Source organism: Mobula birostris, chromosome 3, assembly GCF_030028105.1.
Source record: "Mobula birostris isolate sMobBir1 chromosome 3, sMobBir1.hap1, whole genome shotgun sequence".
In the NCBI taxonomy this organism is placed as follows: Eukaryota; Metazoa; Chordata; class Chondrichthyes; order Myliobatiformes; family Myliobatidae; genus Mobula; species Mobula birostris.
Window position 1 is genome coordinate 230,369,288 of NC_092372.1, and position 121,958 is coordinate 230,491,245.

General features: G+C 46.0%; 1 protein-coding gene, 1 long non-coding RNA gene and 1 pseudogene across 2 annotated transcripts; 1 reads left to right on the top strand and 2 right to left on the bottom strand.

Annotated features, from left to right (window-relative positions):
• Positions 1-9,021: 9,021 nt before the first annotated feature.
• Positions 9,022-55,751, bottom strand: LOC140195647 (uncharacterized). The gene is made up of 3 exons (XR_011885534.1): positions 55,581-55,751; positions 34,298-34,415; positions 9,022-11,083 (listed from the first exon to the last, which is right to left on the bottom strand). It is a non-coding gene; the product is annotated as an uncharacterized lncRNA (long non-coding RNA).
• LOC140194826 (pentraxin fusion protein-like) lies at positions 14,499-16,597 on the top strand. The gene is made up of 2 exons (XM_072252105.1): positions 14,499-14,797; positions 16,383-16,597. The coding sequence occupies exons 1-2, from the start codon at positions 14,499-14,501 to the stop codon at positions 16,546-16,548; spliced, it is 465 nt and encodes a 154-aa protein (XP_072108206.1). The 3' UTR covers positions 16,549-16,597.
• Positions 45,848-54,694, bottom strand: LOC140194827 (uncharacterized; annotated as a pseudogene).
• Positions 55,752-121,958: the final 66,207 nt, after the last annotated feature.

Sequence of the window (121,958 nt, forward strand, 5' to 3'; positions counted from 1 at the left end):
CACTGCTGGGACCTCTCACCGCAACCTTTGGTGCTGCGTCCAATCAAGGACCTATCAAGCTTTGCCTTAAATACACCCAGCGACCTGGCATGCACGGCTGCCTGTGGTAACAAATTCCACAATTTCATCACCCTCTGGCGAAAGAAATGTCTTCGCATCTCTGTTTTAAATGGCCACCCCTCTACCCTGAGTTTGTGCCTGCTTGTCCTAGGCACATACCCACTATAGAAAACATTCTTTCCACATCTACTCTGCCTAGGCCTTTCAATATTCGAAAGGTTTCAATGAAATCGTCCCTCATCCTTCTAAATTCCAATGAGTACAGACCCAAAGCCATCAAGCATTCCTCGTATGATAACCGTTTCTTACCCGGAATCATTCTTGTGAACCTTCTCTGGACCTTTCCCAATGCCAGCTCACCTGTTCTTAGATGAGGAGCCCAAAATGGTTCACAATACTCTATGGTAAGGCCTTACCATAAAGGCAACACACCCCTGCTCTTGTATTCTGGACCTCTTGAAATGAATGCTGACATTTCACTTCTCTTCCTCACCACCGACTCTACCTGCAAGTTAACATTTAAGGTGTTCTTCACAAGGACTCCCAAGTTCCTTTGCATCTTAGATTTTTGAATTTTCTCCCTTGTTTAGAAAATAGTCTGCACGTTTATTTCTATGACTAAAGTGCATGACCATACATATCCCAATATTGTATTTCATATTTCTTGCCCATTCTTCTAATCTGTTTGTCCTTCTGTAGCCTATCCATTTCCTAAACACCATCTGCCCCTCCACCAACCTTTGTATCATCTGCAAACTTGGCAACATAGCCATCTATTCCATCACCTAAATAAAAAGAAGCAGTCCCAATACTGACCGCTGCAGAACACCACTAGTCAGCCGGACAATTATCCTTTTATTCCCATTCTCTGCCTTCTCCCAATCAGCCAGTGCTGTGACCATGTCAGTAACTTTTCTATAATACTATGGGCTCTTAAGCAGTCTCATGTGTGGTACCTTGTCAAAGGTTTTCTGAAAGTCCAAATATACAATATCCATGCATCTCCTTTATCTATCCTACTTGTAATCTCAAAGAATTCCAACAGTTTCGACAGGCAAGATTTTCCCTTAAGAAAACCATACTGACTTTGTCTTGTCTTGTCCTGTGTCACCAAGTACTCCATAACTTGGAGTGATATTTGAAACTTTCCAGTCCTCTGGCACCATGCCAGAGTCTAATGATTTTTGATAGGTCATTTCTAATGCCTCCACAGTCTCTACCGCCACCTCTTTCCAAAGTCCAGAGTGCAGATCATCTGGGCCTGGTGATTTATGTCCCCCTCGGTCTTTCAGCTTTTTGAGCACCACCTCCCTTGTAATAGTAACTGCACCCACTTCTCTTCCTTCAGACACTACAACATCTGGCTCACTGCTAGGGTCTTCCTGCTTTAGTTCATCCACCATCTCCTTGTCCCTCGTTATTATTACTCTGGCCTTATTTTCCAGCGGTCCCATATCCACTCTCATCTCTCTTTTATTTTTATATACTTGAAAACGTTTTTGTTGTCCACTTTGACATTGCCTGCTTTCATATTTCATCTTTTCACTACTATTCATTCCTTTAGTTGTTCTCTGCAGGTTTTTAAAAGCTTGTAATCCTCTACCTTCCCATACTATTTTTGCTTTGTTGTAAGCCCCCTCTTTTGCTTTTACATTAGCTTTGACTTCCCTAGTACATTAGTCTAGAGATCCTGGCAAACTAATGGCATTGTGATGACTAGATACAAAGTGTTCCCCCACACAAATTTCTGACACCTCCGTTGATTCATTCCACAACAGGAGATGTAGTATCCACTCTCTCTGGTTGGGACTTCTATGTACTCATGAAGAATACTTTCCTGAACACAGTCGACAAACTCTTTCCCATCTAGCCCTTTTACGACATGGGAGTCCCAGTCAATATGGAAAGTTGAATCACCTATTAGAGCAATTTAATGTTTCATGCGACAGTCTGCGACCTCTTTACAAATGTGCTCACCTAAATCCCGCAGACTGTTTGGCGGTGTATAATATAATCCCATTAATATTGCCGCCTTTTTCACAGTTCCACCCATACGGCCTCAGTAGGCGAGCCCTCCAGACCGCTAAGACTGGGCACTGCCGTGACGTTTCCCCTAACTAATAATGGCTTCCTGCACCCCACCACTCCACCTCGCCTTTAATCCCTTCCGCTCTACCATATATAAGTGAACAGAACTCTGGAACATTGAGCTGCCAGCCCTACCCCTCCTGCAAATAATTCTTACTAATGTCATAAATCCACGTGATAATCCATGTCCTTTTATCTGCCTTTCCTTGCATTGAAATATACACAACTCAGAAAGTTAACCCCGCCATGCTCTTCTTTACGTTTGCTGACTTCGCAGGTAGGTTTAATAATCTTTCCCCACAGTCACTCCACAATTTGCTCTGGCCCCCTGATTCCCATCCCCTTCAGCTCGACTTTAAATCCCCCACGTGCAGCATTAGCAAACTTTCCACAAGGGCATTAGCCCCTCCAGTGCCGATGCAACCCTGGAATGAGCTCTTCGTGCCTGTGCGAGGCGCCAGCGTGTGTTAGATTCCCAGATGTTCATTATTGAATCGTTGACAGTCCTTAATCGTTTAGAGTTCCTTGTATTTTTCTCGAGCGACTTCCTCTTTCTAATGCGGTTTCCTGGTGCCTTCTGTTTAAGATTGAAAAGTTTATTTTGGTAGACTCAAGGATTCCGTGTTCGTTGCATCATTCACGCAGATGCTCGATAAGCGCTAATCGCGGCATTCTAGTTTTGAGAATATTACACCTCACGGTGTCGCTCGGCCGCGGCACCGATCTTCTTTTGGAATTATTGTGAATAAACTCGTTGCCGTCTTTACATCGGAGCCTTTGCAGCATATCGTCGCCTTTCCTACCCATGTCATTGGTACCGATTGGACCGCGACCTCTGGCTGCTGACCCTCCCATTTATGAATGTTGTGGACTCGATCGCAGATGTTTCTGACACTGGCTCCTGGAAGGTAACATACCATCCTGGGAACCTCGTTCTCGAACACAATCTCCTGTCCGTTTCCTTAACCAATTAATCTCTTGTCACTGCAGCGCATCTCTTCTCCCCCTTCTGATCGTGTAGGAGAAAAGTAAAAGTAGCAGGCCGACAAATCCAGGGCAAGCATTAAAAAGGGCCACTTTTCAGCATAATTGTATAAGGGCTAAGAGAGTTGTAAAAGAGCGCCTGAAGGCTTTGTGTGTCAATGCAAGGAGCATTCGTAATAAGGTGGATGAATTGAAAGTGCAGATTGTTATTAATGATTATGATATAGTTGGGATCACAGAGACATGGCTCCAGGTTGACCAAGGATGGGAGCTCAACGTTCAGGGATATTCAATATTCAGGAGGGATAGACATGAAGGAAGGGGAGGTGGGGTGGCGTTGCTGGTTAAAGAAGAGATTAACGCAATAGAAAGGAAGGACATAAGCCGGGAAGATGTGGAATCGATATGGGTAGAGCTGCGTAACACTAAGGGGCAGAAGACGCTGGTGAGAGTTGTGTACAGGCCACCTAACAGTAGTAGTGAGGTCGGAGATGGTATTAAACAGGAAATTAGAAATGTGTGCAATAAAGGAACAGCAGTTATAATGGGTGACTTCAATCTACATGTAGATTGGGTGAACCAAATTGGTAAAGGTGCTGAGGAAGAGGATTTCTTGGAATGTATGTGGGATGGTTTTTTGAACCAACATGTCGAGGAACCAACTAGAGAGCAGGCTATTCTGGACTGAGTTTTGAGCAATGAGGAAGGGTTAATTAGCAATCTTGTCGTGAGAGGCCCCTTGGGTAAGAGTGACCATAATATGGTGGAATTCTTCATTAAGATGGAGAGTGACATAGTTAATTCAGAAACAAGGGTTCTGAACTTAAAGAGGGGTAACTTTGAAGGTATGAGACGTGAATTAGCTAAGATAGACTGGCGAATGACACTTAAAGGATTGACGGTGGATATGCAATGGTAAGCATTTAAAGATTGCATGGATGAACTACAACAATTGTTCATCCCAGTTTGGCAAAAGAATAAATCAAGGAAGGTAGTGCACCCGTGGCTGACAAGAGAAATTAGGGATAGTATCAATTCCAAAGAAGAAGCATACAAATCAGCCAGAGAAAGTGGCTCACCTGAGGACTGGGAGAAATTCAGAGTTCAGCAGAGGAGGACAAAGGGCTTAATTAGGAAGGGGAAAAAAGATTATGAGAGAAAACTGGCAGGGAACATAAAAACTGACTGTAAAAGCTTTTATAGATATGTAAAAAGGAAAAGACTGGTAAAGACAAATGTAGGTCCCCTACAGACAGAAACAGGTGAATTGATTATGGGGAGCAAGGACATGGCAGACCAATTGAATAATTACTTTGGTTCTGTCTTCACTAAGGAGGACATAAATAATCTTCCAGAAATAGTAGGGGACAGAGGGTCCAGTGAGATGGAGGAACTGAGCGAAATACATGTTAGTAGGGAAGTGGTGTTAGGTAAATTGAAGGGATGCAGGCAGATAAATCCCCAGGGCCAGATGGTCTGCATCCTAGAGTGCTTAAGGAAGTAGCCCAAGAAATAGTGGATGCATTAGTGATAATTTTTCAAAACTTGTTAGATTCTGGACTAGTCCCTGAGGATTGGAGGGTGGCTAATGTAACCCCACTTTTTAAAAAAGGAGGGAGAAAGAAACCAGGAAATTATAGACCGGTTAGCCTAACGTCGGTGGTGGGGAAACTGCTGGAGTCAGTTATCAAAGATGTGATAACAGCACATTTGGAAAGCGGTGAAATCATCGGACAAAGTCAGCATGGATTTGTGAAAGGAAAATCATGTCTGACGAATCTCATAGAATTTTTTGAGGATGGAACTAGTAGAGTGGATAGGGGAGAACCAGTGGATGTGGTATATTTGGATTTTCAAAAGGATTTTGACAAGGTCCCACACAGGAGATTAGTGTGCAAACTTAAAGCACATGGTATTGGGGGTAAGGTACTGATGTGGATGGAGAATTGGTTAGCAGACAGGAAGCAAAGAGTGGGAATAAACGGGACCTTTTCAGAATGGCAGGCGGTGACTAGTGGGGTACCGCAAGGCTCAGTGCTGGGACCCCAGTTGTTTACGATATATATTAATGACTTGGATGAGGGAATTAAATGCAGCATCTCCAAGTTTGCAGATGACATGAAGCTGGGTGGCAGTGTTAGCTGTGAGGAGTATGCTAAGAGGATGCAGAGTGACTTGGATAGGTTGGGTGAGTGGGCAAATTCATGGCAGATGCAATTTAATGTGGATAAGTGTGAAGTTATCCACTTTGGTGGCAAAAGTAGGAAAATAGATTATTATCTGAATGGTGGCCGATTAGGAAAAGGGGAGGTGCAACGAGACCTGGGTGTCATTATACACCAGTCATTGAAAGTGGGCATGCAGGTACAGCAGGTGGTGAAAAAGGCGAATGGTATGCTGGCATTTATAGCGAGAGGATTCGAGTACAGGAGCAGGGAGGTACTACTGCAGTTGTACAAGGCCTTGGTGAGACCACACCTGGAGTATTGTGTGCAGTTTTGGTTCCCTAATCTGAGGAAAGACGTCCTTGCCATAGCGGGAGTACAGAGAAGGTTCACCAGATTGATTCCTGGGATGGCAGGACTTTCATATGAAGAAAGACTGGATGAACTGGGCTTGTACTCGTTGGAATTTAGAAGATTGAGGGGGGATCTGATTGAAATGTATAAAATCCTAAAGGGATTGGACAGGCTAGATGCAGGAAGATTGTTCCCGATGTTGGGGAAGTCCAGAACAAGGGGTCACAGTTTGAGGATAAAGGGGAAGCCATTTAGGACCGAGATTAGGAAAAACTTCTTCACACAGAGAGTGGTGAATCTGTGGAATTCTCTGCCACAGGAAACAGTTGCGGCCAGTTCATTGGCTATATTTAAGAGGGAGTTAGATATGGCCCTTGTGGCTACGGGGATCAGGGGGTATGGAGGGAAGGCTGGGGTGGGGTTCTGAGTTGGATGATCAGCCATGATCATAATAAATGGCGGTGCAGGTTGGAAGGGCCGAATGGCCTACTCCTGCACCTATTTTCTATGTTTCTATATCCTGAAGTGGGAAGGTGAACAGCCAGAGGTCGTGATACATCGTGGAAAAGGGCGGAGGTCCTGAAAACAGACTACACGGAGTTAGGAAGGAAATTGAGAAACAGTACCGCAAAGGTAGTAATCTCAGGATTACCGCCCGTGCCACATGACAGTGAATATAGGAATAGAGTGAGGTGGAAAATAAATGCGTGGCTGAGGGATTGGAGCAGGGGGCAGGGATTCAGAGTTCTGGATCATTGGGACCTGTTTTGGGGTAGGCGTGACCTGTACAAAAAGGACACTTGAACCCGAGGGGGACCAATATCCTGGTAGGGAGGTTTGATAAGGCTATTGGGGGGAGTTTAAACTAGAATTCCTGGGGGTGATAACCAAACTGAAGAGACGGAGGAAGGGGCGGTTGGCTCACAAATATAGAAAGCGTGGAAACAGTGTAAGAAGGAGGATAAGCAGGTGATGGTGAACGGATACGCTCAGACCAATGGTTTGAGATATGTCTATTTTAATGCAAGAAATATCATGAACACAGTGGATGAGCTTAGAGTGCGGATCTGTACTTGGAGCTATGATGTTGTGGCCATTACAGAGACTTGGTTCGCTCAGGGGCAGGAATGGTTACTTAGAGTGCCAGGCTTTAGATGTTTCAGAAAGGACAGGGAGGGAGGCAAAAGAGGTGGGAGCATGGCACTGTTGATCAGAGATAGTGTCATGGCTGAAGAAAAGGAGGAAGTTATTAAGGAATTGAAAACTGAGTCTCTGTGGGTAGAAGTTAATAGTCATAGTCATACTTTATTAATCCCGGGGGAAATTGGTTTTCATTACAGTTGCTCCATAAATAATAAATAGTAATAAAACCATAAATAGTTGAATAGTAATATGTAAATTATGTCAGTAAATTATGAAATAAATCCAGAGGGAGATGCCAGGCACATCCTTTCTCTTCGTGGCAATGTTTACTCTGAACCTCTTTACACTATTCCCAAAAAATCTATTATAATGTTTTAAGTTATATGTTCATTTTTTCAGTTCTGCCCCCAAATTTTCTGTCGGATTGAGGTCAGGGCTTTGTGATGGCCTCTCCAATACCTTGACTTTGTTGTTCTTAAGCGATTTTGCACAACTTTGGAGGTATGCTTGGGGTCATTGTCTATTTGGAAGACCCATTTGCGACTGAGCTTTAACTTCTTGGCTGATGTCTTGAGATGTTGCTTCAATATATCCACATAATTTTCATTCCTCATGATGCCATCTATTTTGTGAAGTGCGCCAGTCCCTCCTGCAGCAAAGCACCCCCACAACATGATGCTGCCACCCCCATGCTTCACGGTTGGGATGGTGTTCGTCAGCTTGCAAGCCTCACCCTTTTTCCTCCAAACATAACGATGGTCAATTTTTGTTTAATCAGACCAGAGGACATTTTTCCAAAAAGTAAGATCTTTGTCCCCATGTGCACTTGCAAACTGTAGTCTGGCTTTTTTATGGTGATTTTGGAGCAGTGGCTTCTTCCTTGCTGAGCAGCCCTTCAGGTTATGTCGATATAGGACTCGTTTTACTGTGGATATAGATACTTGTCCACCTGTTTCCTCCAGCATCTTCACAAGGTCCCTTGCTGTTGTTCTGGGATTGATTTGCACTTTTCGCACCAAAGTATGTTCATCTCTAGGAGACAGAATGCGTCTCCTTCCTGAGCAGTATGAGGGCTGCGTGATCCCATGGTGTTTATATTGTTTGTACAGATGAATGTGGTACTTTCAGGAAATTGCTCCCAAGGATGAACCAGTCTTGACATCATTTTCTGACCTAAATCTGATGGAAAATTTGTGGGCAGAACTGAAAAAGCATGTGCGAGCAAGGAGGCCTACAAACCTGACTCAGTTACACCAGTTCTGTCTGGAGAATGGAACAAAATTCCAGCAACTTACTGTGACAAGCTTGTGGAAGGCTACTGAAAACGTTTGACCCAAGTTAAACAACTTAAAGGCAATGCTACCAAATACTAACAAAGTGCATGTAAACTTCTGACCCACTGGGAAAGTGATGAAAGAAATTAAAGCTGAAATAAATCATTCCCTCTACTATTATTCTGACATTTCACATTCTTAAAATAGTGATCCTAACTGACCTAAGACAGGGAATGTTTTCTAGGATTAAATGTCAGGAATTGTGAAAAACTGAGTTTAAATGTATTTTACTAAGGTGTATGTAAACTTCTGAGTTCTACTGTATATGCAATCAGTGTTGTCCGGCTCTGCAGCTTTTCCTGGGTCTCTTCAGCTCAGCAGCGGCCAAAGAGGGTGCCTGTTCCTCATGAGGAGAGGGGGCTTTCCTAGGTGTCACATCATTCATTGTTTCATATCATGCATAGAATGCATTCAGCCTCTCCAGAAAGGAGGCGGCGCTTTCGTTGACGCGCTGGATAGACTTGTAATGTGTTGCAGTTTAATTACCTTGCCATCTGCGCCACATGTTTCTGGTGTCAGAAAGCTGCCTGTGAATTTTCAGTGAGTACTCTGGCTTTGCCTTACTGGTGGCACGGGACAACACGGCTCTTACTGACATTAGAGTTGTCTCATTCCCCGATCTGAAGGCAGCGTACCGATCCTTGTAGTACCAGAGATCATACTTCACCATAGCAGGACGTCCCTTTAGAACAAAGATGAGGAGGAACTTCTTTACCTAGAGTGCAGTGAATCTGTGAGATACATTGCCACTAAGCCTGTGAAAACAAAGTTGTTGGCTATATTTAAAGCGGCGGTTGATATTTTCCTAATTAGTAAGGGGGTCAGATTTTACGAAGGACAAAGTTCAAAGTTAAAAGTGAATTTATTTTCAATGTACAAGAATGTCACCATACACAACCTTGAGATTCATTTACTTGCTGGGATTCATAGCAAATACAAAAGAAACAGTAGAATGAACGGAAAGTTGCACACAGAGACGGACAAGTAGCCAATGTGCAAACGACAACAAATTATGCAAGTACAATTTTTTTTATAATAAATGATAATAATAATTAGATACAGTGCAGCATCCTTGAAAGTGAGTCTATATGTGGTGGACTATGTTCAGTCTTGGTATGAGTGAGGGGTGATAACTGTTCCTGAACCTGGTGGTGTGAGTCCTGAGGCTCCTGTACCTCCTTCCTGGTGGCGGCAGCGAGGAGGGTGTGTGGCCCGGGGGGTGGGAGTACCTGATGATGGATGCTGCTTTCCTGCCACAGTGCTCTTTGTAGATGTGTTCAATGGAGGCAGGAGAAGAGTGTTGAGAGAAAGAGAGGGATGTCAGGGAGGTGGATCACCTCTGGTGTGAAGACCTGTCGTATCTTCCAAAGCAAGTCCTCTACCTTTGTTCAGCTCTGCCCTATGGCTCCAAATACGATGTTTACATGCGACAGGGACCACACCCAGAACAACAGCTTCGACAGGCCAGCCAGATCAGGCGAGGGAAGCTGGTAGGTTTTATTCTGAAGCTTCGATGACTTTGGGCCTCTCCACCCGAAACACGTGAAGACTGGATTCAGTGGACTGCGCGAAGGAAACTACCAGCTGTCATAAGGAGGTGTTGAAGGGGGACCCAAATGCAAGACTCAGACACCGAAGTACTGGGAACTGTACTGGACTAGAATTAGGGACGGGACTGGACACAGACTAGGGCTAGGACTTTGGCTGGGAAAGCGAGACCAGGACAAGGAACTGGGAACTAGGAGCCTGGGTTTGGACTCCAAGCCAGAGACTGGACAAGGACCCAGAACCTGAGTCTTGACTGGGGCTCGGACCCCGGAACTGTAGCGAAGACATGATGTGGCTACAGAACTGGATGGGGCTTGGAGTTTTTGAGGCTTTCCTGGGCAGGACGAGGTACTCTTGGGCAGGACGAGGTACTCCTTCTTGGAACGCAGAGCCGGGCCCCTTCCTTGGACGCCAGGCCGGGATGATTACTGGGATGCGGGACAGAGATGGCTGCCGAGGAAACTGTCAGGGTTTCAAATGGAGAGGGGAAGGAACAGACCAGCCTCAGGGTAACGGCAAAGACAGCCCGACTTACCCAATGGAGGCGAGGATGGGAAGGGACAGATCCAACCGCAGGGTAATGGCAAGGACAGCCTGACTTACTCCACGGAGGCAAGGACAGGAAGGGAGCTCAATCCAGGGTCGCTCCGAGTCTCAGGCTGGCCAGCAACCTTGGCTGGCTACGGAAACAGCCGAATCCATATCTGGCTCGGAGTGGCAGACGGCCACTCAACTGACCCCAGAAACGGCCGAATCCATACCATGATGACTGCTCCGACTAGAGACAACAAGGCTCCATGAAGCGGTGGTCCTCCAACCAGGTCTAGAGATCACAAATGGCTGCTCTAGCTTTCCACCGGTGGGTTGCTCCAAGGGGAGACTGACAAGACAAACCAGCAACCACACTCAATCCCAGGGCCACTTATACTCCCAGCCCCAAGATGAGTATCAGGTGCCCAGCTGAAACAAGGGACAGCCGGAAGACCCGGAGTCCGGTGTCCACGGACTGGACTGTGAACCGGAATGCGGACCATGACACCAGCTGGATAAAAGGGCAGGACGGCGTTTCCCAGCATGCATTGGGGAGCACAAAGAGCACAGCAAGACACGTAGATCGCCCTGGACATTCATTGCATGCTGACCTCTCTCCAGTCGTCCTGTCTTTCGTCTTGCCAACGGATCCAGATATACTAGGACGAGAGAGTCTGGCCTGCGCAACTCCCCACATTTTAATCAAACTCACGCATCACGACATTCGATAAAGGAAGTCAGTGGCCTTAGTCGCTCACGATAAGACACGAATGCATGGTGGAGCAGACTCGATGGGCTGAATGGCTTAATTTTCCTCCTCTGTCATGTAGTCTTATAACAGATTCAGATTGAAATAAATGAAGCATTTTAGCAAACCTGGTGACAAATTATTTACATTAGTCTTTTGAAAAGTCAATTGACACTAGACACTAGAATACTACAGCAAAGTACAGACCCTTCGGCCCTCGATGTTGTGCCGACCCATATATTCCTTAAAAAAACGTACTAAACCCACACTACCCTGTAACCCTCTATTTTTCTTTCATCCATGTGCCTGTCCAAGAGGATCTTAAATACCCCTAATGTTTTAGCCTCCACCACCATCCCTGGCAAGTCATTCCAGGCACCCACAAACCTCTGTGTAAAAACACTTACCCCTGATGTCTCCCCTAAACTTCCCTCCCTTAATTTTGTACACATGCCCTCTGGTGTTTGCTATTTGTGCCCTGGGAAACAGGTACTGGCTATTCACCCTATCTATGCCTCTCATAATCTTGTAGACCTCCATCAAGTGCCCTCTCATCCTTCTACGCTCCAAAGAGAAAAGTCCCAACTCTGCTAACTTTGCCTCATAAGACTTGTTTTCCAATCCAGGCAACATCCTGGTAAATCTCTTCTGCACCCTCTCCATAGCTTCCACATCCTTCCTATAATGAGGTGACCAGAACTGAACACAATACTCTAAGTGTGGTCTCACCAGGGACTTGTAGAGTTGCAACATGACCTCTCTACTCTTGAACTCAATCCCCCTATTAATGAAGCCTAGCATCCCAAAGGCCTTCTTAACTATCCTATCAACCTGTGCAGCGACCTTGAGGGATGTATGGATTTGAACCCCAAGGTCCCTCTGTTCATCCACACTCTTAAGTAACTGACCATTAACCCTGTACTCAGCCTTCTGGTTTGTCCTTCCAAAATGCATCATCTCATAATTACCCGGTTTGAACTCCATCTGCCACTTCTCTGCCCAACTCTGCATCCTGCCCATATCCTCTTGTAACCTTCGACAACCTACAGCTCCATCCACAACTCCTCCAATCTTCGTGTCATCCACAAACTTACTCACCCATCCTTCTGCCTCTTCATCCAGCTCATTTATAAAAATTCACAAAGAGCAGGGGTCCCAGGACAGATCCTTGCAGCACTCCACTGGTCACCGACCTCCAGGCACAATACTTTCCTTCTACCACTACCCCCTGCTTTCTTCCTTTAAGCTAATTTTTTATCCAAAAGACAAGGTCCCACTGATCTCATGCCTCATGAATTTCTGTATGAGTCTTTCATGGGGGACCTTGTCAAATGCCTTGCTAAAATCCATGTAGACCACATCTACCACCCTACCCTCATCAATTTCTTTTGTTACCTCTTCAAAAAACTCATTTGGGCTCATGAGGCACGACCCTCCCTTCACAAAGCCATGTTGACTATCCTTGAGTAGACTATACTTCTCCAAGTGCTCGTAGATCCTATTGTTAAGAATCCTTTCCAATAGTTTACAGACCACCGACGTAAGGCTCATCGGTCTATAGTTCCCAGGATTCTCCCTATTACCTTTTTTAAACAAGGGAACTACATTTGCCATTCTCCGATCCTCCGGCACCTCCCCTGCAGCCAAAGAGGATTCAAAGATCATAGCCACTGCTCCAGCAATCTCGTCCCTCACTTCCCACAGCAGCCTGAGGTATATCACGTCCGGCCCTGGGGCCTTATCAATTTCGATGTTTTTAAGAAGATCTAACACTACTTCTTCCTTAATCTCCACATTGTCCAGCAGACAGGCCTGTTCTATTTCGATCTCACCCTGATCACGGTCCTTTTCACATGTGAATACTGAAGCAAAGTATTCATTTAGGACATCCCCAACCTCCTCCGCCTCCAGGCACATGTTGCCTTCTTTATCCTTTAGTGGCCCCACCTTCATTCTTGTCATCCTTCCGTTCTTCACATATGCATAGAACACCTTGGGGTTCTCCTTAATCCTACATGCCAAGGTCTTCTCATGCCCCCTTCAAGCTCTCTTAAGACCTTTCTTAAGCTCCTTCCTAGTTACCCTATATTTCTCATGAGCCCCTCCTGCTTCCTGCTTCTTATATCTGACATATGCTTCCTTCTTCCTTTTGACGAGTTGCCTCACGTGTTTCGTCAGCCACGGTTCCCTTTTCCTACCATTTTTTCCTTGTTTCAGTGGGACAAACCTGTCCTGAACCCAGCACAAGTGATCCCTGAACTTCCTCCACATTACTTCTGTGCTTTCACCCTTGAACATCCATTTCCAATTTACTCTCACTAGTTCCTGCCTCATCCCTTCATAGTTAGCCATTCCCCAGTTAAGCACTTTCCCATTTTCTCTGTTTTCCATAGCTATGCTGAAGCTAAGGGAGTTGTGGTCACTCTCACCAAAATGTTCCCCCACCAGGAGGTCTGCCACCTGACCAGGTTCATTGCCCAGAACTAGATCCAGTATGGCCTCTCCTCTCGTCGGTCGGTCCACATACCGTGTCAGGAATCCTTCCTGAACACACCTGACAAATTCAGCCCCATCTATCCCCCTTGCAGTCAGGAGGTGCCAGTCAATATGAGGGAAGTTGAAATCACCCATAACTACAACCCTGTATTTCCTGCACCATTCTAAAATCTTCCTGCTTATCTGCTTTGGTGTCCCGAGTGCTATTTGGGGGCCTATAGACTACTCCCAGCACAGTGATTGATCCCCTCCTATTTCTGACTTCCACCCACACCGACTCGGAGGACACTCCCTCTGCAGTGTCCTCCCTTTCTATAGCCGTAATGCTATCCCTGACCAGTAATGCTACTCACCTCCTTTTTTACCTCCCATCCTATTCCTTTTAGAACCCCTAAACCCCGCTACCTGCATCAGTCAATCCTGCCCTTCCTCCAGCCAAGTTTCAGTAAAGGCCAGAACATCGTAGTTCCACGTACTGATCCATGCTTTAAGTTCATCCCCTTTATTCCTAATACTCCTAGCATTGAAATAGACACATTTCAACCCCTCTAATTATGTTTTGTCCCCTGCCTGTCCTTCCTCACCAACTCAGAACACATAGCAACGTGCCCTTGTCTTCTACCCTAATCTCTGCACTCACATTCTGATTCCCACCCCCCCCCGCCAAACTAGATTAAACCCTCCCCAACAGCTCTCGCAAACCTGCCCGCCAGGATATTGGTCCCTTTCAAGATCAGGTGCAGCCCGTCCTTTTTGTACAGATCAGACCTTCCCTAAATTATATTTAGAAATATAATTTCTGAATAGCTTTGGTTTTGTTATGGTGGGTGTGAGTGTGGAGAAAGCGGTGTGCATGAGTGTGGGTTGGTGTGTGTATGTGATTGTGAGCACGTGTGAGTGTATGTAAGGTGGTGGTGAGTATTTGTATGGGTGTGTGTATGTGATTGTGAGCACGTGTGTGTGTGTGTATGTAAGGTGGTGGTGAGTATTTATGTGTATAGGTGTGTGTATGTATGGGTCCTGTCTTCTCTGCGGAGTCAGTTAACCATGACCTACTGCTGGGAATTCGTGTTGCCAGGGACTAACATTGCACAGGATGGCAGGGCCACGCAGTCCAGCAATCGATGGTCAGCTCATCGAGCCATCGACGGTAAGACCGGGAACAAAGACTCCTGCGCCGTGACCAACGACGAGAGGGACCCTTGGTGGAGCCTCGATTTGCGGCAGAAACATCAGGTCTGGTCCGTCCGAATCACCAATACAGAGGGGCACCCCAAAGAGGGAATAGAGGGCACCGAAATCCACATTGGTGATTCCTTCCTCAACTTTGACAACGATAACCTAAGGTGAGTGGATGGTGAGAGGGCCCTGCAGAGACTCGCTGTCCTCCAGGTTCACTTCCCAGACGGTATCATAGAAACACAGAGAACCTACAGCATGATACAGGCCCTTCTGCCGACAAAACTGTGCCGAACATGTCCTCACCTTAGAACTAGCTAGGCTTTACCCATAGCCCTCTGTTTTTCTAAGCTCCATGTATCCATCCAGGAGTCTCTTAAAAGACCCTATCATATCCGCCTCCACCACCACCGCCGGCAGCCCATTCCACGCACTCACCCCACTTGCGTAAAAATACATACCCCTGACATCTCCTCTGTACCTGCTTCCAAGCACCTTAAAAATATTCCCTTTCATGCTAGCCACTTCAGCCCTGGGAAAAAGTCTCCACAAGATCAATGCCTCTCATCATCTTATACACCTCTATCGTGTCACCTCTCATCCTCTGCCGCTCCAAGGAGAAAAGGTCGGGTTCATTTAATCACAAAGGTTGGGGGTGCTGTGGATAGTGTGGAGGGCTGTCAGAGGTTACAGTGGGACATTGATAGGATGCAAAACTGGGCTGAGAAGTGGCAGATGGAGTTCAACCCCGATAAGTGTGAGGTGGTTCAATTTGGTAGGTGAAATATGATGGCAGAATATAGTATTAATGGTAAGACTCTTGGCAGTGTGGAGGATCAGAGGGATCTTGGGGTCCGAATCCTTAGGATACTCAAAGCTGCTGTGCAGGTTGACTCTGTGGTTAAGAAGGCATACAGTGCATTGGCCTTCATCAACCGTGTGATTGAGTTTAGGAGCTGAGAGGTAATGTTGCAGCTATATAGGACCCTGGTCAGACCCCACTTGGAGTGCTGTGCTCAGTTCTGGTCACCTCACTACAGGGAGGATGTGGAAAGCATAGAAAGGGCGCAGAGGAGATTTAAAAGGATGTTTCCTGGATTGGGGAGCATGCCTTATGAGAATAGATTGAGCGAACTTGGCCTTTTCTTCTTGGAGCGGCAGAGGATCAGAGGTGACCTGATAGAGGTGTGTAAGATGATGAGAGGCATTGATCATTTGGATAGTCAGAGGCTCTTTCCCAGGTCTGAAATGATTAACACGAGAGGGCACAGTTTTAAGGTGCTGGGAAGTAGGTACAGATGGGATGTCAGGGGTAAGTTTTTTTACACAGAGAGTGGTGAGTGCGTGGAATGGGCTGCCGGCGACGGTGGTGGAGGCGAATACGATAGAGTCTTTTAAGAGACTCTTGATAGGTACGTGGAGCTTAGAAAAATAGAGGCCTATGGGTAACCCTAGGTAATTTCAAAATTAAGGATATGTTCAGCTCAGCATTGTGGGCCGATGGGCCTGCATTCTGCTGTAGGATTTCTATATTTCTACAAAAGTTCAACTGGAGGAACTAACACAGATGAGCAGTACCTGAGGGAGGGAAATAAACTGTGAACGTTCTGGGTTGAAACCCTGCAGCGGGACTGAAATTGGGGACTGAAGATCGTCAGTATTGTACAGGGTTTCCACCTGAAAGGTTGTAGCGCTGCTGTACAGGGTTCGTGGCTATTCTCCTTGCCCAGACTCACAAACCTCTCCTTGCAGGTGCGCCACCGTGCAGTCAATCCGCCTCGGAGGAGCGGAGACCTTCGACTGTGGTGGCAAGCAAGGTCGATATGTCAACATCGTGCGTGCCGGGGACAGGCGGCACCTGACGCTGTGTGAGGTGGAGGTGTTTGCACAGCCGCTGTTTACTATCCAGCCGTGCTAAAGCTGTTCGCCAGCCCAGTGCAGCTCCAAGCGGGCGCCATCTGAGCCCGAGCTTGTGCCAGCCCAGAAACGAACGTCAAACATTCACTAACCTACTCAGCCATTGTGGGAGCTGTTATCTCATGTTACCCCCTTATCAAATGTCTTCTGAAATCTAAATTGATACGTCTACCCTCTGTGACATCTCGAAGAAGTATCAAATTTGTCAAGTGTAACGTACCAAGTGCTTAATTATATTAAACTTCTCTACTTCACCAGAGATTTCTTTTTCTTTATTTCGGCTAAGTTGGGAGGTCTATATTTCGCAACTTTGTGTCCCCCTCCTCTCTTGAACAAGCATGTCACTTGTATAGTTTCCAATTTGCTGGGACCTTCTTGAAATGTGGTGAGTTTTGAAGAACTTATTTCATTGGTTCCGTGCTCCCTTCCTTAAAATCCAGCACATGTAAGTCCTGACAACTTGTCTGCCTTTAGGCATAGAGTCATAGAGCCTGAGCCCACCTGGTCGTGCCAGACTGTTATCTTGCCTCATCCCATCAACCGCACCAAGGTCATAGCCCTCCTATTCATCTACTTATCCAAACCTCTCTCCAATGTTGCAATCGAACCAAACTCCACCATTTCTACTGGCAGCTCATTCGACACACTCACCACACTCCGACTGAAGGAGCTCCCCCTCATATACCCCTTAAATATTTCACTCTTCACCCTTAACATATGACCATTAGCTCTACTCCCACCCACTCTCAGTGGAAAGAACCTGCCTGCATTAACCCTGTCTATACCCCTCATAATTGTGTTATCAGTGCTCCAATAAGCTCAGAGCTTACAGCATGGATCGGCCCGTGGAACAGCGACATTGTAGCCACTAGCAAGACTTGGTTGCACCAGGGTTCCTATGTTTTCGACATGATAGAGAGGACAGCATTAAAAGGGAGGAGGTAGGATGGCGTTACTAGTCAGGGAAAACGCCACCGTGGTGCTCAGAGAGGACAAATTCAAGAGCTTGTCTACTGAGGCTATATCGGGGGAATTCAGGAATAAGAAATGGATGATTACATTCACATGATCATATTACACACTATCCAGTAATTACTAGGATTTCGAGAAGCAAATTTGTAGAGAGATCACAAACTATTCCAATGCTTGTTTTAGTAGGTGATTTTAACGTAACATATATTGACTGAGACTCCCATATTGTAAAAGGCTGGATTGGAAAAAGTTTATCAAATGTGTTCAGGGAAATTCCTTAATCAATACATGGTTCCCAACCGGAAAGAGTGCAATACTGGTCTTCTACTAGGGAATGGGCAGGACAGGGGACAGATGTTTGTTTATGGGAACACTTTGCACCGAATAACAATAATCATACTAACCATACAATAATACCAATAACCACACTCATAGTTCACAGAAGTTCTTAATATAAGTAAACAACACCCAATACTTGGGAAATTCTACAACGCCCGATAAAGCTCTGGCGTACCGTGATCATTCTGTCTACTAACAAGCAAATTGGTGGAATTCTTCATTAAGATGGAGAGTGATATAGTTAATTCAGAAACAAACTTAAAGAAGGGTAACTTTGAAGGTATGAGATGTGAATTAGCTAAGATAGACTGACAAATGATACTTAAAGAGTTGACGGTGGATATGCAACGGCAAGCATTTAAAGATTGCATGGATGAACTACAACAATTGTTCATCCCAGTTTGGCAAAATAATAAACCAGGGAAGGTAGTGCACCCGTGGCTGACATGGGAAATTAGGGACAGTATCAATTCCAAAGAAGAAACATACAAATTAGCCAGAAAAAGCGGCTCACCTGGGGACTAGGAGAAATTCAGAGTCCAGCGGAGGAGGACAAAGGGCTTAATTAGGAAGGGGAAAAAAGATTATGAGAGAAAGCTGCCAGCGAACATAAAAACTGACTGTAAAAGCTTTTATAGATATGTAAAAAGAAAAAGTTTGGTTAAGACAAATGTAGGTCCCCTACAGACAGAAACAGATGAATTGATTATGGGGAGCAAGGACATGGCAGACCAATTGTATAACTACTTTGGTTCTGTCTTCACTAAGGAAGACATAAATAATCTTCTGGAAATAGTAGGGGACCGAGGGTCTAGTGAGATGGAGAAACTGAGGGAAATACATGTTAGTAGGGAAGTGGTGTTAGGTAAATTGAAGGGATTAAAGGCAGATAAATTCCCAGGGCCAGATGGTCTGCATCCCAGAGTGCTTAAGGAAGTAGCCTAAGAAATAGTGGATGCATTAGTGATAATTTTTCAAAACTCTTTCAGTTCTGGACTAGTTCTTGAGGATTGGAGGGTGGCTAATGTAACCCTGCTTTTTAAAAAAGGAGAGAGAGAGAAATTGGGGAACTATAGACCAGTAAGCCTGATATCGGTGGTGGGGAAAATGCTAGAGTCAGTTATCAAAGATGTGATAACAGCATATTTGGAAAGCGGTGAAATCATAGGACAAAGTCAGCATGGATTTGTGAAAGGAAAATCATGTCTGACGAATCTCATGGAATTTTTTGAGGATGTAACTAGTAGAGTGGATAGGGGAGAACCAGTGGACATGGTATATTTGGATTTTCAAAAGGCTTTTGACAAGGTCCCACACAGGAGATTAGTGTGCAAACTGAAAGCACATGGTATTGGGGGTATGGTATTGATGTGGATAGAGAATTGGTTGGCAGACAGGAAGCACAGAGTGGGAATAAACGGGACCTTTTCAGAATGGCAGGCAGTGACTAGTGGGGTACCGCAAGGCTCAGTGCTGGGACCCAGTTGTTTACAATATATATTAATGACTTAGATGAGAGAATTAAATGCAGCATCTCCAAGTTTGCGGGTGACATGAAGCTGGGCGGCAGTGTTAGCTGTGAGGAGGATGCTAAGAGGATGCAGGGTGACTTGGATAGGTTAGGTGAGTGGGCAAATTCATGGCAGATGCAATTTAATGTGGATAAATGTGAGGTTATCCACTTTGGTGGCAAAAACAGGAAAACAGATTATTGTCTGAATGGTGGCCGATTAGGAAAAGGGGAGGTGCAACGAGACCTGGGTGTCATTGTACGTCAGTCATTGAAAGTGGGCATGCAGGTACAGCAGGCGGTGAACAAGGCAAATGGTATGCTGGCATTTATAGCAAGAGGATTCGAGTACAGGAGCAGGGAGGTACTACTGCAGTTGTACAAGGCCTTGGTGAGACCACACCTGGCGTATTGTGTGCAGTTTTGGTCCCCTAATCCAAGAAAAGACATTCTTGCCATAGAAGGAGTACAAAGAAGGTTCACCAGATTGATTCCTGGGATGGCGGGACTTTCATATGATGAAAGACTGGATGAATTAGGCTTATACTTTCTGGAATTCAGAAGATTGAGGGGGGATCTGATTGAAATGTATAAAATTCTAAAGGGATTGGACAGGCTAGATGCAGGAAGATTATTCCCGATGTTGGGGAAGTCCAGAACGAGGGGTCACAGTTTGAGGATAAAGGGGAAGCCTTTTAGGACCGAGATGAGGAAAAACTTCTTCACACAGAGAGTGGTGAATCTGTGGAATTCTCTGCCATAGGAAACAGTTGAGGCCAGTTCATTGGCTATACTTAAGAGGGAGTTAGATATGGCCCTTGTGGGTAAAGGGATCAGGGGGTATGGAGGGAAGGCAGGTACAGGGTTCTGAGTTGGACGATCAGCCATGATCATACTGAATGGTGGTGCAGGCTCGAAGGGCCGAATGGCCTACGCTTGCACCTATTTTCTATGTTTCTATGTTTCTGAACAAGAAAAACCACTGTAATCAAAATACACCGAGGCATTTTCCAAGGCGACTCTCTCAGTCCACTATGGTTTAGCCTAGTTTTGAACAAGTTCTCTGATTTCCTGCATTGGATGAAAGTGAGTATCAAATCAGAAACAATGAAGTGACACGCTTTCCATACACAGAAGATTTCAAATTATCTGCTCCATCGCCAGTTAAGCTAAATTATGTCAGTAAATTCTGAAGTAAGTCCAGAGGGAGATGCCAGGCACATCCTTTCTCTTCGTGGCAATGTTTACTCTGAACCTCTTTACACTATTCCCAAAAAATCTATTATAATGTTTTAAGTTATATGTTCACTTTTTCAGTTCTGCCCACAAATTTTCTATCGGATTGAGGTCAGGGCTTTGTGATGGCCTCTCCAATACCTTGACTTTGTTGTTCTTAAGCGATTTTGCACAACTTTGGAGGTATGCTTGGGGTTATTGTTTATTTGGAAGACCCATGTGTGACTGAGCTTTAACTTCTTGGCTGATGTCTTGAGATGTTGCTTCAATATATCCACATAATTTTCATTCCTCATGATGCCATCTATTTTGTGAAGTGCGCCAGTCCCTCCTGCAGCAAAGCACCCCCACAACATGATGCTGCCTCCCCCATGCTTCACGGTTGGGATGGTGTTGTTCGGCTTGCCCTTTTTCCTCCAAACATAACGATGGTCAATTTTTGTTTAATCAGACCAGAGGACATTTTTCCAAAAAGTAAGATCTTTGTCCCCATGTGCAATTGCAATCTGTAGTCTTGCTTTTTTATGGCGGGTTTGGAGCAATGGCTTCTTCCTTGCTGAGCAGCCTTTCAGATTATGTCGATATAGGACTCATTTTACTGTGGATGTAGATACTTGTCTGCCTGTTTCCTCCAGCATCTTCACAAGGTCCTTTGCTGTTGTTCTGGGATTGATTTGCACTTTTCACGCCAAAGTGCATTCATCTCTAGGAGACAGAATGCGTCTCCTTCCTGAGCGGTATGACAGCTGCGTGGTCCCATGGTGTTTATACTTACTTACTATTGTTTGTACAGATGAACATCGTACCTTCAGGCATTTGGAAATTGCTCCCAAGGATGAACCAGTCTTGACATCATTTTCTGACCTCAATCCAATAGAAAATTTATGGGCAGAACTGAAAAAGCATGTGTGAGCAAGGAGGCCTACAAACCTGACTCAGTTACACCAGTTCTGTCTGGAGGAATGGAACAAAATTCCAGCAACTTACTGTGAGAAGCTTGTGGAAGGTACCCAAAACTTTTTACCTAAGTTAAACAATTTAAAGACAATGCTACCAAATATTAACAAAGTGTATATAAACTTCTGACCCACTGGGAAAGTGATGAAAGAAATAAAAGCTGAAATAAGTCATTCTCCCTACTATTATTCTGACATTTCACATTCTTAAAATAAAGTAGTGACCCTAACTGACCTAAGACAGGGAATGTTTTCTAGGATTAAACGTCAGGAATTGTGAAAGACTGACTTTAAGTGTATTTGGCCAAGGTGTATGTAAACTTCTGACTTCAACTGTACATGAAGCTCATTATTATTTGTGGAGGGCTCGCAGTACACTAGGTGGACTATTAACTGTTGATCGCTTATTACCAAAATGGCTTCTCTGAAGTGTTATGCCTTGTACAATTTTAACATTACATCACAATGCTCTGATTTATAAAGGCCAGCATACCAAAAGCTTTCTTCACCACCCTATCCACATGAGATTCCACCTTAAGGGAACTATGCACCATTATTCCAAGATCACTCTGTTCTACTGCATTCTTCAATGCCCTACCATTTACCATGTATGTCTTATTTTGCTTAGTCCTATCAAAATGTAGCACCTCACACTTATCAGCATTAAACTCCATCTGCCATCTTTCAGCTCACTCTTCTAACCGGCCTAAATCTCTCTGCAAGCTTTGAAAACCTGCTTCATTATGCACAACGCCACTCTTCTTACGATCATCTGCATACTTACTCATCCAATTTACCACCCCCTCATCCAGATCATTAATATATATTACAAACAAGATTGGACCCAGTACAGATCCCTGAGGCACACCACTAGTCACCAGCCTCCAACCTGACAAATAGATATCCACCACTACTCTCTGGCATCTCCCATCCAGCCACTGTTGAATCCATTTTACTACTTCTATATCAACACCTAACGATTGATCCTTCCTAACTACCCTTCTGTGTGGAACCTTGTCAAAGGCCTTACTGAAGTCCATATAGACAACATCCACTGCTTTACCCTCATCAACTTTCCTAGTAATGTCTTCAAAAAATTCAATAAGATTTGTCAAACATGACCTTCTAGGCACTAATCCACGTTGACTGTTCCTAATCAGACCCTGTCTATCCAGATAATTATATATACCACCTCTAAGAATACCTTCCATTAACTTACCCACCACTGGTGTCAAACGTACAGGCCGATAATTGCTAGGTTTACTCTTAGGACCCTTTTTAAATAATGGAACAACATGAGCAATATGCCAATCCTCCAGCACCATCCCCGTTTCTAATGACATTTGAAATATTTCTGAGAGCCCCTGCTATTTCTACACTAACTTCCCTCAAGATCCAAGAGAATATCCTGTCAGGAGCCGCAGACTTATCCACTTCTATATTCCTTAAAATCGCCAGTACTTCCTCTTCTTTAATCATCATAGTTTCCTTAACCTCCCAACTCGTTTCCCTTACCTTACACAATTCAATATCCTTCTCCTTAGTGAATACCGAAGAAAAGTATTTGTTCAAAATCTCCCCCATCCTTTTTGGCTCCACACATAGCTGTCCACTCTGATTCTCTAAGGGACCAATTTTATCCCTCACTATCCTTTTGCTATTAATATAATTGTAGAAACCCTTTGGATTTATTTTGAACTTATTTGCCAAAGCAACCTTGCATCTTCTTTTAGCGTTTCTAATTTCTTTCTTAAGATTCTTTTTACATTTTTTTATATTCCTCGAGCACCTCATTTACTCCATGCTGCCTATATTTATTGTAGATATCTCTCTTTTTCTGAACCAAGTTTCCGATATCCATTGAAAACCATGGCTCACTCAAACTTTTAACCTTTCCTTTCAACCTAATAGGAACATAAAGATGCTGTACCCTCAAAATTTCACCTTTAAATGACCTCCATTTCTCTATTACACCCTTCCCATAAAACAAATTGTCCCAATCCACTCCTTCTAAATCCTTTCGCATCTCCTCAAAGTTAGCCTTTCTCCAATCAAAAATCTCAACCCTGGGTCCAGTGCTATCCTTCTCCATAATTATATTGAAACTAATGGCATTGTGATCACTGGACCTAAAGTGCTCCCCAACACATACCTCCGTCACCTGCCCTATCTCATTCCCTAGCAGGAGATCCGCACTGCCCCTTCTCTAGTTGGTACCTCTATGTATTGCGTCAAAAAACTGTCCTGCCCACGTTTTACAAACTCCAAACCATCCAGCCATTTTACAATGTGGGCCTCCCAGTCTATGTGTGGAACATCAAAATCTCTCACAATCACAACCTTGTGCTTACTACAAATATCTGCTATCTCCTTACAAGTTTGCTCCTCCAATTCTCACTCCCCATTAGGTGGACTATAATACACCCCTATAAGTGTTACTACACCTTTCTCATTCCTCAATTCCACCCAAATAGCCTCCATAGACAAGCCCTCTAATCTGTCCTGCCAGAGCACCGCTGTAATATTTTCTCTGACAAGCAATGCAACACCTCCCCTGTTGTCCCTCTGATTCTATCACACCTGAAGCAACAAAATCCAGGAATATTTAGTTGCCAATCACACCCCTCTTGCAACCATGATTCACTAATAGCTACAACATCATACTTCCAGGTATCAATCCATGCTCTAAGCTCATCCACCTTTCTTACAATGCTCCTAGCATTAAAATAAATGCATTTAAGAAATTTTCCACCTCTTACTCTGTTTATCACTAACGGTGCAAACAACTTTACTATCTCCTTTTTCTTCCTTCTCCCCTACATCTGTTCCTATGCTCTGGTTCTCCTCTCCCTTGGATCTAGTTTAAATCCATTGCAGCCTCTCTCGCAAACCTTATAAAGGCTCAGCCTATTGTCCTGTCTTATATACTCTATTCCCCTTGAAATAAATGTCAACATTGCATTTGCCTTCTTTACCACAGACTCAACCTGTGAAATAACCTACTGGGAGTCTTGCACGAGGACTCCCAGGTCCCCCTGCACCTCTGATGTTTGACCCTCCTCCCCATTTAGATAACAGTCTGCACTATTGTTCCTTTTACCAAAATGCATTATAGAAACATAGAAACATAGAAAATAGGTGCAGGAGTAGGCCATTCGGCCCTTCGAGCCTGCACCACCATTTATTATGATCATGGCTGATCATCCAACTCAGAACCCCGCCCCAGCCTTCCCTCCGTACCCCCTGATCCCCGTAGCCACGAGGGCCATATCTAACTCCCTCTTAAATATAGCCAATGAACTGGCCTCAACTGTTTCCTGTGGCACAGAATTCCACAGATTCACCACTCTCTGTGTGAAGAAGTTTTTCCTAATCTCGGTCCTAAAAGGCTTCCCCTTTATCCTCAAACTGTGACCCCTCGTTCTGGACTTCCCCAACATCGGGAACAATCTTGCTGCATCTAGCCTGTCCAATCCCTTTAGGATTTTATACGTTTCAATCAGATCCCCCCTCAATCTTCTAAATTCCAAAGAGTACAAGCCCAGTTCATCCAGTCTTTCTTCATATGAAAGTCCTGCCATCCCAGGAATCAATCTGGTGAACCTTCTTTGTACTCCCTCTATGGCAAGGATGTCTTTCCTCAGATTAGGGGAACAAAACTGCACACAATACTCCAGGTGTGGTCTCACCAAGGTCTTGTACAACTGCAGTAGTACCTCCCTGCTCCTGTACTCGAATCCTCTCGCTATAAATGCCAGCATACCATTTGCCTTTTTCACCGCCTGCTGTACCTGCATGCCCACTTTCAATGACTGGTGTATAATGACACCCAGGTCTCGTTGCACCTCCCCTTTTCCTAATCGGCCACCATTCAGACAATAATCTGTTTTCCTGTTTTTGCCACCAAAGTGGATAACCTCACATTTATCCACATTAAATTGCATCTGCCATGAATTTGCCCACTCACCCAACCTATCCAAGTCACTCTGCATCCTCTTAGCATCCTCCTCACAGCTAACACTGCCACCCAGCTTCGTGTCATCTGCAAACTTGGAGATGCTGCATTTAATTCCCTCATCCAAGTCATTAATATATATTGTAAACAACTGGGGCCCCAGCACTGAGCCTTGCGGTACCCCACTAGTCACCGCCTGCCATTCTGAAAAGGTCCCGTTTATTCCCACTCTTTGCTTCCTGTCTGCTAACCAATTCTCCATCCACATCAATACCTTACCCCCAATACCATGTGCTTTAAGTTTGCACACTAATCTCCTGTGTGGGACCTTGTCAAAAGCCTTTTGAAAATCCAAATATACCATATCCACTGGTTCTCCCCTATCCACTCTACTAGTTACATCCTCAAAAGATTCTATGAGATTCGTCAGACATGATTTTCCTTTCACAAATCCATGCTGACTTTGTCCGATGATTTCACCGCTTTCCAAATGTGCTGTTATCACATCTTTGATAACTGACTCCAGCAGTTTCCCCACCACCGACGTTAGGCTAACCAGTCTATAATTCCCAGGTTTCTCTCTCCCTCCTTTTTTAAAAAGTGGGGTTACATTAGCCACCCTCCAATCCTCAGGAACTAGTCCAGAATCTAACAAGTTTTGAAAAATTATCACTAATGCATCCACTATTTCTTGGGCTACTTCCTTAAGCACTCTAGGATGCAGACCATCTGGCCCTGGGGATTTATCTGCCTTCAATCCCTTCAATTTACCTAACACCACTTCCCTACTAACATGTATTTCGCTCAGTTCCTCCATCTCACTGGACCCTCTGTCCCCTACTATTTCTGGAAGATTATTCATGTCCTCCTTAGTGAAGACAGAACCAAAGTAATTATTCAATTGGTCTGCCATGTCCTTGCTCCCCATAATCAATTCACCTGTTTCTATCTGTAGGGGACCTACATTTGTCTTTGCCAGTCTTTTCCTTTTTACATATCTATAAAAGCTTTTACAGTCAGTTTTTATGTTCCCTGCCAGTTTTCTCTCATAATCTTTTTTCCCCTTCCTAATTATCATGCATTTTCCAACACTGTATTCCATTTTCCACTCCCCCCCATTCTTTCAATTTGTCTAAGTCCTGCTGCAATCGTATTGCTTCCTCAGCAGTACCTACCCTCCACTTATCCTGCATCATCTGCAAGCTTCACTATAAAGCGAATAATTCCACTACGTATATCATTGACAATGTGAAAAGTAGCTGTCCCAATACTGACTGTTGAGGAACACCACTAGTCACTGGCAGCCAACCAGAAAAGGTCCCTTTATTTCCACTCGCTGCCTCCTACCTTTCAGCCATTCCTCTATCCATGCCAGTATCTTTCCTGTAACACCAATGGATTTTATCCTGTCAAGCAGCCTGATTTGAGGCACCTTATTAAATGCTTCTGAAAAGCTAAGTAAATGACATCCACTGCCTTTCCTTTGTCGTCCCTACTTGTTGCTTCCTTGAAGAACTCTAACAGGTTTGTTAGGCAAGATTTCCTGTCGCAGAAACCATGCTGACTTTGACTTATTTAGTCTCCAAGTACTGTGAAACTTCATCCTTAATAATCAACCCCAACACTTTTCCAACCTCTGAGGTTAGGTTAACTGGTCTATAATTTCCTCTCTTTAGCCTTCATCCCTTCTGAAAGAGTGGAGTGACATTTGAAATTTTCCAGTCCTTTGGGACCATGCCAGAATCAAGGAATTCTTGAAAGATCATGACCAATGCATCCATCTGGTAGTCCATCTGGTCCAGGTGCCTTATCCGCCTTAACACCTTTCTGTTTGCCTAGCACTTTTTCCTTTGTAATAGCAATGTCACTCACTCCTGCTCCTTGACACTTACAGACCTCTGGCATACAGCCAATGTCTTCCACAGTAAATACGGAAGCAAAGTAGTTTTTAAGTTCATCTCCCATTTCTTTGCCCCCAATTACTAACTCACCCGCATCATTTTCCAGTGATCCAATATCAGCTCTCAACTCCCTTTTACGCTTATATAGCTGAAAAAACTTTCAGTACCCGGCTTTATACTATTCGCTAGTCTGCCATCATATTTCATCTTTTCCATTCTTTTAGATTTTTTTAGTTGCCTTTTGATGGATTTTAAAAGCTTCCCAATCATCCAACTTCCCACTCACTTTTGCTTCCTTTTATGCCCTTTTCCTTGGCTTCATGCAGTCCTTAACTTCCCTTGTCAGCCACGGTTGCCTTGCCCTGCCACTTGAGAACAGCTTCTTCTGAGGGACATATCTATCCTGCACCTTGTGAACTATTCCTGGAAACTTCAGCCTCCTATGCCTCGCCAGTATCCCCCTCTAATTCACCTCGGCAAGCTCTTCTCTCATGCCTCAGTAACTCCCTTTATTCCACTGGAATATTGATACATGTGAAATTGGAGTATGAATTCAATCATATTATGATCACTGCTTCCTTAGGGTTCCATTACGTCAAGAGGACTAATAAGATCTGGGTTATTACAAACACCCAATCTAAGATAGCCTTTCCTGTACTAGGCTCGAGCACAAGCTGCTCTAAAAAGGCATTTCGTAGGCATTCAACGAATTCCCTCTCTTGCGACCCGACACCAATCTGATTTTTCCAACTCTTTGCATATTGAAGTCCCTCATTACAATAGTGTCATTACCCTTATTACATGTCCTTTGCTGTCACAACCATGGTTTCAGCAGCACAGTACATATGGCAATTGTGCTCGTGAATATGCACGTCAGCTCATTATTATTTCATTGTGATGGTATTTAACTCCTACTTTTCATCGTAGCACTTGTCGAAACTTGAGCAAAGCGTAGCAACGTTTCACGGATTTGCCTGAGAAATTGGACTGTCAACTGACTCTGAAGACTAGCAGTATTTATTTTGAGTTTAGTTATTCCTTTCAGCTGCAGTGTAGGCTTCAACCTTCTCTGATGCTATGTCACCTCTTTCTAAAGATGTAACTCCATCACTTAGCAACAGAGCCACACTACCGCCTATGCCTTCCTGCCTGTACAGGAAGTATATCCTTTGATTTAAACTCCCAACTATAACCTTCTTTCAGCCATGGCTCAGTGATGCCCACAACGTCATGCTGACCAACCCCTAATTGAGCCATGATTTCATCCACCTTATTCTGAATGCTACGTGCATTTAAATACAGCACCTCCAGTCCTGCATTCTTTGCCCTTCTGAAGTTTGCCTGTGTGGTACAACTTAACTCTTTGCTCTGTCTGCAGTTCTACTCAATCATTGGCTTGTCCTTCCTTACATTCATTCAACACCATCCGCCCTGCTCTGCTGGGGGAGAAGCTGACAGCGATGCAGGTGGATGCTTCCCTGGTGTCATGGATTCTTGATTACTTGACTGGCAGACCACAGTACGTGTGCTTGCAACACTGTGTGTACGACAGAGTGATCAGCAGCACTGGGGCTCCACAGGGGACTGTCTTGTCTCCCTTTCTCTTCACCATTTACACCTCGGACTTCAACTACTGCACAGGGTCTTGTCATCTTCAGAAGTTTTCTGATGACTCTGCCATAGTTGGATGCATCAGCAAGGGAGATGAGGTCGAGTACAGGGCTACGGTAGGAAACTTTGTCACATGGTGTGAGCAGAATTATCTGCAGCTTAATGTGAAAAAGACTAAGGAGCTGGTGGTAGACCTGAGGAGAGCTAAGGTACCGGTGACCCCTGTTTCCATCCAGGGGGTCAGTGTGGACATGGTGGAGGATTACAAATACCTGGGGATACAAATTGACAATAAACTGGACTGGTCAAAGAACACTGAGGCTGTCTACAAGAAGGGTCAGAGCCGTCTCTATTTCCTGAGGAGACTGAGGTCCTTTAACATCTGCCGGACGATGCTGAGGATGTTCTACGAGTCTGTGGCGGCCAGTGCTATCATGTTTGCTGTTGTGTGCTGGGACAGCAGGCTGAGGGTAGCAGACACCAACAGAATCAACAAACTCATTCGTAAGGCCAGTGATGTTGTGGGGATGGAACTGGACTCTCTCACGGTGGTGTCTGAAAAGAGGATGCTGGGTGGGCACAGGAATACATTCAGCCAGAGACTCATTCCACCAAGATGCAGCACTGAGCATCATAGGAAGTCATTCCTGCCTGTGGCCATCAAACTTTACAACTCTTCCCTTGGAGGGTCAGACACCCTGAGCCAATAGGCTGGTCCTGGACTTATTTCCTGGCATAATTTACATATTACTATTTAACTATTTATGGTTCTATTACTATTTATTATTTATGGTGCAACTGTAACGAAAACCAATTTCCCCCGGGATCAATAAAGTATGACTATGACTATTCATATTACATATTACATAACCTACTTGTAAATCTGCTGGCTCATCCTCAGCTCTGGTTCTCAATCCATGCCATGTTAGTTTAAACCGCTCCCAACAGCTCTAGCAAGCAGCCCACAACGATATTGGTTCCGCCTTGGATTCAAGTGCAATTCGCCCCTTTTGTATAGGTTGCAACTGCCCCAGAAGAGGTCCCAATGATCCAGAAAACGGATCCCTGCTCCCCCTCCAATTCTTCAGCCACGGATTTGACCGCCACCTCACTCTATTCCTATCCTCGCCTTCGTGTGGCACAAGCAGCAATCCGGAGATTGCTACACTTGAGGTCCTGCTTCTCAGCTTCCTTCCTAACTCCCTGTATTCTGTTTTCAGGACTTCCTCCCTTTTTCTCCCTATGTCGTGGGCACCAATATGCAGCACGGCTTCTGGTTGTTTACACTACCTTTTCAGGATATTGTGGACGTGTTCAGAAACATCATGCACTCTGGGACGCATCTACCATTCATGTTTCCATTTCACGTCCACAGAATCGCATATGTGCGCCATGACTGTAGAGTCCCTTATTTCCTCTATCACTGTTGCCATCCTCTGCTGCTTCCTGCAGGCTGGTCGTACACCCCACCCTAACAGTACTCAAAAGGGAGTACTTACTATTGAGGGGGTGGCCACAGGGGGAGTTCTCCACTACCTGAACTTCCCCCTTCCGTCTCCTGACAATCACCCATTTATCTGCCCCCTGTAGCCTTTGGGTGATGACCTCCCTGTAGCTCCTGACTATCACCGCTTCATTTTCCCTAACAAGCCAAAGGTCATCAAGCTGTACCTCCAATTCCCTAACACGGTCTCTAAGAAGCCGCACCTCGATGCACCTGGTGCAGGTGTTGCCACTGGGGAGGCTGGGAGTCTCCTGGAAATCCCACATCTGACACCCAGAACAGAACACTGACTCTGCAGACATACCCTCTATTCACTCAAGAGTTAGTTTAGAAAAGAGAAATAAGAAATGAACTTACCTACTTACTTTGCTCCCTCTTGTTTTCGTTGAAGCCTTGTTGAGCCAAAGCCTTGCCACTCTTCCTCAGACTACTCTGTCACCAACCACTTCCACAATGACCTCTCCGCTGGGTAGGATCTCTCCTTTACAGAGATGAGCTTTCCACAGCTCTTCACCGGACCTGCGCAGAAACGCTTTTGTTGCATCTGCGCAGTAGTCCAATCAAAGACTCCCACTGAAAAACGTCCTTCTTTTTAAAGCTCTTCACTTGGACCATCAGAAAGCCACAATACTAAACATCACTAGAATAGTCTGAAAGTTCCTACAGTTTGATTAATGAGCCTGCTTAGCTATGCCCACACCTCAAGATTTACCAGCCTGAGCTGAGAAAAAACTAAACCATACCACCATAAGATATAGGAGCCGAACTAGGTCATAAAGCCCATTGAGTCTACTTGGCCGTTTCATCATGGTTAATCCAATTTTCCTCTCAGTCTCAATGTCCTACTTTTCCCCTGTTTACCATCATCCTGTGATCAATCAAGAATCTATCAACCTCTGCCTTAAGCTTACATAAAGGCTTGCCTTCCACCACTGCCTGCGGCAGTGATTTTCACAGATTCACCACTCTCTGGGTAAAGAAATTCCCACTAATCTCCGTTCTAAAAGGACACCCCTCTATTAAAGGGGATACTAGAAGTTTCTTCAGAGGCATAAAGTGTGAAAGACGAGAGTGATAGTGGACTGCTAGAAATGAATGCTGGACAGGTAGTAATGGAGGACAAGGAAATGGCAGATGAACTGAATGAGTATTTTGCATCAGACTTCACTGTGGAAGACACTAGCAGTATGGTGGAAGTTCCAGGTGACAGAAGTAATGAAGCATGTGAATTACCATTTATAGAGAAGGTTCTTGGGAAACAGAAAGGTCTAAGGGTAGGGAAGTCACATGGGCCAGATGGTATACATCCTCAGGATTCAGAAATAGGCGGTTGAAGAGATTGTGTAGGCATTAACAATTATCTTTCAAGAATCACTAGATTTTGGAACTGTCTCAGAAGACTGGAAAATTGCAAATGTCACTCCACGCTTCATCAAGGGGGAGAGGCAGAAGAGAACTAAAGGCCAGTTAGTCTGACCTCAGTGATTGGGAAGATGTTGGAGTCTATTATTATGGATGAGGTCTCAGCGTATTTGGAAGGACATGACAAAATAGAGCATAATCAGCATGGTTTCCTCAAGGACAATCGAGTCCAGCATATCTGTTGGAATTCTTTGAAGAAGTAACAGCAGGATAGACAAAGGAAATTCTAATGGTGTGTACTTGGATTTTCAGCAGGCCTTTGACAAGGTGCCATACATGAGGCTGCTTAATAAGCTACGAGCCCCTGGTATTACAGGAGAGATTCTAGCATGGATAAAACAGTGGCTGATTGGCAGGAGACAAAGAATGAGAATAAGGGGACCTTTTCAGGTTGGCTGCTGGTAACCAGAGGTGTTCCACAGCGTTCTCTATTGGAACTGATTCTTTATATGTTATATGTCAATGATACGGATGATGGAATTGATGGCTTTTTTGCAAAGTTTACAGATGATATGAAGATAGATAGAGCGGCAGGTAGGTTTGAGGTAATAGAGAAGCTACATGAGGATCTAGACAAATTAGGAGAATGTTAAAGAAGTAGATGGAATACCATGTTGGGAAGTGCATGGTCATGCACATTGGTAGGAAAAATGAATGGGTTTAGCTATTTACTAAATGTGAAGAAAATACAAAAATCAGAGGCACAAAGGAATTGGGATCCTTGTGCAAGATTCCCGAAGGGTTACTTTGCAGGTTGAGTCTGTGGTGAGGAAGGCAAATGCAATGTTAGCATTCATTTCATGGTGACTGGAACATGAAAGCAAGGATGTAATGCTGAGACTTTATAAAGTACCAGTGTATCTGGAGTATTGTGAGCAATATTACTTGAGTATTGTGAGCAGTTTTCTGCCCCTTATCTCAGGAAGGATGTGCTGAAACTGGAGAGGATTCAAAGGAGGTTTACTAAAATGATTTCAGGATCAAACGGCTTGTCATATTGTGGTGGAGTCTAAAACCTGAGGACCCAGCCTCAGCACAGAGAGGTGTTCTTCAGCCAGACAACAGTGAGTCTGTGGAATTCATTGCCATGGGCAGCTGTAGAGGTGAAGTATTTATGTACATTTAAGGTAGAGGTAGATAGATTTTGATTGGTTATGACACAAAGAGATACAGGGGTAAGTCAGGAGGTTGGGGCTGAGAGGGAATATGGATCAGTAATGATAAAATGATGCAGTGGTCTCGATGGGGCAAATGGCCTATTTCAGTTCCTTCATCTTATGGTTCTATTCTGAGGCTGTGTACTCTCGTCTTAGACTCTAATACAATAGGAAACATCCTCTCCACATCCATTTTATCAAGGCCTTTCATCATTCAAAATGTTTCAATGAGCTTACCCCTCATTTTTCTGAATTCTCATGAATACAGGCCCAGAGCCATCAAAATCTCTTCATATGACAAGCCATTCAATCCTGGAATCATTTTGTTGAACCTCCATTAAAGCCTCTCCAATTTCAACACAGAGATAAAGGGCCCAATAACGTTAGCATTGCATTTGCCTTCCTCACCACAGACTCAACCTGCAAATTAATCGTTAGCATTACTAATCCTGCACAAGGACTCTCAAGTCCCTTCGCACCTCAGTTATTTTTTGTATTTTCTCTCCATTTAAAAACATTCCAAATGTTAAAAGGCCTGAAAAGATTAGACACGGCTAAGTTATTTCCCATGGTAGGGGAGTCCAGGACAAGGGGGCATGACTTCAGGATTGAAGGACGTCCATTTAGAACAGAGATGCAGAGAAATTATGTCAGTTAGAGGGTGGTAAATCTGTGGAATTTGATGCCATGAGTGGCTGTGGAGGCCAAGTCATTGGGTGCATTTAAGGCAGAGATAGACAGGTTCTTGATTAGCCAGGGCATCAAAGGGTATGGGGAGAAGGTGGGGGAGTGGGGATGACTGGAAGAATTGGATCAGCCCATGATTGAATGGTGGAGCAGACTCGATGGGCCGAATGGTTTACTGCTCCTATATCTTATGGTCTTATGGACTAAAATCGCCAACATTTTTATTTCTTTTACCAAAGTGTATGACCATACACTTCCCGACATTATATTCAATTTGCCATTTCTTTGCCCATTCTCCTAATTGGTCTAAGCCCTTCTGTAGCCGCTCTACTTCCTCAAAAACTGCTCCTCCACCTATTTTCATATCATCTGCAAACTTTGTAACAAAGCCACCAACTCCATTATTCAAAACAGTGACATATACCGTAAAAATAATCGGTCCCAATACAGACCCCTGTGGAACACTACTAGTCACTGGCAGCCAACCCAAAAAGGCTCACTTTATTTCCATTTTTTGCCTCCTGCCAATCAGCCACTGCTTCATCCATGTGAGAATCTCTTCTGTTATAGCATGTAGGTTGTTAAGCAGCTTCATATGAGGCACCTTGTCGAAGCCTTCTGAAAATTCAAAGAAAATAAGAACTGAAATGACAAATGTCTGAAAACATTATGTACAGTTGTTTGTGCTTCTCCCTATCTCGGACTGATAGGGAAGAGGAATAACAGACATTAAAGAAATCTACTCTGGAGTCACATAAAACGTCCAAGGATGTACTTCATCAATGAAAACATATGAGCATCTGCAATTCTGATAAGAAGTATGTACCACTCTACCTAATTGAGAGCAAAAACCATAAAAGTGAAGACATTATCGCTATTGAAGAAAAAGTTAAAGAATGCAAGAACATGATCCTCCATGGAAGACATCCCCATGATCTGAGCAGACTAGATGTTGACAAGGAAGCGTCGACTGCCTGGCTCGGAGTTGGAGACCTCTTTTCAGAAACAGAGTGGTTGCTTGTGGTAATACAAGACCAGGTGGTTAACACAAAATATTATCAAAACAAAACATAATAAAATACCAACAAATTCAAGGTGATAAATGTAGAAAACCCCAAAGAAAACCAGAAGCAATCAAACACACAGAGGATCTTGTAGCAGCTTAACTCAATCTGCTCACTTACACAGGCATAATCAAGTGGTACACATCATTCACCAGCACCTTGTTTAAAATAATAAATAGTAATAATAATAAGTTCCTTATGGCAATACAGGACCAGGTGGTTAACACAAAAATATTAAAAATATATAATAAAGAGCAAGAAACTCAAGACGATAAATGCACAAAATGCCAAGAGAAACCAGAAACAATCCAACACGTTGCAGGATCCTGCAGCCGTTTATCTCAATCTGATTACTTACACAGGCACAATCAAGTAGCAAGCATCATTCACCAAAATCTTGCTTTAAAATACAAGCTCATAATAGAAACCACACCTTGCTATAAATACAAGCCTGATCCAGTTTTACAGTCAGGTTCCTGCAGATTATATACGAACCAAGCAACACACATGAAAGTTGCTGGTGAACGCAGCAGGCCAGGCAGCATCTCTAGGAAGAGGTACAGTCGACGTTTCAGGCTGAGACCCTTCGTCAGGACTTTTGGCCTGCTGCATTCACCAGCAACTTTGATGTGTGTTGCTTGAATTTCCAGCATCTGCAGAATTCCTGTTGTTTGCCTATATAAGAACCAATCCGTTATTACAGGTCGGACAATCCATAGTAACTGTCTGGACATAATAATAAAGGATAAAAAAGCAGGAACAACTTATTTCATAGATATAGTCATTTCAAACACACATAACGTGCAGAAATACCAGAAACATGCTGAATTAAAAGCAGGAATTGAACGATTATGGAACATAAACAGGGAGTATATTGTCCCGATACTAATATCTACAACTGGTATCATCCCAATGCCACTACACAATAGTATTAAATAATTGGGCATACACAGCAGTATTTATGTGAATACCCAGAAAGCTACAAGACGAAACACCAGTGGAATAGCCCAAAAGTTCCTAACAACTGAGAATTGAGTGTGGTTGGCTATGACCGTGCCTCAGGTTTTACCAGCTTGAACTGAGAAAATAAAACACAATAATAATATGCACTTTGTGAGGGGTCTGCCATGGGGCCCGGTCCCAGGTGGCGGGTATGCAGAGCAGGTGTGAAATACACCACCCGCGGAACGTAACATAAACAATCCAGGCACGTCTGCACTCAGAATGGCCAGTGGACTGGCCAGCGTCTATTCTCCGTGTAAGTGGCAGCTGCTACCAAAGCTGGCAATACCTTCTCACTTCAGAAGTGAAGAGATCTCTGCAGGGTAGAGTGATACGGCCGCTGCCTGGGGAACGGCAGGGCATGCTTGGAGCTGGCGCTGGGCATGACAGGGCCGCTGCCTGGGGAACTGCAGGGCATGCTTGGAACTGGCGCTGGGCATGACAGTAAGTGAGTGCTCGTGGTGCACTGCTGAGTAGGCGGGCAGGCACCGGAAACCCAAAAAGATACTGCCAGCATTCAAAGTAACCCACCGACACCACAGACCGAGACTGCAGCAGGTGCTTCTTACAAGACCAGAGTGGTATCAGAAAGGATCAGGCAAGGACTTTATGTGAAATTTTAAGAATACAGAGTTTGTATGCTCCTATCAGAAGAAAACGTAAGGGTAGCAGGTTTAGGCAACCTTGGTTTTCGAGAGATTTTGAGGCCCTGGTTAAGAGAAGCATCACAAGTATCCGCAGCATGGAACAAATGAGGTCCTTGGGGAGTAGACGAAATGCAAGAGAACACTTAATGAGGTCCTGCAAAGTGTGTTCAGGGAGTTAGGTGCTAAGTTAAGGGACAGAACCGCCAGGGCTCTGACCTGAGGGTTGCTCCCAGTGCCACGTGCTAATGAAGCCAGGAGTAGGAAGTTTAACACGTGGCTAATTTGGTGCCGGAGGGAGGGTTTCAGATTTTTAGATCATTGGGATCTCCTCCAGGAAATGTGAGACCTGCACAGAGGAGGCTGTTTGCATCTGAACTGGAGGGGGACTAATTCCTCGTAGGAAGGTTTGCTAGTGCTGCACGGGGGCTGGGCGAGGGATGCGGAATTAACCTAGAGTTGCAGGGAAATGGGAAGCCGTGTGCCTGAACAGGAAGTGGGACGGATGCAGAGGTCGATGTTTTTAAACCTATATACAATGTCAGAAATCAAAAGGGTGAATGTGGTGGGATTAGTGCCTTTGGCTGCCTGTATTTCAATGAAAGCAGTATTGTAGGTGTAACGCAGCTCACAAAATACTGCAGAAGCTCAGCAGGCCAGGCAGCATCTAGCAAAAAGTCGATGTTTCAAGCTGAGGCCCTTTGGCAACGTTGGAGAAAAATGTTGCGAAGTAGATTTAAAATGTGGAGAAACACAAGGTGACCGGTGAAACCTGGAGGGGGAAGTGTGAAGTAAAGAGCTGGGAAGGTGATTAGTGAAAGAGACAGCAGGCCATGCAAGAAAGAAAAGGGGGAGGAGCACCATGGGTGGGCAAGAAGATGAGGTGAGAGAGGGAAAAGGGGATGGAAAATGGTGAAGGTGGGGTGGGGGGGCATTACCAGAAGTTTGAGAAATCGATGTTCATACCATCAGGCTGGAGGCTACCCAAACGGAATATAAGGTGTTGTTCCTCCAACCCAAGTGTGGATATTGAACTTTTTGCTGTTGGACTCTGGCCATATTATTTGCCAAGGGAAATCTCACATGCATTTGTGGTTGTTGCGTACATCCATCCCTCTGCCAACCCGACGTCGGCGTGTAACATCATTTACACCGTTGGGTACAGGAGTACATTCAACCAGAGACTCATTCCACCGGGATACAGCACTGAGTGTCATGGGAAGTCATTCCTGCCTGTGGCCATCAAACTTTATAACTCCTCCCTTGGAGGGTCAGACACCCTGAGCCAATAGGCTGGTCCTGGACTTATTTCCGTCTGGCATGGTTTACATATTATTATTTGATTGTTTGTGGTTTTTGTATTGCTATGTTTGTACTCTGTTCTTGGTTGGTGCAACTGTAACGAAACCTAATTTCCCTCAGGATCAATAAAGTATGTCTACCTATCTATCTATTTCTCACAACAGTGGAGGAGGCCATGGATGGATATATCGGAATGGAGAATTAAAATGGGTGGCCACTGGGAGATCCCACTTTTTCTGGCAGATGCACGGTGAAGCCGTCTTCCAATCTACGTTGGGTCTCACCAATATACAGATAGCCACACCGGGAGCACCAAACACAGTATCACAGTTGAAATGTAGCCACACCTGGAAGGACTTTTTTTAGGGCCCTGAATGGCCATGAGTGAGGAGGGATACAACAGGGATGGCATCCTCAGCCATTTTCCCTCTTGTCTTCTCACAGCTCTTGCCAAAAAGACTTCAATCCACACCAACGTCCATCACAAAGCCCTCTCCGCCCAGCATGCTCTCAAAAACTCTCCCAATTCGCTGAACCAGATTGGCTGGCACAACATTCTTAAGAGAAACAATATAGTTCCTTATCTTTAACATCCACCACCCATAGTTAAGTTCATTTTTTGTCCCCCATTACTATTTCTCCAGCATACCAATATCCACTCTCATCTCTCTTTTACTCTACATATTTGAAAATATGGCAGGACGCTGGAGCAGGAATCCAATCGCAGACCCAGTACTGTGCACACAGTGACATTAATTGAGAAACAAATCCCAAGGTGCAAACAAAGTCAGCATCAGAGATCAGGCAGTGGTCAAAACATCGAGAGAAATCCGAAAACCAGAATCAGGAAACAGGCAGAGTCGATGTTCAGACAGATGGAGTACAGACACAAATGCAGGAAGGACTCAGGAACAATTCACTGGCACAAGTTGAGACCTGTACAGATTGGATGGGTTGCACCTGAACGCGAGGGGGAGTAATATCCTTGCAGGTAGGTTTGCTAGCATGGTTCGGGAGGGTTTAAACTGATTTGCAAGGGGTATGGGACCCGGAGCAATAGAGCGGTGGAAGAAGTACATGGAGTAAAGCCAGATCTAACATATAAAGTGGCTTTGAGGAAAGAGAAGCAGAATAAGGGGTGTAAAGGTAGTAAGGCAGAAGGGCTAAAGTTTGTGTACTTCAATGTAAGAAGCATCAGAAACAAAGGTGATGAACTGAGAGCTTGCGTATATACATGGAATTATGTTTCGGCTGTTTTGTATTGGGTGCTGTGTAATGAACCGGAGGCAATTAGGGAGCTGGAGGTAATGTAACCCCTTGGAAGTAGTGATCGTAATATGATTGAGTTCAGTTTCAAATTTGAAAAGGAGAAGCTGGTATCCCGTTTATCGATATTTCAGTGGAACAAAAGAAATTACAGTGGTATCAGAGAGGAACAGGCCCAAGTCGATTGGAAAAGTAAGCTAGATGGAGGGACAGTAGGGCAGAATTGGATGAAGTTCCTACAAGAAACAAGGAAAGTGCAGGAAAAATATATTCCAAGAAAAAAGAAAATCATAAATGGAAAAATGGCACAAATGTGGCTAACGAGAGAGGTTAAGGCTAAAATAAAAGCAAAAGAGACAACGTACAAGGAAGCAAAAATTAGTGGGAAAATTGAGGACTGGATGACTTTTAAAAAGTTACAGAAGGAAACTAAGAAAGTCATTAGGAAAGAAAAGATGAATTATGAAAGGAAGTTGGCAATTAACATAAAAAGGATACTAAGAGTTTTTTTAAATATATGAAGAGTGAAAGAGTGACACGGGTAGATATAGGACCGATTGACAATGATGCTGGAGAAATTATAATGGGTAACAAAGAGATGGCAGAGGAACTAAACGAGTATTTTGCATCGGTCTTCACAGTGGAAGACATTAGCAACATACCTGATAGCCAGAGGTCTCAGGGAATAGAATTAGGTACAGTCAAGATAACTAGAGAGAAAGTGCTTGGGAAGCTAAATGGACTAAGAATAGATAAGTCTCCCAGCCCGGATGAGGTGCACCCAAGGGTTCTGAAGGAGGTGGCTTTGGAGATTGTGGAAGCATTGGAAATGATCTTCCAGGAATCAATAGACTCTGGCACAGTTCCAGAGGACTGGAAGGTCGCAAATGTAGTTCCGCTGTTTAAGAAAGGAGGGAGGCAGCAAAAAGAAAATTACAGACCTATTAGTCTGACATCGGTAGTTGGAAAGTTATTGGAGTCGATCCTCAAGGACGAGGTTATGAAATACCTCGAGGTGCATGACAAGATAGGCCCAAGCCAGCATGGTTTCATGAAGGGAAGATCCTGCCTCACCAACCTATTGGAATCTTTTGAGGTAATCTCAAATAGGATTGACAAGGGAGAGGCTGTGGATGTTGTGTATTTGGATTTTCAAAAGGCCTTCCATAAGGTGCCACATAAGAGGCTGCTTAATAAGATGAGAGTCCATGGAATTACAGGAGAGATTTTGGAATGGGTGGAGCATTGGCTGATAAGGCAGAAAGCAAAGGGTGGGAATAAAGGGATCCTATTCTGATTGGTTGCCAGTTACTAGTGGTGGTTAGCAGGGGTCGGTGTTGGGGCCGCTTCTTTTTACGATGTATATCGATGATTTGGATTATGGATTAAATGGTTTTGTGGCTAAGTTTGCGGATGACACTAAGATAGGTGGAGGAGCAGGAAGTGTTGAAGAAACAGAAAGGTTGCAGAGAGACTTTGTCAGTTTAGGAGAGTGGGCAAAGAAATGGCAGATGAGATACAATGTTGAGAAATGTATGGTTGTTTGTTTTGGAAGGAGAAATAATCGGGCAGATCATTATTTAGATGGAGAGAAAATTCAAAAATCGGAAATGCAAAGGGACTTGGGGGTCCTCATGCAGGATACCCTAAAGGTTAACCACCAGGTTGGATCGGCAGTAAGGAAAGCGAATGCTATGTTGCCATTCATTTCAAGAGGAATAGTGTATAAGAGTAAGGAGGTGTTGATGAGGCTCTATGGGGCACTGGTGAGACCTCATTTGGAATACTGTGTGCAGTTTTGGGCTCCCTATCGTAGAAAGGATGTACTGATGTTGGAGAGAGTTCAGAGAAGATTTACAAGGATGATTCCTGGAATACAGGGGCTAACATATGAGGAGTGTTTGTCGGCTCTTGGACTGTATTCATTCGAGTATAGAAGAATGAGAGGGGATCTCATAGAAACATTTTGAATGTTGAAAGGGTTGGACAGAGTACATGTGGAAAGGCTGTTTCCCTTGGTGGGTGAGTCCAGGGCAAGAGGCCACAGTCTTAGAATTAGAGGGTACCCATTTAAAACAGATGAAGAGACTTTTTTTTTAGCCAAAGGATCATGGATTTATGGAATTCATTGCCACATACAGCTGTGGAGGCCCGATCATTGAGGGTTTTTAAGGAGGAGATTGATAGGTATCTAATTAGTCAGGGTATCAAGGGATATGGGGAAAAAGCCAGAAACAGGAACAAGAGGGGAGAATAGTTTAGCTCATGGTGGAGTGGCGGAGCAGACTCGATGGGCCAAATGGTCTACTCTGCTCCTTTCTCTTGTGATCTTCTGATGATGTAGTGGCCATTACAGAGTGGCATCAGGGCAGGAACGGATTCTCAATATTCCTCGATTTCAGTGCTTTAAAAGGGATGGGGGGGGCAGAAGGGGAGGAGGGGAGGAGGGATGGCATTACTGGTCGGGGATACTATTACAGCTACAGAAAGGGTGGGTAATGTAACAGGATCCTCTTTTGAGTCAGTATGGGTGGAAGTCAGGAACAGGAAGGGAGCGGTTACTCTATTGAGAGTGTTCTATAGGCCCCCTGGTAGCAGCAGAGATACAGGGGATCAGATTGGGAGGCAGATTTTGGAAAGGTGTAAAAATAACAGGGTTGTTATCAGGGGTGACTTTAACTTCCCTAATATTGATTGGTACTTGATTAGTTCCAATGGTTTAGACAGGGTAGAGTTTGTTAAGTGTGTCCAGGACGAATTCCTGTCACAGTATGTTGACAGGCCCACTAGGGGGAATACCATACTAGATCTAGTATTAGGTAATGAACCAGGTCAGGTTACAGATCTCTCAGTCGGTGAACATCTGGGGGACAGTGACCACCGCTCCCTGGCCTTTAGCATTATCATGGAAAAGGACAGAATCAGAGAGGTCAGGAAAATTTTTGAATGGGAAAGGGAAAATTATGAGGCTATAAGGCTATAACTTGTGGGTGTGAATTGGGGTGATGTTTTTGCAGGGAAATATACTGTGGACATATGATCGATGTTCAGGGACCTCTTGCGGGATGTTAGCGATGTTCCCAGTGAGGAAGATAAAGAATGGTAGGGTGAAGGAACCATGGGTGACAAGTGAGGTGGAAAATCTAGTCAGGTGGAAGAAGGCAGCATACATGAGGTTTAGGAAGCAAGGATCAGATGGGTCTATTGAGGAATATAGGGAAGCTAGAAAGGAGCTTAAGAAGGGGCTGAGAAGAGCAAGAAGGGGGCATGAGAAGGCCTTGGCGAGTAGGGTAAAGGAAAACCCCAAGGCATTCTTCAATTATGTGAAGAAGAAAAGGATGATAGGAGTGAAGGTAGGACCGATTAGAGAAAAAGGTGGGAAGATGTGCATGGAAGTGGCCAAGGTCCTCAATGAATACTTCTCTTCGGTATTCACCAATGAGAGGGAACTTGATGACGGTGAGGACAATATGAGTGAGGTTGATGCTCTGGAGCATGTTGATATTAAGGGAGAGGAGGTGTTGGAGTTGTTAAAATACATTCGGACAGATAAGTCCCCGGGGCCTGATGGAATATTCCCCAGGCTGCTCCACGAGGCGAGAGAAGAGATTGCTGAGCCTCTGGCTGGGATCATTATGTGCTCGTTGTCTACAGGAATGGTACCGGAGGATTGGAGGGAGGCGAATGTTGTTCCCTTGTTCAAAAAAGGTAGTAGGGATAGTCTGGGTAATTATAGACCAGTGAGCCTTATGTCTGTGGTGGGAAAGCTGTTGGAAAAGATTCTTAGAGATAGGATCTCTGGACATTTAGAGAATCATCTGATCAGGGACAGTCAGTATGGCTTTGTGAAGGGCAGATCGTGTCTAACAAGCCTGATAAGAGTTCTTTGAGGAGGTGACCAGGCATATAGATGAGGGTAGTGCAGTGGATGTGATCTATATGGATTTTAGTAAGGCATTTGACAAGGTTCCACACGGTAGGCTTATTCAGAAAGTCAGAAGGCATGGGATCCATGGAAATTTGGTCAGGTGGATTCAGATTTAGTTTGCCTACAGAAGGCAGAGGATCATGGTGGAGGGAGTACATTTGGATTGGAGGATTGTAACTAGTGGTATCCCACAGGGATCAGTTCTGGGACCTCTACTTTTCGTGATTTTTATTAACGACCTGGATGTGGGGGTAGAAGGGTGTGTTGGCAGGTTTTCTGACGACACAAAGGTTAGTGGTGTTGTGGATAGTGTAGAGGATTGTCAAAGATTGCAGAGAGATATTGATAAGATACAGAAGTGGGCTGAGAAGTGGCAGGTGGAGTTCAACCCGGAGAAGTATGAGGTGGTACACTTTGGAAAGACAAACTCTAAGGTAGAGTACAAAGTAAATGGTAGGATACTTGGTAGTGTGGAGGAGCAGAGGGATCTGGGGGTACATGAGCCTGAAAGTTGCCTCACAGGTAGATAGGGTAATTAAGAAAGCTTATTGGGTGTTAGCTTTCATAAGTCGAGGGATGGAGTTTAAGAGTCACGAGGCAATGATGGTGGAAAGTTCAAGGGGGATATTAGAGGGAGGTGTTTTACTCAGAGAGTGGTTGGTGCATGGAATGCACTGCCTGAGTCAGTGGTGGAGGCAGATACACTGGTGAAATTTAAGAGACTACTAGACAGCTATATGGAGGAATTTAAGGATTGGCACAACATTGTGGGCCGAAGGGCCTGTACTGTGCTATACTATTCTATGTTCAATCTAGTGACAAACAGGTGAAAACACAGGACTAAAATGCACTGAGCAATAAACAGAGAGGCAGATGATAGGTGGAGCACAATGAGACACAGGTGCCACCAATACAGGTAATAATGAGAAACAGGTGAGAGACGGAGAACTCAGTAATACAGGGGCCAGAGTAGAGCAGGAGCACATGGCAATACAAAACCACAGACTGACAGCTGGGGGAAACACACAAAAAGACAGAGTTCAACTGGAGGTACTAACAAAATAACTTTTTGCATCATCTTTGATATTATTGGCTCACTTTATATTATCTCATTTTATGGATTTACAGTTGCAATCTGTTGGATTTTAAAAGCTTCTACCTTCTCACTAATTAGTTATCTGCCCTCCCTTTTGCTTTTATTCTGTCTTGACTTTCTTTGTCAGCCACAGTTGTGCCATCCTCCCTCTGGAACATTTCTTCATCCTTGGTCCTTCCAAATTGCCCCCAGAAATTCCTGCCACTGTTACTCTGCTGTCATCTCTTCTAATGTCCTCTGCCAATTAACTTTCGGCATCTCCCTCTTTAATGTCTCCGTTATTCCCTCTACTCAGATTCATCTGATATTTGCTTTCCTTCTCAAAGTTCAGGGTGAATTATGATCACTGCCTGCCTTGGGTTCCTTTGCCAAAACTCCCTTATCAAATCTAGTTCAATACATTACACCCAATCCAGAATTGCTATTCCCTTAGCGGGGTTAACTACAAGCTGCAATAAAAAAAATTATCAGTATTCTAAAAATTTGCCAACTTGATTTTCCCAATCTGCCTCCATATTGAAACCTCCCATGATTGTCATAACAGTACACTTTAAATGCCTTTTCTGTCTCCTGTTGCAATTTGTAGCCCACATCCTGCTATAGGATGCCTGTATAGAACTCCCATCAGTATCTTTTTACCCTTGCACTTTCTTAACTCTACCCATAAGAATTCTACACCTTCTGCCCACGTCACCTCTTTCTAAGGAATTGATTTCATTTTTTAACATCAGAGCCACCCCAACTCCTTTGCCAACTTGCCTGCCCTTTAAACACAGAATGTATGCTTCTGTACAATATGGTTGCTGTTGTCTCTCCATTCCAGTTCCTGAACCGCTGTCCTACCTGTAGGGAACTCCTTTCACTTGTGAAACGCTGGCCTGGATCCTGCTGACACCACCAATTTTGGAATGAAAATATTTTAAAAATATATTCCTTTCTCACCATCATTGAGGGCCCCAAACAGTCCTTCCAGGTGAGGCAACACTTCACTTGTGAGTCTGTTGAGGTCATCTATTGCATCTGGTGCTCCCAGTGCGGCCTCCTCTACATCAGTGAGACCCGATGTAGATTGGAGGACCACTTCGTCGAGCACCTCCACTCCGTCCGCCACAACAGACAGGATCTCCCAGTTGCCACCCACTTTAACTCTGCTTCACATTCCCATTTGGATTTGTCCATACATGGCCTGCCCTACTGTCACAATGAGGCCAAACTCAGGTTGGAGGAGCAATACCTCATATACTGGCTGGGTAGTCTCCAGCCCTTTGGCATGAACATTGAATTCTCCAACTTCCGGTAATTCCCTCCCCCTCCCTCCTCCTATCCCTATGTCACTCTGCCCCCTCCCCCAGCTGCCTATCACCTCCCTCATGGTTCCGCCTCCTTCTACTACCCATTGTGCTTTCCCCTATTCCTTCTTCACCTTTCCTGCCTATCACCTCCCTGCCTCCCGTACCCCACCCCTTTATCTTTCCCCTGACTGGTTTTTCACCTGGAAACTACCAGCCTTCTCCTTCCCAACCTCCCCCCACCTTCCTTATAGGGCCTCAGCCCCTTCCCCCTACGGTCCTGACGAAGGGTTCCAGCCCAAAATGTTGACTGATCGTTTCCACGGATGCTGCCCGACCTGCTGAGTTCCCCCAGTGTTTTGTACGTATTATCTTAAATATTTGTTCCCTGATCCTTCAGATTCACCAACTAGAGGTATTTTCAAACAGAGGAGACACTGTACACATATTGATGGTTATGAAGGCATGACTTTATTGGGATAGTATGAGTGCTTGAAAAACAACAGAATGGAAAGTTACCAACCACTGAGCGGACTTATCTAAGTGGTTGTGGAGTAAACCAAGAGCTGTGTCCACTGGTCTCTCCCTCTCTCAGTGTGTCCCTATGTTCAGTTTACAAGTTCCTTCCACAGCGACAATTTTGCACAAAAGATAGCCCCTATTTACACCCTGAACCCCGACCCACATCTTACCCCAGTAGGTTGCCAGGTTACCTGCAATGTGTTTTCCTTCCCCAGATCAGCATGCTTCCCATCATTATCTGCTCTCAATGCTGTGGACTGGAACTCTGTCCCCATGTCCCAAACTAATTCTGTTTACTCTCACAACCACACCAGGTTGTGGTACACACACCGAGGAGAGCAGGCAATTTAACTCTATCCTTACAGGCTAACAGAGGCAAATAGGGTTAAGCATTCTGACTGCAGTAGCAGAGTAGGGGGTGGGTGAGGAGAGGGTTGGGGGTCACTTGGGTGTGGTACGGTCTGGGTTTCATGGTGGCAGAGGGTGGGGTTTATTCCCGATGGATGCACAGGGTGACACTGTCGCAGTTGCCCATCCAGAAATGGCATTCATCAGGGAAGGTGCAGTTATAATACAAGTTACTACCACATGTCACCACATGGACTACACATCCATCCATGCTGTCCTTGAAATAACGGACAATTTGTCTTGCTTTATTCCAGCCAAAAGTTAAAGAGCTGGCTAATGCAAATTGCCAGTCCAATTTCTCCTTCATTAACTGTCTGATGCGGGTCACATCAACTGGCTGTGGGCTGGGACTGTAGGAGACAACAATATTAACATTATTCAGCCTGAAATAGTGAAAGTACTTACAGCCAGTAACACAGTGATTGCTGAATCCACTGATACCATCATAGACCCGCACTGACCAAGTGACCCAGTCATACTTGTTGGCCAAAGCTTCCAGTATGTAACGTGAGGTCTCCTTGTTACTTCTCTCTGCCTTCTCCTTTACCATCCTCTTTACATCTATCTTCGCCTGCTCCACAAACTCACTGATACCCCGATCTATCATGGATTTCATTTTGGCCTCTATTTCAGCCTGTTTCTGGTTCCAATCCGACACCAGAGCCGTGACATCATTTCCGGTGATGCCAGCGTGTCCCAGTAGGGCGATCAGGCCGATACAGAACAGATATTTCAGTCGGGCGCAGAGACTCTCCATCAGGCGCCGGTTCCTCTGGTCACAGTTCATGGCGGTGTCCAGGATGGGATTTGCAAAGATGGCAGTGTTACCCATTACCCCGTCATAGAGAGTGTGGAGGTTCTGGTCTCTCTTGGTCGCATCAAAGTGTTTGAGGAACTCTTCCTTTCCCTCATGTCGAAATGCTGGCGCTGCGTTGAGAATGCCCATGTACTTCCTGAACTGGTTCTTCAGATTTTCTTCAATGGGGAAATACTGGCTGTTGATGGTGCTTCGCTCAATTTCCCGAAGGACTTCTGAAATCTGCCGGAGAGGACATCCAGCCGGTTCCTAACGATCTGGAACTGCTCCTTCATGAAGGCCAGCTCTGGGCTGTCCACGTTACTCAAAGATAGCTTAACAGCATGGAGGCCACCCCAATGACGGGGCCCAACACCCCGAGTGTGGAGGCCAGGTTCCTTGTAGACTGAGAGAATATCACAGCAGCTTGTACAGCCTCCACAGCCGATCGGGACAGTTGCAGGACATCTTCAGCTGTTTATAGACATGGTTCAGTCAACTGCTCAGGCTCTGAGGTCAATTCCTTCTCTGGAATCTAAACGGAGAGGATAGCTTTGATTGAAATGCCCACAAATTGTTTGGGGATATTCTGGCAGATTGTGGACTGAGGAAAAATATCCAATACTTATGCGTGTTTATGGGTCGATTAGTTCCTGAGCAACATGGAGGTTAGAACAACACCATTACAGTATCAGTGACCTGGGTTCAATTCCTGCTGCTGGCTGTAAGGAGCTTAGGCATTCTCCCCGTGACTGCATGAGATTTTTCTGGCTGCTGCAAATTCCTCCAACGTTACAAAGACATACAGCTAAGTAATGGTTAGTAAGTTGTGGATATGTTATAGTAGAGCATGCAAAAAGGAGACACTAAAGGCCTGGCCTGAATCGTCCGAGTGCATTGGTCACTGATGCGAATGACACGTATCACGGTAGTTTTAATGTACGTGTGTCAAATAAAGCTTAGCTTTCATAATTAAGATAACATGCTTCAATAACTACAGCCCACTGGGTCAGACATCCACCATCATGATGTCGAGAAGCAGGTTACGGCACACATAGAAACATAGAGAATAGGTGCAGGAGTAGGCCATTCGGCCCTTCGAGCCTGCACCGCCATTTATTATGATCATGGCTGATCATCCAATTCAGATCCCTGTACCAGCCTTCCCTCCATACCCCCTGATCCCCGTAGCCACAAGGGCCATATCTAACTCCCTCTTAAATATAGCCAATGAACTGGCCTCAACTGTCTCCTGTGGCAGAGAATTCCACAGATTCACCACTCTCTGTGTGAAGAAGCTTTTCCCTAATCTCAGTCCAAAAAGGCTTCGCCTTTATCCTCAAACTGTGACCCCTCATTCTGGACTTCCCCAATATTGGGAACAATCTTCCTGCATCTAGCCTGTCCAATCCCTTTAGGATTTTAGACGTTTCAATCAGATCCCCCCTCAATCTTCTAAATTCCAACGAGTACAAGCCTAGTTCATCCAGTCTTTCTTCATATGAAAGTCCTGCCATCCCAGGAATCAATCTGGTGAAGCTTTTTTGTACTCCCTCTATGGCAAGGAGGTCTTCCCTCAGATTAGGGGACCAAAACTGCACACAATACTCCAGGTGTGGTCTCACCAAGGCCTTGTACAACTGCAGTAGTACCTCCCTGCTCCTGTACTCAAATCCTCTTGCTATAAATGCCAGCATACCATTTGCCTTTTTCACCGCCTGCTGAACCTGCATGCCCACTTTCAATGACTGGTGTATAATGACATGACACCCAGGTCTCGTTGCACCTCCCCTTTTCCTAATCGGCCACCATTCAGATAATAATCTGTTTTCCTATTTTTGCCACCAAAGTGGATAACTTCACATTTATCCACATTAAATTGCATCTGCCAGGAATTTACCCACTCACCCAACCTATCCAAGTCACCCTGCATCCTCTTAGCATCCTCCTCACAGCTAACACTGCCGCCCAGCTTTGTGTCATCCGCAAACTTGGAGATGCTGCATTTAATTCCCTCATCCAAGTCATTAATATATATTGTAAACAACTGGGGTCCCAGCACTGAGCCTTGCAGTACCCCACTAGTCACTGCCTGCCATTCTGAAAAGGTCCCGTTTATTCCCACTCTTTGCTTCCTGTCTGCTAACCAATTCTCTATCCACATCAATACCTTACCCCCAAAACCGTGTGCTTTAAGTTTGCACACTAATCTCCTGTGTGGGACCTTGTCAAAAGCCTTTTGAAAATCCAAATATACCACATCCACTGGTTCTCCCCTATCCACTCTACTAGTTACATCCTCAAAAAATTCTATGAGATTCGTCAGACATGATTTTCCTTTCACAAATCCATGCTGACTTTGTCCGATGATTTCACCGCTTTCCAAATGTGCTGTTATCACATCTTTGATAACTGACTCCAGCAGTTTCCCCACCACCGACGTTAGGGTAACCGGTCTATAATTCCCTGGTTTCTCTCTCCCTCCTTTTTTAAAAAGTGGGATTACATTAGCCACCCTCCAATCCTCAGGAACTAGTCCAGAATCTAACGAGTTTTGAAACATTATCACTAATGCATCCACTATTTCTTGGGCTACTTCCTTAAGCACTCTGGGATGCAGACCATCTGGTCCCCGGGATTTATCTGCCTTTAGTCCCTTCAATTTACCTAACACCACTTCCCTACTAACATGTATTTCACTCAGTTCCTCCATCTCACTGGACTCTCGGTTCCCTACTATTTCTGGAAGATTATTCATGTCCTCCTTAGTGAAGACAGAACCAAAGTAATTATTCAATTGGTCTGCCATGTCCTTGCTCCCCATAATCAATTCACCTGTTTCTGTCTGTAGGGGACCTACATTTGTCTTTACCAGTCTTTTCCTTTATACAGATCTATAAAAGCTTTTACATTCAGTTTTTATGTTCCCTGCCAGTTTTCTCTCATAATCTTTTTTCCCCTTCCTAATTAAGCCCTTTGTCTTCCTCTGCTGGACTCTGAATTTCTCCCAGTCCTCAGGTGAGCCACTTTTTTTGGCTAATTTGTATGCTTCTTCTTTGGAATTGATACTATCCCTAATTTCTCTTGTCAGCCACGGATGCACTACCTTCCTTGATTTATTCTTTTGCCAAACTGGGATGAACATTTGTTGCAGTTTATCCATGCAACCTTTAAATGCTTGCCATTGCATATCCACCGTCAATCCTTTAAGTGTCATTTGCCAGTCTATCTTAGCTAATTCACGTCTCATACCTTCAAAGTTACCCCTCTTTTAAGTTCAGAACCTTTGTTTCTGAATTAACTATGTCACTCTCCATCTTAATGAAGAATTCCACCATATTATGGTCACTCTTACCCAAGGGGCCTCTCATGACAAGATTGCTAATTAACCCTTCCTCATTGCTCAAAACCCAGTCTAGAATAGCCTGCTCTCTAGTTGGTTCCTCGACATGTTGGTTCAAAAAACCATCTTGCATACATTCCAAGAAATCCTCTCCCTCAGCACCTTTACCAATTTGGTTCACCCAATCTACATGTAGATTGAAGTCACCCATTATAACTGCTGTTCCTTTATTGCACACATTTCTAATTTCCTGTTTAATACCATCCCTGACCTCACTATTACTGTTAGGTGGCCTGTACACAACTCCCACCAGCGTCTTCTGCCCCTTAGTGTTATGCAGCTCTACCCATATCGATTCCACATCTTCCCGGCTTATGTCCTTCCTTTCTATTGCGTTAATCTCCTCTTTAACCAGCAACGCCACCCCACCTCCCCTCCCTTCATGTCTATCCCTCCTGAATATTGAATATCCCTGAACGTTGAGCTCCCATCCTTGGTCACCCTGGAGCCATGTCTCTGTGATCCCAACTATATCATAATCATTAATAACAATCTGCACTTTCAATTCATCCAACTTGTTACGAATGCTCCTTGCATTGACACACAAAGCCTTCAGGCGCTCTTTGACAACTCTCTTAGCCTTTATACAATTATGTTGAAAAGTGGCCCTTTTTGATGCTTGCCCTGGATTTGTCAGCCTGCCACTTTTACTTTTCTCCTTAGTACTTTTTGCTTCTACCCTCACTTTACACCCCTCTGTCTCTCTGCACTGGTTCCCATCCCCCTGTTGTGAACTAACCTCCTCTCGCCTAGCCTCTTTAATTTGATTCCCACCCCCCAACCATTCTAGTTTAAAGTCACCACAGTAGCCCTCGCTAATCTCCCTGCCAGGATATTGGTCCCCCTAGGATTGAAGTGTAATCCGTCCATTTTGTACAGGCCACACCTGCGCCACATATACCCCAACCCCAGCCCCGGCCTTCCAGATAAACTCTGCACACTGAAATTCACCAGGCACCAGCAGATGCCATCTCCCTGGCCCGACACTCATCCTTGGAGTATCTGGACTGTAGCTACCTCAGTTCCACGATAATGTTTCTCTACCTCCACCTTCAATACTTCCATCTCATCACCAAACCCTGTGAGCTGGGACTCAACACCACTTTTGACTTCCTGACCAATGGTTCAGAATCTATAAGCAAAGGCAGTGATACCTCTATCAAAATTATTCTAAACACTGGTTGCATAAGGCTGGAACATCAGCCACCTCCACCCCCCAAATCCCCTCCCTGTACATTCCTGACTGTGGTCCTCCTGGAAGAGGGGTAGGAGGGGGAGGGGGAGGAGGGAGGGGGGAGGATGGGGAGGGGGAGGAGGGAGGGCGGAGGGGGGAGGGGGAGGGGGAGGAGGGGGAGGGGGAGGAGGGGGAGGGGGAGGAGGGGGAGGGGGAGGAGGGGGAGGGGGAGGAGGGGGAGGAGGAGGAAGGGGAGGAGGGGGAGGAGGAGGAGGGGGAGGAGGAGGAGGGGGAGGAGGGAGGAGGGAGGAGGGAGGAGGGGGAGGAGGGGGGAGGAGGGAGGAGGGGGGAGGGAGGAGGGGGGAGGGGGGGGAGGGGGGGAGGAGGGAGGAGGGGGGGAGGAGGGGAGGAGGGGGGAGGAGGGGGAGGAGGAGGGGGAGGAGGAGGGGGAGGAGGAGGGGGAGGAGGAGGGGGAGGAAGTGGGGGAGGAAGTGGGGAGGGGGAGGAGGAGGGAGGGGGGAGGGGGAGGAAATGGGGAGGGAGAGGAGGCAGGGCGAGGAGGGGGGAAGTGAGGAGAGGGGTGAGGAGGGTGGTGGAGGGGGGGAGTGAGTAGGGGGCGGTGGAGAGGGAGTGAGGAGGGGCAGAGGAGAGGGGGGAGTGAGGGGGAAGGGGGGGCAAGGAGGGGGGCAAGTGAGGGGTCGGAGGGGAGGAGGGGGAGGAGAGAGAGGGGAGGGGGAGAGAGAGGGGGAGGGGGAGGAGGGAGATGGGGGGAGGAGGGAGATGGGGGGTGAGGAGGGGGAGGTGAGAGAGTGAGGGGGCAGAGGAGAGCGGGGCGTGAGGAGGGGGTGGAGTGAGGAGGGGAAGGAGAGGGGGGAGATGGGGAGGAGGGGGGAGGGGAGAGGGGGGAGGAGGGGGGAGTCGAGGTTGATGAGTGGAGGTGGATGGGAGATTGTGGAGGAAGGGTGCTGCGGATGCGGGGTGGCAAGGGAGCTGGAATGGGGGAGTTGGGTGATGAGGAGAGGGCATTGAGTAGAGGCTGATGAGGAGATTGTGTGGAGGGCAGTGGAGGAGAGGAGGTGGAAGAGAAGGGTTGGAGGAATGGATAGTTTGGAGAGATGGCGAGGGGCAGATTGTGTGGGGGACATGATGTGGTGCAGAGTAAGTGGGTGAGGGAGTGCAGAGAAAGAGGGTGCAGGGGAAAGGGTGCGGGGGGAGAGGAGGCTGGCAGAAAGGAGTCAGGGAGGGGGTGTGCCAGAGACTGGTTGGTAGAGCAGAGGTGGCTGAGACGGTGTGGCACAGAGGATGTGTGGGGGAGATGGCTTTGGGGAGGAGGTGTGGAGGATAGGAGGTAGTGTAGATGTAGCGTGGGGAAGAGGAGGTGGAGAGTTTGGGGAAGAGGAGGTGGAGGTGGGGAGTTTGGGGAAGAGGAGGTGGAGGTGGGGAGTTTGGGGAAGAGGAGGTGGAGGTGGGGGGTTTGGGGAAGAGGAGGTGGAGGTGGGGAGTTTGGGGAAGAGGAGGTGGAGGTGGGGGGTTTGGGGAAGAGGAGGTGGAGGTGGGGGGTTTGGGGAAGAGGAGGTGGTGGAGGGGGGTTTGGGGAAGAGGAGGTGGTGGAGGGGGGTTTGGGGAAGAGGAGGTGGAGGTGGGGAGTTTGGGGAAGAGGAGGTGGAGGTGGGGGGTTTGGGGAAGAGGAGGTGGGGGGTTTGGGGAAGAGGAGGTGGAGGTGGGGGGTTTGGGGAAGAGGAGGTGGAGGTGGGGGGTTTGGGGAAGAGGAGGTGGGGGGTTTGGGGGAGAGGAGGTGGTGGAGGGGGGTTTGGGGAAGAGGAGGTGGAGGTGGGGAGTTTGGGGAAGAGGAGGTGGAGGTGGGGAGTTTGGGGAAGAGGAGGTGGGGGGTTTGGGGAAGAGGAGGTGGGGGGTTTGGGGAAGAGGAGGTGGAGGTGGGGGGTTTGGGGAAGAGGAGGTGGGGGGTTTGGGGGAGAGGAGGTGGAGGTGGGGAGTTTGTGGAAGAGGAGGTGGTGGAGGGGGGTTTGGGGAAGAGGAGGTGGAGGTGGGGAGATTGGGGGTGGAGGTGGGGAGTTTGGGGGTGGAGGTGGGGGGTTTGGGGGTGGAGGTGGGGGGTTTGGGGAAGAGGAGGTGGTGGAGGGGGGTTTGGGGAAGGGGAAGAGGAGGTGGTGGAGGGGGGTTTGGGGAAGTGGAGGTGGGGAGTTTGGGGAAGAGGAGGTGGAGGTGGGGAGTTTGGGGAAGAGGAGGTGGTGGAGGGGTTGGGTTGGAGGAGAGAGGTTAGAAGGGTGGAGAGGAGCTAGAGAAGAGGATCTGGGGGAGATGGCATAGGGGAGAGGATGTGTGGGGGAGAGGAGGGGGGAGAGGAATTGAGGGGGAGAGGGGATTGAGGGGAGCTGTAGTGGAGGAGGGTTTTTCAAATCTGGTAGAGGGGAGGGTGAATATCAGGAGGTGGAGGAGTGTGAGTGATGTGGAAGTTGGAAGGGAGGAGGGGTGGCTGGTGGAGGAGGGAGGAGTAGTAAGTGGGATGAGGTGGGAGTCTGTATCACAGACTCGCACGGTGAAGGGGAGGTGTGGATGGGAAGGGTGGAGAGCTCCAGTGGGTGGGAGCATGAGGGTTGCAGTTTCAGCCAGTGGTGCGGAAGGCAAACAGAATGTTTACATTTTCTTCCAGAGGATTACATCAGAAGACCAGGAATATGATGCTCGGGGTCCTCAGGCCTTGGCCAAACCGTATATGGAATATCAGGAGCAGACTAGGCGCTCCGTCGCGGTGCAGAAGGGTCGACGGGAGGGGAGAGAGGTGGCGGGAGGGGAGGGGGAGGGTGAGGGGAGGGGGGAGGGGGGTGGAGGGGGAGGGGAGGGGGGAGGGGGGTGGAGGGGAGGGGGGAGGGGGGTGGAGGGGGAGGGGGGTGGAGGGGAGGGGGGAGGGGGGTGGAGGGGGAGGGGAGGGGGGAGGGAGGGGAGGGGGGGGGGAGGGGGGAGGGGGGAGGGGGGGGAGGGGGGAGGGGAGGGGGGAGGGGGGAGGGGGGAGGGGGGAGGGGAGGGGGAGGGGAGGGGGAGGGGAGGGGGGAGGGGGGAGGGGGGAGGGGGGAGGGGAGGGGGGAGAGGGGAGGGGAGGGGGGAGGGGGGAGGGGGGAGGGGGAGGGGGGAGGGGAGAGGGGAGGGGGAGGGGGAGGGGAGAGGGGAGAGGGGAGAGGGGTGGAGGGACGGGAGGGGGGAGGGGGGTGGAGGGACGGGAGGGGGGAGGGGGAGGGGAGAGGGGTGGCGGGACGGGGAGGGGAGAGGGGTGGCGGGACGGGAGGGGAGAGGGGAGAGGGGTGGCGGGACGGGAGGGGAGAGGGGTGCCACTACGGCGGTTGGAGAGAGTTGGCAGGACGAGGGAAAGAAGGGTGGCGTGGGGGGGGAGAGTGCGGGAGGAAGAGGGGTAGAGATTGACGAGACGGGGAAAAGGATGGTGGGATGGGGTAGGAAAAGGGTGGCGGGATGAGGTGGGGGAGGAATGGCAGGACCGGGGCAGGGGGAGAATTGAGATGGACGGGTGGAGAGAGGGGTGTGGAGATTGGGGGAGATGGGGGCAGAACGGGGGTAGAGTTTGGGGCAGAACCGGAGAGGGAAGAGAGGGAGTGGATCGGGAGGGTGGACAGAAGAGGGGCGTGTGGGCCGGTCAGGAGGGCAGAGTGGACACACGGGCGGGTGCGGTCGATGACGATGGGGGATCGAAGAGGAGAGTGGCGAAGGAGTCATGTGAGGCCCGGGGTGATCTGATCAACTGACCCTATCTCAGTTGGTTCCAGGTAGGGCGTTGGTTTCGGACAAACTGGAATTGCGAAAGGACAAAACTTGAACCCAGTCTCAAGGCAGGACAGCTGCTGAGAAGAAGACAGACTACCTGGAGTTGGAGAATTCTGTACCGAGTCCGGGACGCTTCAGCGAGCCGAAACTGAAAGTCAGAGGTTTTCCTCTGGTCGAGTCGGGTGGACAGTGCAGCTGCAGAGATGAAGGGAAAACCCGGAGCAGATCTCGCCCGACTCCAGGATCACGGCCAATGAACAATTCAGGTCCGAATCCTGGGGCGGAGCGCTGCCGACACCGGATGGGGAGGGAGGGATGTCTTCGGAGTACAGCTGCGCGGAAGGAGCGGCGGGGTGGGTGGTATGGGACGGAGACAGGAGGAAGGACAAGGAGGTGAGAGAGGATGGAGATTGGAGAGAGGAGTTGGAAGAAATGGTTGAGGGAGCGCGATAGGAGGGTGGTATGGGCTCGTTGAGGAGGGAGTGAGAGGAAAGCTAGAGGATAGTGGAGGACAGACGAGGAGAGGAGGAGGTGAGGAGTGCTTAGACAGGAGGTGCTGTCGCAGGGGGAGGGGTACAGAAAAGGTGGTGGTGCTGGAAGGGGATGGAACAGAAACCAATGGAGGGCAATAAGGGAGAGATGAGAGAGAATGCAGACCGGGATGGTGAGAGATGGTAATAGTATATAGAACAGTAAACCAGGCAGCATTCTGGTAAATCTCCTCTGTACCCTTTCCAATGCTTCCACATCCTTCCTATAGTGAGGTGACCAGAACTGGACACAGTACTCCAAGTGTGGCCTAACCAGAGTTTTATAGAGCTGCATCATAACATCGCGACTCTTGAACTTTATCCCTCGACTTATGAAGGCTAACACCCCATAAGCTTTCTTAAGTACCCTATCCACCTGTGAGGTAACTTTCAGGGATCTGTGGAGATGTACCCCCAGATCCCTCTGCTCCTCCACACCACCAGCTATCCTGCCATTTACTTTGGACTCTGCCTTGGAGTTTGTCCTTCCAAAGTGTAATACCTCACACTTCTCCGGGTTGAACTCCATCTGCCTCTTCTCAGCCCACTTCTTCATCCTATCAATGTCTTTCTGCAATCTTTGACAATCCTCTACACTATCTACAACACCAACAACCTTTGTGTTGTCTGCAAACTTGCCAAACCACCCTTCTACCCCCACGTCCAGGTCATTAATAAAAATCACGAAAAGTAGAGGTCTCAGAACAGATCCTTGTGGGCCACCACTAGTCACAATCCTCCAATCTGAATGTACTCCCTCCACCACCACCCTCTGCCTTCTGCAGGCAAGCCAATTCTGAATCAACCTGGCCAAACTTCCCTGGATCCCATGCCTTCTGACTTTCTGAATAAGCCTACCATGTGGAACCTTCTCAAATACCTTACTAAAATCCATATAGATCACATCCACTGGACTACCCTCATCTATATGCCTGGTCACCTCCTCAAAGAGCTCTATCAGGCTTGTTAGACACGATCTGCCCTTCACAAAGCCATGTTGACTGTCCCTGATCAGACCATGATTCTCTAAATGCCCAGAGATCCTATCTCTAATAATCTTTTCGAACAGCTTTCCCACCACAGACATAAGGCTCACTGGTCTATAATTACCTGGACTATCCCTACTACCTTTTTTGAACAAGGGGACAACATTCACCTCCCTCCAATCCTCCGGCACCATTCCCATGGACAATGAGGACATAAAGATACTACCCAAAGGCTCAGCAATCTCTTCCCTCACCTCGTGGAGCAGCCTGGGGAATATTCCCTCAGGACCCAGGGACTTATCCATCCTAATGTATTTTAACAACTCCAACACCTCCTTTCCCTTAATATCAACATGCTCCAGAACATCAACCTGACTCATATTGTCCTCACCATCATCATGATCCCTCTCAATGGTGAATACCAAAGAGAAGTATTCATTGAGGACCTCTCTCACTTTCACAGCCTCCAGGCACATCTTCCCACCTTTATCTCTAATCAGTCCTACCTTCAATCCTGTCATCCTTTTTTTCTTCACATAATTGAAGAATGCCTTGGGGTTTTCCTTTACCCTACTCGCCAAGGCCTTCTCATGCCCCCTTCTTGCTCTTCTCAGCCCCTTCTTAAGCTCCTTTCTTGCTTCCCTATATTCCTCAATAGACCCATCTGATCCTTGCTTCCTAAACCTCATGTATGCTGCCTTCTTCCACCTGACTAGATTTTCCACCTCACTTGTCACCCATGGTTCCTTCACCCTACCATTCTTTATCTTCCTCACCGGGACAAATTTATCCCTAACATCCTGCAAGAGATCTCTAAACATCGACCACATGTCCACAGTACATTTCCCTGCAAAAACATCATCCCAATTCACACCCGCAAGTTCTAGCCTTATAGCCTCATAATTTGCCCTTCCCCAATTAAAAATTTTCCTGTCCTCTCTGATTCTACCCTTTTCCATGATAATGCTAAAGGCCAGGGAGCAGTGGTTTCCGTCCCCCAGATGCTCACCCACTGAGAGATCTGTGACCTGACCCGGTTCATTACCTAGTACTATACTAGATCTAGTATGGCATTCCCCCGGTCGGCCTGTCCACATACTGTGACAGGAATCCGTCCTGGAAACACTTAACAAACTCTGCCCCATCTAAACCCTTGGAACTAATCAGGTGCCAATCAATATTACGGAAGTTAAAGTCACCCATCATAACAACCCTGTTATTTTTGCACCTTTCCAAAATCTGCCTCCCAATCTGCTCCTCTGTATCTCTGCTGCTGCCAGGGGGCTTATAGAATACCCCCAATAGAGTAACTGCTCCCTTCCTGTTCCTGACTGCCACCCATACTGACTCAAAAGAGAAATCTGCTACATTACCCACCCTTTCTGTAGCTGTAGTAGTATCCTTGACCAGTAATGCCACCCGTCCTCCCCTTTATCCGCCCTCTCTATCCCTTTTAAAGCACTGAAATCCGGGAATATTGAGAATACATTCCTGCCCTGGTGCCAGCCAAGTCTCTGTAATGGCCACTACATCATAATTCCATGATGTAGTGGTTGAGAAGAGAAAGGCGAGACTGGTAGGGATTTAGGGAGGGGAAGTTAAACATAGAAACATAGAAAATAGGTGCAGGAGTAGGCCATTCGGCCCTTCGAGCCTGCACCACCATTTATTATGATCGTGGCTGATCATCCAACTCAGAACCCCGCCCCAGCCTTCCGTTCATACCCCCTGATCCCCGTAGCCACAAGGGCCATATCTAACTCCCTCTTAAATATAGCCAATGAACTGGCCTCAACTGTTTCCTGTGGCAGAGAATTCCACAGATTCACCACTTTCTGTGTGAAGAAGTTTTTCCTCATCTCGGTCCTAAAAGGCTTCCCCTCTATCCTCAAACTGTGACCCCTCGTTCTGGACTTCCCCAACATCGGGAGCAATCTTCCTGCATCTAGCCTGTCCAATCCCTTTAGGATTTTATACGTTTTAATCAGATCCCCCCTCAATCTTCTAAATTCCAACGAGTACAAGCTCAGTTCATCCAATCTTTCTTCATATGAAAGTCCTGCCATCCCAGGAATCAATCTGGTGAACCTTCTTTGTACTCCCTCTATGGCAAGGATGTCTTTCCTCAGATTAGGGGACCAAAACTGCACACGATACTCCAGGTGTGGTCTCACCAAGGCCTTGTACAACTGCAGTAGTACCTCCCTGCTCCTGTACTCGAAACCTCTTGCTATAAATGCCAGCATACCATTCGCCTTTTTCACTGCCTGCTGTACCTGCATGCCCACTTTCAATGACTGGTGTATAATGACACCCAGGTCTCGTTGCACCTCCCCTTTTCCTAATCGGCCACCATTCAGATAATAATCTGTTTTACTATTTTTGCCACCAAAGTGGATAACTTCACATTTATCCACATTAAATTGCATCTGCCATGAATTTGCCCACTCACCCAACCTATCCAAGTCACTCTGCATCCTCATAGCATCCTCTTCACAGCTAACACTGCCACCCAGCTTCGTGTCATCCGCAAACTTGGAGATGCTGCATTTAATTCCCTCATCCAAGTCATTAATATATATTGTAAACACTGGGGTCCCAGCACTGAGCCTTGCGGTACCCCACTAGTCACTGCCTGCCATTCTGAAAAGGTCCCGTTTATTCCCACTCTTTGCTTCCTGTCTGCTAACCAATTCTCTATCCACATCAATACCTTACCCCCAATACCGTGTGCTTTAAGTTTGCACACTAATCTCCTGTGTGGGACCTTGTCAAAAGCCTTTTGAAAATCCAAATATACCACATCCACTGGTTCTCCCCTATCCACTCTACTAGTTACATCCTCAGAAAATTCTGAGATTCGTCAGACATGATTTTCCTTTCACAAATCCATGCTGACTTTGTCCGATGATTTCACCACTTTCCAAATATGCTGTTATTACATCTTTGATAACTGACTCCAGCAGTTTCCCCACCACCGACGTTAGGGTAACCGGTCTATAATTCCCCGGTTTCTCTCTCCCTCCTTTTTTAAAAAGTGGGATTACATTAGCCACCCTCCAATCCTCAGGAACTAGTCCAGAATCTAACGAGTTTTGAAAAATTATCACTAATGCATCCACTATTTAATGGTCTGAGGAGATGGTGGTGATAATTCATGCTGGAAAGTGTGGGAAGGGAAGGAGTAGAGCAGACATGTGTAAACGCAGAAATGATTTGGATGACGGAATGGATGGCTTTCTGGCCAGATTTGCTGACAGTATGAAGATGAGTGAAGGGGAGAGGTCGTGTTGTGGAAGGACGTAGGCAGATTAGAGGAGCACAGGCTAAGCCTGTGCAGGTGGCATATAGTGTAGGGAAGTATATGGTCATGCACTTTGGTAGAAAGAATAAATATGTAGAATATTTTCTAAACGGAGAACAATTTCTGATATCGGAGGTGCAAGAACATTGCATGTTCTCGTGCAGAATTCCCTAAGGGTTAATTGACAGGTTAAGTTGCTGAAGAGGAATAAAAAAAACAATGTATGGAAGAAAAGTAAGAAGAAAACTAAATTTTGTTGTCAAGCTTGACTAGCTACCTATTGCTCAAGATTTGATACAGCAGGATGAGACATGGATGCTGCTTTGCTTGTGCTAGCTAACAGTAGCTAGCAGTAGTTTATGTCAGTGATGAGGTATAGTTCTGCTTTGTCTGAGACTGCCGAGCTAATAAAGCAACACGCTGGAGGAACTCAGCAGGTCAGGCAGCATCAGTGGAAATGATGAGTTGACGTTTCAGGCCAGAACCCTTCATCAGGACTGAAGAGGGAAGGAGGGGAATGAATTTTGAAGAATGTTTGTAGGTTCAGTTGATAGACCAGTAATTTGAAAGACAAAGAGGTGGGGGAGGGGAAGCATTGACGTCATAGGCAGGAAAACAATGGGTAGTGGAAGAAAGAGGCGGAACCATGAGGGAGGTGATAGGCAGCTGGGGGAGGGGGCAGAGTGAAATAGGGATAGAGGAAGGGAGGGGGAGGGAATTACCAGAAGTTTGAGAATTCTATGTTCATACCAAGCTGCTTCTTCATTGGTTATGTGGAACAGTCTGTGCTCCAAACCTATTCTGGTACTGTTCCCCAACTTTTCCTTCGGTACATTGACAACTACATTGGTGCTGCTTCCTGTATCCATGCTGAGCTCGTCAATTTCATCGACTTTACTTCAAACTTCCACCCAGCCCTCAAATTCACTTGGTCTATCTCGGACACTTCTCTCCCCTTTCTTGATGTCTCGGTCTCCATCTCTGGAGACAGACGGTCCACTGACATCTTCTACAAACCCACTGACTCTCATAACTACCTCGATTATACCTCTCTCCCACCCCGCCACATGCAAAAATGCCATTCCCTATTCCCAGTTCCTCCGTCTCCGCCGCATCTGCTCCCAGGATGAGGCTTTCTGTTCCAGGACATCTCAAATGTCCTCTTTCTTTAAGGATTGTGGTTTCCCTTCTACCATCATCAATGATGCCCTCACCCACATCTCCTCCATGTCCCACACTTCGGCCCTCACCCCATCCTCCCGCAACCACAACAGAGACAGAGTTCCCCTTGTCCTCACCTACCACCCCGCCAGCCTCTGGATCAAGCATTATCCTCCGCAACTTCCGCCACCTTCAACAGGACCCCACCACTAAGCACATCTTTCCCTCTCCACCCCTCTCCACTATCCGCAGGGATCGGTCCCTCCCCACGGATCTCCCACCCGACACTTATCCCTGTAAGTGCAAGTGCTACACCTGTCCCTACACCTCTCTTGCCACCATTCAGGGCCCCAAACAGTCCTTGCAGGTGAGGCAACACTTCACTTGTGAGTCTGTTGGGGTCATCTATTGCATCCGGTGCTCCCCATGCGACCTCCTCTACATCGGTGAAACCCGACGCAGATTGGGGGACCGCTTCGTCGAGCACCTCTGCTCCATCCGCCACAACAGACAGGATCTAACGGTAGCCACCTACTTCAACTCTGCTTCCCATTCCCACTCAGATATGTCCATACATGGTCTCCTCTACCGCCATGATGAGGCTAAACTCAGGTTGGAGGAGCAACACCTCATATACCGTCTAGGTAGTCTCCAGCCCCTTGGTATGAACATAGAATTCTCCAACTTCCAGTAATTCCCTCCCCCTCCCTTCCTCTATCCCTATTTCACTCTGCCCCCTCCCCCAGCTGCCTATCACCTCCCTCATGGTTCTGCCTCCTTCTTCTACTACCCATTGTTTTCCTGCCTATGACGTCGATGCTTCCCCTCCCCCACCCCTATGTCTTTCAAATTACTGGTCTTTCAACAGAACCTACAAGCATTCTTCAAATCCCCCTCCTTCATTTCTCAGTCCTGACGAAGGGTTCCGGCCTGAAACATTGACTGATTGTTTCCACTGATGCTGCCCGACCTGCTGAGTTCCTCCAGTGTGTTGTGAGAGTTGCTTTGATCCCAGCATCTGCAGATTATTTTGAGCTAATAAAGCTGCAGTCGTACAGTTCTAATCTGGTGAACTGCGTGGAATATTTATGAACTGGCTTCTTGAAATCGCAAATTAAGTTTGTTTAGCTGTTGGCTAATGCCCAAAATTTGCTGTATGAATTTAAGATGTAACCTGACATTGGCGGAGTCGTAGTGACCCCCATGATCATGTATCAAAGGGTTAACTTCATACTGAGGTCATAGTCATATTTTATTGATCCCGGGGGAAATTGGTTTTCGTTACAGTTGCACCATAAATAATTAAATAGTAATATGTAAATTATGCCAGGAAATAAGTCCAGGACCAGCCTATTGGCTCAGGGTGTCTGACCCTCCAAGGGAGGAGTTGTAAAGTTTGATGGTCACAGGCAGGAATGACTTCCTATGACGCTCTGTGCTGCATCTTGGAGGAATGAGTCTCTGGCTGAAAGTACTCCTGTGCCCACCCAGTACATTATGTAGTGGATGGGAGACATTGTCCAAGATGGCATGCAACTTGGACAGCATCCTCTTTTCAGACACCACCGTGAGAGAGTCCAGTTCCATCCCCACAACATCACTGGCCTTACAAATGAGTTTGTTGATTCTGTTGGTGTCTGCCACCCTCAGCCTGCTGCCCCAGCACACAACAGCAAACATGATCGCACTGGCCACCACAGACTCGTAGAACATCCTCAGCATCGTCCGGCAGATGTTAAAGTGTGTCTTTATTTCTATTTGATAACGGGGTAAATTCTCTTACATTAAAATACGGTAAAATAGTGTAGATCCTTTGACACAATGTTAACATTAATTTCGAGAGGATTAGAATATAAAAGCAAGGATGTAATGACGAGGCTTTATAAGGCATTGGTCAGATCACATTAGGCATATTGTGAGCAGTTTTTGGCCATAAGGAAAGATCTGTTGGAATTGGAGAGAGGTCCGTGGGAAAGATCCCAGGAAAGAAAAGGTCAATGATAAGGAGTGTTTGATGGCTTTGGGCAGGTACTTGCTCCAGATTAGAAGGATCTACAGTGATCGATTATTGAATGGTCAGATAGAGTATACATGATTTCATGTGAGTGTCTAGGACTAGAGAGCAACACCATAGAATAGAAGGGCATCACTTTAAGAAGAGAGACAACAAGGAACTTCTTGTCAGAGGGTGATGAATATAGGCAGACAGACAGATCGATAGATACTTTATTGATCCCAAAGAAAATTACAATGTCAGAGAATTATTTCAAGTGCACATACATACAAATCTTCGAATATTAGAAGAGAAGTGAGAAAGAATTTTAAAAAAATACCCGAAACTGTTGAACAGGGGTTTGGGGGGGGGGGGGGTCATCACTTCCCCGGCTATAGGTTGACTCATGATAGAGCCTAATGGCCGAGGGTAAGCTTAACCGCATATAGCACTCTTTGGAGACGCGCAGTTGTCTTAGTCTGTTACTAAAAGTGCTCCTCTGTTCAGCCAAGTGACAAGCAGCGTGTGAGAAGCATTGCCCAGAATTGTCAGGATTTTCCATAGGGTCCTTTGTTCTCCCACAGGCTCTAGTGAGTCTAGTTTGACTCCTATAACAGAGCCAGCCTTTATAATCAGTTTATTGAGCCTGTTGGATGACCCGTGTTGATGCCATTGCCCCAGCACGCCACCGCATAGAAGATTGTTCTGGTGACAGCAGACTGGTAGAACATGTGAAGGAGAGGCTTGCATACTCCAAAGGACTTCAGTCTCCTCAGGAATTAAGGGCGACTCTGGCCTTTCTGGAACACAGCCTCTGTGTTGGTGCTCCAGTCAAGTCTGTCATCCAGGTACACCTCCAGGTACTTGTAGGTTCTCACCACATCCATGTCCTCACCATCAATGGTAACAGGGAGCAGTGCAGGCTTAGTCTTCTTAAAATCCATCACCATCTCCTTTGTCTTTCTAATATTGAGCTGCAGATGATTCAGCTTGCACCATTTGACAAAGTCCTCCACCAGGGCCCTGTATTCATCCTCCCGTCCCTTTATACACCCAAATATTGCCAGGTCATCTGAGACTTTCTGCAGATAACATGACTCAGTGTTGTAACTAAAATGCGAGATATACAGGGTAACCAGGAAGGAAGACAATACAATCCCCTATATGTGGAATTCATTGTGTACACCAAGCCATTAAGTATCTTTATAGCAGAGATTATATTATATGTAGAGAGTGCTCAGTTAGCCAGGGTGCCAAAGGGTGATTTAAGCAGTAGGGCCTGGGTATTTTTTCATTCTGTTTGAAAACGAAACAAATACATACGGAGTCCACGATTCACCTTCAGGAAAAGCTTTCTTTTCACTACAAGGTGACATTATCGATGGAGTTACTCATTGTGTAACCAACCCAAAGTTTTCACTATTCTCATGCTATATCTTATTCCTCGCCCCTCGCTATCTTTGCCCCACATCTGTTGTGTACGTGGAGAGTATGAGAAGGTTTTTGCAGCACTGGTATTCATTACCAATGTACGATGTGAGCTGTTACACTTCTGTGATCATTATGCTGGGAAGCAGATATACAGCGGCCTGCGGATTGTGGTCCGGGCCGGTTTGACTTTGTTCCAGACTCTCTGGGCCTGGTGCCAACATAGGTAATCAACCTTGCTGTTTCCGACCGCACTGCGGAGCCAGGAATTCCCTACTCTCTCCCACGCTTCCCACTTTTGAACATCAGAACATATAAAGAAGAGCAGGAGCAGAGGACAGTGCCTGTGGAGCCTGCTCTGCTATTCGACCCCTCCTTGGCTGATCTGACTCCAGTTACCTTCCCTTTTCCCAGAAACTTTAATTCCGTTCTGTGCAGAAATCTATGCAGCACCGTCAAACACACTCAGTGGACCGTCACGTACCCTGTGACAGGGGTTAAGAAACCAGCAGAAATAGAAAACACTTTGGAGTCTTGTATTGCTATAAACTACTAATATTTATTAGTAACTACGCAATACAGAAATATCAAAGTAAATAAATCACACAGGTTAGCAATGAGTATTTATAAAAGTAAGTGTGGAATATATATGTATGAAAACCAAGCTTCTTTAAGCCTAGGGGTAGAAAGATACAGTATTACGATGTTGAGTAAAGTTCAGTTCAGTTCAGTTCGTGGTATTTAGTTGAGTAGTGATGGAGAAAGAGAGTGAGTGAGTCGAGTCTTCAGGTGAGCTGATGCCGTCGATCTTCTCATCATCCTCCGAAATCCTTTACAAGTCACTGACTGTGACTTTAACCAGGGGGACCGGTCTTCTGTGGTGGAGCTATCACCCCGGCAAGGGTGGACACATAGACAACTCCCCACCACTCAACTCCTTCTTCACCGCTGGAATAGCAATTTGGATCGATCCGCCTGATTGATCCTCCAAAACCCACTTTCTCTGCGGGCACAACAATGTTCATTCAGTGTCCAGATCATGTGTCGGAGGTCTGTATCATCTGACCTCCTATTTATTTCACCAGGCTGAGCATCACCTGCCAGTCAAAGAGTCCCTCCCTCGTTTGTCTGTAAAGGAGTACACAAGCAGGCAACCTGTCCTTGAAGAAATATCAACAACCTGCTGAAAATCGTAATATCGAGTGTCCTCCGCCTTCGGTCACCATAGCAACCTTCGAGCTGCTCGGTGCTGTCTCCAACTCCCAACTCAGTAGAAATCCAAAATTACTTCCAATGCCTTAAAGTGACAGTCCAACCATTAATCTTTGTCTCTCTCTCTCTCTCTCTTTTCAAAAGCAATATATCGGTGGTAAATAACTCTGGCTCTCTCTCCTTTCCAAACAAACCATCAATGATAAATGTCTCTCTCCAAGCAGTTAATAGGGGCACTCCGGGATCCCCTCACACTCCCCTTCCTCAGGGAAAAAAAATGTTAAAGACGATTTTTTTAAAAAATGTCCATCGCAGAGTTTTAAAGGGAAAAACAGGGAAAAACATCAGATGACAAAGCAAAAATGTGTACAATTTCCAACTTAATAATGATAACTAATCAGCTATAACATTGTCAGTACCTTTCACATGTTTGATTTTTAAGTCACCTTCCTGCAATACTAGACTCTAATTTAACAACCTTCTGTTCTTATCCTTCATCTTAGTTAGAAACATCAATGGATTATAACCCATGTAAACCACAAGTGGTCTCTGAGCAACAGAAAGGTTTTGAGGTCTCTGATCATAGGCCTCAAAATGTTGTAAAGCCAGAATAAGTGCTAGTAATTCCTTTTCAACAGTTGAATAATTTTTCTGGTGTACATTAAAGTTCTTTGAGAAATAAGCTACTGGATATTCAATGTCATCCACTCCCTTCTGTAACAGTACTGCCCCAGCAGTTTCATCACTAACACCAGTTGTTATAGAAAATGGCTTTGGAAAATCAAGTGCTTTGAGCACAGGATGAGAGCACAGGATGGTTTCCAGATGTTCAAATGCCTCCTGGCAAAGGTCACTCCATTCAAACCTTTCACTCTTCCCCAGGAGTTTTGTTAGGAGGAGAGCGATGTCAGCAAAGTTCTTACAGAATTTTCTACAATACCCAACCATTCCTAAAACCCTTCTCAAAGCTTTCTTGCCAGTCAGAACAGGAACTTCAGCAATAGCTTGAACCTTGGCCTCTGCAGGAGCCAGTTGGCCTTGACCCACCACATACCCCAGGCATGGGACCGTGGCATGGCCAAATTCACTTTCAGCAAGGTTCACCGTAAGATTGGCCTTGGAAAGTCTGTCAAACCTTTTTTCTACAGCTGCAATATATTCTTCCCACGTGTCATTCCAGACCACTAGGTCATTGATATGAACTCCTGTGCTTTCTAACCCTCCAATCACTGAATTGATTATTCTTTGAAACATTCTAGAGCATTCTTCATCCCGAAATGTAAAACATTGTATTCATACAGTCACAAATGTCGATATCTCTTTATCCCTCTCTGTTAAAGGAACACCCCAGTATCCTTTTAACAGGTCAATCTTAATAAGGTATTTAGCCTTCCCCACTCTATCAATACCGTCATCCATTCTCTTTCTTCATTCTTTCTTGTTTCTAATTCCTTCTTCAACCATTTTACTTTTCTCAAAGTTCACTCTGTGAAGATACCATTTCATAGGCTGGACTAAATTCATAATGATGTCATGCACTGCACCTGTGCCCCATTTCAAAACACCAATTAGTCCTTTTACTTGTTTTTTCAGCTTTGGGTCCAACTAGTGGGCCTTATCAGTAAAATTTTTCAAAACAATGGAATTCTGGCATCTTGGTGCATCTAGATTCAATGAGTAAACATGTTTTTCCATTCCATTATCAGATTTCACGATTCTATTTTGTACTCCAACAATTCTCCCAGCTGCAATTTTGGTAAACAAGTGTCTTATTTTGACTCGACCATTTTGTAAACTTTTCTTAGCAAAGTCACAAAGCTTACTAAATCCCTTCTCTGAGTAGGGTCAAAGGTCCTTTTGGCCTGTAACTGAACATAGGTTCCAACAAATTACCCTTCACTGCCTTCTGAATCGAATCTCCAACAATAAATAAAAGGAGGGGAACCCCTTCATTTCCATTTTTCACACAATGATGTCCACCTAAAGGTATACTGTAAGCCATGTTTAAAATTTCAGCCCTGTAACCTTTCAAAACCCCCACGCGACTTGCAGGAACAGTGGCTTGCTTCCACTTCCTCATCAACACCCCATCTTTAAGATAACATCCCACTGACTCTCTCTGAACCTACTCTCCTGTGAGAGCCATCTCCCTTAAAGCCACCATTCCAGAATCTCGCTTCTGTTCCTCGATACATTCCTTTCTCAACAAAGACAAACCTTTCTTATACACCTTACCCTTATCAGCTGTACTGCCCTCTGAGTCCTGCTGAAATCTGGAAGGTAGAAAAGTCTCTGACACATCATCATAATTTAACCCTTTGGTCTTGCTATAGGCCTCAGCAGCAGCTTTGCTCATTAGCTGAATTGCTGAAATACTCTTATCTTGGAGAGCTGTCAACATGCCTCCATTGTTTACCAAACTCTGTACCGTCATCAGGCTGATCAGAATTACGTATACGTTATGACAGAGACCAAATAAACTACCCATCTCATTACGACCTATACTTCGACTTGCATCCATGGCAACTTCCACTCCAAAACCACAATAATTTTTCCTTCTCTCAATAATATCACTCTGAAAAACAGCATGACCTTGCAAGTGCTTACTTCCAAATGTCCAAACAAAATCCAACAAACTAGCTCACCCTGTCTCAGCAGGCCTCTGTCCTGCAAGCAGGATCAAAGGTCGTGCAACCAATCCAACCTTTTCCAGTACTTTATCCAAAAGTCCAGGAACAGCACTTTTGCCATTACTTCCAGCAACATTGACCTCACCAGCTTCCATTTCATGACCAACTTTTAAAACATGGTCTACTACAAATGACTGAGAATCCTCACATTCCACTGGTACCAAGGTTAACCCCTTACTCACTGAACCAAGATCATCTGACACACAAAAACTGCTTTCCTTTCCAACCAAGTCAGGCACCTGAGACTTCAACTGAGCCTCAACATCATGTTCAGAATCCTGTGAACTCACAGGTACTTCAACAACCTGAACACATTCAATCAGAACAACTCAAACAACAGGAATTCTGCAGATGCTGGAAATTCAAGCAACACACATCAAAGTTGCTGGTGAAGTGAGTAACTCTTCCTTCAGTTAGTTCTGACGAAGGGTCTCGGCCTGAAACGTCGACTGCACCTCTTCCTAGAGATGCTGCCTGGCCTGCTGCGTTCACCAGCAACTTTGATGTGTGTTGCTTCAATCGGAACAACTGCCTCTTCTGGGCTGTCATCACTTGTCCCAGTTTCAAATTCAAGGTCATCTTGAACCTCCCAGCTACTCTCTGGCCAACTCTCTTCTGGAGTAAACTCAACCTCGTGGGTTAAAACTTCTTCGTCTGCTTTCTCAACAGACCCCCTCAGGGTAGGGGCATCCTCTGCCACTGGGTATGCCCTTACCTCATCATGAACACAACTTTTAAATTCATCACACAAAACTAGCCCCTCCGAGCTGTAAAAATCATCAGAGTCTGACTCTAAATCTCTTTGCTGCAACCTCTCCCTTTTAAACTGTCTCTGCCTTTCTGCCACGTGATCTTCACGTTGCCATTTCTCCCTCTCGAGCTGTCTCTGTCTTGCTGCCTCTCTGGCCTCTCTCTCGAGCTGTTTTAATTTCAATTCGTGCTCCCTGTTTACTATTTCCAACAGAAGCTGAAGCTCATCCTCAGTAGGTTCACCTTCCACGAACAACTCTAACGACTCCTCATCAAATGTTCCCTTATCTATATAATATTCAACTATTTTTCTTTGAATTTCTACCTTACTCACACCCTTCTTTACCTCAATTCTCAATTCTTTAGCAATGTCCCGCAACTCATACTTTTAAGCAAACTTCAAAGTCACCAGGTCTGGTGATTTCAGAAAGTTTCTAACATCCATTTCTGCTGTTTTTCCACACAACCAAATCAAAAGGGATTTTCCCCCAATCAATTCAAACCAGCCTCCTGACTAATTTGTTCATATTGCGGACGCAGGCCCCAATTTAATGTCACATGCCCCGTGACAGGGGTTAAGAAACCAGCAAAAATTGAAAACACTTTGGAGTCTCATATTGCTATAAACTACTAATATTTATTAGTAGCTACGCAATACAGTAATATCAAAGGAAATAGATCACACAGATTAGCAATGAGTATGAGTAAGTGTGGAATATATATGTATGAAAACCAAGCTTCTTTAAGTCTAGGGGTAAAAAGATACAGTCTTATGATGTTGAGTAAAGTTCAGTTCAGTTCGTGGTATTTAGTTGAGTAGTGATGGAGAGAGAGAGAGAGAGTCAGTCGAGTTGAGTCTTCAGGTGAGCTGATGCCGTCGATCTTCTCATCATCCTCCGAAATCCTTTACAAGTCATTGACTGTGACTTTAACCAGGGGGACCGGTCTTCTGTGGTGGAGCTATCACCCCGGCAAGGGTGGACACATAGACAACTCCCCACCACTCAACCCCTTCTTCACCGTTGTAATGGCAATTTGGATCCAAATCGATCAATTTGGATCGATCCTCCAAAACCCACTTTCTCTGCGGGCACAACAATGTTCATTCAGTGTCCAGATCATGTGTCTGAGGTCTGTATCATCTGACCTCCTATTTATCTCACCAGACTGAGCATCACCTGTCAGTCAAAGAGTCCCTCCCTCCTTTGTCTATAAAGGAGTACAAGCAGGCAACAAGTCCTTGGAAGTAACATCAACAACCTGCTGAAAATCATAACATTGAGTGTCCACCGCCTTCGGTCTCCATAGCAACCTTTGAGCTGCTCGGTGCTGTATCCAACTCCCAACTCAGTAGAAATCCAAAGTTACTTCCGATGTCTTAAAGTGACAGTCCAACCGTTGATCTTCGTCTCTCTCTCTCTCTCTCTTTTCAAAAGCAATATATCGGTGGTAAATAACTCTGTCTCTCTCTCCTTTCCAAACAAACCATCAATGATAAATGTCTCTCTCTGTCTCTCTTCAAACAGTTAATAGGGGCACTCCTGGATCCCCTCACTGGACACTTTATTGTATACATCCATTCCTGGTAAACTAGCAACAGACTGGATGCTTGTGGTCTTTTTCTGCTGTAGCCCATCTATTTCAAGTATGGACATGTTGTGCGTTGAGCGATGCTTTTCTGCACACCACTGTTGTAGAGCGTGGTTGTTCGGGTTACTGTTGCTTTCCTGTCAACTTCAAGTGCCTGCCCATTCTTCCTCATTAGCAAGGCCTCTTTGACCGGAGAACTGCTGCTCAATGGTTGATTTTTTCTTCTTGTTTTTCATAGGTCAAGCAGTTATATTACAGTTACAAAACGAGTTAGGCCGCATCTTGAGTATTACATACATTTCTGGTCACTCCATTATAGGAAAGGTGTCGAGGCTTTGGAAAGGGCACAAAAGAGATTTACCAGATTTGCTTAAACACAAGGAATTCTGGAAGTTCAAACAACACACATCAAAGTTGCTGGTGAACACAACAGGCCAGGCAGCATCTCTAGGAAGAGGTACAGTCAACGTTTCAGGCCGAGACCCTTCATCAGGACTAACTGAAGGAAGAGTGAGTAAGAGATTCAAAAGTTGGAGGGGGAGGGGGAGATCCAAAATGATAGGAGAAGACAGGAGGGGGAGGGATGGAGCCAAGAGCTGGACAGGTGATAGGCAAAGGGGATATGAGAGGATCATGGGACAGGAGGCCCAGGGAGAAGGGAAGGGGGGGGGAACCCAGAGGATGGGCAAGGGGTATATAGTCAGAGGGACAGAGGGAGAAAAAGGAGAGTGAGAGAAGTGTATATAAATAAATAACCGGTGGGGACCGAGGGGGGTGGTGGGGCATTAGCGGAAGTTAGAGAAGTCAATGTTCATGCCATCAGGTTAGAGGCTACCCAGACGGAATATAAGGTGTTGTTCCTCCAACCTGAGTGTGGCTTCATCTTTACAGTAGAGGAGGCCATGGATAGACATATCAGAATGGGAATGGGATGTGGAATTAAAATGTGTGGCCACTGGGAGATCCTGCTTTCTCCGGCGGGCAGAGCATAGGTGTTCAGCAAAACGATCTCCCAGTCTGCGTCGGGTCTCGCCAATATATAGAAGGCCACATCGGGAGCACTGGACGCAGTATATCACCCCAGCCGACTCACAGGTGAAATGTCGCCTCACCTGGAAGGACTGTCTGGGGCCCTGAATGGTGGTAAGGGAGGAAGTGTAAGGGCATGTGTAGCACTTGTTCTGCTCACAAGGATAAGTGCCAGGAGGGAGATCAGTGGGGAGGGATGGGGGGGGACGAATGGACAAGGGAGTCGCGTGGGGAGCTATCCCTGCAGAAAGCGGAGGGGTGGGGGAGGGAAAGATGTGTGTAGTGGTGGGATCCCGTTGGAGGTGGCGGAAGTTACAGAGAATAATATGTTGGACCTGGAGGCTGGTGGGGTGGTAGGTGAGGACCAGGGGAACCCTATTCCTAGTGGGGTGATGGGAGGATGGAGTGAGAGCAGATGTACGTGAAATGGGGGAGATGCATTTGAGAGCAGAGTTGATGGTGGAGGAGGGGAAGCCCCTTTCTTTAAAAAAGGAGAACATCTCCCTCGTCCTGGAATGAAAAGCCTCATCCTGAGAGCAGATGCGGCGGAGACGGAGGAAATGCGAGAAGGGGATGGCATTTTTGTAAGAGACAATGTGAGAAGAGGAATAGTCCAGATAGCTGTGAGGCTTATAGTAGACATCAGTAGATAAGCTGTCTCCAGAGATAGAGACAGAAAGATCTAGAAAGGGGAGGAAGGTTTCGGAAATGGACCAGGTAAACTTGAGGGCAGGGTGAAAGTTGGAGGCAAAGTTAATGAAGTCAACGAGCTCAGCATGTGTGCAGGAAGCAGCGCCAATGCAGTCGTTGATGTAGCAAAGAAAAAGTGGGGGACAGATACCAGAATAGGTTTGGAACATAGATTGTTCTACAAAGCCAACAAAAAGACAGGCATAGCTGGGACCCATACGGGTGCCCATAGCTACATCTTTAGTTTGGAGGAAGTGGGAGGAGCCAAAGGAGAAATTATTAAGAGTAAGGAGTAATTCCACTAGATGGAGCAGAGTGGTGGTAGAGGGGAGCTGATTAGGTCTGGAATCCAAAAAGAAGCCGAGAGCTTTGAGACCTTCCTGGTGGGGGATGGAAGTATATAGGGACTGGACATACCAGATGCTGGCTGGATTAGAGAGCATATGCTATACGGAGAGGTTGAACAAAGGTCATTTTCTCTGATGTGGTGGAAGTTGAGGGGTGGTCTGATGGAGGTTTGTAAGATCATGAGAGCTATGGACCGAGTAGACAGGTGGTATCTTTCTACCAGAGCTGAAATATATAATACCATAGGGCATGTCATTAAGGTGAGATGGGGTAATTTCAAAGGAGATGGGAGGTGCAAGTGGTTTTTACACGGAGTGTGGTGGGTGCCTGTAATGCACTGCTTGGTGTGTTGGTAAATGCCAAATCATAAGATACTTTTAAGAAATGTTTAGCCAGTAAATAAATGAGAGTAAAATGGAAGGATTTGGAAATTGTTTAGAGAAGGGCATTGGTTTAATTCACCATTTGATAACTAAGTTATTTGGTCTGGGAAAATATTGAGGGCCAAATGACCGATTCATGTGCTTTTCTATGGTTCTATGTCTATTGCCTTTCAAATATTTATGGAGAAAGATAGAAAAGGTCTATGGGTTAATGTACTGACTCAGAGAGGAGCTACCTTTGAGGGCATTGGGCAGCATCTAGCTGGGTGATTCTATTAAAGGCAAAGGAACTGTTAGCAAGGATTTAAAACATGCATAAGACCAAAAGGCACAGGAGTAGAATTAGGCTATTTGCCCCATCGAGTCTGATCTGCCATTTCATCATTGCTGATTTATTATCCCTCTCAAACCCATTTTCCTGCCTTTTCCGCTGATGCCCTAATTAATGAATAGCTTATCAAGTTCCATTTTAAATATGCCCAATGACTTTGTATGCAAGGGAAAATGTGACAATGAACTCCATAGTTTCACCACCTTCTGGCTAAAGAAAATTTTCTTCACCTATGTTTTCAATAGATGTCCCTCTATTCGGAGGCTGTCCACTCCGGTCCTACACTCCCCCACTAAAGGAAATATTCTCCCCATATCCACTCCATCTAAGTCTTTCAATTTTCGATAGGTTTCAATGAGATCCAACCCCCCGCCACCCTTCTTCTAAACTCCTGTGAGTACATTCCCAGAACCATTAAGCCCTCCTCATCGGTTAACTCTTTCATTCCTGGGACCATTGTCGTAAACCGTCTCTGTACCCTCTCAAATTCCAGCACATCTTTTCTTAGATAAGGGGCCCCAAACTGCTCACATACTGCAGTATGACTAATGGCTTATAAATCCTCATGTTTACATCCTTGTTGTTATATTCTAGTGCTCTCAAAATAAATACTCACATTTCATTTGCCGTCCTTACCACTGCTTCATGCTGCTCGTTAACCTTCAGTGAATCCTGCACGATGAGTCCCAAGTCTCATTGAGCCTCTGAATTTTCACATCTCTCCCGTTTAGAGAACAGTCCACACCCTAATTCCTCGTACGAAAGTGCATGACCATACACTTCCTCACTCTATACTCAATCAGCCACTTCTTTGCCCATTCTCCCAATCTCTTAAAGCTCAAAGTTCAGAGTACATTTATTGTTAAAGTTTGTATAAATTATGCAACTTTGAGGATCATCTGCTTACAAGCAGCCACAAAACAAAAACTCAGAAAGAACGCCCCCCCCCAAAAAAGACTAACGTGCAATGCTCAGAGATGGAAAGAGTGAAAAAACACAAATCGTACAAACAATAAGAGTAAGCAAGTGTATTCAGAACCAGATTGAGTTCATAGACCCAGAGCCCGGAGCAGCCAGAACAGGCCCGAAGCCGTCGTCTTAGTTCATCTCACAGCGGGGCATCGCCGCGAAGCTCGCAGTTACGAAGTCTGGAGCGGACGGAGCACTTCACAGCCTCCGGTCCATGGAGAGAAGAGTAAATATAGAAACATAGAATCGTGGGCCTTGGCACCTGGGAGGGAAGCTACCATCCGCATCCACAGAATCACCGTCTGTCCTCCTAACTATGGAGTCCTCTATTACTGTTGCTATTCTCTTCAGTTTCTTGCCCTTTTGAGCCACAGGGCCAGAATCAGTGCCTGAGGCATGGCCATCGTTGCTTCCCGTTCCCCCATAACAGTACGTAAATTGGAGTACTTAATGTTGAAGGGGACGGTCACAGGGGTGCTATATACTATCTGCCGTTCTCACCTCCCTCTCCTGACTGTCAACCATTTATCTGTCTTCTGTAGCCTTGGGGCAGCAACTTCCCTGTAGCTCCTGCCTATCACTTCTTCACTTCCCCTAACAAGCCGAATGTCATCGAACAGCATCTCAAGTTTCCGAGCGCAGTCTATAAGGAGGAGCTGCATGTCAAAGCACCTGGCGCTGATGTGGTCATCAGGGGTGCTGGTAGTCTCCTGGAAATCCCACATCTAACACCCAGAACATAATACTGGCTTTGCAGACATAACCCCGATTCTCTCAAGAATCAAGGCAGAAAAAAAAGAAATAAGGAACAAACTTACCAATTAGGAACTTAACCAATTTCCCCCGGGATCAATAAAGTATGACTATGACTACCTAATTATCTTGCCTCCACCTTTTCTCACCGAAACTTTGTTGACCCAAAGCGTTACTACTCTGACTCAGGCCACTCCGACGACGACTGCTGTCATAATGACCGCTCAGCTAGGTGCTGCCTCTCTCATAGAGACTGGCCTTTTACAGCCCTTTGCCGGACGTGCGCGGGAATGCTCCTGTTGCGCTTGCGCAGTACTCCAATGATCTACTCCCGCAGAAAAACTTACCTTTTAATGCTGTTCGCCGGACCTGCGTGAGGATCAAGACATTTCTTGGACGATTTTATTTAACAAAGTAAACTTAATTGATAATAAAAAAATTCACAAGAATAAACTGTACAATGGCTTTCATATTTAATGTTTTAAGGGCTGTTCCGTTGCCTTCCTACACATCAATAATAGATGAGTTATACCAAAACGTCTGTTACGCGCTGAGAAACCCAATTGCTTTAATCTGCTAGTGGAGCTTAATTCACTGCCTGGAACAATCTTCCTGGTGAGTATTGCCCAGCTCGCTCTTATCTCTAGTGCTGGAGTATTCCGTGCAGTTTTGGTCCCCTAATCTGAGGAAAGACATTCTTGCCATAGAGGGAGTACAAAGAAGGTTCACCAGATTGATTCCTGGGATGGCAGGACTTTCATATGATGAAAGACTGGATTGACTACTCGTTGGAATTTAGAAGATTGAGGGGGGATCTTATTGAAACGTATAAAATCCTAAATGGATTGGACAGGCTAGATGCAGAAAGATTGTTCCCGATGTTGGGGAAGTCCAGAACGAGGGGTCACAGTTTGAGGATAAAGGGAAAGCCTTTTAGGACCGAGATTAGGAAAAACTTCTTCACACAGAGAGTGGAGAATCTGTGGAATTCTCTGCCACAGGAAACAGTTGAGGCCAGTTCATTGGCTATATTTAAGAGGGAGTTAGATATGGCCCTTGGGGCTAAAGGGATCAAGGGGCATGGAGAGAAGGCAGATACAGGGTTCTGAGTTGGATGATCAGCCATGATCATACTGAATGGCGGTGCAGGCTCGAAGGGCCGAATGGCCTACTCCTGCGCCTATTTTCTACGTTTCTATGCTGCTCGCCACCCGCTCCCTTCCCGTTGGAGTTTCCAAACCGTGCAGGGAGAGGTTGCTTCTCAAGGGGCTGCCGGGAGCCGGCATGTGGAAACTGGAACGCATGGAGGCTGTATTCCTCCGGTCAGAGGACCCCTCACCTCTCTCGCCATGCCGCAGCTCACCGCCTTACATTCCCTCTCCCTCAGTATGCACGAAGGATGGACGGGTCCTGATCGCTACGTATATCCAAGGGTCCGACGCTGCCTGTGAACATGAGCACGGCTAATGTGAAGGAAGGGGCCAAGGACGGCGGCTCTGCCGACACTAGTCTCTTCCGGTCTGCGCTTACCGAGTCTGGCACCACTCAGCGGGGAGCAAAAGGGCCGCGGGACACGAGTGGTGCTCAGCGGTGGGCTGATGGTTTGCTGCCTCTTCTAGATGAGTGCAGGGAAGGTTATGCATGAAACGGACTTATTTGGACGGTCTGAGTTCTTGGGTGGAGCTTTGGGCTCGGTGAGTCGGGACAGTCAGGTAGTGTGGGAGCATCTTGAGCGGTGAGCGTTATTCAGGGAGCGGTATTATGCAGCGGTGCCTGCTCTTTTGCAGGCTCCATGTGTGGTGTAGTTACCAGGGAAATCAGGAGTCCAAGCTTCAGATGACGCCCCGTGTTTACACCTTCTCTCCGCCACTGAGACCAGCCCCCTTCTTCTGGAGCGAAGGGTAGCGTGAGGTATTGAGTGGCCACTGAAGACTCGTGTCCAGCTGTCGGTTTCCTGCCAACAGTGGCTGTGTTCATCTTTCTCTCTACCAATGGCGGCTACAAAAGCTGGTATAGGGCCCACGATTATCCAATCGTGAATGTGCTGCCGGACCCCATGTCCATGCCCTGAAAGGCAAAGTCCCATCTTTTGTGTTAGGTTTTAATGGGTGCTGGGCCACCTCCGGGTCCGAGCCGTATTCGAGTCTCCGCTGGGCCTTTGTGGTGGACAGGTGACGGTACAGGACCATGGGGCCGACTTCGGAGGTAGCCGCTGTGGCACGCCTGGCATTTCCCCCCACTGAACCCACCGCTCTCGGTTCTAGGTCCCCGTTGATGGTGACTGCTGTAAAACCTGCCTGGTCCCGGTGGGCGCCGCTTCTCATCTCCGTTTTACAACGTACCATAAGCGGTTGGCATGCAGCACTTTCGCTTTCCGGAACCAGATTTTGATTCGAGCTCTGGGCGGCGAGCTGAGTGTCCAATAGTTTCGCCGGCGCTCTCTGGTCGAAGCTGCTTGCCCGGGTATCAGTGAAAGGTGGGGGGGGGGGGGGGCGGGCGGCGGCTCATGTTCCACACTGACCGGACAAACAATGATCTCCTGCCTGGGGCCAAAGCACTGAATACCACCCCCTACCCCCGCCCCACTTTCCACTTCCAAGTTTTCTTCCATGCAGAGCTGAAATTTGCCCTCCTTCTGCCCGAGAAACCTGCACCACTCACTACAGCCACAGTAAGCGCCGCCTTCACCCTGACTACTGATGTCGTCACATAATCGTGCGTTGCGGATGCACAACGTATGTTGACCCAGACACCTCTAGCCAACCCACTATTGGTGAATTTCCACCTGCAGCCTCTTCTAATTTTTAACGATAAACAGGACCACACGCTCGCCGGGAGAGCAGATTGACTGACGATGGCAAATTACTATGCACCCTTGTCTCTCTCCCCCTCCGCAGAGAGATGGAGTAACGTCCAGGAGCGGGTTGGGACCTTGATGGCAGCAGCTGAGGCGAGTCTTCTCCTGGAAGACGATGAGTGCTCGGTCTGCCGGACTCCAGCAGCGGGATGGCCGTAAAGGAGTTGCCTATAACTGACGGGTGCGCGGTAACCTACTGCTCCTCTAACCCTGTTTTGTTCCACGAATGCTTCTGCTGATTCCCTGTCCCGCGTCTTTCCTGGCGTGGCGGCCGGGGCAGCGCTGCTTCCCGTGTCCCTGTTGATCGGCACTGTGGCTTTGTGGTATCAGGAGACGGGTGACAGGGCGGGCCCTGTAGGCAAATCCATTGAACTGTAGATGTTTGCGTTGGTGAATAAACTGACGTTGTGACTGATGCCGCCTCTGCAGTGGCATTTAGTTGCTCGCTCCCCTTCCCATCGTGTGCTTGGGTTGTTGGGGCTTCCAATGTTGTAGACTCCAATAGTCTTCAACCGTCTAATAGATCCTGACCACCTGTGCGGCAGCAGTGCTGGTGTGCCGTATATATGTGGCTGAGCACTATAGGGCCTATGTAACTGTGATAATGAACCTTCATACTGAATTGAAGGAATGAAGAATCTCTGGCGGAACTCAGCAGGCCGAGCATCTACGGGGACAGGAAAGACCAAAGTTTCAGACCCACACCCTCTATTAGGACTGAGGTCCATGTAGATGCAAGGACGTTTTCAATTCTCGGCCTTGATCGCTCCTGGAGAGTTACCAAGGCTCCCCCAAATCGATGTTCTCGTCAAGGGGAAGAAGAGGGCTCTCCGAATAGGTCTTGGGAATGAAGAAGTTTGTGCAGAAAGTTGACCAATCATATCCAGTTACGTGAAATGCGGCCGCTTTCGCTTGGTATGTTTGGAGATGAGGTTGCGATAGCGGCTCCAGAGGCAGAGATAAGTGGTCATTAGATGGTGCAGAAGGCACGGCATTTATGTAAGAGTTTTCTGTAATCTGATTGGGCCGTTATTTCCGTGTACTTTACCAAATCATTAAATGTCGTTGTATCTACCTTAAGCACTTTAACAGCAGGTTAGGGTGGACGAGTTAAACCACAAGACAGTGATGCAGAAAAAGGCAATGCGTCAATCGAGCCCGCTCCTCCATTATCCTTTCAGTCCCATTCTCCTGCCTTCTTCCACTAATCTTTGACACCCTTACTAATTAAGAGTCTATCATCCTCCGATATAAATATACACAATGACAGCCTCTGTCGCAATGAAGTTCACAGATTCACCACACTGTGGTTAACGAATCTCCTACTCATCCCTGCTCGAAAGGCTATCCTTCTCTCTGAGGCTGGTCAGCACTCCCTCACTGTAGGAAACATCCTCTCCACGTCCACTCTATCTAGGCCTTGCAATATTCGATAGGTTTCAATAAGACTCCTCTAATACTACTGAACTCCAACAAGTACAGGCCCAGGGACAACAAACGCATCTCATATGTTAACCCTTTCACTACCTGGATCATTCATGTGAACTTCTCCAATGCCAGCATATCCATCGTCAGTTAAGGACGCGCAAACTGCTCAAAATACTCCAAGGGTGGTCTAACCAATACGTTATAAAGCCTCAGCTTTAAATATTTGCTTTTATGTTCTCCTCCTCTCAGGATGAATGCTAACACTGCATTTGCCTTCCTCACAACCAACTCAAACTGCAAGGTAACCTTGAAGGAATCCTGCACTAGGACTCTCAATTCACTTTGCATTTCTGATTCTGAATTCTCCCCTACCTACCTGCCTTCTCTTTCATCTGGCTTCTCCTATCATCTGCCAGCTTGTATCCCTTCCCCTCCCACCACTTTACTTCAGCTTTTGTAGCAGTACTTTACAGACCTGATGAAGGGTCTCGGTACGAAACACCCACTTTCACAGAAGCTGTGTGGGCATGCCTCACTTCACGCCTCAATATTACATTCCATCTGCCATTCTTTGGGCCTCTTTCTCCGTTGATCCAGAACATTTATCAACCTTCAACCATCAGACCCTTTGACCAAAGGAGCATTATGATTATTATTCTATTATGGATTTAATGAGTATATTCACAAAAATGAATCTCAGTGTTGCATATGGTAGCATATACGTACTTTGAAAATAAACTTACCTTTAACTTTCAACTTTGTTGCAACAATACGTAACCTACCAGCGGCTACAGGCGGCGAACCAGTTAGATAGCAAGGACGGTTCAGGCATAAAAGGAAGACTCTGCCTAGCGGAGCGGTCATCGACCGAGTGATCTGAGGCAGAGACAGAGGGTGGTGAATCTATGGAATTTGTTGCCACGGGCAGCAGTGGAGGCCAAGTCATTGGGTGTATTTAAGGCAGAGATTGATAGGTATCTGAGTAGCCAGGGCATCAAAGGTTAGGGTGAGAAGGTGGGGGAGTGGGACTACATGGGAGAATGGATCAGCTCATGATAAAATGGCAGCGCAGACTCGATGGGCCGAATGGCTGACTTCTGCTCCTTTGTCTTATGGTCTTAAGGCTTTGGCTCAATCGGGATTCCACGATAACGGGTCGAGGCAAAGTAAGTTAGCTGTGGGGAATAGAAACAGGAAGCATGTCTGTGAGGCCGGTGTTCTGCACTGGGTATCAGATGTAGGATGTCTGGAAAACTCCCAGCCTCCCGGACGGCCACATCTGCGCCAAGTACATCCAGATGCAGCTCCTTAGAGACCGAGTTAGGGAACTGGAGATGCAGCTGGATCACCTTCGTCTGGTCAGGGAGAGTGAGGAGGTGATAGAAACATAGAAACATAGAAAATAGGTGCAGGAGTAGGCCATTCGGCCCTTCGAGCCTGCACCGCCATTTATTATGATCATGGCTGATCATCCAACTCAGAACACCGCCCCAGCCTTCCCTCCATACCCCCTGATCCCCGTAGCCACAAGGGCCATATCTAACTCCCTCTTAAATATAGCCAATGAACTGGCCTCAACTGTTTCCTGTGGCAGAGAATTCCACAGATTTACCACTCTCTGTGTGAAGAAGTTTTTCCTAATCTCAGTCCTAAAAGGCTTCCCCCTTATCCTCAAACTGTGACCCCTCGTTCTGGACTTCCCCAACATTGGGAACAATCTTCCTGCACCTAGCCTGTCAAATCCCTTTAGGATTTTAAACATCTCAATCAGATCCCCCCTCAATCTTCTAAATTCCAACGAGTACAAGCCCAGTTCATCCAGTCTTTCTTCATATGAAAGTCCTGCCATCCCAGGAATCAATCTGGTGAACCTTCTTTGTACTCCCTCTATGGCAAGGATGTCTTTCCTCAGATTAGGGGACCAAAACTGCACACAATACTGCAGGTGTGGTCTCACCAAGGCCTTGTACAACTGCAGTAGTACCTCCCTGCTCCTGTACTCGAATCCTCTCGCTATAAATGCCAGCATACCATTCGCCTTTTTCACCGCCTGCTGTACCTGCATGCCCACTTTCAATGACTGGTGTATAATGACACCCAGGTCTCGTTGCACCTCTCCTTTTCTTAATCGGCCACCATTCAGATATTAATCTGTTTTCCTATTTTTGCCACCAAAGTGGATAACTTCACATTTATCCACATTAAATTGCATCTGCCATGAATTTGCCCACTCACCCAACCTATCCAAGTCACCTTGCATCCTCTTATCATCCTCCTCACAGCTAACACTGCTGCCCAGCTTCGTGTCATCCGTAAACTTGGAGATGCTGCATTTAATTCCCTCATCCAAGTTATTAATATATATTGTAAACAACTGGGGTCCCAGCACTGAGCCTTGCGGTACCCCACTAGTAACTGCCTGCCATTCTGAAAAGGTCCCGTTTATTCCCACTCTTTGCTTCCTGTCTGCCAACCAGTTCTCTATCCACATCAATACCTTACCCCCAATACTGTGTGCTTTAAGTTTGCACACTAATCTCCTGTGTGGGACCTTGTCAAAAGCCTTTTGAAAATCCAAATATACCACATCCACTGGTTCTCCCCTATCCACTCTACTAGTTATATCCTCAAAAGATTCTATGAGATTCGTCAGACATGATTTTCCTTTCACAAATCCATGCTGACTTTGTCCGATGATTTCACCGCTTTCCAAATGTGCTGTTATCACATCTTTGATAACTGACTCCAGCAGTTTCCCCACCACCGACGTTAGGGTAACCGGTCTATAATTCCCCGGTTTCTCTCTCCCTCCTTTTTTAAAAAGTGGGGTTACATTAGCTACCCTCCAATCCTCAAGAACTAGTCCAGAATCTAAAGAGTTTTGAAAAATTATCACTAATGCATTCATTATTTCTTGGGTTACTTCCTCAAGCACTCTGGGATGCAGACCATCTGGTCCCCGGGATTTATCTGCCTTTAATCCCTTCAATTTACCTAACACCACTTCCCTACTAACATGTGTTTCGCTCAGTTCCTCCATCTCACTGGACGCTCTGTCCCCTGCTATTTCTGGAAGATTATTTATGTCCTCCTTAGTGAAGACAGAACCAAAGTAATTATTCAATTGGTCTGCCATGTTCTTGCTCCCCATAATCAATTCACCTGTTTCTGTCTGTAGTGGACCTACATTTGTCTTTACCAGTCTTTTCCTTTTTACATATCTATAAAAGCTTTTACAGTCAGTTTTTATGTTCCCTGCCAGTTTTCTCTCATAATCTTTTTTCCCCTTCCTAATTAAGCCCTTTGTCCTCCTCTGCTGAACTCTGAATTTCTCCCAGTCCTCAGGTGAGCCACTTTTTCTGGCTAATTTGTATGTTTCTTCTTTGGAATTGATACTATCCCTAATTTCTCTTGTCAGCCACGGGTGCACTACCTTCCTTGATTTATTCTTTTGCCAAACTGGGATGAACAATTGTTGTAGTTCATCCATGCAATCTTTAAATGCTTGCCATTGCATATCCACCGTCAATCCTTTAAGTGTCATTTGCCAGTCTATCTTAGCTAATTCACATCTCATACCTTCAAAGTTACCCCTCTTTAAGTTCAGAACCTTTGTTTCTGAATTAACTATGTCACTCTCCATCTTAATGAAGAATTCCACCATATTATGGTCACTCTTACCCAAGGGGCCTCTCACGACAAGATTGCTAATTAACCCTTCCTCATTGCTCAATACCCAGTCTAGAATAGCCTGCTCTCTAGTTGGTTCCTCCACCTGTTGGTTCAGAAAACCATCCCGCATACATTCCAAGAAATCCTCTTCCTCAGCACCTTTACCAATTTGGTTCACCCAATCTACATGTAGATTGATGTCACCCATTATAACTGCTGTTCCTTTATTGCACACATTTCTAATTTCCTGCTTAATACTATCTCCGACCTCACTACTACTGTTAGGTGGCCTGTACACAACTCCCACCAGCGTCTTCTGCCCCTTAGTGTTACGCAGCTCTACCCATATCGATTCCACATCTTCCCGGCTTATGTCCTTCCTTTCTATTGCGTTAATCTCATCTTTAACCAGCAACGCCACCCCACCTCCTTTTCTTTCATGTCTATTCCTCCTGAATATTGAATATCCCTGAACGTTGAGCTCCCATCCTTGGTCACCCTGGAGCCATGTCTCTGTGATCCCAACTATATCATAATCATTAATAACAATCTGCACTTTCAATTCATCCACCTTATTACGAATGCTCCTTGCATTGACACACAAAGCCTTCAGGCGCTCTTTTACAACTCTCTTAGCCTTTATACAATTATGTTGAAAAGTGGCCCTTTTTGATGCTTGCCCTGGATTTGTCGGCCTGCCACTTTTACTTTTCTCCTTACTACTTTTTGCTTCTACCCTCACTTTACACCCCTCTGTCTCTCTGCACTGGTTCCCATCCCCCTGTTGTGAACTAACCTCCTCTCGCCTAGCCTCTTTAATTTGATTCCCACTCCACAACCATTCTAGTTTAAAGTCACCTCAGTAGCCCTCGCTAATCTCCCTGCCAGGATATTGGTCCTCCTAGGATTCAAGTGTAACCCATCCTTTTTGTACAGGTCATGCCTGCACCAAAAGAGGTCCCAATGATCCAAAAACTTGAATCCCTGCCTCCTGCTCCAATCCTTCAGCCACGCATTTATCCTCCACCTCATCGCATTCCTACTCTCACTGATAGAGAGGAGCAAAAGACAAGTCGTCACACCGGGGCCTCGGGAGACAGATAAGTGCGTAACAATCAGGAGAGGAAAGGGCAAGAGTCAGATACTAGAGAGTACGCCTGTGGCTGTCCAACTTAACAATAAATACTGCTATTTGAGTACTGTTGGAGGGGATGACCTACCTGGGGGAAGCAACAGTGGCCGCACCTCTGGTACAGAGTCTGGCCCTGTGGCTCAGATTGGCAGGGAAAGGAAAAAGACTGCAGTAATAGGGGATTATATACTTACGGAGTCAGACAGGCAATTCTGTGGAAACAGGAAAGAAAGCTGGATGGTAGTTTGCCTCCCAGGTGCCAGAGTCCGAGATGTTTCTGATTGAATCCATGATATCCTGAAGTGGGAAGGTGAACAGCCAGAGGTGGTGGTACATATTGGTACCAACGACATAGGTAGGAAAAGGGAAGAGGTCCTGAAAGCAGACTATAGGGAGTTAGGAAGGAAGTTGAGAAGCAGGGCCTGAAAGGAAGTAATCTCGTGATTACTGACTGTGCCACAGAACAATGGGTAAGGAATAGAATGAGGTGGAGCATAAATGCATGGCTGAGGGATTGGAGCAAGGGGCAGGGATTCAGATTTCTGGATATTGGGACCTCTTTTGGGACATGTATGGCCTGTACAAAAAGGACAGGTTGCACTTGAATCCGAGGATGACTAATATCCTGGCAGGGAGTTTTGCTAAGACTACTGGGGAGAGTTCAAAATAGAATTGCTGGGGGTGGGAACCGAACTGAAGAGAGGGAAGAAGGGGCTGTTGGATCACAAATAGAGAAAGATAGGCAGGTGACAGAGAAGGGATGCACTCAGACTGATGGCTTGAGATGTGTCTATTTTAATGCAAGAAGCATCACGAACAAAGTGAATGAGCTTAGAGCGTGGATCAGTACTTGGAGCTATGGTGTTGTGGCCATTACAGAGACTTGGATGGCGCAGGGGCAGGAATGGCTACTTAGAGTGGCAGGCTTTAGATGTTTCAGAAAGGACAGGGAGGGAGGCAAATGTGGTGGGGATGTGGCACTGCTGATCAGAGATAGTGTTATGGCTGCAGAAAATGAGGAAGTCAGGTCTACTGAGTCTCTGTGCATGGAAGTTAGGAACAAACAGGAAGGGGTCAATAACTCGACTGGGTGTTCTTTAAAGACCACCCAATAGTAACAGGGACATAAAGGAACAGATAACAGTCATAGTCATAGTCATACTTTATTGTTCCCTGGGGAAATTGGTTTTCGTAACAGTTGCAGCATAAATAATAAATAGTAATAGAACCATAAATAGTTAAATAGTAATATGTAAATTATGCCAGAAAATTATGAAATAAGTCCAGGACCAGCCTATTGGCTCAGGGTGTCTGACCCTCCAAGGGAGGAGTTGTAAAGTTTGATGGCCACAGGCAGGAATGACTTCTTATGACGCTCTGTGTTGCATCTCGGTGGAATGAGTCTCTGGCTGAATGTACTCCTGTGCCCAACCAGTACATTATGTAGTGGATGGGAGACATTGTCCAAGATAGCATGCAACTTGGACAGCATCCTCTTTTCAGACACCACCGTGAGAGAGTCCAGTTCCATCCCCACAACATCACTGGCCTTACGAATGATTTTGTTGATTCTGTTGGTGTCTGCTACCCTCAGCCTGCTGCCCCAGCACACAACAGCAAATATGATAGCACACAACAGACATCATGTAAGATGATAAGAGGCATTGATCGTGTGGATAGTCAGAGGCTTTTTCCTGGAGAAGTGTGAGGTGGTACACTTTGGAAGGACAAACTCCAAGGCAGAGTACAAAGTAAATGACAGGATACTTGGTAGTGTGGAGGAGCAGTGGGATCTGGGGGTACATGTCCACAGATCCCTGAAAGTTGCCTCACAGGTGGATAGGGTAGTTAAGAAAGCTTATGGGGTGTTAGCTTTCATAAGTCGAGGGATAGAGTTTAAGAGTTGCAATGTAATGATGCAGCTCTATAAAACTCTGGTTAGGCCACACTTGGAGTATTGTGTCCAGTTCTGGTCGCCTCACTATAGGAAGGATGTGGAAGCATTGGAAAGAGTACAGAGGAGATTTACCAGGATGCTGCCTGGTTTAGAGAATATGCGTTAAGGGAGATTAAGGGAGCTATGGCTTTACTCTTTGGAGAGAAGGAGGATGAGAGGAGACATGATAGAGGTGTACAAGATAATAAGAGGAATAGAGTGGATAGCCAGCGCCTCTTCCCCAGGGCAACACTGCTCAATACAAGAGGACATGGCTTTAAGGTAAGGGGTGGGAAGTTCAAGGGGGATATTAGAGGATGTTTTTTTACTCAGAGAGTGGTTGGTGCGTGGAGTGCACTGCCTGAGTCAGTGGTGGAGGCAGATACACTAGTGAAGTTTAAGAGACTACTAGACAGGTATATGGAGGAATTGAAGGTGGGGGCTTATATGGGAGGCAGGGTTTGAGGGTCGGCACAATATTGTGCTGAAGGGCCTGTAATGTGCTGTACTATTCTATGTTCTAAATGGTGACCGCAAGAGGATACAGGTTTAAGGTGCTGGGTAGTAGGTACAGAGGAGATATCAGTGGTAAGTATTTTACTCAGAGAGTGGTGAGTGCGTGGAATGGGCTGCCGGCAACGATGCTGGAGGCGGATACGATAGGGTCTTTTAAGAGACTTCTGGATCGGTACATGGAGCTTAGAAAAATAGAAGGCTATGGGGAAGTCTAGTAATTTATAAGGTAGGGACATGTTCGGCACAACTTTGTGGGACAAAGGGGGTGTATTGTGCTGTAGGTTTTCTATGTTTCTATGTTTCCATGTTTCTATCTAAAGCCTGGCACTCTAAGTAACCATCCCTGCCCTTGAGCAATCCAAGTCTCTGTAATGGCCACAACATCATAGCTCCAAGTACTGATCCACACCCTAAGCTCATCATTTTTGTTTATAATACTCCTTGCAACAAAATAGACACATCTCAAACCTTCGGTCTGAGCGCGTCCGTTCTCTATCACCTGCCTATCCTCTCTCTTGCACTGTCTCCAAGTTTTTTCTATTTGTGAGCCAACCGGTTCTTCCTCCATCTCTTCAGTTCAGTTCCCACCCCCCAGCAATCCTAGTTTAAACTCTCCCTAGTAAACTTAGCAAACCTCCCTGCCAGGAATTTTGTCCCGCTGGGATTCAAGTGCAACCCGTCCTTTTTGTACAGGTCACTCCTGCCCCAAAAGAGGTCCCAATAATCCAGAAAAATGAAACCTTGCCCCTGCTCCAAACCCTCAGCCACGCATTTATTCTCCACCTCACTCTATTCCTACACTCACTGTCACGTCGTACAGCTAGTAATCCTGAGGTTGTATAAGGCATTGGTGAGGCCGAATCTGGAGTATTGTGTTCAGTTTTGGTCACCAAATTACAGGAAGGATATAAATAAGGTTGAAAGAGTGCTGAGAAGGTTTACAAGGATGTTGCCGGGACTTGAGAAACTCAGTTACAGAGGAAGGTTGAATAGGTTAGGACTTTATTCCCTGGAGCGTAGAAGAATGAGGGGAGATTTGATAGAGGTATATAAAATTATGATGGGTATAGATAGAGTGAATGCAAGCAGGCTTTTTCCACTGAGGCAAGGGGAGAAAAAAACCAGAGGACATTGGTTAAGGGTGAGGGGAGAAAAGTTTAAAGGGAACATTAGTGGGGGCTTCTTCACACAGAGAGTGGTGGGAGTACGGAATGAGCTGCCAGACGAGGTGGTAAATGCGGGTTCTTTTTTAACATTTAAGAATAAATTGGACAGATACATGGATGGGAGGTGTATGGAGGGATATGGTCCGTGTGCAGGTCAGTGGGACTAGGCAGAAAATGGTTCGGCACAGCCAAGAAGGGCCAAAAGGCCTGTTTCTGTGCTGTAGTTTCTATGGTTCTATGGACTACCTTTGTGGTCCTGCTTCTCATCGTCCTTCGTAACTCCCTGTAGTCTGCTTACAGGACCTCCTCCATTTTCCTGCCTATGTCGTTGGCACCAATATGTACCACGGCCTCTGGCTATTCTCCCTCTCACTGCAGGATATCTATCATGTGCGCGATCAGAAACATCCCGGACCCTGGCACCTGGGAGGCAAGCTGCCATCAGTGCATCTTCCCTATGTCCACAGCATCGCCTGTTTGACCCCTAAATATAGAGTCCGCTATCACTGCTGCCATCCTCTTCCATTCCCTACCCTTCAGAGGCACAGGGCCAGACTCTGTGCCAGAGGCACGGCCACTGTTGCTTTCCCCAGGTAGGCCGTCTCCCCCTGCGGTACTCAACTAGAACCAGGGGACATTGCCTCAAGATTCAGGGGAGAAGTTTTAGGATGGCGATGAAGAGAAACTGTTTTTACCAGAGAGTGGTGAATCTGTGGAATTCTCTGCCCGGGGAAGCAGTTGAGGCTTCTTCACTAAATATATTTAAGAAACAGTTAGATAGGTTTTTACACAGTAAGGGAATTAAGGGTTATGGAGAAAAGGCAAGTAGATGGAGCGGAGTTTACAGACAGATCAGCCATGATCTTATTGAATGGCAGGCAGGGTCGATGGGCCGGATGGCCGACTCCTGTTCCTATTTCTTATGTTCTTACGCTGAAGCAGGAGTACTTATTAATGGGGACAGCCACAGGGGTGCTCTCTAACCTTTGACTCCTGCCATTCCCGCTCCTTACTGTTACCCACTTGTGTGTCTCCCCAGGCCCCGGTGTGACTACATGCCTATAGGTCCTCTCTATCACCTCCTCACTCTCCCTGACCAGACGAAAGTCATCGAGCAACATCTTCAGTTCCCTAATGCGGTGGATTTAAACTAGATATGAGGGGGTGGGGAACCAGAGCATAGGAACAGAAGTAGGGAAGAAGGAAAAAAAAGAGAATAGTAAAGTTGTTTGAACTGTTAGTGATAAACAAAGAGTAAGAGCTGGAAAATTTCTTAAATATATTTATTTTAATGCTAAGAACATTATAAGAAAGGTGGATGAGCTTAAAGCATGGATTGATACCTGGAAGTATGATGTGGTAGCTATTAGTGAAACCTGGTTACAGGAGGGGTGTGATTGGCAACTAAATATTCCTGGATTTTGTTGCTTCAGGTGTGACAGAATCGGAGGGACAAGAGGGGAGGTGTTGCATTGCTTGTCAGAGAAAATATTACAGCGGTGCTCTGGCAGGATAGATTAGAGGGCTCGTCTAGGGAGGCTATTTGGGTGGAATTGAGGACTGGGAAAGGTGTAGTAACTCTTATGGAGGTGTATTATAGACCACCTAATGGGGAAGGAGAATTGGAGGAGCAAATTTGTAAGGAGATAGCAGATATTTGCAGTAAACACAAGGTTGTGACTGTGGGAGATTTTAATTTTCCACACATAGACTGGGAAGCCCATACTGTAAAAGGGCTGGATGGCTTGGCATTCGTAAAATGTGTGCAGGGTAGTTTTTTGCAGCAATACATAGAGGTACCAACGAGAGAAGGGGCAGTGTTGGATCTCCTGTCAGGGAATGAGATAGGTCAGATGACACACATCAAAGTTGCTGGTGAACTCAGCAGGCCAAGCAGCATCTCTAGGAAGAGGTACAGTCGATGTTTCGGGCTGAGACCCTTCGTCAGGATTAACTGAAGGAAGAGTTAGTAAGAGATTTGGAAGTGGGAGGGGGAGGGAGAGATCCAAAATGATAGGAGAAGACAGGAGGGGGAGGGATGGGGCCAAGAGCTGGACAAGTGATTGGCAAAAGGGATATGAGAGGATCATGGGACAGGAGGCCCAGAGAGAAGGAAAAAGGGGAGGGGGGACACCCAGAGGATGGGCAAGGGGTACAGTCAGAGGGACAGAGGGAGAAAAAGGAGAGAGAGAGAAAGAATGTGTGTATACAAATAAATAACGGATGGGGTACGAGGGGGAGGTGGGGCATTAGCAAAAGTTAGAGAAGTCAATGTTCATGCCATCAGGTTGGAGGCTACCCAGATGGAATATAAGGTGTTGTTCCTTCAACCTGACTGTGGCTTCATCTTTACAGTAGAGGAGGCCGTGGATAGACATATCAGAATGGGATTGGGACGTGGAATTAAAATGTGTGGCCACTGGGAGATCCTGCTTTCTCTGGAGGACAGAGCGTAGGTGTTCCGCTAATGCCCCACCTCCCCCTCGTACCCTATCCATTATTTATTTGTATACACACATTCTTTCTCTCTCTCTCCTTTTTCTCCCTCTGTCCCTCCGACTATACCACCTGCCCATCCTCTGGGTTTCCCCCCCTCCTTTCCTTCTCCCTGGGCCTCCTGTCCCATGATCCTCTCATATCCCCTTTACCAATCACCTGTCCAGCTCTTGGCTCCATCCCTCCCCCTCCTGTCTTCTCCTATCATTTTGGATCTCCCCCTCCTCCTCCCACTTTCTAATCTCTTACTAGCTCTTCCTTCAGTTAGTCCTGACGAAGGGTCTCGGCCCGTAACATCGACTGTACCTCTTCCTAGAGATGTTGCCTGGCCTGCTGCGTTCACCAGCAACTCTGATGTGTGTTGCTTGAATTTCCACCATCTGCAGAACTCCTCGTGTTTCGGTCAGGTGACGGAGGTTTGTGTTGGGGAGCACTTCGGGTCCAGTGATCACAATACTATTAGTTTCAATATAATTATGGAGAAGGATAGGTCTGGACCCAAGGTTAAGCTTTTTGATTGGAGAAAAGCTAACTTTGAGGAGATGCAAAAGGATTTAGGAGGAGTGGATTGGGCCAATTTGTTTTATGAGAAGAACGTAATAGAGAAATGGAGGTCATTTAAAGGTGAAATTTTGAGAGTACAGAATCTTTATGTTCCTGTTAGGATGAAAGGAAAGGTTGAAAGTTTGAGAGAGCCATGGTTTTCAAGGGATATTGAAAACGGTTCAGAAAAAGAGAGACATCTACAATAAATATAGGTAGCATGGAGTAAATGAGGTTTTTGAGGAATATAAAGAATTTAAAAAGAATCTTAAGAAAGAAATTAGAAAAGCTAAAAAAGATACGAGGTTGCTTTGGCAAATAAGGTGAAACATAAGGGTTTCTACCATTATATTAATAGCAAAAGGATAGGGAGGGATAAAATTGGTCCCTTAGAGAATCAGAGTGGATGGCTATGTGTGGAGCCAAAAGAGATGGGGGAGATTCTGAACAATTTCTTTTCGTCAGTATTCACTAAGGAGAAGGATATTGAATTGTGTAAGATAAGGGAAACAGGTAGGGAAGTTATGGAAACTATGATGATTAAAGAAGAGGAAGTACTGGAACTTTTAAGGAATATAAAAGTGGATAAGTCTCCGGGTCCTGACAGGATATTCCCTAGAACCTTGAGGGAAGTTAGTGTAGAAATAGCAGGGGCTCTCACAGAAATATTTCAAATGTCATTAGAAACGGGGATGGTGCCGGAGGATTGGCGTATTGCTTATGTTGTTCCATTGTTTAAAAAGGATTCTAAGACTATACCTAGCAATTATCGGCCTGTCAGTTTGACCTCAGTGGTGGGTAAAATGATGGGAAGTATTCTTAGAGATGGTATATATAATTATCTGGATAGACAGGGTCTGATTAGGAAGAGTCAGCATGGATTTGTGTGTGGAAGGTCATGTTTGACAAATCTTATTGAACTTTTTGAAGAGGTTACTGGGAATGCTGGCGAGGGTAAAGCGGTGGATGTTGCCTAAATGGACCTCAGTAAGGCCTTTGGCAAGGTCCCACACGGAAGGTTGGTTAGGAAGGTTCAATCGTTGGGTATTAATATTAAAATGGTAAAATGGATTCAGCAGTGGCTGGATGGGAGACGCCAGAGAGTGGTGGTGGATAACTGTGTCTCAGATTGGAGGCCTGTAACTAGTGGTGTGCCTCAGGGATCTGTACTGGGTCCAATATTATTTGTCATATATATTAATAACCTGGATGATGGGGTGGTAAATTGGATTAGTAAGTATGCAGATGATACTAAGATAGGTGGAGTTGTGGATAATGAAGTAGGTTTTCAAAGCTTGCAGAGATTTAGGCCAGTTAGAAGAGTGGGCTGAAAGATGGCAGATGGAGTTTAATGCTGATAAATGTGAGGTGCTACATTTTGGTAGGACTAATCAAAATAGGACATACATGGTAAATGGTAGGGCATTGAAGAATGCAGTAGAACAGAGTGATCTAGGAATAATGGTGCATAGTTCCCTGAAGGTGGAATCTCATGTGGATAGGGTGGTGAAGAAAGCCTTTGGTATGCTGGCCTTTATAAATCAGAACATTGAGTATAGGAGTTGGGATGTAATGTTGAAATTGTACAAGGCATTGGTAAGGCCAAATTTGGAGTATTGTGTACAGTTTTGGTCACTGAATTATAGGAAAGATGTCAACAAAATAGAGAGAGTACAGAGAAGATTTACTAGAATGTTACCTGGGTTTCATCACCTAAGTTACAGAGAAAGGTTGAACAAGTTGGGTCTTTATTCTTTGGAACGTAGAGGTTGAGGGGGGATTTGAGAGAGGTATTTACAATTACGAGGGGAATAGATAGAGTTGACGTGGATAGGCTTTTTCCATTGAGAGTGGAGGAGATTCAAACAAGAGGACATGAGTTGAGAGTTAAAGGGCAAAAGTTTGGGGGTAACATGACGGGGAACTTCTTTACTCAGAGAGTGGTAGCTGTGTGGAACGAGCTTCCAGCAGAAGTGGTTGAGGCAGGTTGGATGTTGTCGTTTAAAGTTAAATTGGACAGCTATATGGACAGGAAAGGAATGGAGGGTTATGGGCTGAGTGCAGGTCAGTGGGACTAGGTGAGAGTAAGCGTTTGGCACAGACTAGAAGGGCCGAAATGGCCTGTTTCCGTGCTGTAATTATTATATGGTTATATGGTCCCTAACAAGCTACAGCTCGACACATCTGGTGTAGATGTGGCCGTCTGGGAGGCTGGGAGTCTCTTGGACTTCCCACATTTGACATTGAGCACAGAACACCGGCCTCACACACCTACTTCCTGTCTGTATTCTGCACAGATAACCTACCTCGCCGAAGTCCCGTTGAGCCAAAGCCTTTCTACCCTGTCTCTCTCTACTCTGTCGCTCGCTCCTCTGATGCCCGTTCTATAAACCAAGGATAGGTTCTAGATTTGTCAAAGCGTCATAAGTAAAGTGGAGAACACAAAATAATGAGGCCGAGAGGGATCCTAAATCAGTCATAACTATATGGGTGAGCATATTCGATGAGACCAATGGCCCAATTCCGTCAGGCCCTGGGGATTTATCTGTCCTAATGTATTTTAACAAATCCAACACCTCCTCTCCCTTAATATCAACATGCTCCAGAACATCAACTTCACTCATATTGTCCTCACCATCATCAAGTTCCCTCTCATTGGTGAATACCGAAGAGAAGTATTCATTGAGGACCTCACTCACTTCCACAGCCTCCAGGCACATTTTCCCACCTTTGTTTCTAATCGGTCCTACCTTCACTCCTGTCATCCTATTTTTCTTCACATAATTGAAGAATGCCTTGGGGTTTTCCTTTACCCTACTTGCCAAGGCCTTTTCATGCCCTCTTCTTGCTCTTCTCAGTCCCTTCTTAAGCTCCTTTTTTGCTTCCCTATATTCCTCAATAGACCCATCTGATCCTTGCTTCATAAACCTCATGTATACTGCCTTCTTCCACCTGACTAGATTTTCCACCACACTTGTCACCAGTGGTTCCTTCACTCTACCATTCTTTATCTTCCTCACCGGGACAAATTTATCCCTAACATCCTGCTAGAGATCTCTAAACATCGACACATGGCCATAGTACATTTCCCTGTAAAAACATCATTCCAATTCACACCCGCAAGTTCTAGCCTGATAGCCTCATAATTTGCCTTTCCCCAATTAAATATTTTCCTGTGCTCTCTGATTCCATCCTTTTCCATGATAATGCTAAGGGCCAGGGAGCGGTGGTCACTGTCCCCCAGATGCTCACCCACTGAGAGATCTGTGACCTGATCCGGTTCATTACCGAGTACTAGATCTAGTATGGCATTCCCCCTAGCCGGCCTGTCCACATACCGTGATAGGAATCCGCCCTGGACACACTTATCAAACGCTTCGCCATCTAAACCCTTGGAACTAATCAGGTGACAATCAATATTAGGGAAGTTAAAGTCACCCCTGATAACAACCCTGTTATTTTTGCACCTTTCCAAAATCTGCCTCCCAATCTGCTCCTCGGTACTCTGCTGCTACCGGGGCCTATAGAATACCCCCAATAGAGTAACTGCTCCCTTCCTATTCCTGACTTCCACCCATATTGACTCAAAAGAGGATTCTGCTACATTACCCACCCTTTCTGTAGCTGTAATGCCACCCCTCCTCCCCTTTTTCTGCCCTCTCTATCCCTTTTAAAGCACTGAAATCCAGGAATATTGAGAATCCATTCCTGCCCTGGTGCCAGCCAAGTCTCTGTAATGGCCACTACATCATATTTCCATGTATGTATCCAAGCTCTCAGTTTATCACCTTTGTTCCTGAGGCTTCTTGCATTGAGGTACACACATTTCAGCCCTTCTACCTTACTGTCTTTACACCATTTATTCTGCTTCTCTTTCCTCCAAGCCTCTGTATATGTTAGATCTGGTTTTACTCCATGCACTTCTTTCACTGCTTTATCACTCTGGGTCCCATCCTCCTTGCAAATTAGTTTAAACCCTCCCGAACCATGTTAGCAAGCCTACCTGCAAGGATATTGTCTCTAATTGTCTCTAACCCCCCTCGAGTTCAGGTGCAACCCATCCAATCTGTACAGGTCCTACCTTCCCCATAAGAGATCCCAATGATCCAAAATCTAAAACCCTGCTCCCTGCACCAACTCCTCAGTCACGCATTCGACTGCCATCTCCTCCAATTCTTACCATCACTGTCACATAGCACTGGCAGCAATCCTGAGAACGTCACCCTTGAGGTCCTGTTCTTCAGCTTTCTGCCTAGTTCCTGAAACTCACACTTCAGGACCTCATCCTTCTTCCTGCCTATGTCGTTGGTCCCAACATGTATCACGACTTCTGGTTGCTTTCCCTCTCGTACCAGGATGTCGTGCACCCGTTCAGAGACATCCCGGATCCTGGCACCCAGGAGGCAACAAACCATGCAGATGTCCTTCTCACGTCCACAAAATCTCCTGTCTGCTTTCCTGACTATAGTGTCTCCAATGACGACAGCTCTCCTCTTCTCCGTCCCACCCTTCTGCACCACAGGGTCAGACTCAGTGCCGGAGGCCCTGCCACCGTGGCTCACACCTGGTCGATCGTCCCCGCCAACAGTATACAGGATGGTAAACTTATTATTCAGGGGAATGGCTACAGGGATGCTCTGCACTACCTGTCTGCTCACCTTCGCTTTCTCCCCTCTGACTGTCACCCAACGACCTGCTTCCGACAGCCTAGGTGTGACTACCTCCCTGTAGCTCTCATCTATGACTGCCTCATATTCTCCCTTATGAGTCGAAGGTCATCCAGCTGCTGCTCCAGATTCCTTACATGGTCTTCCAGATCGCCCAGTCGTATGCACTTCTGGCAGATGTGACTCTGTGGGAGAGGAGCATGCTTCCTCGATATTATTGGAAATTGTGGACAATTCTCGGACACGGCAATCGTACATTGGATGCAGGTACCGGCTAAATGCACTGTGGTGAGTTTCACTCCAGAGACTGTGGGCCACGTTGTCAGTGAGGTCGTCACAGCAGCGTCTGCACAGCCATACAAATGGATGACCGCCAGGTGGAGCCATTGGTCCAAGCAGCTTGTTCCAGTATTCCTGGTTAGACGATTTGCTTGACACAACACCCACGCAATTTGAAGGAGAAGGGCAGCGATGGGAAGGATTAGAAGCTTTGATGATTGTAGGGCCCACTGAGTTGGAGTCAGATTGGTTCTGGAGGAATCATGATGCAAGTTGACCAGTCTTCCCCTGTATTCTGCCAGTTTCGATTACCCTGTTGTAGGAAAGAAGAAATACCGCTGACAGTAAATCAGATTTACACGAATATTGCCAGGCCTTGGTCCGAGTTATACGGAGAAATTGTAAATCATTATTCTTTTGAGTATAAGAGACCAAAGAGTTAACCTGTATTAGTGAATAACATCATTATAAAATAATTAGGGAGCATAAATACAGTGAATCTACATTAAATCTAAAGATTTAAGGTGAGAGTGGAATTATTTTGAAAGGGACATGAAAGGTGTGTGTGTGTGTGTGTGTGTGTGTGTGTGTGTGTGTGTGTGTTTGTGTGTGTGTTTGTTTGTGTGTGTGTTTGTGTGTGTGTATTTTGTGTGTGTCTGTGTGTGTGTGTGTGTGCGCGCGCGCGCGCGCGTCTGTGTGTGTGTGTGATTTGAAACACGTGAACAGGTACGTTGTAAACAAGTGTTTACGGAGACATGGATTATCTAAGATAGGAATTTTTGTCAGCATGGAAAAACTGGGCCAAAAGCCCTGTTTCTATGCAGGTGAATGGTCTCGGCCCGAATCGTCGCTTCTTTATTCCTTTAAAAAATAAATACTGCCCGATCTGCTGAATTTCTCCTGCGTTCTGTGTATTTTTGTGCTGTATTGTGTTATAACTATGACCTGTCCTGTAATTTAACTCTCTCTAATGAAAGGTTTGGCACAAACTAATTTTGAAATATTGGAGTAATACACAGGTTTGCATGATTCTGTTTGTATCGAAATTCACCCGGAAATAATTGCTGTATCGTGAAGGTTTGCATTACCTTCAAGAGCAGATGAATGGTGGCGAAGGGTTTGAGTACAATTATATCTAAAGGGTTTTCTCAGTTCCTCGTGATTCTTTATCAAAGTCTTTTATTGAAAACGAGCAAGACCATGGACAGTGGGAATGTTGCTCTCTAAAGTTCCCACACAGTCGTCAGTTTGAAAGGACAAGAATATAAAACAAGGATGTAATGCTGAGAATTTATAAGGCACTGGCGAGGCGCCGCTAGATAGTGAACAGCCTTCGGCCCCTTTTCTAAGAAAGGATGCGCTGACATTGGAGAGGGGTCAGCAGAGGTTCATGAGAATAATTCAGGAAATGAAAGAGATCATATAAACAGTGTTTGGAGGGTCTGGCCTGTACACGCTGGAATTCAGAAGAATGAGGAGGAATCTCATAGAAATCTATCGAACGTTGAAAAGCTTCCAGACGGTGGATGTGAAGAGGATGGTTCCCTAGGCAGGGGAGTCTAGAGCCAGAAGGCACAGCCTCACAAGAGAGAAACGCCAAATAAGAACAGAGATGGCAATGGATTTCTTTTGGAAGAGGATGATGAATCTGTGGAATTCGGTGGCTGCGAGGACAGGTTACTGGGTGCATTCAAGGTGGCGGTGGATAGGTTCCGGATTATTCTCGAGCGTGAAAGATTATGGGGAGAATGCGGCAGAATGGTATTGACACGAAAATCGATCAGCTATAATGAAGTGACGGAGAAGATTCGATAGGCCGAATGCCCTAATTCTTTTCCTATGTCTTATGATCTTATGGTCTAAGAGTGCATAAGGTACAGAATGGCATTTGGAGATCACTTTTGCGCACATGTCCCTGCCCACACCTCCACTCTCAGCTGCCAGTAGTCTGCGTCTTTAAGCCATATTATTAATAGCCATTAAAAACCTCTCATATTGTGGAGTGACGAGTTGAGGCATCACATATATTCTCCACCTGCTGATATTTCCTTTGGTTACGATAGAGTTTGTCAAATGTGTTCAGGAAAGTTTCCTTAATCAGTACATAGAAGTCCCGACGACAGACTTTGTGATACTTCATCTGCTTTGAGGGAGTGGGACAGGGCAGGTGTCTGAACTTTGTGCAGAGGATCTCTTTGCATCTAGTGATCATAATTCAATGAGATTCGATGTATACATGGAGTAAGATATGACTGGTCCGCGGGATGAAACTCCCAATTGCAAAAAGGGCAATTTTGATGCTATCAGAAGGAACCTGGAAAGTATGGATTGGGACAGGTTGTTTACTTTGCGTACTTGATAAAAGGGGAGGGGGGATTCAAAGGTGAAATTGTGAGAGTACAAAGCTTATATGTGCCTGTCAGAATGAAAGGTTAAGTTAACGGGTTAACAGGAACTTTGGGTTTCAAGATATATTGAGGCCTTGGTTAAGAGTGTTGGGTTGTCTGTATGATAGCTTCTTTAACGTAGTCATGTCTTTCTTATTTCCGCGTTCCACCATAAAGCCTCACAAGACGTGATCTCCAGTCTGCTTTGACAGAGCACAGCTACCATATTTTCCCTGAATGGTAACACCATTCCCTCCTCCTCCTTTAATCCCTCCTGCTCTGTTGCATCTAAAATAAAGGAACCCGGGAATATTCAGCTGCCAGTCCAGCGCTTGCTGCAATCAAGTCTCACTAATGGCTACAGTATCATAATTCCATGTGCTGATATATGCCCGGAGCTTATCAGTCTTTCGTACAATACGTCTTGCATTCAAATATACAGAGCTCACAACACCAGATGCACCGTACTCAAACTTTTGATTCTTGAAGTTGTCTGAGGTTTTAACAATATCTGTCGCCGCAATCTCTTCACTATCTGTTCTGGCACGCTGGTTCCCATCTCCCTGCAAGTCTAGTGTGAACCCTACACCACCCCTCCACCCTCGTGCAACATTAGCAGATGTTCCCGCTAGGCTATTACCCCCCTCCATTTCCATTGCAAGACTTCTCTTCTTTTCAGATCTCACCAACCCTGGAAGAGAGCCAAACGATCCAAATATATAACCATATAACAATTACAGCACGGAAACAGGCCATCTCGGCCCTTCTAGTCAGTGCCGAACTCTTACTCTCACCTAGTCCCACCAACCTGCACTCAGTCCATAACCCTCCATTCCTTTCCTGTCCATATAGCTGACCAGTGTAACTTTAAACTACAACATCGAACCTGCCTCAACCACTTCTGCTGGAAGCTCGTTCCACACAGCTACCACTCTCTGAGTAAAGAAGTTCCCCCTCATGTTACCTCTAAACTTTTGTCCTCTAATTCTCAACTCATGCCCTCTTGTTTGAATCTCCCCCACTCTCAATGGAAAAAGCCTATCCATGTCAAATCTATCTATCCCTCTCATAATTTTAAATACCTCCATCAAGTCCCCCCTCAACCTTCTACATTAGAAAGAATAAAGACCCAACTTGTTCAACCTTTCTCTGTAATTTAGGTGTTGAAACCCGGGTAACATTCTAGTAAACCTTCTCCGTACTCTCTCAATTTTGTTGACATCTTTCCTATAATTCGGTGACTAGAACTGTACATAATACTCCAAATCTGGCCTCACCAATGCCTTGTACAATTTCAACATTACATCCCAACTCCTATACTCAATGCTCTGATTTATAAAGGCCAGCATACCAAAAGCTTTCTTCACCACCCTATCCACATGAGATTCCACATTCAGGAAACTATGCACCATTATTCCTAGATCCCTCTGTTCTACTGTTTTCTTCAATGCCCTACCACTTACCATGTATGTCCTATTTTGCTTAGTCCTACCAAAGTGTAGCACCTCACATTTATCAGCATTAAACTCCATCTGCCATCTTTCAGCCCACTCTACTAACTGGCCTAAATCTCTGCAAGCTTTGTAAACCTACTTCATTATCCACAACGCCACCTATCTTAGTATCATCTGCATTCTTACTCATCCAATTTACCACCCCATCATCCAGATCATTAATGCATATGACAAATAACATTGGACCCAGTACAGATCCCTGAGGCACACCACTCGTCACCGGCCTCCAATCTGACAAACAGTTATCCACCACTACTCTCTGGCGTCTCCCATCCAGCCACTGCTGAATCCATTTTACTACTTCAATATTAATACCTAACGATTGAACCTTCCTAACCAACCTTCCGTGTGGAACCTTGTCAAAGGCCTTACTGAAGTCCTTATAGACAACATCCACCGCTTTACCTTTGTCAACATTCCTAGTAACCTCTTTAAAAAAATCAAGAAGATTTGTCAAACATACCCTTCCAAGCACAAATCCATGTTGACTGTTCCTAATCAGACCCTGTCTATCCAGATAATTATATATACCGTCTCTAATAATACTTTCCATCAATTTACCCACCACTGACGTCAGAACCACAGGCCGATAATTGCTAGGTATAGTCTTAGAACCCTTTTTAAGCAATGGAACAACATGAGCAATACGCCAATCTGCCGACACCATCCCTGTTTCTAATGACATTTGAAATATTTCTGTCAGAGCCCCTGCTATTTCCACACTAACTTCCCTCAATGTGTTAGGGGATGTCCTGTCAGGACCGGAGACTTATCCACTTTTATATTCTGTAAAAGCACCAGTACTTCTTCTTCTTTAATCATCATAGTTTTCTTAACTTCCCTATCCTTTTCCCTCATCTTACACAATTCAATATCCTTCTCCTTAGTGAATACCAAAGAAAAGAAATTGTTAAGAATCTCCCCCATCTCTTTTGGCTCCACACATAGCCGTCCACTCTGATTCTCTAAGGGACCAATTTTATCCCTCACTATCCTTTTGCTATTAATATAACTGTAGAAACCCTTGGGATTTATTTTCACCTTACTTGCCAAAGCAACCTCACATCTTCTTTTAGCTTTTCTAATTTCTTTCTTAAGATTATTTTTACATTCTTTATATTCCTGGAGTACCTCATTTATTCCATGCTGTCTAGATTTATTGTAGATCTCTCTTTTTTCTGAACTAAGTTTCCAATATCCCTGGAAAACCATGGCTCTCTCAAACTTTTAACCTTTCCTTTCATCCTAACAGGAACATAAAGATTCTGTACTCTCAAAAATTCACGTTTAAATCTCTATTACATCCTTCCCATAAAACAAATTGTGCCAATTCACTCCTAAATCCTTTTGCATCTCCTCAAAGTTAGCCTTTTTTCCAATCAAAAATCTCAACCCTGGGTCCAGTCCTATCCTTCTCCATAATTATATTGAAACTAATAGCATTGTGATCACTGGACCCGAAGTGCTCCCCCAACACAAACCTCCATCACCTGACCTATCTCATTCCCTAACAGGAGATCCAACACTGCCCCTTCTGTAGTTGGTACCTCTATGTATTGCTGCAAAATCTATCCTGCACACATTTTACAAACTCCAAACCATCCAGCCCTTTTACAGTATGGGCTTCCCAGACTATATGTGGAAAATTAAGATCTCCCACAATCACAACCTTGTGTCTATGTGTAGAAAATTAAAATCTGCCACAGTCAGATCCCTGTCGCTTTCCCATGAGAATCTTGCTATGGGAGCAAGATTCCGGTCATTTGGCCAATCTACGCATATGTATCTCAGCGTGCTCCCACTTGACCTCTCAAGGGGCATATGACTGTCTGTCCGAACAAAGTATCTGCGGGTGAGGATATAAGGTGCAAGTGGTCAATTTTTCATTTCGACCCTGCCTGAAGTATGAAGCCACAAGAAAGCAGTGCATACGAGTGGGGTGGAGGAAAGTGGCAGACAAGTGGAACTAGAAGAGGAATGTACCTTATTGGATCAGTTGTAAGAATGTGGCAGTGCACGTGGGGCCTTTTGATTGCATAGTGAAACGACTGGGCCTCCCACATGTGAGCGGATCTCCCGGGCGTTCAACTGCGCACATTTTCCTCTCAGAGAATCGGAGTCGTCAGTCCCACACTAAGCTGTTCAGCCAGCACCAAGACCAACATGACTTCGTAAAAACGTTTAAGCAGACTACTCCGTTGTCATCCTTTCTCTGTCCGCGTAACAGTAAAGTTCCTCTTCATTGCCACGGAGGGCAAATTGGATGAACAACTTTGCGTTCCGCTTGGACAGTTTAGAACCCAAAGGAATGAACAGGTAACGCACACCAGAATTCTCTTCCCACACACATTTGCGTGCCCAGTGAGGTCTCTCCCTTCCTGTGCCTTTCCCATCTGATTACATTGTCACCGAGAAACTGTTTTTTTCCCAACATGACACGCAGTCAATCCTTGATCACTGTCTCAATGCCTGGCCAGAGGACTAGAATATAAACACCAAGGATGTAACGCTGAAACTTTATAAGGCATTTGTCAGACCACAATTCAAGTATTGTGAGCAACATTAGTCATAGTCATACTTTATTGATCCCGGGGGAAATTGGTTAACATTGGGCCACTAATCTACAGACGAGAGTTCAGAAGTGGTTCACAAAAGTGTCTCAGGCTCTGACAATGATTAATTGAATAGCAGCGTTTGATGGCCCTGGGTCTGTATTCGCTGGGGTTTAAAAGAATGAGGGGTGGATCTTATTGAAACTGGTTCTATACTGAAAGGCCTAGATAGAGTGGAGGTGGAGAGGATGGTTCCTATAGAGGCGGACTGTAACACCAGAGGGCACAGCCTCAGAACACAAGAATGTCTCTTTAGAACATATGAGAAGAGTCTCTTTAACTAGAGAGCCGTGTATCTGTGGAAGTAATTTGCTACATCCTACTTTCTCCCACACTCCGTGATGCTGGGTGAAACGAGAACCAGAGTTCATTGCTTAAGAGTGAAAGATGATATATTTAAGCGCAGCGTTAACGGGATCTTCTTCACGGAGTGTGGTGAGAATTTGGAATGAGCTGCCAGATGAAGTGTTGGCTGTGAGATCAGTTGCAACATTTAAGAAAGGAATGGATGAATGGGTAGTTACATGGAGGAGAGAGGTATAGAGGCCTTTAATCCGGGGGGGGGGGGTTTGATATAAGGCTGTATCAACTAGGCTTATACTCTCTGGAATTTAGAAGATTGAGGGGGGATCTTATTGAAACGTATAAAATTCTAAAGGGATTGGACAGGCTAGATGCAGGAAGATTATTCCCGATGTTGGGGAAGTCCAGAACGAGGGGTCACAGTTTGAGGATAGAGGGGAAGCCTTTTAGGACCGAGATGAGGAAAAACTTAAAAACTTCTTCACACAGAGAGTGGTGAATCTGTGGGATTCTCTGGCACAGGAAACAGTTGAGGCCAGTTCATTGGCTATATTTAAGAGGGAGTTAGATATGGCCCTTGTGGCTGAAGGGATCAGGGGGTATGGAGGGAAGGCTCGTACAGGGATGATCAGCCATGATCGTACTGACTGGTGGTGCAGGCTCGAAGGGCCGAATGGCCTACTCCTGCACCTATTTTCTATGTTTCTATGTCTATATACTTTAAATGTGAGCAATAGTTAGATGGGCCAATGGACATACTGTGTGCCGTAATGTTCTATAACTCTCTGCCTCCAATGCCAAACCTATGTACGATGGTAACTTTTGTCGCAACAAGTGTTCCCAATGTCTCAGATAATGAAAGCAGAATTGTCATCTGTTCCCTTTGGCACCCCGACGACACGTCTTTCCAATTACAGCGAAGTATGGACTTGCTTTGCTGGATATCTCAGTTCCACAATTCCTCCCAGACCCTGTTTATTTGCAAGACTGGCTAAATATCCCTGTGGTTTTACTTCCCAAAATACATCAGTCTGAAAGTCTGTGAGACTGCTACCTGCCATTCCTTTGCTCAGTTGGGAAACAGTCTGCATTGTGAACTCGGCTGCCGGGGAGGGGTGGGTGGTGTGGGCGGGTAGGGGTCGCGCCTGCCCTTAGCCATGGAATGGGACGCCCATTAAGCCAGACTGAGCTCAGGTTAAGTAACTTCTGCTTCGTAGCTAGCAGAACCTCTCCCAACTGCCAGTTGAGAAAGGACCCGATGGCCCAACAGAAAACCGTTGACTTGGCTGTGGTTTGTGTGCTGTGGAACGGCAGCACGTTCTCATTGGGGTACAGTGATTGTCCTGGGTACCGAGAGCCTCTAGTCTGCAGACTCACTCTGGGCCGGGGTTAGGTCTACCTGTCACCTTGCTCTCCAGGCTCCCCACGCAGGCTGCTGACGCGGTTGCTTGATTGCTGGTTAATCACTCGTCTGTGAGGAACATTTCTCTAGTACCTTGCGGATCGTCCAGCCACAGCCATGCAAACAAAAAAACCAGCATAGGATCCAGATCGTCCAGAGTGCAGAGCAGTGATGTACCACAGGGATCTGTATCGGGACACCTGCTGCTTAGAAGTTACAATGGCAACTGTGAACGAATGTGGGTGGTGATTGTATGAAATTTGTCAGTATTGTTGATGACGGTGAGTCTTGGGCTGTTGACTGATGATCAGTTGATGAGTTGTAGCGAGCATTGGCAAGAGAAACTTAATCCTGATGAACGCAAGGAGATGTAGAATCCCAGAAATACAGAATAGAAACAGACCCTTCAGTCCATCATGACCAACATGCCGATCTACACTATTACCAAAATTAGTGTAGATCGGCAAAATTATAGTAGACTGATGTCTACTATAAGCCTACGGACTCCCACAGCTATCTGGACTATTCCTCTTCTCACCCCGTCTCTTGCAAAAGTGCCATCGCCTTCTCGCAATTCCTCCGTCTCCGCTGCATCTGCTCTCAGGATGAGGCTTTTCATTCCAGGACGAGGGAGATGTCCTTCTTTTTTAAAGAAAGGGGCTTCCCTTCCTCCACCATCAACTCTGCTCTCAAACGCATCTTCCCCTATTTCCCGCACATCCGCTCTCACTCCATCCTCCCGCCACCCCACTAGGAATAGGGTTCCCCTGGTCCTCACCTACCACCCCACCAGCCTCCGGGTCCACCATATTATTCTCCGCCAACTCCAACGGGATCCCACCACTAAGCACATCTTTCCCTCCCCCTCTCTGTCTGCTTTCCGCAGGGATCGCTCCCTACGCGACTCCCTTGTCCATTCGTCCCCCCTCCCATCACTCCCCACTGATTTCCCTCCTGGCACTTATCCTTGTAAGTGGAACAAGTGCTACACATGCCCTTACACTTCCTCCCTTACCACCATTCAGGGCCCCAGACAGTCCTTCCAGATGAGGTGACACTTCACCTGTGAGGCGGCTGGGGTGATATACTGCGTCTGGTGCTCCCGATGTGGCCTTTTATATATGGGCGAGACCCGACGCAGACTGGGAGACCGTTTTCCTGAACACCTATGCTCTGTCTGCCAGAGAAAGCAGGATCGCCCAGTGGCCACACATTTTAATTCCACATCCCATTCCCATTCTGACATGTCTATCCACGGCCTCCTCTACTGTCAAGATGAAGCCACACTCAGGTTGGAGGAATAACACCTTATATTCCGTCTGGGTAGCCTCCAACCTGATGGCATGAACATTCACTTCTCTAACTTCCGCTGATGCCCCACCTCTCCCTTGTACCCCATCTGTTATTTATTTTTATACACACATTCTTCCTCTCACTCTCCTTTTTCTACCTCTGGTCCTCTGACTATACCCCTTGCCCATCCTCCTGGTTTCCCCCCCCCCCTCCTTTTCCTTCTCCCTGGGCCTCCTGTCCCATGATCCTCTCATATCCCTTTTGCCAATCAACTGTCCAGCTCTTGGTCCATCCCTCCCCTTCCTGTCTTCTCCTATCATTTTGGATCTCCCCATCGCCCTCTCACTTTCAAATCTCTTACTAACTCTTCCTTCAGTTAGTCCTGACGAAGGGTCTTGGCCTGAAACGTCGACTGTACCTCTCCCTAGAGATGCTACCTGGCCTGCTGCATTCACCAGCAACTTTGATGTGTGTTGCTACACTAATACCACCCTATTCCTTCACGTTCTGTTCATTCAACAGTCTGTCCAGATGCCTGTTAAACGCTGTTGTCTTCATACCTCCACCTCCCACCTGCAATCTGTCCCCAGCAACTGTTTACTGATATCAAAGAACCCTGGTGTGAAAATACATTGCTCACATGCATTTCAACTTTTCTCCTCTCATCTGAAACTTAGGCTTTTCAGCTTTAGACGCATTCACCACTGGGAACAAAATGTTATGCCTTTCCCAAGTCACAAACAAGGTAAAATCTGCAGATACTGAACATCCAAGCAAAACACACAAAGTGGCCCTAAGTGTCGACTACAGTCTGATTCTGTTTGCATCGAAATTCATCAGTTCGAAAGGACAAGAATATAAAAACAAAGATGTAATGCTGAGACTTTATAAGGCACTGGCGAGGCGCCGCTAGATAGTGAACAGCCTTTGGCCCCTTTTTCTAAGAAAGGATGCGCTGACATTGGAGAGGAGTCAGCAGAGGTTCACGAGAATAATTCAGGGAATGAAAGAGTTATCATACAATCAGTGTTTGGAGGCTCTGGCCTGTACACGCTGGAAGTTAGAAGAATGAGGAGGGATCTCATTAAAACCTAATGAACATTGAAAGGCTTCGAAACGGTGGATGTGAAAAGGTTGGTTCCTTAGGCAGGGGAGTCTAAAGCCAGAAGGCACAGCTTCACAAGAGAGAAACGCCAAATAAGAACAGAGATGGCAATGGATTTCTTTTGGAAGAGGATGATGAATCTGTGGAATTCGGTGGCTGCGAAGACAGGTTACTGGGTGCATTCAAGGTGGCGGTGGATAGGTTCCGGATTATTCTTGAGCGTGAAAGATTATGGGGAGAATGCAGCAGAATGGGATTGACACGGAAATGAATCAGCCAGAATGAAGTGACGGAGAACACTGGATAGGCCGAATGCCCTAATTCTGTTCCTATGTCTTATGATCTTACGGTCTAAGAGTACATAAAGTACAGAATGGTATTTGGAGATCACTTTTGCAAAATATCCCTGCCCTCACCTCCACCCTCAGCTGCCAGTAGTCTGCGTCTCTCAGCCATATTATTGACAGTCATTAAAAACCTCTTATATTGTGGAGTGACGAGTTGAGGCATCACATATATTCTCCACCTGCTGATATTTCCTGGTCACGGTAGAGTTTGTCAAATGTGTTCAGGAAAGTTTCCTTTATCAGTACATAGAAGTCCCGACGACAGACTTTGTGATACTTCATCTGCTTTGAGGGAGTGGGACAGGGCAGGTGTCTGAACTTTGTGCAGAGGATCTCTTTGCATCTAGTGATCATAATTCAATGAGATTCGATGTATATATGGAGTAAGATATGTCTGGTCCTCGGGATGAAACTCCCAATTGCAGAAATGGCAATTTTGATGGTATCAGAAGGGACAGGTTGTTTTCTTGGTGTACTCGGTAAAAGAGGAGGGGTCTTCAAAGCTGAAGTTGTCAGAGTACAAAGCTTATATGTGCCTGTCAGAATGAAAGGTTAAGTTAGAGGTTAACTGGAACTTTGGGTTTCAAGATATATTGAGGCCTTTGTTAAGAGTGTTGAGTTGTCTGTATGATTGCCTCATTAACGTAGTCATGTCTTTCTTATCTCCCCGTTCCACCAGAAAGCCTCACAAGACGTGATCTCCAGTCTGCTCTGACAGAGCACAGCTATCATATTTTCCCTGAATGGTAACACCATTCCCTCCTCCTCCTTTAATCCCTCCTGCTCTGTTGCATCTAAAATAAAGGAACCCGGGAATATTCAGCTGCCAGTCCAGCGCTTGCTGCAATCAAGTCTCACTAATGGCTACAGTATCATAATTCCATGTGCTGATATATGCCCGGAGCTTATCAGTCTTTCGTACAATACGTCTTGCATTCAAATATACAGAGCTCACAACACCAGATGCACCATACTCAAACTTTTGATTCTTGAAGTTGTCTGAGGTTTTAACAATATCTGTCGCCACAATCTCTTCACTATCTGTTCTGGCACGCTGGTTCCCATCTCCCTGCAAGTCTAGTGTGAACCCTACACCACCCCTCCACCCTCGTGCAACATTAGCAGATTTTCCGGCTAGGATATTACCCCCCTCCATTTCCATTGCAAGACTTCTCTTCTTTTCAGATCTCACCAACCCTGGAAGAGAGCCAAATGATCCAAAGATCTGACGCTTTCCCATGAGAATCTTGCCATGGGAGCACGAGTCTAGCCATTAGGCCCATCTACGCATATGTATCTCAGCGTGCCCCCACTTTACCTCTCAATGGGGCATATGACTGCCTGTCCGAACAAAGTATGTCTGTGGGTGAGAATAAAGGGTGCAAGTGGTCAATTTTTCATGTTGACCCTGCCTTAAGTATGGAGCCACAGGAAAGAAGTCCATAGGAATGGGGTGGAGGAAAGTGGCAGACAAGTGGAATTAGAAGAAAAATGTACCGTATTAGATCAGTTGTGAGAATGTGGCAGTGCGCATGGGACCTTTTGATTGCATAGTGAAACGATTGGGCATCCCACGCGTGAGCACAACACCCGGGCGTTCTTGTGTGCACATTATCCCCTTGGAAGACCAGAGTCGTCGGTCTCACACTAAGCTGTTCAGCCAGCACCATGACCAACATGACATCGTAAAAACGTTTAAGCACACTACTCCGTTGTCATCCTTTCTCCCTCCACATAACAGAAAAGTTCCCCTTCATTGCCACAGAGGCCAAAGTGGAATAACAACTTTGCGTTCCGCTTGGTCAGTTTACAACCCAACGGAATGAACAGGTAACTCACACCAGAATTCTCCTCCCACACACATTTGCGTGGCTAGTGAGTTCTCTCCCTTCATGTGCCTTTCCCATCTGATTACATTGTCACCGAGAAACCGTTTTTATTCCCAACATGACACGCAGTCAATCCATGATGGCTGTCTCGATGCCTGGCCAGAGGACTAGAATATAAACACCAAGGATGTAACGCTGAGACTTTATAAAGCATTTGTCAGACCGCACTTGAAGTATTGTGAGCAACTTTGGGCCACTAATCTACTGACAAGAGTTCAGAAGTGGTTCACGAAAGTGTCTCAGGCTCTGACAATGATTATTTGAATAGCAGCGTTTGATGGCTCTGGGTCTGTATTCGATGGGGTTTAAAAGAATGAGGGGTGGATCTTATTGAAACTTGTTCAATTCTGAAAGGCCTAGATAGTGTGGAGGTGGAGAGGATGGTTCCTATAGAGGCGGACTGTAACACCAGAGGGCACAGCCTCAGAACACAAGAATGTCTCTTTAGAACATATGAGAAGAGTCTCTTTAACTAGAGAGCCGTGTATCTGTGGAATTAATTTGCTACATCCTACTTCCTCCCACACTCCGGGATGCTGGGTGAAATGAGAACCAGAGTTCATTGTTCAAGAGCAAAAGATGATATATTTAAGCGCAACTTTAATGGGATCTTCTTCACAGAGTGTGGTGAGAATTTGGAATGAGCTGCCAGATGAAGTGTTGGCTGTGAGTTCAGTTGCAAAATTTAAGAAAGGAATGTATAGTGACATGAAGGAGAGAGGTATAGAGGCCTTTAACCGGGGGGGGGGGGGGGGAAGGGAGTTGATATGTCTATATATTTTAAAAGGTGAGCAATAACTAGATGGGCCAATAGACATACTGTGAGCCGTAATGTTCCATAGCCCTCTGACTCCAATGCCAAACCTATGTACGACGGTAACTTTTGTCGCAACAAGTGTTCCCAATGTCTCAGATAATGAAAGCAGAATTGTCATCTGTTCACTTTGGCACCCCAACGACACGCCTTTCCAATTACAGGGAAGTATGGACTTGCTTCGCTAGATATCTCTGTTCCACAATTCCTCCCAGACCCTGTTTATTTGCAAGTCTGGCTAAATATGCCTGTGGTTTTACTTCCCAAAATATATCAGTCTGAAAGCCTGTGAGACTGCTACCTGCCATTCCTTTGCTCATATACCCAGTTGGGAAACAGTCTGCATTGTGAACTCGGCTGCCGGGGAGGGGTGGGTGGTGTGGGCGGGTAGGGGTTGTGCCTGTCCTTCACTATGGAATGGGATGCCCATTAAGCTGGATTGAGCTCAAGTTACGTAACTTCTGCTTCGTAGCTAGCAGAACCTCTCCCAACTGCCAGTTGGGAAAGGACCCGATGGCCCAACAGAAAACCGTTGACTTGGCTGTGGTTTGTGTGCTGTGGAACGGCAGCACGTTCTCATTGGGGTACAGTGATTGTCCTGGGTACCGAGAGCCTCTAGTCTGCAGACTTACTCTGGGCCGGGGTTAGGTCTACCTGTCACCTTGCTCTCCAGGCTCCCCACGCAGGCTGCTGACGTGGTTGCTTGATTGCTGGTTAATCACTCGTCTGTGAGGAACATTTCTCTAGTACCTTGCGGATCGTCCAGCCACAGCCATGCAAACAAAAAAACCAGCATAGGATCCAGAGCGTCCAGAGTGCAGAGCAGTGATGTACCACAGGGATCTGTATCGGGACACCTGTTGCTTAGAAGTTACCATGGCAACTGTGAACGAATGTGGGTGGTGATTGTATGAAATTTGTCAGTATTGTTGATGACGGTGAGTCTTGGGTTGTTGACTGATGATCAGTTGATGAGTTGTAGCGAGCATTGGCAAGAGAAACTTAAACCTGATGAACGCGAGGAGATGTAGAATCCCAGAAATACAGAATAGAAACAGACCCTTCAGTCCATCGTGATCATCATGCCGATCTACACCAATACCACCCTATTCCTCCACATTCTGTTCATTCCACAGGCTGTCTGGATGCCTATTAAACACTGTTGTCTTCCTATCTCCACCAACCAACAGTTCTTCCCTCCCCACAATCAGTCGCTAGCAACTGTTTACTGATCCCTCACATCCATTTCAACTCTTCTCCTCTCATCTGAAACTTAGGCTTTTCTGCTTTAGACGTATTGACCACTGTTAACAAAGTGTTACGCCTCTCCCATATCACAAGCAAGAGAAAATCTGCAGATACTGAAAATCCAAGCAAAACACACGAAGTGCTGGCCTGTAGCATCAACTGTACTCTTTTCCATAGATGCTGCCTGGCCTGTTGAGTCCCTCCAGCATTTTGTGTGTGTTGCCCTTCTCATGTGACCTCTTTGCATCCTTTGTTTCGAAAAAAAAATCATTCGCAGCCTGTCCAGTCATAAGAAGAGAAGAATGTAAGGAATAGGAGGAGGACTAGGCCAACAAGCTCGTCATCTGCTCTTCCATTCTAGTTGTGAACTCAGCTCTACTGCCTGTGTTTCCTCATTAAAAAAAGCGGCCAGTGCATGAGTGGGCCAGTGAAGGAGTGGAGCTTTGAGGCTTTGACTCGAGAGATTCTGGCACTTTTGGCAGTTGGTCTCTGCTATCAAGTCAATCAAGATTTGAATAGATCAGCAGAAAGCCGTTGATTAGACAATCAAGATTTGAATAGCTCAGACTCAGCAGAAAGCGGCTGATTGGGCAGTCGAGGTCAGGTGACCAAACATTTTGAAAAGCCCAAACAGATAAATAGAGGGATAGCTTAAGCGAAGCAGCCAGTGTGTGAGTGGGCCAGTGAAGGAGTGGAACTTTGAGGCTTTGACTCGAGAGGCTTCGATGAGAAGAGGCGGAGGACAAGCTAGCTCGCAGTTAGTTTTTACAATGTCTCCTGAGACGGTGATGTGCCTCTCATGTGAGATGTGGCAGTCTTGGGGGAACTCCCCTCTCCCGCAGAGTCACATCTGCCAGAAGTGCATACGGCTGGGCGATCTGGAAGACCGCGTAAGGAATCTGGAGCAGCAGCTGGATGACCTTCGACTCATAAGGGAGAATGAGGCAGTCAAAGATGGGAGCTACAGGGAGGTAGTCACACCTAGGCTGTCGGAAGCAGGTCGTTGGGTGACAGTCAGAGGGAGGAAAGCGAAGGTGAGCAGACAGGTAGTGCAGAGCACCCCTGTAGCTATTCCCCTGAATAATAAGTTTACCGTCCTGCATACTGTTGGCGGGGACAACCGACCAGGTGTGAGTCACAGTGGCAGGGCCTCCGGCACTGAGTCTGACCCTGTGGTGCAGAAAGGCGGGACGGAGAAGAGGAGAGCTGTCGTCATTAGAGACTCTATAGTCAGGGGAGCAGACAGGAGATTTTGTGGATGTGAAAAGGACACCCGCATGGTTTGTTGCCTCCCGGGTGCCAGGGTCCGGGATGTCTCTGACCAGGTGAACGACATCCTGGTACGAGAGGGAAAGCAACCAGAAGTCGTGATACATGTTGGGATCAACGACATAGGCGGGAAGAGGGATGAGGTCCTGAAGTGTGAGTTTCGGGAACTAGGCAGAAGGCTGAAGAACAGGACCTCAAGGGTGACGTTCTCAGGATTGCTGCCAGTGCTACGTGACAGTGATGGTAAGAATTGGAGGAGATGGCAGTTGAATGCGTGGCTGAGGAGTTGGTGCAGGGAGCAGGGTTTTAGATTTTTGGATCATTGGGATCTCTTCTGGGGAAGGTGGGACCTGTACAGATTGGATGGGTTGCACCTGAACTCGAGGGGGAGCAATATCCTTGCAGGTAGGTCTGCTAGCATGGTTCTGGAGGGTTTAAACTAATTTGCGAGGGGGATGGGACCCAGAGCGATAGAGCAGTGAAAGAAGTGCATGGAGTAAAGCCAGATCTAACATACAGAGAGGCTTTGAGGAAAGAGAAGCAGAATAAACGGTGTAAAGACAGTAAGGTAGAAGGGTTGAAATGTGTGTACCTCAATGCAAGAAGCATCAGGAACAAAGGTGATGAACTGAGAGCTTGGATACATACATGGAATTATGATGTAGTGGCCATTACAGAGACTTGGCTGGCACCAGGGCAGGAATGGATTCTCAATATCCCTGGATTTCAGTGCTTTAAGAGGGATAGAGAGGGCGGAAAAAGGGGAGGAGGGGTGGCATTACTCGTCAGGGATACTATTACAGCTACAGAAAGGGTGGGTAATGTAGCAGGATCCTCTTTTGAGTCAATATGGGTGGAAGTCAGGAACAGGAAGGGAGCAGTTACTCTATTGGGGGTATTCTATAGGGCCCCTGGTAGCAGCAGAGACACAGAGGAGCAGATTGGGAGGCAGATTTTGGAAAGGTGCAAAAATAACAGGGTTGTTATCATGGGTGACTTTAACTTCCCTAATATTGATTGGCACCTGATTAGTTCCAAGGGCTGAGATGGGGCAGAGTTTGTTAAGTGTGTCCAGGATGGATTCCTGTCACAGTATATGGACAGGCCGACCAGGGGGAATGCCATACTAGATCTAGTACTAGGTAATGAACCGGGTCAGGTCACAGATCTCTCAGTGGGTGCATGTTGATATTAAGGGAGAAGAGGTGTTGGAGTTGTTAAAATACATTAGGACGGATAAGTCCCCGGGGCCTGACGGAATATTCCCTAGGCTGCTCCACGAGGCGAGGAAAGAGATTGCTGAGCCTCTGGCTAGGATCTTTATGTCCTCGTTGTCCACGGGAATGGTACCGGAGGATTGGAGGGAGGCGGATGTTGTTCCCTTGTTCAAAAAAGGTAGTAGGGATAGTCCGGGTAATTATAGACCAGTGAGCCTTACGTCTGTGGTGGGAAAGCCGTTGGAAAAGTTTCTTAGAGATAGGATCTGTAGGCATTTAGAGAATCATGGTCTGATCAGGGACTGTCAGCATGGCTTTGCAAAGGGCAGATCCTGTCTAACAAGCCTGATAGAGTTCTTTGAGGAGGTGACCAGGCATATAGATGAGGGTAGTGCAGTGGATGTGATCTATATGGATTTTACTAAGGCATTTGACAAGGTTCCACATGGTAGGCTTATTCAGAAAGTTAGAAGGCATGGGATCCAGGGAAGTTGGCCAGCTGGATTCAGAATTGGCTTGCCTGCAGAAGGCAGAGGGTGGTGGTGGAGGGAGTACATTCAGATTGGAGGATTGTGAGTAGTGGGGTCCCAAAAGGATCTGTTCTGGGACCTCTACTTTTCGTGATTTTTATTAACAACATGGATGTGGGGTAGAAGGGTGGGTTGGCAAGTTTGTAGACGACACAAAGGTTGGTGGTGTTGTAGATTATGTAGAGGATTGTCAAAGATTGCAGAGAGACTTTGATAGGATGCAGAAGTGGGCTGAGAAGTGGCAGATGGAGTTCAACCCGGAGAAGTGTGAGGTGGTACACTTTGGAAGGACAAACTCCAAGGCAGAGTACAAAGTAAATGGCAGGATACTTGGTAGTGTGGAGGAGCAGAGGGATCTCGGGGTACATGTCCGCAGATCCCTGAAAGTTGCCTCACAGGTGGATAGGGCAGTTAAGAAAGCTTATGGGGTGTCAGCTTTCATAAGTCGAGGGGTAGAGTTTAAGAGTCGCGATGTAATGATGCAGCTCTATAAAACTCCGGTTAGGCCACATTTGGAGTACCGTGTCCAGTTCTGGTCACCTCACTATAGGAAAGGGATTGGAAAGGGTACAGAGGATATTTACCAGGATGCTGTCTGGTTTAGAAAGTATGCATTATGATCAGAGATTAAGGGAGCTAGGGCTTTACTCTTTGGAGAGAAGGAGGATGAGAGGAGACATGATAGAGGTGTACAAGATAATAAGAGGAATAGATAGAGTGGACAGCCAGTGCCTCTTCCCCAGGGCACCACTGCTCAATACAAGAGGAAATGGCTTTAAGGTAAGGGGTGGGAAGTTGAAGGGAGATATTAGAGGAAGGTTTTTTACTCAGAGAGTGGTTGGTGCATGGAATGCACTGCCTGAGTCAGTGGTGGAGGCAGATACACTCGTGAAGTTTAAGAGACTACTAGACAGGTATATGGAGGAATTTAAGGTGGGGGCTTATATGGGAGGCAGTGTTTGAGGGTCGGCACAACATTGTGGGCCGAAGGGCCTGTACTGTTCTATGTCTATGTAATAACCTCTAATTTCCCCCGATACGCAAAATTCAATCTGTGTCTTAAATATATTTAATCTGGTGGCCTCATGTTGAAAGTTTTCGCCTTTTAAATACCAAATCTAGTTTCTACTTTAAGTTCCAAAGTGTACGACGTTGTATTTAGTTATATTTTACGTCATCGACCAGACCTCTGACCACTCAATCTATCCATATCGCTCTGCAGACTAGTTGCAGTTTACATTTTTCTACAGAATTTAGTGTCGTCTGCTACATTCGGCCCCCTTCGTACAAATCAATGTACTGTACATTGTGGATGTTTGTGAGCCCACCATTGATCCCTGCGGCATTCCATCATAACTGACTGCCAACCAGAGAAGTTGAATACATGGGCCTGGTGGAGGAGTTGGCCAAATGGTGTAACTAAATCATCAGCAGCTCAACATCTAGAAGACAAAGGAAATGGCGATGGACTAAGGAGAATAAGCCTTCAATGCTCTCTGTCACTCTTAATAGTAAGGGCGTGGACCAACAAGTACCTGGGGGTGCACCTGGATGACAGACTTGAGTGGAACACCATGACAGAGGCTGTGGACAAGAATGGCCAGAATCGGCTCGACTACCTGAGGAGACTGAGGCCCTATAGAGGATGCAGGACTCTCATTCACATGTTCTACCAGTCTGCTGCCACAGATACAATCTTCTAAGCGGTGGTGTGCTGGGGCAATGATATCAACACGGGTGATGCCAACAGGCTCAATAAACGGATTAGAAAGTCTTTCTCTGTTATAGGAGGCAAACCGGACGCACTGGAGGCTGTGGTAGTATCAAAGGACCCTACGGAAAACCCTGGCAATTTTGGACACGGTTTCTTACTCTCCGCACGTCACCTTGGCTGAAGAGAGGAACACTTTATCATAAAAAGTAGAATAAGATTATACTTCTTTTGCGATGCACCTAGACACGTCATCAATGATGTAACCCGGGATCAGAGTGTTGTTTTTCAATATCAGACACCCTCGTCTGATGGACCCAGCCGGGTTTGATAAAGCTCCGACTTTTCTCTGAGTAACATTCTGCCGCAGCCACATCTAGGCTCGTTGTGTTGTTTCTGTGGTATTTCTGATGACTTTGCGTTTCTGGGCTCTTAAGACCCCCATCAGGCTCTGCAGAGGGATTGACCAGATTGAGTTTAACCCAGATAAGTGTGACGTGGTTCATTTTGGTAGGTCAAAAGTGTTGGCAGAATATAGTATTAATGGTAAGACTCTTGGCAGTGAGGAGGAACAGAGGGATTTTGGGGTCCAAGTCCATAGGACACTCAAAGCCCAGCTCTATGGGCATATAGTGTGCCCACCTCCCTTTGCTGCATCGGAGAGGTATAGGAACAGACAAGTTAGGGAAATATTTAATTGGAGTAAGCGGGGATACGAGGCTATCAGCCAGGAACCTGGAAGCATAAATTCGAAACAGATGTTCTCAGGGAAACGTGTGGAATAAATGTAACAAATGTTCAGGAGATATTTGCGTGGGCTTCTGCGTAGGTACATTCCAATGAGACAGGGAAAGGATGGTAGGGTACAGGAACCGTGGTGTACAAAGGCTGTTGTAAATCTAGTCAAGAAGAAGAGCTTACGAAAGGTCAACAAACTAGACAATGATAGAGATCTAGATGATTATAAGGCTAGAAGGAAGGAGTTTAAGAATGAAATTAGGAGGGCCAGAAGGGGCCATGAAAAGGCCTTAGCAGACAAGATAAAGGAAAGCCCCAAAGCATTCTACAAGCATGGGAAGAGCAAGAGGATTAGACGTTAGAGAACAGGACCAATCAAGTGTGCCAGTGGAAAAGTGTGTATGGAACCGGAGGAGATAGCAGAGGTACTTAATGAGTACTTTGCTTCAGTATTCACTACGAAAAAGGATCTTGGCATTTGTAGGGATGACTTTCAGCGGACTGAACAGCTTCAGCATATAGATATTAAGAAAAAAGATGCGCGTGAGTTTTTGGAAAGAATCCAGGTGGATAAGTCAGCGGGAACGGAGGGGATGTACCCCAGGCTACTGTGCGAAGCGAGGGAGGAAATTGCTGAGCATCTGGCGGTAATCTTTACATCATCAGTGAGGGCAGGAGAGGTTCCGGAGGAATAGAGGGTTGCGGATAGAGGAAACTTGGCTACAGGAGGGGCAGGACTGGCAGTTTAATGTTCCAGGGTTCCAATGTTTCAGATGTGATCGAGGCAGAGGAATGAAAGGTGAGGGAGTAGCATTGCTTGTTAGGGAAAATATTACAGCAGTGCTCAGGCAGGACAGGTTAGAGGGCTTGTCTACTGAGTCCTTCTGGTTGGAGCTGAGAAACAGGAAAGGTATGGCCACATTAGTAGGACTGTACTACAGGCCACCCAATAGTCAAAGAGAATTGGAAGTGCAAATCTGCAGAGAGATAGCAGGCAACTGCAGGAAACATAAAGTTGTGGTGGTAGGGGATTTTAATTTTCCATATATTGATTGGGAATCCGATACTGCTAGGGGTCTAGATGGTTTAGAGTTTGTAAAATGTGTTCAGGAAAGTTTTCTAAATCAATATATAGAGGGACCAACTAGAGGGGATGCAATATTGGATCTCCTGTTAGGAAACGAGTTAGGACAAGTGACAGAAGTCTGTGCAGGGGAGCACTTTGGTAACACCATTAGTTTCAATTTGATCATGGACAAGGATAGATCTGGTCCTAGGGTTGAGGTTCTTAACTGGAAGAAGGCCAAATTTGAAGAAATGAGAAAGGATCTAAAAAGCGTGAATTGGGACAGGTTGTTCTCTGGCATGGATGTGATCGGTAGGTGGGAAGCCTTCAAAGCAGAAATTTTGAGAGTGCAGAATTTGTATGTTCCTGTCAGGATTAAAGGCAAGGTGAATAGGAATAAGGAACCTTGGTTCTCAAGGGACATTGCAACTCTGATAAAGAAGAAGAGGGAGTTGTATGACGTGTATAGGAAACATGGAGTAAATCAGGTGCTTGAGGAGTATAAGAAGTGCAAGAAAATACTTAAGAAAGAAATCAAGAGGGCTAAAAGAAGACATGAGGTTGCCTTGGCAGTCAAAGTGAAGAATAATCCAAAGAGCTTTTACAGGTATATTAAGAGCAAAAGGATTTTAAGGGATAAAATTGGTCCTCTTGAAGATCAGAGTGGTCGGCTATGTGCGGAACCAAAGGAAATGGGGAAGATCTTAAATAGGTTTTGTGCGTCTGGGTTTACTAAGGAAACTGGCATGAAGTTATGGAATTAAGGGAAACAAGTAGTGAGATCATGGAAACTGTACAGATCAAAAAGGAGGAGGTGCTTGCTGTTTTGAGGAAAATTAAAGTGGATAAATCCCCGGGACCTGATAGGGCGTTCCCCCGGACCTTGAAGGAGACTAGTGTTGAAATTGCAGGGGCCCTGGCAGAAATATTTAAAATGTCGCTGTCTACAGGTGAGGTGCTGGAGGATTGGAGAGTGGCTCATGTTGTGCCGTTGTTTAAAAAAGGATCGAAAAGTAATCCGGGAAATTATAGGCCAGTAAATTTAACGTTGGTAGTAGGTAAGTTATTGGAGGGAGTACTAAGAGACAGAATCTACAAGCATTTGGATAGACAGGGACTTATTAGGGAGAGTCAACATGGCTTTGTGCGTGGTAGGTCATGTTTGACCAATCTATTGGAGTTTTTCGAGGAGGTTACCAGGAAAGTGGATGAAGGGAAGGCAGTGGATATTGTCTACATGGACTTCAGTAAGGCCTTTGATAAGGTCCTGCATGGGAGGTTAGTTAGAAAATTCAGTCGCTAGGTATACATGGAGAGGTGGTAAATTGGATTAGACATTGGCTCAATGGAAGAAGCCAAAGAGTGGTGGTAGAGAATTGCTTCTCTGAGTGGAGGCCTGTGACTAGTGGTGTGCCACAAGGATCAGTGCTGGGTCCATTGTTATTTGTCATCTATATCAATGATCTGGATGATAATGTGGTAAATTGGATCAGCAAGTTTGCTGATGATACAAAGATTGGAGGTGTAGTAGGAGTGAGGAAGGTTTTCAGAGCCTGCAGAGGGACTTGGACCAGCTGGAAAAATGGGCTAAATATGGGAGATGGAGTTTAATACTGACAAGTGTGAGGTATTGCACGTTGGAAGGACAAACCAAGGTAGAACATACAGGGTTAATGGTAAGGTACTGAGGAGTGCAGTGGAACAGAGGGATCTGGGAATACATATACAAAATTCCCTAAAAGTGGCGTCACAAGTAGATAGGGTCGTAAAGAGAGCTTTTGGTACATTGGCCTTTATTAATCAAAGTATTGAGTATAAGAGCTGGAATGTTATGATCAGGTTGTATAAGGCATTGGTGAGGCCGAATCTGGAGTATTGTGTTCAGTTTTGGTCACCAAATTACAGGAAGGATATAAATAAGGTCGAAAGAGTGCAGAGAAGGTTTACAAGGATGTTGCCAGGACTTGAGAAACTCAGTTACATAGAAAGGTTGAATAGGTTATGACTTTATTCCCTGGAGCGTAGAAGAATGAGGGGAGATTTGATAGAGGTATATAAAATTATGATGGGTATAGATAGAGTGAATGCAAGCAGGTTTTTTCCACTGAGGCAAGGGGAGAAAAAAATCAGAGGACATGGGTTTAAGGTGAGGGGGGAAAAGTTTAAAGGGAACATTAGGGGGGGCTTCTTCACACAGAGAGTGGTGGGGGTATGGAATGAGCTGCCAGACAAGGTGGTAAATGTGGGTTCTTTTTAACATTTAAGAATAAATTGGACAGATACATGGATGGGAGGTATATGGAGGGATATAGTCCGTGTGCAGGTCAGTGGGACTAGGCAGAAAATGGTTCGGCACAGCCAAGAAGGGTGAAAAGGCCTGTTTCTGTGCTGTAGTTTCTATGGTTTCTATGGATGTTGTTCCCTTATTGAAGTAAGGGAGTAGGGATAGCCCAGAAAATTACAGACCAGAAAGTCTTTCTTCAGTGTTTTGAAACATAGAGACATAGAAAATAGGTGCAGGAGTAGGCCATTCGGCCCTTCGAGCCTGCACCGCCATTCAGTATGATCATGGCTGGTACTGGAGAAGATCCTGGGAGGCAGGATTTATGAATATTTGGAGAGGCATAATATGATTAGGAATAGTCAACATGGCTTTGTCAAAGGCAGGTCGTGCCTTACGAGCCTGGCTGAATTTTTTGAGGATCTGACGAAACACATTGATGAAGGTGGAGCCGTAGATGTAGTGTATATCATTTTAGCAAGGCATTTGATAAGGAACCCAATGCAAGACTTATTGAGAAAGTAAGGAGGCATGGGATCCAAGGGGATATTCCTTTGTGGCTTGCCTGCAGAAGGCAATGAGTGGTTGTAGACAGGTCATATTCTTCATGGAGGCCAGTGACTAGTGTTGTGCCTCAGGGATCTGTTCTGGAACCCCTACTCTTTGTGATTTTTATAAATGACCTGCATCAGGAAGTGGAGGGATGATTTAGTAAATTTGCTGATGACATAAAAGTTAGGGGTGTTGTGGACAGTGTGGAGGGCTGTTAGAGGTGACAACAGGACATTCATAAGATGCAAAACTAGTCTGAGAAGTGGCAGATGGAGTTTAACCCAGATAAATGTAAAGTGAGTCATTTTGGTAGGTCAAAAATGCTGGCAGAATATAGTATTAATGGTGATACTCTTGGCAGTGTGGAGGATCAGAGGGATCTTGGGGTACGAGTCCATAGGACACTCAAAGCTGCTACGCAGGTTGACCGTGTGGTTATCAAAGCATACGGTGCGTTGGCCTTCATCAATCGTGGGATTGAGTTTAGGAGCCGAGAGGTAATGTTACAGCTACATAGGACCCTGGTTAGACCCTACTTGGAGTACTGTGCTCAGTTCTGGCCGCCTCACTATAGGAAGGATGTGGAAACTATAGAAGGGGTACAGAGGAGATTTACACAGATATTGCTTGCATTGGAGAGAATGCTTCTTGAGAATAGATTGAGCGAAGTCGGCCTTTTTTTCCTTGGAGCGACGGAGGATGAGAGGTGACCTAATAGGGGTGTATAAGGTGATGAGAGGCATTGATCGTGTGGATAGTCAAAGGCTTTTTCCAAGGTTTGCACGAGAGAGCACATTTTTAAGGTGCTTGGAAGTAGGTACAGAGGAGATTTTAGGGGTAAGTTTTTAAAGCAGAGAGTGGTGAATGCGTGGAATGGACCGCCGGCGAAGGTGGAGGCGGATACAATAGGGTCTTTTAAGAGACTCCTGGAAATGAACATGGAGCTCAGGAAAATAGAGGGCTATGGGTAACCCTAGGTAATCTCTAAAGTAAGGAAGTGTTCGGCTCAGATTTATGGGCCGAAGGGCCTGTATTGTGCAGTAGGTTTTCTTTGTTTCTGCTGTTTCGACGCCCTCTCTGGACAGGTACATGCATAAAATCAGTTGTTATGGAGCAAATGTAGGCAAATGAGAATATCCAAAGTGGAGAAATCAGTCGGTAGGGACGCTTACGGCCGATGGGTGGGTTTCCATGCCGTAAACCTCTGTGACTCTGTACAGGCAATGATTAACCCAACAATCTATATACAAACTTTCGTTATTTTCCGTCAAAAATCCCTCCTCAGTGGACAGGCTACTGCCCGGCCTTATATTTCACATGGGACTCTCGAGGAGAGAATTCCTGACGAAATTTGGGAC

Excerpts from the sequence above, each read along its gene's own strand:
- LOC140194826 (XM_072252105.1), top strand. The coding sequence starts at position 14,499 with ATGACCTACTGCTGGGAATTCGTGTTGCCAGGGACTAACATTGCACAG. Across the intron at positions 14,798-16,382 it reads TTTGACAACGATAACCTAAG|GTGCGCCACCGTGCAGTCAA; the intron begins GTGAGTGGATGG and ends CTCTCCTTGCAG.